The following is a 120,960-nucleotide window of genomic DNA, read 5'->3' on the forward strand; positions in this document are numbered from 1 at the left end:
GATAAAACCACTATTGTGGTAAATCCATTGCAAAACAGGATCCTGAGAAGTACTAATGAATTTCTTGCCAAACTGCTTAAATCATAATTACTTTGTCACAAGCATCATATGTTTATAATCTTGTTATGATACTGAAGCCTTATACAGCTGGGTTTTTTGTAACATTTTTGTAGCCAGTTTAAAGCCATCTGGTGCATGTATTGCCAGGTATATATGATTTTGTTGTTGTTGTGACTACATGTGCACCCTCAGCAAAATCATGGTATTTTCTCAGTGTATGACAGTGGAGTTGAAATGGGATCATGTCATTATTCAATTGGACACAGTGACTACTTATGAGGCTCCTGATAGCCACATGTGAGAATTGCTGTTTTAGTTTGTTATCTCTTCACATTCAGATCCTGAAAGTTATATAAATGTTAGATTGATCTCCAAATAGAGGCAAAGATTGACACGCAGCTTTGGATCTCTTCTAAATGTCGTAACTTTTCTTGTGCTTTTATAATGCCCAAGTCTTTAATTATAATTCTAGTAAGTAGATATAGGAACATATGATTTTTATCTCCTGGTTAGTTAGCAAAAAGCTTACATTTGGAGATCATCTTACTAAAAGACCTGTGATATATAGATTAAAAAGATTAGAGTTAAGGTTTCATCTGTATTTTGCTGTCTGTCAACTAAAGGACATCATTTGCTTATAGTTTAATTTTTTAATACCATGTTATGATTGGATAACTGTAGTATTTAGAAGCTGCAACCAAAATAAAAGCTCCATTACCTTGAATTCCGAAAAACCACAATAGTAAAAGGAAGCCCCTGCTTGGCAGTTGAAATAAAAAAGATCCTCAGAGACTAGGAAGGGAAAGAAGCACCTTTCCTGACTGACTTAATTATTTTTCTGTGGAAAAATGACTTGTTGAAGATCACACATGAATTGAATTTCTATGCTGGTGGGCAGGTGGAAAAGAAACAGAGGATGTTTGGTCTGCATTTTCATGCACAGCCTTTTTTTTATTCATTTCCTATGGAAACAAGTCTTATGTGATCATGTTTGTGCCTTTCCCTCCTTTTTTTTTGTCTCCACCCATAACTTTTGGCTCCACTGATTAATAAAAACAAATTTGAAAGAGGAGTAAAAGTCTTAAATAGGATTGTCTTCAAATGAATTTTGTGAAAGCAGATGTCAGGAGAAGGGAAGAAGAAACCATCTGAATGTTCTTGCTATGGTAAAGCTGCAGCTCAAGTTCACCAGACAAAACTACATATATTCCCAACCATGGGAAAACTTCTATAATGTCAAATCAGCTCTCTTCCTATTTTGCTATAAATTTCTAGTGCATAATGCACAGCTCTCCACGCAACATACACTAGTTTGATTTGGCACCAATCTGGAGTGCTTCTTCTTTCGGAGAAGCCCTGGTGCAGAACAGAAGCTACTTTTCTGCAGCTTCAGGGCTTGCACCCTACAAGACAATGGAGATAAACTGATGGCTGGTTTGCTCAGGGATGGGGTTCATTCCTTGGTGTAGATCACAGAGGCAGCATAGACACAATCAAAGCAAGCTCGTACTTCTTAAACAAAAGATGCTGATCATTGGAAAGGCTTATGTGTAGATGTGGCACTTAGGGACATGATTAAGTGCTGTACTTGGCAGTGCAGGGTTAATGGTTGGACTTGATCTTAAAGGTCTTTTCCAATCTAAATGATTATATGACTCTGATTGTGGAACCATTTGTTTAATGGCTGTTTCTAAACACATATGGTAGGGAGGAGGAAGAATCCCTTTGGGAGGGCTTTGGAAATCTTTCTCTCAAACTGTAAGTCACTGGATTCTTTTGAGGAAGGAATTGGTACACCTTGCATCTCTGATTGTATGCTAATTTTCCTTCATATGGTCTGTTTCTGTTAAGAGCCTAGACTGTAGGTCTGCAGTGTGTCATGGTAAGCAGTATGTAGATCAGTGCCATGTGTCAAAGCTGGAAAGTTTCTTCACTTTTCTTGCTTTGTTTGAGGCTGCTTGTATTAAGTACTTTCCCTCTCTCCTTTTTTCTCACTTGTGTGGTTAGGAATTGCTTTACTGCCTGAATATCCTGTGGCAGTGTTTAATATTAGTTAGATGTTTGGCCATCTGTACTTCCCTGAAATCTAAAGTTGGTTTTCATTGATGGGGATTTCCTGGGTGCTCACGTGCCTTTCTTTTCTATCTCCAGATACACATCTTGGGTAATCACACCAGTGTTATAGTATAAGCTGTGCAGTGTAACTTCTCTAATTATGGGACTATCTGGCTGCTGTCAAGATTTTTTGCTCAACCATCTTGCAGTGAATTTGAACACAAGTGCCAAACATGTTGACTATTAACTTCACGTGCTTTATCATTCCTCCTAAGGAATTCCATCTTGCTATTCCTGACCAAAGCGTTTTTCAGTATAGTGGACAGGGTTTTCAACCTCAACATAAGCAGTTTATGTCTATTCTTTATTTTTATTTCGTCACTGATGATTATGTCTCCTTATAATTAAATACATCAAATATATCCACTACCAGCTGAATTTTGTTAGACTAAGTCAAATTCTTCTCATATGATAGAATCTTAATTCCTCTCATCTTTCTAGTAACCCTTTCCACACTTTTTCTGTAGGAAGATTAATTTAAACTGGTGGATAGGAGTGTACTTAATATTCCGGAATAGATCTTGCCAGGGCTTTGTACTATACCACAAGCATCCTTTCTGCTTCTGGAAATTCCACATATATTTAAGATCATGCATCTTATGTCTGCTTCATTTTGGTTGCTAATAAGCCTGCTGCAACTGACTGTTCTCACACGAGGCGTATTTTGGTGAGCTTTCTACTTATTTGATTATGTTCCTGAAGTTTCTTGTAGCTAATGTTACTTGACTGGAGGCACTCCGGCCAGGCCACATGTTATGAAAGCTTTTAGGCTCCCCTCCAGGTATTAAGGATGGGACTTGTATATTCCAGCTATTTTTTGGAAGAGGTGGAGTGTGAACACTGTGTGTATTTACCACTGCATCTGTTGACAGGCAAAGCGCGTCTGTCCTTTGCCCAAAACATTTTTCCATTCCAGCGCTGTAAAGAGCCTAATATTAATGAAGCTGTGAGAAATTTACTTAAATCCATTCCAGACTGTAGCACCATATACCTTTAGGCAGCAGTGCTGACTTCAGCAATTCCTGTCCTGCTCCTCTGGCCATAAGTCCAGACCCTGAGCACGCCCTAAGTGCTATTCTTTTTTCTTGAGTCTAGATTAATTCCATGCTCTACTTCAGCATTGTCGCACGATGGTTTGAACCAGCAAAAAGTGAATGGTGACAAAGGGTCTTAAATGAGTGGCTGGCAGAAGACATAGATGGGGATAGGGCCATGCAAAGCCCACATCAGCACTCCAAGAAGTGTCTGATGAACAATAAACATGAGCACTCCTGCTGGGGCCGCATACATGAGCAGCTGTATGAAAGGTGCTGCATGTGGTATCAGAGGCTGATTAAATGAAACCAAGTCCTTCACCAGCAGTGTTCATGTTTGGCTTAAGAGGTGTGAGCTAGAGCAATAGGCTTATGGTGTAACTCCTTACCCAAATCAGGTATATTTGAGGATAATCTTCAATTTCTATTCTTACCTCAATGGAGAACTAAATAGAAATAACACGGCCCTAAATGAAAAGCATGTACATCCCACAGGTTACGTAGAGCGAGATGAAAACCTCGGTGTTGTTTGAGAGGAGGAGGACCTGCGAGCTCAGAGCTGCTGTACCTAAAACACCAAATACTACCTGCCTAAAACACCAAAAACGGAGCAATCCCATTTGCAAGCAGACGAAGCCCCACTACAGATCAGGCAGCATTTGGACAACAAAATGGCTGTGGCTATAAGTGATCCACAGAAGCGCAGCTGGAAGAAGCCGGGGGGCGGGGGAGCCCCGACCCCACACTCCGGGGCCGATCAGGGGCCGCGCCGGGGCGCGGCGGGGCCGTGCCGCAGTTACCGAGAGCCCGTCCCAGGCACTTACTGCGGGGCGCTGCGAGACGCGCGGGGGGCGCGCAGCCCCGGGGAGCGCACGGCCAGTGGCTGCGCCTTCCCGGCGGGGCTCCTGGGCCGCGGACCCCGCTCGGCTCGGCTCGGCTCGGCCGGGCGGTGCCGGTGCCGGTGCCGGGTCGGGGCCGGAGGGGCAGCGCGGGGGCCGCGCGGGTCCGGCGCCCCTCGGGGCGGGCGCGGGCCCGGTGCTGGCGGCGCGAGGCGCAGGCGCGGGGGGCGCGGGCATGCGCGCTGGGCGGCGGGGAGCCCGATCTGATAGGGAGCAGGGGCTGACACTACCCCCGTGTGGGCGGCGGAACGTCCCGAGGATGACGTGCGGCGTTCTCGAATCCCGTGTCTCGCTCGCTCGCTCGCCGCCGCCGCCGCCGAAGGAAACGGGAAAAGCAACAAGGAGGCAGGAGCAGGCGCGGCGCCATGGCGGCCCTGGAGCGGCCCGTGCCCAGTCCCGAGGCGTTCCTGGGCCAGCCCTGGGCCGCCTGGGTGCGGGAGGCCGCCCCCCCGCACGCGCACGGCGCCGCCCCCCCGCACAGTAAGGGCAGGGACCGGCCGCGGTCCGGCTCCGCACGCCGCTCCCCCCGGAGCGGGGCCGGGGTCCGACCGGGCCGCCCCCCCTCCCCTCTCTCCCTTCCCCTCCCTCCTCCCGCCGGGGCCGGGAGGTGCCGCCCCCCCGGGCGCTCAGCTGACGCCCGGCCGAGCCCCCGTGCCATGTGTGCGGGAGGCGCACGCCGCGCCTGCCGTGCCGCTGCCCCGCGGCGCTGGGCCGGCGCCGCGGTGGGGGAAGGGGGCGAGGGGGAGGATGCGCGGAGGGGCTGGAGGATGCCGCGGGAGGGGGGGGGCGGAGGGTGCTGCCGCGGGGGGCCCGGCGGTTCCGCTCCCTGGCAGATGCTCCGACCATTGTGCTTTTGCTGTTGCAAATAGAAACACTGCTCACCTCCTCACCTCTCCTCCTCCTCCTCCCCTCGCCAAACAATAAATGCACACCTCAGGGCCCTCGGCGCTTCCTGACTCTGCTTCTCTTCTGCAGGTGTAGATCTAGAAGAGACTGGAAAGGAGGGTGGAAAAAGCAGGGAGGTTATGAGGCTTAATAAAGAAGGTAAGTGGATAGTGCTGGCACACCTCTCTACCTGTCTTGTTTCTTGGTGGTTGTGGATTACTGTGGTTTGGCCTTGACAGGGTTGTCTCAAAGCATATGGATCTCTCTGCCGTGAAGAATGTTTCAGGATTGGATACATGCAGATGACTGTCACTGTGTCAACTTCTTTTGAAGTAGGGGTATAACAGGTGTATGCGTGCAACTGGCAGAGGTGGTAAAAGATAAGGCAATTTTGAGTCAAAAGACAACTACACATCAGTGGCCATATTGGATTTTTTTTTGTAGACCCTGTCCCTTCATGCAACATTTCACTTGGTTCTGTGTGGAGATAAGCATATAAACCTGGGCATCAACTTTACACATTATATTATCATTAGCGACTAGCGAAGACGTTTTCACTTATGGAAAGAGTCTGTTACAATTTTTGAGTTCATTCAGTTTAGCTCAAGTCACATTTTATGTTTTCATTCTCACTGCTGAGTGTGACTTGCAGACAACTGAGCGGCCAATGTCAAATATTATCTTACATTAAACAAAGCCATGCATATTATGCAAAAACAAATATAACGAGTCATTTGGGCCATAAAGTTTTCTGGTACCATCAGTATGAACAGGCAGATTCCAGGCTACTGCTATTTGCCAATATGCCGTGCCTGACACAGTTCTGTCAGTTGCGAGAAGAGACACTTTAGTGGTGAGCATAAACAAATCAAATTTACACCTTTTGTTTGTGATATGTGTCATTAACATCGTGCTGGGGGAACACCTAATGCAACTAGTGAAATGCTTTGGCACGCTCTTTCATGTAGCTCTCTGTTTGTTTCTGTTGTGTGAAGAAAGTAGTTTACGTATACAACCTCTCTGTCATGAGAAATACTTATTGTAAAGTCAGTTCATAATGAACGATCCCATCATATTGAAACTTCGTTGTGACTTACTCATGCTGAGAGAAATCCTGCTATTACCTGTAATGTCATAATATATATTCTGAAATGATGTTAAGTTTCTCAGTATATTATAGTTGTCATTACATGTGCATTCAATTTTGAGCATCTTGGCAGCTCAAAGGAATCTTATGTTTTCTAAACAACCTCTTGAAAAAAGAATGAATTAATCAGTAATGTAGATTTGTGTGATAAACTATAAAATTGCATGGAGTACACATTAAAATCATTTAAAATACCATAAAACTTCCCTTTTGGAAGACCTTTCTAGAGATGCGAAGTTTGATTGTGTTCCTGTCTTGATTCTTAAGTGCCTGAACCTCTTTATTTTGCCAGCCCAAAAATAAGTTAGCGGCAGAACTGGGATTTTCCTGTAGTATATTTATAGGTAAAAGGTTCAAGGTGCAGTTTGTACACCTGTCAGTAATGTTGATTCAAAAATAATCGAATAAAAGTCTTGCTACTTCAACTTGCTCCTTCATAAGGAGCTTAATTTGTTGAGATAAAATGTTTTGTGCTCAGAAGTCCTTGAACACAAATTCTTATTATAAACTTACTCGATACATAAAGGCTGAAGCACGTCCCTACTCCCTAGTCATACATAATATGCAAATTGTTTCCTAGAACGATTCAGTTTAGATTATCAGTTCTAGTCTTGTTTGGGTTTTTTGGGGGGTTAGAGACTCCAGCAGAGGAGCTCTATGTAAACTCACTCTCCAGAAAATTTTTTTCCAAACAAAGTATAACGCTGTTGCTGACATTATGATGGTGACAGGTGTGAAGCACTTACTGGTTTTTATAGTACTTACGGTGTAATATAAATGTTTAAAAAACCAAACCCGACTTATATTTAGAAAATAAAAGGCTTTAGAAATTTTATTGCTTCCAAGTAGTAACTTCTGTTAGATCACTTAAAAATAACTTTCATGAAGTTTGAATAAATTAGTATGTGTTGAAATATTTCTATATTCACTTAAGCAGTCTGTTAATACAGGTGTTTCTACCACACCCATCTGTATGTCTGAACATCCACTGTAAATCTTCTTGGGCCTCACCATCCTTATTCATAAAGGTGGGGAAACGTGATAAGTTAGATTGGTCTGCAGGAGACATCGCTCATGTGTTTGAAGAAATGCTTGTGCTTTTACTCTGATCTTGCACACATCTGTCTTGTGACATGTTGAATTTTTTTGACTGCTTTGTTCATAGGCAAGGGTTGTGATCATGATAGGTCTGAATACCAAACCCAACTCCTTTTTCTTTACAATCCTATCTATTTGAGTAAACCTTTTTATGGCATCTGTGGTGCCGAGAGATTGTAAGTGATGTCTTAGAAAAATCAAATGTTACTTGTATCAAGTAACTGAGGACGACAGAGACAGGATTTTAAGTATCAAAAATGACCGTCCTGTTTGATAAAGATAGTGTAAAATCTGATCTCTCTGCATTTACTTCTTGTCATATTTGTCTGCATTTTGTCATCTTTAGTTGATATGACCAGATTTGTGTGGTCATCCCTTTGTAAGCAGTTAAGCAAAGGAGTCTTCTTAGACTAGTGAAACTGTGTGCAGAGCGTGGTGGGGGAAAGGGATGAGAAGACAAGTGGTCTCCTCCAGACCACCACAAGGTGTTTCACTTTGGTTTTGCAGAATAATATGGGGTCAGGTGGCAAAAAGTGCCATCCCTGCTTCATCCCTGCTTCACTGCCTCCTTTCTGGTTATGTACTGTATGTGTTTAGACTGGTGGGCTGCTCTTCCTCCTCCCTTTGGCCCAGGTGGGGACCTGGGAGACAGCATTCCCAGGAGGTGGTGGGTAGAAACACTCACTGCCAAGTCTCCGCCTGCCCAAGGGGTTGATACTTTCTTGCGCATCTCTGGGCAAGGGGGTCACAGTCACTGTGCTGTTCATTTCTGTAATGGAAGAGGTGCACTGAGGCCATGTGCCCCCTGTGCCCCACCATAAGGGTAAAAGTATTGCTCACTGCTTTCCTTTATTCTGCAGTGTGTATGTAGGCAGCGCAGAGGGAGAGAAATTTCCTGAACGTTTTTTCAGTTTTGTAGACAGAATTGCTTTTTGCATGCTAATACTTACTCTTAAGTTTTCCTTCAGCAAACGCAGTCTGTCCATGGTTGACTTTTACTGGCATGCAGACTTGTGGAGAGGGGATTACAAAGTTGCAAGTGTTCACAGAAAATGAGAAATTTTATGCATAAACGTTTGTGCCAGAAAAAAAACTTATCTGCTTATCTAATCAGGAAACAGAAACAGTATTGTGTAATTTATCTGACAAATCACTACCAAGCAACCGTCTTAGCTAAAAGAAGGGTTATCAGAATTGGAACAGCATTTACAATTTATGTTGAATTTTAAAAAGTTGAATGGCATAGTCAAAAAATTAAAGATTTTCTTGCAAGTAGCGTGCATAGTAACAGAGGTCTGTATTTATTTGAGAATTTGTGTCCTGTAAAATGCTACAGTAACTGTGTACCTGAGGTAGATACAGTGTTCTGTTATTATCAATCTTACCCTGTGACTGATTATAGATTAATTTTGGAGGCGTGTGTTTTACTTTATATGATATTGAAGAAAAGAACAGAAGAGTGGGATTTTTTGATTTTGTGTACAGAACTTGTATTAATCGGTTTAGTAAATGTGCAAGCATTGAGTGCTGTGAGTGTTTCTAGATAGGCACAGGCTGTAAAGGGGCGAAAGATATCCTGTGTATGTCTGTGAACTACAGCAGGGTTAAATATGACCTATGGGACTTAGGTCTGTATCTGGGTACTTGGTGTCGTGGTCAACTTCAGTTTCCCAGTTCAGTGGGTTTGTATTATTGAGGTTTCAATCTGATGGTGTGTGTGTTTTGTCTCAGATAATCTTTTCACTGACCATACTGATTCATTATCGTTTGACATTAAGGATGTTAGCTAAAAAATTCTAATAGTTTTTTGATTTTGTGTTAAAACTAGAAGTTTACAATCGTTATTGCACCACCCTAAACTTGACCATTTTACTCCATGATTACACATGCAAACTGGAGTTTTAAATCTATTGTACAGTTGCTTACACTATATTTTTCCTATTTTGACTTCCCACACAAATGTCTGATGGAAAGCTTTTTGATAAATCCTTTGACAACTTCAGTACAAAATTAAAGGAATACTGATTAGTTTAGCTTTCAGTATCTTTTTAATTCTTCAGAAAAATATCTTGATGATTTTGTCATTCTTCTTGGAAAAATAAGAAGTTAAGGAGGCTAGATGGTAGTAGGGAACACTTCTATAGGGGAAAAAAGGATGTGACATAAAACATTCTACTTTATGAAAAGCAAGAGAAAGAATTAAAATTTTTTATAGGGAGATTGGGAAAGAAGTGAAGACAAGACAAAACCAGCTGGTTAATGTAAGCATTGGGATTGGAGTTGATTTTTATTTAATTTTTTTGTTTGTTTGTTTACTAGTGGTTTGCCGATGGTGCTGTTTGTCTCCTTTAAAAACATACTAAACCAAAAAGAATAAAAACGTTCATGTTTTTCTTAGGTGAATTCATCTTTCACCTTTTTGTGGTAGTAGGGAATGTTGGAAAGAGCTGAGAGGGAAAGAAAATTACAGCAAGGTTTTAAACACATACCCCAAAAGAAAGATGTGAGGTTATTGAATTTAGACCAACATAGCTGGTGATTTACAGGTGGTTTTAGTTTTGGTTTTGCAGTGGGCAAAAGAGAGAGTTGAATGTTGTATAATTTTCTGTCTCTTCCCTGTAAGCTAATAAGGTCTTCCAGAGATACTGATTTTTAAACAGATGTAATATTCTGGTGAAGCTTGATGAGTGGAAGAACTGAGAATTGTCAGGACACAAAACTGTCGCTGTTTTCAAGAGAAACTTTTTCTTACCATTCTTATCTTTATGCTGGCAATAAGAACAGTGAGCAAAGGTCCCCATGGGGGTTTTCTTTAGGATGAGAAATTACAGTGGGATTGAATTCTGGTGTGTATTCTGGTGTGTAAGTGCCTGATCAGTTCTGTGTATGATATCTGACTGATTTTTTTTTTTTTTCGCATGGACAGCTTCTGCAGGGGGGTGGCGTGGCTCCTGGTTATGGCTGTCACCTCATTTCATGTGTTTCAAGGAATGGTGACAGAGGAAGAATGAAACATTATGTATGATAGTGCCCAGAAAATTTAGTCAGAATTGTAGTTTATCCTCATAGTTACGTAGTTATTTTCTGAAACCTGTCCTTTAGCTCTTCAACCCACACACTGGATAAAAGGAGTGGAGTAATGGTAAAGCTCTCTGATCAGACATTCTGTGTTTTGAATCAAGATTTTGATGGTTTTGAATATGTATCTAGAACTGTTGTTCTCTAAATTACTTCTTTAAAAATTCTGGTTTTGTTGGGTGGCACATATCTTGAAGTTCAGTATTCATGCAACAGTTGTTCTGAAGAGGTTAGATCTCCTGGTAGTTTAAAGTACCTCTTTTGATTGCATGTGAGGAAACCATGTGTGATTCTCTGTCAACTGACAGCTCTGTCACTAAGGATCTGTCTCTGACATTCCTTGTACTTGTTGTAATTTATAACCAGACTTGAGAAAGAGGGAAATTTATGTGTTTCCTAGAGTGTACCCCAAGCCCTGCTGTCACCACAGAAAGTGAAATGACTTCTTGTGTCTAATTTTGATTGAAATATAAAAACACGTGTGTGTTTTCTTGTTTATCTGCCTCTGTATGTGGTTAATAGTTTATAGATGAAATATAGGTTTCTATGCATTACAAAAAAGACTACACAAGAGCTGAACCATTTCCACAACGAAATGGAGTAATTTCTTTGAAATGGACCTTTTGTTTTATTTAATTAAAAATCAGGACATTATCAGATTCTGTTTTACCTTTGGGGCAAAAAATATTAGCCATTTAACCAAAGCTGAGGTGTATGAATGATATGGAAGCAGTGGAAAATCCTATAGAAAACATTTCAAATTACATTTTGTTTAAGTTGTGGAGTTTCTGGTAGTCCACTGTGTGCATTACTAAGAAAGATCTCCTTCAGTAAAAGTAGTATATGTTTTAGAGATATATGTGTTTCTTAAAGAGTTAACTCCAATATAAGGTTATATGAGTGCCATGACTACTCATTATTAGAGTAGTTTTGGAATAACTAGCAAGAAAGATTTTCAGTTTATGTGGGCATGGGTTAAGCTACTGGATCTTTCTGTCTTCCAAGTTCAACTTGTTGCAGAAGTTCTTCGGCTTGTCCTTGAAAAAGCTGATTCAGGAGTTAAAGGTGCAGGGTGAAGCTGGTGTCTTTAGGTAATTAATGTGCAAAAAAACCTGTGGTGAATGCTGTTGTGACACAGTAAGGGTGTTTGACAGAAGTCTCTCAGCAAGACTAAAACAGGAAATCTTTGATGGTTCTCTTGCTGGATGAGAAGGGTAGATACTATGAGGGTAAAAACGGTCCACTTTTTTATCATAGTGCTGTGCAGCTGACTAAGCTGAGTCAAATTGGAGAAGGAATCCAGCACAGTTACTTACAACCTATGTGGGACATAGGAAAACCAACTATTGCATGCATAATTTCTCTCTTTTTCTTTTCTGTGTCCCTTTCTGTGTTTGATTTTAAGGGACTGGTTTTGTCATAATGTTTTGTATGGCTTATTAAAAGTTATGCCTGAAATCCACTGATGTTGCTGGAGAAGTGAGCTTTCTGATTGCTCTTGGTCTTGTACTCAGAAATGTCTTCCTTATTTCTGAAATGCTGTGCTTATTATTCAGTAATTTCCTTTCATATTTTACTAAGTTGTATGAATAATACAGTGCTTAAGCCCAACACATATTCCTATTTATCTGTTTTCTTGACAGTAATTAGAATTTAGAATTATTTGGTTTTCCAGCTTTTTGATTTCTGTGTTCATGTATTTATAAAATGTGGACTGTTTGGCAAAAGAGAAGTGGAGTTTTCCCAGATCAGAAAGAGCATCAGCCAGAAGTAGCAAATAACTTGACAACAAGGGTTCTAAGTTCTGCATAGCTGCTGGTTCCAGTGCGTGTCTAGTGCAGTTTCACTTAGTCCACAGGCCCCTCCTGAATCATCTGTGAAACGGAAGCAGTTGTATTGTGACAGAGCTGTGCGCGGTACACAGGGGGTTCAGGCTTGCTTCCCTTTCCGTTCCCTTGGAGCAGGTGTTCAGCACAAGAGACAGAAGAGTGACTCACGAAGTAACATCAAGACGTAAGAATGGCTGGCAAAGGGGAAGAGTTCATGGGGTTTGATTCTGTGTGATCTTTGCTATGTTCTTTGTTTTGTTTATAATTATTTTCTGTTTTACAGTGGTTTATGTCTTTTGTCCAGTCATTCTGTCTCTTCCTACTGCAGAGGGCTGGACATAGGGGGGGGTCAGAATCTGTGAATTTGAAGTTATATTTGAATTGAACCCTGCTAATGTCATATAAGTTATAGTTGTTAAGAAGTTTGTTGAATCAGAAGTGTCTTCTCTAGCAAGACAAAACAGGATGGGACTGGACCTCTCCAGTGACAGAATAAGGTGACTTGAGTTTGTCATCATTTTGAGATGAAATGGTCAGAACAGAAGCTGAGATTTAAAAATGTGTAAATCATTATGTGTGTCCATTTTTGAATCTCTGATATTCTATCCTCAAGTGGCCTTTAGACTGGCTGCTCTAGATTGTCTAGATTAGACAGATTATCAGGTAGCAGTTAGCATATCCAGTTGTTTTTTAAGATGCTCTTAGTTATGTCTATTGAGACAGGATGCTATGATGATTTAAATCTGAAAAGTTTGTTGGACCCATGCCACCACAACAACCACTGTCAGAGCCAAAACCTTGTTTGTTTGGGGCTGATAATGGAGATAGTCAGAGGACAATAATCTAGATGAATATAAGTGATTGATCTGTTACTGCTGTGATTAGGGAGGCAGCATTACTGTTTGCATGATCCTAATGCCTAGCAGCCCCATCAGACACTAGACACTACTGTGCTGAGTACCAGCACAAGGAGGAAGGGTGTGTGCTTGTGTGTGTTGGGAAATCGTTGTGCTGCAGAGAACTAATTTTTTAATATATGACAAAGTAGGAGTTTTAATACTGACAAACAAAAGGACTTAGTTGCTCCACGTGATAGGTGTTTAACTTTAGCCTAAACTAAAGTGGCTTTCTTAGGACTGTGGCAAGGAAGGCTTTAGAGTGATGTTTGAAGGGCATTGAAGTAGTTTTGCAAGTGCTTTGAAAGTATCCTTACTCAAGTGTGGAAGGTGGTCTGAGTGAAAATACAGGCTTGTTAAAAGCTTAGTAAATGGATACTGATATCATGAACCAACTAGAAATGTGAGCAAGTGGTGTGATAGCAAGTAAGATGTGGACAGTATAGTGTACATAAGAGAGAGGAGCCTGGAAAGCAAAGATGAGTCGTTCCCAATATATAAATTTGGAATGGAGGATTGTGCATAGAAGGATGCAGAGAGAATGGCAAAGCGGTATGACAAGACAGAAGAAAGAACTTTTAGAGCAGTGTGAACAAGCAGGATAATGTTTGTCAATATGAAAAAGAAGAAAATATAAATAGCTAATGTGAGGTGAAGGCCCGGACAAACCTTTAGCTGTGAAGGTGTTTAAAGAAGACTTTGTCCTAGGGATGCAAGACAGGAAGAATCATTTAGATATAGATGTAACCTAAATGAACAGATCAAGAGAGAAGTCATTGGCAAAGATGACATAGTGTTTTATCATAGTATTTTATATCTGAATGACGGGCAAGATGATTATGCTGTCCAGGGTTATCAAGAGAGGAGGTAGAGAAAAGAGGGTGGGAGTGATGTGATCTAAGTTCTGCTCTAGCTGTATCAAGCTGAAGCTGACAGCTACTCAGTGGCGAGAGGTGTCAGAAAAACAGACTGAGATTTTTTGTTTAGACATAAATGTACTGTCTTTGAGACCTATCTCCTCGGGAACTGGATATGTTGGTAAAATTCTCAGATGTAAGAGAAGGGACAAAAGATACATCTCAATGGAGCCCTGCTAGAAGACAAAGAAGGAATAAGGAGCCTGCCAGTGACCTGTGAAGGGATTGGTACAGGAAGGAAGGGCAGCAGAAGAGGGTAGGGTCATGGAAGTCAGGAACAGAGAATGAATGCTTCTGAAGGAGAAAGGCATTTAATTTTCATGAAGAATGCATGAGGGTTATGGCTGATGGAAATTATTAACTTGATGTGATGTTGCAATCGTAAAAGTTTTTAGACATTTTAGTAAGAATAGTTTCAGTGTAGTGCAAAGGAGAGCTGCAGGAAACTCAGGCTGAAGTTAGAGACAAAAGTGTAATTTGTTATCAGACAGATCATAATGAGCTTAGAGGTGAAAGAGTGACAGAAAGAGTAGTGTAGTTAGAGAAGCAAGGGGTCTGAAGTAGATTTTCAAGCATAGAAGAGGCTGATTGGCTGTCGTGCTGTTCTATCAGAGCAGGGGGAGAAAGGAGATGTGAGGTATGGGGTGGTGTGAGTGAGGCAAGTGAAGAGTGGGACAGATGTGGTTTCTATCTGTTGTGGGAGGAAGAAAGAAGAACTATAAGGAAGAGAAAGGGAGTGGGAAGGGAGAACGTGAAATGGTTATTATGTTTTCTCGCTTTCTCTTGGAATAAATATTTGCATTCTATTGTGGAGAAAGAAATGGATACAAAAGAAAAGGTTTGAGAAGTGAGTCAAAAGTAGGAAGAAAAAAGGCTGAAATTGCAGGTGTGGGTTCAGCTCAAATGGAGGAATGGCACAGATTAGTAAGCAGCAGGAGAGAGAGAAAATGTGCGATAACCTCATTTTCAGACTGGTTCTCTTTTCCACTGCAAATTCTAGGACAGGCGAGAATACAGCAAAGAAAATCGATGTTTAAGACAAGCATGAGTTCAGGATTGGTGGACCTAGTATTGGCAAGTAGAAGCAAAAACCACCACAGAAAAAAAGCCTTTCAAGGAGAGAGGAGTGTGTGTCTGGTCATATCTATCACATTGCGTGATGGATGTGAAAGCATAGTTCTGTTCCTTGCAGTGCATCATAAGTAGATACTATGTCTATGTGATCTGTCACATACTGATACTGACTTGTGCTTCCTGCTTCCAGAGCCGAGACAAGGCCACGGGATTGCATTATCGTGGACTGGGCCCCGGGTAACGTCGTACTGCTCAGGGTGTATCATGAGAGCTTGGGCGCAGTGCTGCAGTAACCATGGTTGTATGGCTTTTGCTTGTCTTGCAGGGCAAAGCAAGCTTGTTCCTGTCTACATGCTACAGGCAGACATGCTTTATGATACAGCACTTTTTTTTTTCTCTCAGAAAGCAGGACTTAATGATTTTAGAGGTGTTACATGGAATGGCTGTCATTCATGATGCAGGCTCCTCAGTGTTTAAGAAGTTAATCTCAGGTTTTCACATTTCTTTAGTAGATCTAAACATTTGTTTAAGGAAGAGGAGAATGCTGTGGGAAAGAGCTGTTTGCTCACGCACAGAGCATTGAGCTGATCCTTTGACTTGGAAGGCTTTATCCATTACCTTGCCTGCCTTTCCCAAGCAACTTTCTGCATGTCCCTGTGTGTTATCAATGTTCAGTCATCCCAGCAGCTTATACATGTCACCACGCAGAGGTACTGAGAAAAAAGGGAAAGAAAAAACATCTTCAGATTTTCTCTTCAAAGTCTCTCAGGGTTTTTTTGTGCACTGTCATAAAGTTTTGTGGTTCTGATCTATATTCATGCTTTTGCTGTATTTTTGGCTTTTTAGAAGACTTGGAGAACCTTGGGCAAATATACTAAGAAACTGAATGCATGGCAATGGAAAAACATGAGGAGAAATGGGAGGAAAAATGTTTCAGCTCTTGAAATTATGGTGAGCTGTGTGTATAGCGCTTTTAATAGAGTCTTCGTACATTCTGTGCTTGGTGTAAGTCTTCTTCAGCTACTCTCATAACTCACAACACACTGGGTGTGAACGTTACCAAGCCTTGTAGGTATTTAAATTTTGAAAGAGGTAATGCAGTTTTACATATTTTTGGGTTTCTTGCTCATCGGGAAAAATTATTCTTGACTGTGCTGCTGAAGGAGGGAATGCTACAAGTTTTTATTTTGTGGCATTTATTATTGTTTCCAGCTTTTCAAGATACATGTCACTATTCTGAGTGTTTGTTTTCCAAGCTCCTTGGCAAGTCAAAGGTACTGTAAATCTTTATCGCTTTCCTGGAAGGTAAGAGTTTATCCTGTATGGGAGTTTCTGTAGGGTTTTGGGTTGTTTGGAGTTTTTTTAGTTCCTTGTTATTAAGTATATATTTGGAAAAGTTCTGGAGAGATGTGTAACATACGTGTTCAAATGACGTAATGCATATAGAAGTGTTAGCTTTAAAAACCAGCAAGATATGGTCTGTATTACAGAGAGCTTACGATGCATTTCAGACGAAGCAGTGTGTGTTGTGGAGACAAAAATCAGTCTATGAGTGTTGAAAATTTTCTTGCAGGAAGCTATTTTAAGGAGGAATTTGAAGGAGGTAAAGAATAATTAGTTGATGTGGAGGAAGGAGGCATCAAAACTGATAGTATAGCAACAGGAAAGTAGTGTACAGAACAGATTCCTAGTGAGAGCAGTTTATTTGTAAAAATAAACTCTCCCTGTTTTGTTAATATTGTCTTACTGTCTGGGAGCTGGAAAGCAAAACTAATTGTAATTGCCAGACTGCAAAAATAACATAAATATTGAAAGATAAATCTTAATCTTTCTTAACTCTGTTCCCTAAACATGCCCTCTGTTCTCCAAATACTTAAACATTCCCTTTTTTATTAGGCTTCAGCCTCATCTGTTCTCCTGAATAGTGCCCTAGTTTTGCTACTAGGCAGAAAGTGAAGAGAAGCTAACGCATGGTGTATGCAACAACATTTGTCATTCTCTTATACTCTTTCTTCTGTATTAGTTCTTTTATGCCCATTTGTTTATATGCGTATTACAGGTTCAGAAGATAAGTAACGGGCAAAATTCTAAGCAGCTTTGACTCTTGTTCTGGACTTCAACCTTAGAGTAAGTCTGTCGTGTCTGAATTCCTCTGTAGTTTGAATTTTTTTTAGGAGAACCCCTTGGTGGGCTCTTCATGGCAGATTTCTGACATACCATGTGCAAGCATAGTGTGCTATGAAAACAATACACAGAACAAGTGCTTTTGAAAGCTTGTTCATTTGAATACTGTGAAGCTGTGAGAGAGACTTCCCTGTCTTCAAAATCACGATACTGAAGCTGCTTTGAGTAATAATCAGGACAGTGTGTGTGTATCCAGAGGAAGGGTGAAGTTCGATTTATGTCAATGTGAGGAGAGGCAGAGGGAGTGAGTGAATGGGAAGAAGTCATGAGAATAAAGAAGTTGACTACTGATAATGTTTATAGATCACCTTTCTTTGGAAAGAGGCCCAAGGTATCCTACCATCTATGTGTAGAAATTAATCCATTTGTCACTGAAAGAGGATGGGTTAACATGGCTGCTACTGAAAGCCCAATCCTACCTGCACTGGAATTAAACGAAAAAATGCTGAAAGCCTCCTGTGTACTGATAGGGTATAATCCAGTCCTCAATGAAATATGTTATTGCATAATGATTTGGAAAGGTAAGGATCAATACCTTATTTCTAGATTACAAAGTGAATACTGGTACATAGAATGTATTTATTTACAGGGGAAAAAACCCCAAATAAACAGAAAAAAAGAGGTAAAATACCAGAGCACATTACTTTTCCCTGCGAGAGTTTGCAGCAGGCTTTGCTGACTAGCACTCTGTTTACTGTTTTTCAAATGTTAATGCTGCCATTGGCACTAAATTTTACTGATTAAAGACTGCTATATTTCAAAATACATTGCTGTGGTTTATCTTTCTTTCAAAGAACAGGTACCCAAACCACACTTATGAGAACAGACCAGTTCTTATTATAGCAAAAGCCCACAGTACTTCACTATTACTTTAGCAAGTCCACATACTAGTTTGGTGCTTTTCAATAATTTTCTAATTACTTAAAAGCAGAATTTGATGTTACTGCACCAAAAGCTAGATTGCTTGCTCCTTTCCTATGTAAACATTATGGACGTTCTCTTCTTTTCTGCACCTGCTCTACCAGTCTGGACCATGTTTACTTTACCAGATATGGTAGGATATGATCTTATAATCTCTAACTGGATTTTTTTTTTGACAGTTTACTTTTTGTTCTGTTTGTGGAAATGGTCATCCTAGATATTTATGATTTTACTTAGGTTCTTTTTTCATCCTAGATAAGAAGGGAAACTAGTTGGTGATAGCCAGTGATAATTGCAGATTATAACTGGCAGTTAATTTTCACTACATGGGTAGATTTATAACATTAGCAAATCCTCCATGACTAGCCTGCAGCTCTGCCTTTTGTCTGGAAGAACACTGGCTCTAGCCTGAAGCAATCTTTCATTGTGCCCATTGGATTTTGCTGAGAATAAAGCCTGCTGTGGCCACCCAGCACCTCGAGAGGTGAATAGACAAGTGAGCATCAGAACACCATAGTGCAAAATAGGCTGGGAATGGCAAATTCATTGAATGAAATAGTTTAAAGAGGTAGGTTTAAATTGGGTAACTATTACATGTTTGCACTGTAATCTTTCTCCCTGCAGTTTTCCTCTTGTAAAATACAGACACTGAATTTATATATTCTGTCACACTTGGAGTTGATGCAGTGGGGTTTAAAAAATATGTATGTTTTTCTTTATAACAGACAGAAGTAAGTTTGGTCATGGTCCATTCTGAATTTGATGTGTTAGGAAAAACTTCTCTCTAGAATTTAAGTAGGAATGGAAGGGTTACCCTAGAGAGTTGATTAATTTAATTTCAGTGTTACTCCCTGTGCAAAGCAGTCCTGAAGGAAGCTGAAAGTGCTTAACTGAGAGAGTACAAGGAAGGTGAACACTACAACTTTTTATCCAGCTTTACTGAAATACTGTATCCCAGTTCTTGTGTCCACATCTGGTGCTGGAAAATCTGGAAGGAGTTCAGAAAAATCTACATTAATTTGAGGCTTGGATAATCAGCTTTAGAATGGAAGCTTTAAGAAGCTCAATCTATTTAGTTTATCAACAGACAGTAGAGGCTACCTGATAAGTCTATAAGTACTTAGACAGGGTGAAGGTATCTGACAGTTAGATGGTTCTTTGTCAGGTAGATTAAGAGGATTCTCATGGCTGAAAGCTGAAGCTAGATCAGTTCAGACTAGAAATAAGATGCAGTTTTCTAAAGATACGATTAAATAGGAACAGCTTATCAAGGGATGTAGTAGACTCTCTGTTGCACAAAATCCTTGCATAAGGCCCTGGTGCTTTCACAGGAAGCACACGGTGCTTTAGCCAGAGCCAGAAAGCTTGGGTTTGAAGCTAGAATAATATGATGAAATTCTATGGCCTGTTTTAAAATAGAATTTCAGTACAGATCATAAGAAAGATTTCTGTTCTAAGTCTTCTCCTCCCTAAAATTTCAGACATTGTTACTGCTTCTTTTATTAAAAAAAGTTTATCTGAAAGATGAGGTGATCAAAGCAAAAAGCTTTCTAGCATTGTGGTTGAGAAGGGACCATCCTTTAATAGCAGACAAAAGAAGAATTAACATTTTCCAGTCTCACTTTATATTTTTCCGGTAATCAAAAACACTAATATCCCCCCAGTCATTAATTCCAAGCATAACAATCATTTACCAATGTAGTTGTTGGCCTTCTTAGAAGCAGTGCAGATAGTTTGTGCCTTCTCACTGTAAGGTCATGTAACTGACAGCTGGACCCAAACGCCTTCTTTGACTTTACTTTGTTGGCAGAGCAAAGCAACCTTTGTCATCATCCCTGATGTTGCCTTCTTGGCCATGGATTTTTGAGGACGTAGCAGGTGAATCTTTGTGGTAGAGTAAAAGGCTCTGTAATTTCTAATTAATTGTGTGAGAACTCATTTTGTCCTAGTTTTGAAAAAGAGATATTAGGAGTTAGCACTGGCATCATTGAGTTTGCCTCTTTCTTTTAAAATCATCACCAGTCTGAGTGAAAGTGTCACCTTTTCTCTTGATTATGCTCACAGCAAGAAAATCAGTGCCAATTTAATGTACCATTCAACTTAGATGGGAAATTTTGTATATTGGGTTAAAAGAAGCAACTAACTGACTTTTAAGGGGTTTCCAAGCACCCGTGATCCTGTAACTCTTATAAGCTCTGTATACAAAATAAGTGGAAAGCAAATGTGCTGCATCTCAAGTTTATAAATTCTTTACCTTCATCCCCTTACCAATATTGTTGCCTCCAAAAACTTCTAAAAGAAGGCAGCATGAATTGAGGTTTAAAAAAAAAGGCAATATTGAATTTCTTCTTATGAAATATTAGAGTAAAATATTTCAGTACTCGGATTTTGTTGTTGTTGTTGGGGGTTTTTTTGCTGCAGTTGGAAAGGCTAAAACAAACTGTGAATTGGAGTATGAGAGGACCGTGACAAGGACACTTAGTACTAACATTCAGTCCAGCCCACTACACAAGCAACATTAAGGGCAACTCCAAGTGTAAACTTCTAAATATTTTGTAATTACTCAGCCAAGAACTGATGGATCTGTAAAGCTGTGCCACATTGTCACAGGCAACAACAGGGAACTGAGAAAGATTCAGATTCCCTGAACCTTTAGAATATCCTCATGATACTACTAAAAGGTAGCACAGGATATGTGTGATCCTGCACATTCCCAACCAGAAAAAGCCTGAGCTCACACAGAATTCACATGGCTTTAGAACAGAACACACACTAATACGTATTTGGAGCAAACCTCATACTCCAATTCACAGTTTGTTTTAGCCTCATATAGCACATGATGGCACCAAACCGTTCTGGGTAGTTCCTTGGCTTTTTGTGTCAGTGTCCTGCCTACCAAAAGACAGGACATCTTGAATCATGCATTTCAGATGCATGTTGATTACAAAGAAGCCTTTCCTCTCTTCCCCACTCCCCTTGCCAAAGTATCACCGTGTGCTTCTGCAGGAGACAAATGGCAGCAGTCACTCGCACCAGAAGTGTTCCTGTCTTGAGGTGTGCAGAAGCCTGGTAACTCTTGCTAAACAAGTATGGATTTTATATGGCACATAGGTCAGATGCCAGTTCCAGGAGAGAAGTATGTTCATCTCTGTGCATCTGATGAAACAGATACTCTACTTTCTTACTGCCAGTCACCTGCTGAGAGAGAGCCACACTGACCTGTTAGGAGGAGAATGTTGTTTTTACCATAGTGACTCTTCAGGATGCTATAGGCAGGTCAGACTCTGCGGTGTCAATGTGGAAGTGTGGGATTGAAATACTTTGTGCTGATGTGGGAGGTTAAGGATGCAGAGAGCTCGTGCACAGTCCTGACAGTTGCATCAGGGCATTTTTAAATTGTGTGCTGGATAAACTAGCAGCAAATTGTGGTACCTTTGTAGTCTGAAAGAGATACAAAGCACACAACAAGGCTAGCAAGAACAAGATGAGGGATGGCACTGCACTGTTGCTATATTTATACGCTAAAAATCTACAGGCAGATGTCCTAAAAATATATGCATGTGTGTACACATATATTCATATATTTAGAAAATTTCCTGTAATGATATTTGCTTAGGGTTTTCTAGGGTTTTTTTTTAAGGAGCTGGTGATTCAAAATGACCCTCTTTCAAGGCATCAGTTATGTTCCCACGTCTGATGTTACAGATTTTATACAGTGTGCTGGGGGTCTTTTGCCTAAATGAAAGCTGGTTTTAATCTGTGATACATTGGAGACCTTTTGTCTTACTTAGCTATTCATATTTTGATAATTTGAAAAATTACAAGAAATCAGTACTGTTATTTATCGGTCTCTTTTGCATTTCTTATTTTGCTTCAGCTGGCTCTTTTATAGCAGCTGGTTTTAGCTATAAAAAGTATACAACGTATGCTCTTAAGTGGAACTAGTGTTTGGGAGTTGGTCTATATGTCTGTATTTTATATAGCTGGTATTTTTAAATGATCCTTGTCCACTGACTATATTTTAGGTGGACTGTTTCTCTTGCAAGGAATGGCTTCCTAAGAATTCTTTCAGTGGTATTGCAGCAAAAACAATACTTATAAAAGAGCAAAAGCTTGTACCTTTGGTTTGTATAGATAGAAATCTTTCACATAGGTAGTGCTTTTAAAGGTGCCTAGGGCTTTAATAAGTTTACTGCCAGTATTTAATATGTTGTCTTCAGGTGTTGGGAACAGTTTGCCCTTGTCTGTATTAACATCCAGACTGTTTCCTGCCCTGATCAGGTGACCTGTAGTTGACATCTGCTGTCAGTTAAACATTGTTGGTGCCTTAGTAGAGGTCTTCCTCTGTGGCCTGGGGACAGTGAGTCTGGCTGGGCATGTGTCACTTTGATTTGGCATTGTGGGTTTGTTTCTCTCTGCTTGTCACCTCCTTTGGGAGTGTAACAGTAAAGGGGAATGGAAGGGGGGTTCAGAAGAAAAACAGATCATGTCCTAATGTAATAAAATACCTAAAGTCTGGAGGCTTTTTTTCTCTAAAGGCAAATAAGGTAAACATGATACTTCTGCATTTAAAAAGTGTAGCCACCTTTTAAGGATATTGTTGGGTTTATTTTAGTTTGGCTAGTGATTTACCCTTTCAGAACCAATGAACATGGTTTTAATGCTTTAGTAACACACTTCTCTAAAGCACTTGGCAGGCTGCTTAATAAATTAAGCCTCTCAAGCTTTCTCTGAAGCATCACAGATGGAGAAACAGAGAAACATGGAGAAGCCAAGTGACTAGCTCCAGACGTATAAGATAAATCTCTAGTTGTGTTACTGGAATGCTTTGGTTAAATGCACCCGATTTGGAGATTGTATGAGGCTGAGGTGAATAAAAATAAATAAATTGCTGCCTATAAGTGCAGCACATGACATGTTTTCAACAACATTCACCTAAGACATATATCTTGTTATTTACACAGGGTAGCTAGTTGTATCTGTACAGAGGCTACATCCCCCTTACCACTGATACTTTGATGAAGGGTAATGGAGTACCAGGTACACTGCTGCTCTCTAGTTAAGTTTTAATTCTTCCTTTATTTGAGGAGAGAAAAACTGTGTTTGTCTCTCCAGGAAGTCCCTCTCTTAAGGGTATCTTATGGAAGAGATTTTGTCACCAGAATAGTTGTACTTTATTTCTTGTTGTTTTCTTTCATTGTGTTTAAAATTTGCTGTACTTGCAATCAACCGAATTTAGGTACTTAGTAAAATCCAGGTCTCTGTCAGGCAGCACTGGCAAAGCTTGCCTTGGAGTGTACAATGTATACAGAAGTATCTGTGGACTGCACTCTACTAACCTATGTACCGAAACCTCAGATAGCTCTGAATTGTTGGGTTGTTTTTCCTCTGAATTTGTGTTTAGATTGAAGCAGCTGGCAGAGTAGCAATTTGATGCTACTGTGCATGTTCTGAAGCTTGAAGGAGGCTCTCCTTCACTTTAGCAGGTATCAGTGCATTTTTTTCTTTTTATGAGAGCAAATTGACTCTCCTGTGGGATTGGTCCATTCAGAGAGACATTTTTCAGCAAGGATCTTGTTTTGTGTGTAATATCTCCTTTTACATGGTTTTGAGTTGCGCCTGCCTTTTTTTTTGGCCATAGGTTTGTTTTCAGTAAGAGAGGTCTGGGCAAGTGGAAGGACACAAGGGGTTAGAGGTGAGAGGAAATTACCCTGGAGAAGAATTGGGAAGAGGAGCAGGGGGGAATTCGCACTGTGGTAGCGTTCTGTGAATGTATCATCTGGAGTTTCAGGGGATGTGTCCTGGCTAGTAGTGTGCCCTCTTGCCTAATGTGCTTTAGGTGTAAGTGCTTCAGATATGCCTAATGTGAATATGATGGGAGCTTACAAATCATCAGAATCTGTTTGAAGGAGTCAAGGAGTGTGGTAAATGATTAAGTTTTCGTTTGCTTAGCGTGTCCCGAGTTTTGATATGTCTGGGCTACCGATGGCTTACAGTTCCTTTGGTATGTGTGTTCAGCACGTCTGCACAGCAAAATGTAGGGCAAAGTTTTCGTTAACAGCAGTGTAACTCCTATTGGGAATGATGTTGGTCATCTTACATGTCCAAAAATCTTTTCTTAAAAGTTCAGAATATTGACTGTTTTGAAAATGAGAATATTTCTTTTTCATTTATGTTTGAAGGTTGTAAAATCTAGAAGTCTTCTGACTATAACTGAGAACCATGCACTCAAATCCATGCATGGCACTTAAGGAGGTCCTTATATCCTTGTATGCAGATGTCATGGTGATAATATAGTAATCCAGTCATTAAAATGTACACTTGTTCTGTAACTTTTAATGAAATGAAATGCAATTCCAATGTGTAAAATAACAGTTGACAATAGAACTGGAAAAAATAGTCCTGTGCTATTTACATATTTTAAATATTTAATCTAAATATTTAATTTTTTTTTAAATTAGATTTGTTAAATATTAAGAAATATTCACCTGGGAGGAATGCTTTAATTAGTTTGTTGGGTTTTTTTTGGATAGGGTATCCTTTTGCTGGAATTTTAGCAGAGATGATTTTATTCACAGTTTCATCAGCGGTTTTGCAACAAGTTTGACATTTTGTAACGCTCTGTTTCCACAGAGGAATAAATCCTTGTAAGGTTATTGAAACACGCAGTTGTAAAGCACTTGGAATGTAAACAGTGATTGTGAGCTAGCTGTGAGTATATTATTTTAATAAGAATTGGGGCATGTTTTGATAATTAACTGAGCATGAATAATTACTAGTGATTTTTATAGTATTATAATTTCTTTTTCATGATTACTCTCTCTTTCTTCTTTTTTTTTTTTTCCTTTCTTTGCAAGGGGAATTGTCATTTGTCAATTTCTGGTAGCTACCCTGTTGAGACCAAACCAAAATAAATGGATTGTGAATGGCCAAGTGGCCAGCTTCTGAACTCTAAGTGGTAGATAGTTGCAATATTCTGCTTGCTATAAAATATAACTCTGAGATGAAACTCAGTATTCCCACTTTATGTACGTGGAGGTATAGACAAAAACTTTGAATCCAGGGATCTTACTTATGCCCATGTTTTCTATTGGAAATGTCTTTCAGTATACACACTGAAGTGTATTGCTGTTGAATTTAATAGCCAATGGTTGTGAGAGTGTTAGCTCTAAAATTCAACTGGTACAGGAAATAGAAACTGCTTCCTCTTTATCACTTCCATGAAAGTGATAAAGAAATAGCAAGTAGTAATTAGCAAGTTCTAATTTGTGTTTATGAAGAGTTTAGGATGATACAGTCAGGAAGAAAAAAACCAACTGTTTTTTCACTAATATTAAACTATGTTGAAAAAATGTGGTAATATTACAAGATTTTTAGTAGCTAAAATGCTGATGCAAGTATCCTTCAACTATTGCAAATATAGGTAAAGTAGGTAGAGTGATAAAGCTATTAAATAATTTTTAAAGAAACTCATTAAATCAGTAAAGAATTTTATAGGTAAGGTGTCCAGACTGCCGTGACTCCATTGTACCATCATGCAGTAACTATGCATCAGAGTAACTTACTCAGAGTATGTGCTTCCCTATAGTTAACTGCTTTATTTTTAACAGCTCTTGGAGGCTTTTTACAGTGCAGAAACATGTTGTTATAATAAAAATTTAAAGTTCCGTTTTATAAACTACAAGATTCTTGACTCTTTAATGCTTGCAATTAAGAGACAAATTTTAAACAGAGTCAAATAACCACATTCTAGGTATCAAATGAAGTACTGCACTTGAACTGGGAGGCTTTAAAGAACAAATGAAGTATGAAACTGGGTTTAGGAATCCTCTGTCTATGACAGAAGCTTTGGAGATGCTTTAACATTGTGTAAGGAAGTGTATTCTGGACTTAAGAGTTTTCCTTAGGCTGAAGCTTTCTATGATGAATGCTTGGGGAGAAAAAAAAAAAAGGACTGTTCAACCTTTGTGCTCTGATAACTACAGAATATCCTTTTGGTTGGAAAGTTGGTGGAAAAAATATTTACGATCATCTTGAAAACAAGATGGTATTTAATTGCAGAATAGTTGGATAGATCATTTACAGAAGCTTTATTAACGTTAGCAAGTGGTGTCTGCCTTTCAGATACAGAGTTCAACAAAACTCACATGTCTATCAAACAGGAGATTGGGAAGCAAAGTGCACATTTTTAACTTGGAGGTTTTGTGAGTGATAACTCCAAATATGCACTTTACAGATATATATGGTCATTCCTTGTGCTGTGCTGAGTAGGGTATTAGTGCATTCTGCATTTTTTCTGTACTCAGTTATTTGGTTTCCAAAGAATTTCACAGACTCTTTTGGTTAGAATAATGATTCTGTTTGGTGTTATATTAATTTGTCCTTCATTAAGTCCATTCACCATGGTAATCTCTCACCCAACTGCTGGCAAGATCTCTGAGGCAGGTACCTTCCAGAGCTCTGGTGCTGCAACAGCGTGCACAGTGCAGTCCTGTGCTGAGGTGTGTTGCGTTCCTCAAAATGCACATGTACCTCTTCATGCTGAAGCAGCCTCAGCTCACGCAGGCAGCTCCAGAGTTTGCCTCTGATCCGCAACTGGGAGAACATGCAAACAATTTTCAGTGGACAGATGTTCACTCGCATGGCTGCTGTACCATATTCAGGCTATTTTCTGGTTGAGTTTTTTTTTTCAGAAGCTGAATTTTGTTGAACTCAGTCTTTTGGAAAAGTAGTAATACCAGTGGTTTTTTTCCAGATGAAATGCTGTGATAGGAATTAGCTGTCACTTACACCATTGTAATTATCACATAAACTTGCAGATGATTTGTTAACATTTATTCACAGATACATAATAATGGATATACTTCTTTTCTTGTGTGATGCTTTTTGTTAGTAAATTTCAAAGTGTTTAATTAGGAGTTACAATATACATAATTCTTCCTTATGGACAGGGAAAGACACTAAGACTTCAAGAAATTTGGCTAAAAGTAGGGGATGAAGGAATGCAGGGTTTGAGTCCTCCTTTGTCCACTGTCCTGTCTGTTGGATTATGCAGTAGTTAGTAGCAGCCCTCCAAGGACCCTTACTGTTACTGCTAGTAAATGGGGGTAAGGTTTGTTCCTTGTAATAATGTGGAGGATATTTTTGTCTAATGGAATTGGTGAAAAGGTTTCCTAGGTGGTGTCTGTCCGTGGATCTTGATGACCTTTCATTGCTTTGTGATGCTGGACTGTACCCTAAATGCATGAGACAAGGCAGTGTATTTTTGCTTCTCTATCTCCTTTTTCTTCTGTCCATTCAAGGCACTATCACTGCTAAAGCCAGATATGTGCCGGAGAACTGAGAGTGTCTCTGAAAAGCTGTGTCTTGAACTCTATCTAGGAAACCTCTTGTTCCAATGACCCTACAATTAGATAAGTCATGGAGTACTAGAGGGCACAGCAGACTTGAAGAAAAATGTGGATTCTAAACACATGAAGAATCAGTCTTTAAACAGAACTGGTTTGTTTTTTTGGTTTTATTTGGGTTTTTTTGGGGTTTTTGGTTGATATTTTTTTAACTGTTGAAGAGCTAGCACAAGACTATAATACTGGATGGAATAAATTAGTAACTGCTTCCCTACACTCCAATCCTCAGAAATAAATGAACAATTGCTTTGCTACACCCGAATCCTCAGAACAGTATAATGCTGGAGGGGAGATTCCTCCTGAGCAAAGTTGACAGGCATCAGACTGCAGCATAAGAAGTGTTAAGTGGTCTGCTCATGTCAGTGAGCTGTTAGGTGGATGAGATTAATCTGGGAAGCTGAGTGTTGGTGAAAGCATTGCTGCTGGGACCAGGTCGTGTCAGAAAATGTTGTTGTTGGCCTTTTGCACATTCATACCAAGAACCTGAGACAGTCACTGAGCAGACCCATTTTTAGCAGCTTTCTTTGTATGTGATCTTAGGATGTTCTTAGCATCCCAGTAAAAATGTCTGAGCCCTTCATATTCTAATTTCAGTCAGATGTCAGCAGCAGTGAAGCTGCAGTGTACCTGCTGCAAGGAGACAGAACTTGGGGCTGCACTGAGAAGCAGGTTCACTGCCTTCATGATCAAATGGCTCAGAAACATTCTTTTTTGGTCAGTGTAGCACAGCTCGATTCAGCCTGCTTTTTCTTAATTACATTCAGTGGTTTTCCTTTAAAGAGAAAGACTTCTCAAGCCTCAGAAATGCTACTTTGTGGTATTTGAGTTAACCCCCTGAAGTACCAACCAAGTGCTAGGTGAGTCATTGATGCTGCCAAATAGTAGAAAATGATCTACTCTTGTGAAGAACAGTGAACTGGAAAGATCCTTGTAGTAGTCATGTACTTAAGATTTGAAATTAGGAAAAACTGTTATCTTTCCCAATTTCGAGTAGTTTATTTCACAAAAGCTGCCTTTTTCTCCTGTCCTGGAAACAAACGAAGCAGCTCCAGAGATGTCTGAAGCTTTTCCAAGTCTCTGCTTGAGAAGATGAAAATGAAATTGTTGCACTGGTTTTGTTTGTTAGATAGTGAGAATTACATATATGCAGGTCAGAATATGACATGTGCAGTATTCAGTGTGGCAGAAATTGAAGCAGAACAATAACGTGATTGAACTAATAAACTGCTTCTTTCTTTCATTAAAAGGAAAGAACCTCATTAATAGCTTTTATTATATTAGTGTGTATGCCTTTGAGTGACTATTAAACCAATGATTTGTCTTATGAGTAGGTACTGTGCAACATAACAATTGCAGGGTTTTTTTGAGAGATACAAGTAACATTGCTTTTCATTTCTGTCTTTTGCAGCATCAGTACTACTAGGTGGGCAAATTTCCTTAGACTTGCTCTGTAAATTTTCTGAAAGTCTTCATAACTGAAATACTGGAATATTTCAGAGGGGAAATACTCAGAGTTTCTTCTGTTCATTTTTTAGTTGATAAAAACTTCTCACATTTTTTAAGGCCTTTTTTTGCTTGATGTAGCATAAAAAAAAAAATAATTCCTTTTTCTCTCATCTAATGGCAGCAAATCTCATAAGCGTGTCTTGCTAGTGGAGTTTGCTCCTTCACAGGGTAATCGCTTTGTTTTGCGGTTTTAAACTGTGGTTGATCCTGCACCTTTGACAAACTGTTTGTAGCACTCCTGGAAGAAGGAGGGAACAGGAAGGAAAGGAATATCTCTGAATGCAGTGTGTATGTATGCTTTAGGATGTTCATATTGAAGATTTGAGGGACACTTTAGTGGCATACAGACTTGTATTGACCTGAGCCTTTCCATGACCATGTTTTTCTCTAAGGATTGTGTCTCTTGGAGGTAAGAACCCACCCTGAGGTGTGCAGCAGACTCTTATCATGAACTCAATCTAACAAAACTGTGCTTTTTATCTCCTAGAATGGGGAAGAGACTACTGTACTAGCACACAGTGCTGTGTTACCAGACTAGTTTGTACATAATGTGTTGAACCAGTAGGAGCATATTCCTATCCTGAGAAATGTTTGTGGTGTGCACGTAAGTGTACTATATAAATCTCAGTGTAAGAGCTGATGATGTATGTGTGCTTTTTCAGACAGTACAAGTATTTGACTGATTGCACTTGCAAGGATAATTATTCCCTTGAGAGCAGAATTCTTAAAACGAGAGCTATTTTCTGGAGTTGTATGTTAGTGGAACTAAAGGCTGCTTCAATCTATAGGCATTTTTTAACTGTTTTGTCGAAGTGGCCTTGGGATAGAGTTTTTATGTTCGGACTTTGGTTAGAAAGCTTCTCATTCATCTCATATCCTGTTATCCGTTAATAATTTTTCTCATATATTTTTCTTTGGCATACAGTCCTCTAACTGCAAAAAAGCCACAATTGAACACTTTAGGCAGTACCTTGATCTGCACACCAACAAGAAAGATAATGAAATCCATTTCACTTGTAACTATTTGAAGGAAAAAGATCATATTACTGAAAGTCCATCTGAAAGTAACTTTTCAGAGAGTTGAGATACATGAGAGGCAATATTCCTGGAGAGAGGTGCTATTATAGGTGTAGGAGGCAATGCAGAAAAAGCTCAGAGAGTTGGTATAAGAATTATTTATGTCCTTTTAGACAGTACATTTAGACAATACATTGCCACTTAATATCCAGCTATTGATTAAGAAAGAGCGGACACATTCCATTTTGGGTGAGAAGAGGGTTAAATTAAAAGATGTTCTTGCCCTTGGCTTTGGTTGTAGGGGGAAGTGAAGTAACACTCAATAAGATACTTAGCATTTTGTAAAATGACATAGGTGAGATTAGAGATTTTATTTTTCTCAGTGTTTTTTAGCTCATTTACTCATCATTTTTCCTGCTATAAAAATTAGTCATATTCTGAGAAATATTTTTCTGATGATGCTATCTTTATTGTTAAACTTTTCTGATAATAAGAATAATAATCTTGTTATTAAAATGCTGGTCTAGAAAGCTGTGAAAAATTCTTTTTTGTAAGACTTTTTTTAACCCTTAGTAACTTACGTTCTTACTCAAAAAAGTAGCATTTCTGTAAAGAATGCACAACAGAAGTTTTATTTGAAAATGTCAACAAAGAAGAATATTTGCTGCAGTTATAAATGCCACTTAGATATGAAAATGCTCTTTTAAACACTATTAAGGCTCCTTTAATATATCAGTGATAGCATCTCAATTATCACACACCACTTCTAAAACACAGTGAAAGTTATCTTATTCCTTGCTTGTTCTATTGTCATAGTGAGGTCCCAGCCAAAATGAAGGGCCCTATTGTGGCCACAGTGTATGGACAAATAGTAAGAGAACACTGAAAGGCTGCAATCTAAACAGGCAGGGCAGACAAAGAGCATATTATCCTGATTTTAGAGATGGGATACTGAGGCACAGAAAAATCTAATCAGAGTCATGCAAGAATGTTGTTTGGGAGCCAGGAATTAAGCCAGCTCTCTCCTTCAGTCCAGTTGTACTGCCTTAAACCAGAGTCGCTCTTCTGCAGAAGATAATACAGCTTTGCAGGCTGTCGTGTGAGTGCCAGTTGTGTCTTGCTGAGTGTTTATGAAGGAAACACCAGTTGTAGGATTAAAGTCTTGTTTCATGGCAGTCTGCACAGAAGAAAAAGGAGAGAAGGGTTTTTTCAGCCATAGGATTTTTCTCCTGAGAACTGTTTTACTGCATAGACAACATCTTTTTGTTAGTGTGCATTGGCAAGAAAATAAAAGAAGAAAACCTGCAATCCTTATAGTGTTTCATTACTAGCACTCCAAATTATGGAATTATTAAAAGTATTTCAAATTCATTGTATTTAAAAGATTACTGTCTTTTTGCTGAACATTCAGTAGTCCCTAATATGACTATTAGTAGTCCCTAATACGATGTATTCAGTGTTTCCTTACATTAAAAAAGATAAAAGAAAATATCAGTAAATATCAGAGAAGTTATTTTTCTTTCAAACTTTATTTTTCATATCACTAATATTTGATCACTTAATATAAGATTATTGAAGCTATGGTTTTAGCAAATGGGGAAAAGTAAGGAAAAACCACTTTAGTACTCATCCTGACCCACTGTAAAGATGATGTGTAGCCTAGAGGTACTGTTGTTTAGTTTACAGATGAGTTTTTAATTTATTTTGATTCTTAGTATTTATTTTGACTTGCACAAGGGAAAGCTTCAAGTCTTTACACTAAGTCCATGTTGAAACCGTGCTGTTTTGAAATCAGGTAGTAGCATACCTACCTCACTAGTAAATACTTATGGATTATAGTGAACCCTTAGGATTATTGTGGTGTGGAGGAAGCAACCCTTGTTGGTTGACAAAGAAAGAATAATTGACATTAGTTTATGCTATCTTCTCACTTCTTCATCCAGGAAGGCATGTAAGAACCAAATAAATTTCTCGGGTCACTCTGGCTGTTCCTCAGCCATTCTAATAACCTCACAAGAGCTCATTTTGTTCTTTGAGGTAGTCAGCTAACAGTTGTCAACTAAATTTGAACATTAAAAAATATCTGCAAGATTTGGTTTGGAGTAGAGGAAGATCTGCATTTTCTCCATTTCTCTGCATTTTCTTTTTAAAAGTCTTAATTGGTGAAATAAGGAGGAAATGTCTTGTGTACATAGAACAGGTTCTTGGAATAGATGTTGCTGATGGTCCTGCTGCAGTAGTGCATACCACTCTCCTATGTGAGACCAAGTATTTTTAACTTTGTCAGGTTGTCCTAACAGGCTTGGAAAACTAGTCTTCAAAGTCTTCTGTATACAAAGTCAGGAGGGGGCTGATAACAGTTGTAGCTCTCCCCTAGTTTCATGTCATGCCAGTAAGATTGTACTTGGTGAATATGTTATGTTACTACTAAGCTGAAGTTAAGCATGTGTCAACCTTTTTAAACACTCTCCACCTTTCTTACTTAGCAAACTAAGGTTTACTGCTCATGTTAAGTGTAGCACCAAACAGGATCAAACTAAGTGCTGACCAAGAAGCTCAGGAAGATCAGTCTTGTAACAAAAGGAACGGGGAAGCCTTTTACTGCCAAGATGTGAAGAGAAGCAGCAGATTACTATGCAGGGTGCAAGTGTTAGCAGTGTTCTTCTAACTGAATCTGTCTTCAGAGAGCAAGATTCAGGCAGATCAGGTGTGCTGGTACCCATCAATAACCTGCAGTAATACAGGCTCCGTAACAAACCACCATATCTTGTATAATGACAACTTCCTGAAAAAATAGTTGTTCTCTGTTTCCATAAAGTAGGTATGTTTTCCCATCTCTCAAGCAGAGCTGTCTCCTTCGAATTCTGCAGGTTTTAGTTTGAAAGACCGGAAAAGCCTTTTTTCCAATCCCTTATTCGCTTTGTTGACTGTATTGGTGTCAGTCTTGGCAGTCTTGGAAATCACCTATGCTTGAGTGGATAGTACAGCTATAGAAGTATGAAGTAGACAGCCTTCATCACAGATAAAAGGGAAGAAGTTTCCCTTTAGCATTCTGGGCCAGACTCTTGGTGCCAGACTATCAGAAAGTTAGATCTATGGTAGGACTGTTTGAATGGCCTGTCTTTCCAGCAAAACATTCCCTAATTGTTACCCTTACTGTGTTTTGACATTTGGGTCTGGATGGACTAATATAATGGAATTTTCAGGACACTAATGACTTGCAGAAGTCCAGTATGCTTTTCTGAAACTCATTTCTGTCTCAGGCTCCAACAAGGGTTGCTCCCTCCACAAATGAAGGACAGTACCACCAAACTATTGCCCTGCAGCAATCATCAGCTGTTCTGATGCCAAAGGTGAAAGTTGAGAAGGGGTCCCAGGTACACTCTGCATACCCTGTATACTTCTGTAGCTTGGAAATACTGTAGAAAAAATTCAAAGATTACATATATCAACCAGCATTTGATATCTCCAGATCTTTACCTTACTGCTTCTGCAAGACCAGTACATTCATGATGTTTCCTTGCCTCTTTAGTTTATTTGGCTGTGTGTCAGAAAGCTTAACCATCTTCTAGCAGGAAAGTCAAAAGCTGAAACGCTGTGTATTTCTGTGAGTTACTGTAGTTAACTCACAGATGACATCTCTTCTTGTGTCAAGGTGTGTTTTCCTGGCAGAGAAGCTCTCAGAGTCTACCTGCTGCAGAAAGTGTGGATGTGGTAGAACCCTCTAACTGCTGCTAAAGGTCAAACGTCTAATTCTGGAGAGCCATGCATCAATCTGAGCTGAAATTTAGTGCCATCATCCATGAAGGGTACTACTTGTGCTGACAAATCTCATTTGCAGCGAGACTTCTCTTGATACATGTTTGAGGATGAAAGGATTGTTCTGTTGCTATATAGTGGTTTGTGGAGACTCTCTAGTCAAGGTGCCTGACATTCACTTTGAATTATGAGGGAAATGAAGCTGATTTCCAGCCATTCATTCCCTTATGTCTTCCTGTGGGAAGTTGAGAAATCAGGAGTCTGATAATCTTACTGCACAGTCTCTAACCTTTGTATGCACACCTGTGTGCAGCCATGCTCACTCTCCAAGGTTTTTGATAGTGATATGTGTGAGATCTGAGAGAAATCCACTATTTCTGCAGGATTAGAAAGTGTCCTCATCAGATTTTTGCCACACTGTCCATACTCAGGAGTTTAGGGAAGTTTTGCTAATATGTTCTACACAGCGGATGTCACCTCTGCTTCTGGTTATGGGGTGCATAGTCTGGATCTTTATAAATAATGTGTCTTTTTTTCCTTGCCCCCAGTAATTTAATTTTTGCAGCCATTTAACACCACTGTTGCTGTCTTGAAGATTTCCAGACATAAGCAAGATGAAATTTGTAGCTGAAGGTGATATCTTTAGTTAGACTAACTGTAGCTGGTAGGGAAAATAGAGACATTTGGGGGCACACATCTCCTTGAAGCCCAAAAGCCAGATCTAACTGTTAACCTGTTGGTCTATTTAAAGACACTGTCTGCATTTACATGACTCTTCTAGCTTGTTTTTGAACACATGAAAAGCCTATTTCTTCCTTGTATTTTGCTTACCTAGTTTTTTGAGGCATGTTTTTTATCTGATTTGTGGAGGATTCGTTTTGGGAATTTTTTTCTTTCGTTTCTGTCTTTGGATCCCTTAACATGTTTAACCCTTAATATTTTACAACATAACAGGATTTTTTTCTGGGTATTGACTTTGTACAGTTTTACAATAGTAGACTTTGTAAGTTGTTGCTCTAGTTCCTAGAATATGTTGTTAGATGTAAAAAGAGAGGCAACTCAAAATCCAATTTCATGAGAAGGAAGCTGCATAGTGCAATCTAATAATTAAAGAAACACATAAGACTGGTTAACAATTGTGTAGACAATAGTTTGATGTTGCAGGAATTGTTACAATTGCCTTGTGTTCATGTTACAATTACACTTACCTACTGAAAACTAAATACTACGTAATGGAATGATGCCCGTTTCAATTACAAACATGGGGCTTATTTCCTGTCACCCTGCTAAACTCTATTTTGTCTTGCTTTGGAGCCTTGTTCCTTTCTCCAAATTCTTCCATGTAGACTTGCAAGAGAAGGGCCAGTGCCAGGCATTATGAAGTTGGTGAATGGTCTGTCTTTGCTCTAGCAGGTCCTCTTCAGGGCCATCCCCTGTCACTCCAGCCCTGGGATGCAGCCTCTAAATGCAAATGTTCATTAAAATTCATTAATATATTTTAGCAACTTTAATGTTTGAATTTGCCCTTAGTTTAAACAGATGATAAAAAAGCAAAAAGAAAGTTATTAACCAAATTTCCCATAACCATCCAAGCAGACCTCAGTGGTCTATAACCTCCTCTCTTATATGTGCACTGGTTTCTCAGTACCTGCACCCTTCATGTCTGAAATGGGAAGGCTCTTTACTTGAAGGACAGGCAGGAAAGCCAGTGTGTTCAGAAACTGAAAAGATAAAAATTACCCTGTCTGATTATATTGCACAAAATAATTGAAAAGTTAAATTGCATAATGGGAATCTGGTTTTAGAGATTAGTTCAGTAATCTGAAGTGTTAGAAACCTAAAGAATTCTGTGAAAGGAGATGATAAGCTTGTGGTGGTTGGACCCTAGGTGGAGGCAAGTAACCACCAAAGCTGTTATATCACTTCCCTCCTCAGCTGAGGGAGAGAAAATATAACAAAAGTTTCATGAGTTGAGGTAAGTACAGGGAGAGATCAGTCACCAATTACTGTCACGGTCAAAACAGAGTTGACTTAGGGAAATTAGTTGAATTTATTACCAGTCGAAATTAGAGCAGGATAGTGAGAAGTAAAGCAAATCCTAAAACCACCTTTCCCTCACCCTTCCCTACTTCCCAGGCTTAACTTTATTCCCAGTTCTCTACCTTCTCCCTGCCCACCCAGGGAATGGGTGTTATGGTCAGTTCTTCACATGTTTCTGCTGCTACTTGTTCCTCAGGTAGGGGAGTCCTTCCCTTGCTCCAGTGTGGGGTCCCTCCCACAGGAGATAGTCCTCCATGAACCTCTCCAACATGAGTCCTTCCCACAGGCTACACTCCTTCACTGCTCCAGTGTGGGTCCCCTTCCGTGGTGTGCAGTCCTTCAAGAACAGGATGTTCTAGTGTGGGTCCCCTATGGCGTCACAAGTTATGCCAGCAAACCTGCTCTGGTGTGGGCTCTTCTTTCCATGGGTATGCAGGTCCTGCTAGGAGCCTGCTCCAGTGTGGGTTTCCCAGAGGGTCACAACCTTCTTTTGGGCATCCACCTGCTCCAGCATGGGGTCCTCCACGGGCTGCAGGTGGATCTCTGGACCACTGTGGACCTCCATGGTGAGGCAGGCTGTCCCCTTGCAGCCCATGATCTTCAACACGTGCTGCAGGGGAATCTCAGCTCTAGTGCCTGGAGCACCTCCTCCCCCTCCTTCTTCACTGACCTTTGTGTCTGCAGGGTTGTTTCTCACACATTTTCTTACCTCTGTTCTCTGGCCACAGTTACTTCTGTGCAGTGGGTTTTTATTTTTCCTTCTTAAATATGTTATTACAAAGGCATTACTACCACTGCTGGTGGGCTCAGCCTTGGCCCCTGGCGGGTCTGTCTTGGAACCAGCTGGCATTAGCTCTGTTGGACACTGTGATAGCATCTGGCAGCTTCTCAGAGAAGCCACCTCTGTAGCCCCACCCTCCACCGCCCCTGCTACCAAAACCTTGCCACACAAACCTATTACAATGCTTCTGAATGTTTTTATATGTCACAAATTAATGAATGTGTTTACTGCTATCTTTAACTGAGAGGCAAGTAACCTTAGTTTTACAAGACTTCTCTTTGAGCCAAGTGTCTTCCTTTAATATTGCAAAGATACCTCTGTGACAGATTTCAGTGTAAGCTAGAGATGCACGGCTGCTCCACAGTGGTTTTAACTGGTCTTGGTCCTCCTGCTGTCCAGTTCTGGGCTCTGCATTTCCTTCTCCTCACACCAGCGATAGCATTTATCAGGTTCCGCAGGGGAGCAGCTTATGGAATTAAATGGTCTGAAAACATTTTCCTGTTTTGTTCTGTCCTTCTTTGTAGTACTTTGCTCCTGATTTAGAGTTGTCTTGAACTTGAGTCCTTGTATAATCAGTTAATTGATGGTAAAAGCACAAGGGAGGGATAGGAATGTGAAGCTTGGAGTCCAAAAGGACTGTATGGATGGATAACTTTGATCAGTTTAAATTCTAATTTGTGTACAGAAAGTGAAATAAAGACTCCATAAGCAGATGAACTATCTTGTGCCTACTCCAGGAGCTAAAGGACCATGTGCCTTCATATAGGAAGTTTTAAGAAAGTTTTCCAAGGAGAAAAAACTTACATGAGCTACTGTCTTATCCTCTAGATTCCTTAAAGAAGTGGAAAGCTGAGATTTCTTGGTGTCACAGGTATGCAGCATACTTTCTGACCTGTGAGTTTGGGGTTTTCTCTTCCAGTATTCTTGTGATACATTAATCTGGTAGCCCAGGCAATTCTGGTCCTATATTGTCTAATTACTTTAGACTGGGATGGCAAGTAACCTATATAAATTACATAAAAGTCTTCAGAATTGTAGAAGAAAGGCTGTCGCATTTTCACACGGTGATTTCTTTTTTCTTTTTTATTGATCTGTAGTGTCTTATGCAGAATAGTAAAGTCAGTGTTGTGTAGCTTACTTTATTAATCCCTTCCCAACACAGGTTGTTACAAAAGATATGCCAGTATGGTTAATTCACAATATTTGTTTAGATGACTAGTTCCCAATTATGAACTTTTTGGTTTTTCTTTTTTTTGTGGGTCTTTGGGAATGGAAGGCACCACTTACATCTTCAGTATGGTTTCATAATGCCTAGATAAGGCAGTGTAGTACAAAGTTTTTCTGTGTCATTGGGGGTAGTATTTATTGTATAAACTATAATTAATGAACTATTCCCAGCATTCTCTAGGACTGCCAGTATCCTTATGATTGCTCTAATCTGGGAGGCAGCATACCATTCAACCATACAGGACTGATTTAAAGGTATCATGACCTTGACTCCTTACCCCACTGACACTTAAGTCTATTTGCTGCTTTTTCTGGTTTTTTTTCTTTGTCACTGTCGTGTTTCATTTATTATTGCTGTTGCTGAAAATGCTAGTATTTGTTGTCTTCTCATTGATTTTTCTTCTCGCTTGACTTTTTAGCATGTAGAATCTTTCAATTCCTTGCATAAACATCCAAAGGACATCAGTCAGTACTTAGGACAGTTCTGTTTGGTCCTATGTTAGTTATGTCGTGCATATTTTAATTTTTATTTTTTCCTCAATTTCATGATTACTTTAGCCATTACTTGCATTTTTCCATCAAAAAGAAATGAGTTTGAGCATTACTTTGTGGTTCTGACCCTGAAGTTAGCCACAATTTGAACAGGGTCTGGGAGTAAATGACATCCAGCAATCTCTTTCCACCTAAATTATTCTGTGATTGATTGCAACTGTGACTCTGACATTTTCAGGAGTAAAATGCAATTTATATTGGCTAACTAATTACTGAAGCAACTTACTGGTTTCTGCATAAGAAAGGAAAACTAAAGGAAAACTGCACTCGGGGGACAATAAGCTGATGTTAAGTGGAAAGAGTATGACATTCATTTCTATGATAAGACTAACCTCTCTATGCAAGCGTGCTTAACTGCTGTTTGAGTAATACCTGAAGATGTCTTTTTATTGTTACAGTTTCAAGTTTCAATTCACCATTCAAATTACTTAGTTTTTTAAGTAATCTAATGCACTGAAAGGTTTTGTAGATTCCTCCAGTTTTTGAATGATGTACAGATTTGTCACTTCTGTGGAACAAGAGGGAAATATTGGGTACATTTCTAGACATCAAGTTTAAAAATCTGTAGCTCCAGGAGCGGGAGGAACCACACAGATTTTTTTTTTGTCCATTACCATTTTTGCCATTGCCTTTTTCTTTTTTCTTTTTCACCTTCTCTGTTAGTTTTTAACCAATATGTCTTGAATAGTCTTTGGCTCCCGGCTCCTCCCTCCTCATCTCTCTCCTGGCACGTAAACATCACTAATATTTTTCCAAGCAGGCTTTCTGCATATATTTAGTGGAGAAACAGATATATAAGTGAATGTTTAAAGTGTGTATAATTTATAGCAAAAGATGATAATTAAAAACTTGATTTCCCATGCAATGTTGTGAGGTCTTACTGTTTGACAACCTTAATTCCGCAGTGGAAGAATGTTTTAGATTATTTCTAACTTGTGTTTTATTATACAGTGGGATGTAAATGATTAGATAATAATAGAGGAGGAACTTCATATAAGTCACCTGCCTTTGATTGTTACTAAAAATAATTTCTTTCTGTGTGTTATTGGAGAAGATAAAAAGTCATATCTGACACCTGCATTTTTGTGTTTGTGCCACAATTTGCAGAACCAACATTTTCTATTGTTTCTATGGTATTTGTGGTTTTGGTGCACATTTCACCAAGCTGATGTCTTACAAAACTATGTCATATGGCTACAGCTGTCTTTTTATTTGCAAATGTTAGTAATATAAAAACTACAAGGAGAAGTTGTATTTATTTTTTAAGTGCCATAGCAAAGTATACACAAAGTAATATTTTGTTTAAGATTTTAATCTAGGAAAGTAATATTTCCAACAGTCGGCATTCACTGTCTCAGATTTCCACCTATCTCGCATATTTTTCATATGGTTTGGTATCCTATTAGTTCAACAGCTCATCTTCAAGCAGGGCTTTTGTTGTCGTATGGTATCAACTGACACGGCTGGGCAAGAGATTTCATTCTGAGGGGATGACGATTCAGTCCTGCGAGGAGTGGGATATGTGTAGATAGCACTTCTGAAGAGTGTGTGGGTACTGAAAAACAAGTTATCAATTCTTTCTTGCTGTCAGGAGCCTACTTTGAATCTATTGGAAGTATCTTCCAGTAAAATGAGGTAACTGTGAGGGGGGCTCTGGACTGCTTTTACCCAGCGAAAGGGCTGGGCAGCCCTTTCTGTCTCGGGCTTGTGTCTATCTGTATTTACACATAGGGAACAAAGAGGTCACAGGCTCAGGGAGAGCTCACCATGCCAGTGTGGGATGAGTCATGCCATCCATGGTCACTATGTTTCACTTTTAGGGAGGAATGCAGTTTTTGGTAGAAAATAAATACTCTTTGCAGTTACTTTTCTGTCCCTCCTGTTCTCTTTGTACTTTGAAAACTATTTCAGTATTATTTGATAGTCACTCACCTTATTCACTGATTATAGCCTATCTTCTTTAGTGGTCTTTTTCCACGAAGTCTTTCCTGAGCTAGCTTTAGAGACACAAGTTTTCGTTCCCCAAAATTAGTCCTTCCTGAAAAGCTTATCACCATTGCTTCTGCCTAAGCAGGCAGGGAGGTGTGATTGTAGCCTTTAGAAGATAATTTTTTGTTTGGAGAGGCCATTGTCTTTTTTGCTGCACACAGGAGGTGTAAATTGTCAAATGACTGTAATCTGATCTAAGAATGATACCAGCATCCAGAATAATCCTTCAGTCCTGGTCACTTTGAGTAGGACATGGGAGCATTGAACTATTCTTATTTAAAACAGAAAAACGTGTATAAAAACATATATAGTTGTTTATATTTTCTACTTTCTTTTTAATTTCAAACGTTCCTTGCTTTATTCATTGTAAATTCTCTGATCTGGATTGCTTTAGTAATATTATTACATCCAATAATGTGTATCCCCAGTTGGAATTTGTACTGAGACAATATTAATACTTCATGCAATTTCAATTAAAAAGTAATTTATATATCGCTGTGTGTGCTTACAAATCATGAGTTTAATCATGAAAACAGGCTTGTGCCAATCTTGTTAACATCGATGAACTAGGAGAGGTAGTTGAATCTGTTTGGGCTTGCTGAATTTTCCTCTGTTAAAAACCCCTGCATAGTGAGATTTTTAAGGAATCTTAAAAATCTAAAAGTTAGTGTTTAGTTTAAGCTTTTACCTGTTCTGATTCAATAATAACAGTATATTTGTGTGCTGTGATTCTTATTTCCAACCCATGAACTTGTGTCCTTGAGATTCATGGATTATTTTAAGTGGATTTTTGAGAGGGGGTTAATAACTTCAGTTCATATCAGAAAACTCCCATTTACAGTAGATGTTTGCATCTCCACTGAGCTCTTTCTGGGCAGCTGCAAAATGAGAAAACTGCCAAAGTGCTGTTTCAGGATGTCACTTACTCTATGTCTGTGCATCCTTTTGATGCTGTGTTTCTCACAACAGCATTTTGATGTGTTCTTCTAGACATCAGTGCATATCAACCTCTGCCGCCACAGTATGATAAAAGCTCAGATTTTATCCAGTGCTCTTTTCCCGTTGGGTGCAGTGGTGTTTGCCAGGGTTGTGGAGTGAGCTCACAGATACCAGGACATTTCCTTCACTGCTCTGTCATCTTGGTGGTGCCTGGTGAAAACACAGATGGTTCTGTGATCCTCTGAACTAACCTGATTCCTTATTCCACCTATGTACTTTAATAGATTTCTCCAGTATTAATACCTTATGTTTTTTTAAGTTATTCCCTGCAGACAGACTTCATAAAAACTCAGACAGACCCAGCCAGATGTTAGATGCCTCAGAGCTGGGCATATTTTAAAGGCTGGGATACAGAGCTGTGAAGGTTAAATGAACCTAAGGAATTCCAATTGGAAAAAAATAGTGACTTTTGTGTTTGCAAAGGGCAGAGTCTGTATGTTTTCATAAGAAGATTGTCACTGGACTATTCAAACAACAGGAAAAAAAAAAAGTATTTTAAGTTGTTGAGATGTTTTAACCATTTTTGAAATATTTCATAATTGTAATTAAATGCATGTTTTTGAGCTGAGACTTTTTGTCAAGTCATATCCAGAAGAAATACTCCTTTCTGTGGAGTTTGCAGTGCTATTAGTGGAAATCTGTAGGTTCCGATCAAAACTATTCAGCTAAGAATTGCCAATGTAAAGTGATTTTTAAGATCACTGACTTATCACATTAAAACAAGAAATAAAATAAACAGGCAAGTTGTAGTGCCTGCATAGTTTTGTTTATTTGTTCTATCAGTAAGGAGGATTTGAATTAATCTAATTTTGCAGTTTTAGCTTCATTAGTACTTACACTACACCAAAGGAGTTTACACCTCACCAGTGGTGTTCTTTTAAATTTAAGCTGAATGTGTTGACTGCATTCATCTGGCTGTGCTGTATTTAAAGGCTTGGTTAGTCCAAGACCAGCACTGCAAAGGGGTCATGACTGGTTAACCTTTGAACTGGATTTCACAGCCTGATATGAGCAGTAACAGAGAGAAGGTTTTGGTTTTCAGGGGATAAAGGAACGATTCGTATCATATCGTACTGTGAAATACCCGCAGGTTGGTGGGGCTGGTTTGTGCCCAAGAGTGCTTGAACGAGCCTCTTTGGATCTGCTTGTGGTACTGCCTGAATTACTGTGAGAGGGATGTCTTGTTCCTCCGGGTTTCCAGGGACTGAAGACACTTTTCACTTCATCCTGCGAACAACTGCCATCATGAGCAGTGATGTTACCTACAGTGGTACAGGCCACAGCAGAATTGCTTATAAAAATAGCTCTAGGGCCAAAATGATTGCTTTGGTTAAGAACTAATGAAATAAGGTACCTGCTTGAGTCAGTTTTTGAAAGGAATCACTGTTTTTTAGAAATACACAATGTACTGGAGAAGCAGGATTTAGTTGTTGATATTCATCAATCACAGCTGCTGTTGTACATGTTTGTCTTTACAGAGGGTCTTCTCACTTTTCCTCATGTTTAAAAGGCGGCAGGTTGATGTTTCAATCTGTCGGAAGCTGCATTTGCAAGTCCTGTAATGGATTTCAAATGCTACTGAATAACACTGGAATGCAATTTTACAACATCTTTAAATAAAGATGTCACTGCCCTGTCTTGAGAGGTAGTGTGATCTGTGGGGCCGATATTTGTCACGGGGTTACTAATGCAGCAACACCTTCATTAACAACACTGGACATGGAGACATGATCCCACTGAAGTGCATAAAAGTGACTGGAGTTTCCGCCCTCTAAGCCAAGCTGTGGTGGATGAGTATGTGTGCTTGTTCTTAAGTTATAGCAATGCAGAGTGAAACAGGTTACCTCACTTGTAATGTTAGAGCTCTGAGGCCTTCAATTAGTAGTTTAAGCCCATTTTGCTCTGTTTGTAATGGCTTAAGAATGCATGTATTGCACTCTGTGTTTCAGCTGAGGGACAACTGCCTGTCATTGTCTGACTGAACCCATCTTTGGATTTCATGAAATTCCTCATACCATCACCCGAGAAATACCTCATTAACCAACTTTGTCTCTTCCCGGAGTATTTGTTGGGGACAAACAACAGGGCATTGGAACTAGAGAAGGGCATTTGCACAGAATCAGAAATTTCATGTCATGTTATGAACTTCCTGACTGTATTTTAAGCTGTAGGATCCTTGACCTTGATTACTATAACTAGCTTTTAAGCAGGAGCCTTTCTCTAGCAATTTGTGGTCAAGCTTGGAATATTGTAACATGGAGCATAACTTATGCAACTTGTTTCCTAAAAGGATCTTTAGGTAGAGATTTTTAAAAACATACTGCTTTACTGTTTGAGCAGTTGACCAATACAGAAATGCTTATTCCACTTCTTGGCAGTGAGTGTTAAGACAAAGGTGTTGCAGCCTGTGTTCTGACTCAGACTGAGGGATAAGACTGCAGCATTAGTACAGGACCTTGAGACCCAGAAGAGGGGAAAAAAAAATCTCTTTAAGATTCTTTAGTAAGAAGCTCTTATGGAGCAATGTATAAATTTGCTTTGTATAAATTAATATAACAGTAATGGCCCTACAGTATTTTCAATTTTTTTTCTTAATATATATTTAAAGCACAATTTCTAATTCTTGTATATATTTTTAACTTTCCCACAGATATGCACTTATTTGGCCATTATCCAGCTCATGATGATTTCTATCTTGTAGTGTGCAATATCTGCAATCAGGTAGTCAAGCCACAGGTTTTCCAGTCACACTGCGGTAAGTGCATGTTTTCTTTCCTGAATTACAGTGCCAAACTGGCTTATGGGTCTCTTAAGAATCATTGCATACGATCATGACAGAGGCATTGCAGATAGACTTTTCTGGTTATCTTGTGTTCTTTCCACAGAAAATACCAGCAATGCCTTCAAACAAGCGTATTTCCTGTAGAGGAAGTTAAATTAGTTGTTCTAGAAGCTGAGCTTTTCACATTGAACTTGTTATACTAAATTAACCTACTACAACAAATAAATCCTGTTAGTTAGATACTAGCTAGGCTAAAACTATTATGACCTAACATTGGATTGTCTTTTATCAAAGCTGCAAAGTGAGGTCTGTGATACTGACCTACATTAACTAGAAGTTGGATGTTATGGATTGTTTTCTGATGGGATTTATCCATAGCTACATATAGGGTTTATTTTTATATTTATCATAGGGTTTAGTTTTTTACGTAATTGGCATTTTGAGTCACGTTTCTTAAATTAATATTTTTCAAGAGAATCTTGAGAAGCAGCAGAAATATGCAGATGTTTATTTTTGAATTAGTATGACAACAGTGAGATGACAATTTTGATGCTGAGTATTTGCAAACAAAATTACTCCAGTTAGAAATTTTTGGTATTGATTAACAAACTACTTTCAATTATTTCTGAAAAACTTCATCCCAAAGTCTGGTTTATTTATTACTTATCCCATGGTTTATTTGTTATTTGTTCAGTGATTTGTTTCTGTGGTGATTTTTTTTGTTGCTTTATTATTTTTTTAAAGGATTGCAAAATGTGACTGGAATAGCTAGCTTTGCATGAGGTTTAATCAAATTTAGTTTAATCAAAATAATTTGAAGGTGATTGCATAATAATGAAAGGCAGCTAATACTGAGGATGGAATCAATTAAATACATTAAAGAAAAAAAAGCCCAGCGAGATTTTCCTTGCCTGCATATAAGAAGTAAACTTCACAAATCATACGCCCCTCTCTGTCTTCTTGACAGCAAAGCAACTCAGTAAGGGGAAAATGTAAGTGGGATGGACAGAAAAGAAGTTTATTTACTTTTAAAGATGTATTACCAAAATACTTCCTTGCGTTTGTATGGATGCACTGCTGACAACCAACCAGGAGCAGCTGCATTCATGTTGTGAGGCAGTTGTATGACTCGCCACCAGCTTTGACCTAGATTGAAATAATTGTGGAAAAATGGTAATAGTGAAATATCCAGTGAATAAGAAAAGATCTAAAAGTATTACTATAGGATGAGAAGGGCTTATTAATTTAATGGTGGGGGCAGGTGTTGATTTTACTGTTTCAAGAAGCCATCCTACTGTTTTTATTTTATTTTTCAAAATTTTGTTCTTACCCATGGTCTTATGGTTCTTTTTTGCCCAGCTTATGATTCTTTCAGTGACAGAAAAGCTGCTCTGGACGTGGTCATAGGTAGAGAGGGTACCATAAACATTGAACTGTGCATCAGTAAATGATGTGCTGCAGAACAGAAGAACCCGTGTAACACCTTGCTGTTGCCTTCCGTAGTTGTGCTCTTTCCTGGACATGGCCTGGTTTGGGGAACAGTATGAAAGTTGGTCCTGTTTTCATGTAGTAGGCATATGGAACGATGTTACCTCTAGATGAGAGTAAATTGCTCCATGTTAGAAAGGACCTTCTGAGCTCTTTGTAAGTAACGAGTTGTCATCCATGTTAGTGTATTGCCCGTAAACTGCAAAGATCCTGTGAGTTGTTGTCTTTTTTTCTTTTTCTCTTTTCTCCATTACTCCATTATTTATACAATTTCTTTTTACTTCATCTTCATTATAGCAATCTTGTTACACTGGATGATTGAATGTTTAGTTCTGAATTGCTTGTCTTAAGAGCCTAAGGTCAATAAAGACTTGAAAAAAAAAATAGACTCTATTAAAAAAAAAAAAGGAAAATACTGAAAATAATTGACCAAAGGTGTTACCTCTTGAAGATTGTACTTAATCTAGTCAGACTTGTTTCAGGAAAGATGTACAGGAATATTGCTGAAATGCCTGTGAAAGAGCTTTAAATATATAGATAAATTATTTTGTTTTAAAGAAAAAACAGTAAAGGTGATGTACTAAAACCATATAAAAGAAGTTTTAGAAGATAGAAGGTTTCTTGGAGGTCTTGAGAATGACTGTAAAATAACTAATAGTTTATTTTCAAAAAATTAATCTGTTAAAGGTACTACCTGTTGTATGTGTGAAATGCATCTACTAACATATAGCTGTTTTCATAAGAAATAAGATCTAAAGAAGATGTTATTAAGAAATAAGATCTAACACGTAGATATTATTAATTGATCTGTAGTTGCATTGTCTGATTAGAAAATTATAAAAAATCTATTAGAAAATATATCAATCATGAGCTGCTTGTGGCTGAATAGTCTCTCACTGTATATGTGATGATATCAACAGTCCATTGAGAAAGGTCTGGAGAAATCTTCGTTTGAGACATTGATTCTGGCTGCACAGGGCTCTTCTGTGAAGCAGGAATATTTAATTTTCTCTTTTATTTAGACTATTATCATCTTTGAACACAATCAATTTGGTGGATCAGATTTTCTTTAACTAGTTAGAGCATGCAGCAGTATATCTGTAAATTCAGGGATGCTGAGCATGTCTGTCAGTAGGCTTTGAGGTGTTTAGACTGTCATATTTACCATGAAGTGCATTATTATAAATGTCTTGAATTGCAGCTTCAAAGTTGTAACACGGGCAATGGAATGAGAAAGCATTAGAAGCCACTACTGGTTTTTTGGCTCTTGTGGGCTGTGTCATGGGGAGTCTTTATTGCTACTGACAAGGTCTTGTAGAGATCTATCCCAGAATTTCCCACAAAGTGTGGTTTGTTGCTAATATCCCTGGTAAGATCCTGTCCATATTCTCAGTAAGGAATTAGGTCCATGCCAGACACATGCTTTATGTTTTTAGTTCCCTGCATTGTAACTTGAAGGTCTTGGCTTTGGAGCAACATTGGAATGCTTAGTTTAGCAAACGTTTTTGTAACACTTCTCTTGAGCCGTTGCTGGCATTTGCCTTTCTCTGGAGTGTAAGAAGACCCACTGTTTCATTTACCTCTGATTTCAGACATGTGGCAACCATCCTTGGCTCTGGGAAGTTGTGAAGATTATAGAGGCAGATGTTATTTAACTTTCAAGGGTTTGATTCCTGGGATATCAAGCAGAAAATGAGAAAAATCTGGTTGCGGTTCAGGGTATTTTTAATGGGAGGCAATACATCACACAACCTTAGACAGTAGAAATCCGGAAGGTAAAAGTAGAGATCTGGCTAATTAGAAGCCTGGCTTGCTGGACTTGAGAATATATGTAGTGAATGCAATGTAAAGCTCAGTGTTGCAAGGTAGTATATGTGTTCTAGCCCCTAAGTCAGAGAAATACTGAATTATTTGAAGAGCAGTTTCACATTCTTGTATCTGTGGGATAAACATTTATATCCGTTTGTAAGGATTAAACCATTCATGTACATATGACATAAGCCCACTTGAAATAGTCTTGCTGTTATAGGCTACTGGATAAACCATGTATATCAAATAATTTCTTGAGGTCATTCAGTATTATTGTGCACTTAGAAAGTAGTATAACATAAAGTCATCAACAACAGCACTGAAATATGGTTGTTTGCCTTTGAAGCTCTTTTCTTTTAGTAACCTCTTGCCGTGGTTCAATATCTTAGATTTATTTTTTTTTGATGTGCAAACATGTAGTTGTATTTATTCCTCCACAAAGTCGTTTGAAATGAGAAGTCAGTCTGGTTATACAACTTGGAGCATTTTTAACTATATTTAACATGTCAGGAATTTTAGTTTTGATTTTTAACAAATTTTAATTTGTTCCCAAGTGCCAACCTCAGTGAAGATACAGAGCACTTCTTGGGGCACCAAAATATGGTACCGTAGTACAATATTAAAGTATAATAATGTTCTTCCTGTTTGTTTAGGTTTTTTTCTCCAACACATCTGTTTTCTACAGATTTTTTGGTTGGCAACCAATACTGAGCTCTGTCCATAGGACTTCTGCTAACTCTAATTCTGTGTCATCATTAAATACTTGTTAAGATGGCACCTGTATGATCTTCCAAGACACATTTCCATTTTCCTTTGGCCGCAGAAAGAGTAAAGTTTCATATTCTTCTATTGCATTGTTCTTTACTAGACCGAAGAGCATCAGGTACAGTTCTGGTTATTTTTATTAATGTTTTGTACAGTAATAGTCTTGTTAACTTTGGTCTTTCCCTGTTAAAAGGAAAACCTCTCATAAAAGGTAGTTCTGTCATAGTGAAGATCAAGCAGTGTACATACAGAAAGCTTGTCAGAACATCTTGGCTTTTACTTTTAATGTGAGGAAATAAATTAATGAAGGGAAAGTGTTAAAAATAAAGAATAAAGTTGGGGGAAGAGGTGAATTAGCCAACTTAAATAATGCAGCTTGATTAAACAATAATGGCAGTATAACCATCAAAGCAAGTTTCCAAATGTGCTCTGGAACAATTTCCAAAACTGTGGATGGTATTTTAATGAACTGAATAGTTAAGATCCCCATTTGATGAAGTTGTAGCATACAGAGGAAACCAGTTCTGCTTCGTCAAGGAGAAATGACCATGAAGACCTCTTCTTTTGCTAATCTCGTTTTTGGAGGCTCATTGTTATCTATCCTGCCTGTCTCTAAGGTTCTCTTAACAGGCTTCTAATTAAGAAATTTTTATCCCTTAAGAAAAAAAGAATAAAAACCCTGCACTTGATTTTCATTAGTTCTGAGTTATAAATCCTTGGGTTGGCATCTTCATGTCCTCATGAAAGTTGCAAAAGGATATTTCCTTTTTATCCTTCTGTTTGGCTGTATAAGTGTCATTTAAAAGAAAAACAAACTAGAAAGTAATGGAGTACTGAAGAATATAAATAAATTATTTTCCATATCATAATTATTTTCCTAAGAGAGGTTATATATTTTGAATTACTCAGACTAGCTATTTTACATTGTGCCAGTTGTGCGTTACAATTTGATGAACCATGATTAAAGACAAGAAGGCTGAGCTTACAGTGTGAATAAAAATTATTTGCTTTTTTTAAAACTAGCTGGAACATTACTAGTTGGCATCTTTTTTGCATAAGGATTTTGATACAGGTATTACTGTCACATTTAACAGATTCTCAGTATTTATATTTTCAATTATTCAGTGCCTTGATTTTTCTTAAATACAGATGTTTGGGGTTTTGCAATTGTTAATATTTTACCCACTGCATTGTACCTTTTATCAGGGGGAGCACTCTTGTGCCCTTCAAGGACAATGACATTTTAAGTGATTCTCCTTCTGTTACTGCGATTTTCTCTTTTCATAGCCTTGTCAAACCTTGTTACATGATATCACTATTGATTAAATAACTTTCTGCTTGTCACATGGTTGTGTTTAGCTGCATAAAATAATTAAAATAATAAAAATTGGTCTCATTCCTCTGGCTTTTTGTTCAAAACAGAAACAGTAGCAGCTAGACTGACAAGAATCCTAGTATTCTTTTTCTTTTGGTAGGAGTGGGGACAGAAGGAATTGAATGTTTTGTGTACTTCATATGCCCATTTCTATTTAGGTGACTGCCTAGGATACGCTGATTTTTGCCTGCAACTTTCATTTCCATTGCTTTAAATTGGAAACTACTAGTTTCCAAAAAAATATTCAGTAGCTTTACAATCTTTCTATCAGAAATCTTGTTCTCAAGACAAAAGCACAGCCAGTGGCATAAACCTGTCTTCTGTCAGCAATGAAAATCTGAGCTGTAGATCCTGTGGTGGTACATGTGGGTCTGTCATGTCCGTGTCAGTGCAAGATTTCCAAGCCCAGCATAATGGCAGACACTGAAACTGGGGTCACGAGCCATCTTTTGTGCCATTCCCGTAGAAGTTAGATAGTACATCCCTGCATGGACCATCCAGCTTGAGTCAATATTACCCTTGAAGAGGCAAAACTAAACCAGCAGTCCTTTGAATTCGTCTTTTTCCCTACATATTCTTGGACTGATGTAGTTTTTGTTAGCAGTTCTTGAGCCTCTGAATAGATGCAAAAATGCAAATTCTGTCTTTGTTTACTCTGTTACTTTGTTTATATCCTAACTGCTGATAGAGTCTGGCCAGATTCAGAAAAGCATTTAGATCAATAAAATAATCAATTGACATTTTAATACTTGATTCAAATGAGGCAATAAAGAAAAATTCTTCATAGCTGCTTGTATGCATGAGAGTGTTGGTCACCTCAGTATTGTCTGTGCTTATTCAGGACTGCAAACAGTCCTAAGCCTTTTTATATTTTCAATGAAAGATAGATTGACAAGGGTATGTTCATTCAAGAAAAAAACCAACAAAATCCTACTTCTCTGTATTTACTTGTCCAGGAAGCAAGATATTTGGATTTAGTAGCCTTACCACCTAGGAGCTATTCTCTCACCTTCCACCTCCTAAGAGATGAAAATCTCCTAACCACCAGCCACACCATAACCCAGGCTAAAGCAAGACAGCACATGCTTTTTGCATCAGAGATGTACCAGACAAAATAAACCTGAATGTAGAGAGTAACACCCAGGTCCAAGGGATGAACTGTGATGGGACTGAAAAATGTGCATCTGATGTTAAAAGCCACATCTTATGTCTTCACATTGCAGGTTGCTGAGACCTGCTCAAGGCTGGAGGGAGTTTGTTGTGCTTTCTTTTTTAGTCTAGCATGTGAATTAAAAATGGAGCTGTGTTCAGACCTGCTGACCCGATTTCTTAGAAGCAACTAGCACAACATTTGATAGGGTTGGCTTTTTTTATATAGTTTCTACTATCATCCCATTGCTTAAATGGCTTTCTTCTTTGTTGTTACTAATTCATCATCAGTGACAGAGCCTAAAACAGGGAAGCAGATGTAGAAAGAGGTATGATATATAGAGTTACAAGGTCAACGAGTAGTCTAAGTAGGAAGCTGCCTACTTGGCCCTAGGTTGATCTGTCAATAATTGAAAATTTCTTCATTCAAAAGATTCTTTGAATGAGAAAGCAGAAACTCTTGGGAGAGTTGAGTCTGAAAGGATTGTGCATTTGAGAGGAGAAAGTATTCTACAGGAGAAGATGTTCAGCAGTGAACAGAATGCCACAGGTGTGCAGTTGCTATTCAGCACAGTACCCTACTCACCCTCCCCCTGTTTCTGGGCCCGTGTATGAAATTGAAGTCTGGAAGTGAAACATCAATTAATTGTCTTTTCCCTGATGTTTTCTATTAAATTCTTTACAGTGCCTTGACTGTGCTGTAATTTTACAATGCTGATCTTAAATAAATCCACATAGGAAGGAGATTGAAAGAGTAATAATGGCACTGGGCTTTTCAGTACTCTTGAAGTCTTATTGTTCTAGTTTATACAAAATTCCTATCATTATAAATTAGCTTATCTCTTTCCATATCATGTATTCATTGATAGTATTTGATTAGTGAACCCTTTTGTATTTTTTTTACTTCATATGAATCGTGGTAAACAATGCAGTACATACGTAACTAGAGGTTGTTGTCCTGGCAGTGATGGGTAATACATATCACATGTAATTTCTTTCAGTCAAGATTTTAATAGAGTTGTAGTTTTAAATAGTAACCAATAAGGATTTCTTTTAAGGAGTGTCCATTAATAGAACTCAGCTGTTGAAGGTTGACTGTAGCATTAGGCTTAAGTTTAATCTCATACATACTATAATTTACAGGGCTGTGTTTAGTGCATCAGTCTGCCAGCTGCTTCAGTGGTGGAGGGATGGGGGTTGTGATAGTGGGAGAGAAAAGTGTAGTGGAAATTTTATGTCAGAATCTGTAAAAACCTGACAAAATTAAAATTAGGAGTATTTGGCTTGAAGTGTTCCATAGCATGTCTTTGAGTAAGGTGGATGCCTTCCATCTTAGAGAAGGAATGTTTTTAAAAATAATTTTAAAAGAAGACTTCATGGTGCTATTCCTAGATGAAGTCCAAAATAGAATTAAGAGCTTTTTGAAGTCACTCTTTGTAAGTGTTTGGATGAGTAAAAGATAAGCAAGACCAAATCACTTCTTATATCAAATTGTGATGCACTCTCAAGAAAGGAAATTGGAAGGGGAATCTGAATTTGCCAAAGACGCAAATAACAAGTCATTGTTTCTTCACTGTATTCAAAAGTATAGGAGTGCTAAGAGCAAGTCTCCTCTCTGTGTTATCTCCTTGTACTTTGTGCATGTGATTAGACAAGGAAAATGTGGTGGGGTTTTTGAGTGTGGGGTGTGGGTTTTTTTGGTAATAGTGTTTCACTTTGCATTTGTTACAGAGGGTGATTAACATTTGGATTAGCCACTGCCAAATATTGTAAGTTCCGTTTCAAATCTGTAGAAGTCATGTGTGCATATAACCCTACCCAGTGACCATGACTTTTAGTAGTTGTTTAAATATTTTGGGTTTAGTTAGTTTTCTGACTGTTGCAATTTCTACTGGGTTATTGTTTAGCATTTTCTTGCAAAGCATATCACAAGTTTATGAAGTTCTGACTGTCCTTGTATTGAAACTTTTACTATGAGCTGGCTCATAAAGTTGATTCTTGTCCGTTGACTATTGGGTTTTCCTCACGGAAACAGCAGCACCTTTTTTTGGGTGGTGCCTTCTCTGGGAGCTGAACATCTCCTGTGCCAGGAGTTGTGGTTGCTGAGCCTGCAAGTGAGGTGGCAGGTGGGGCTGGAGGTGCAACTCATCTTGGGCGTCCAGGGCTTCCTTCAGAGCTGGGGAACCGGGCCTGGGAGGACATTGGATGACCCCAGAATATGGCTCTGGCGCTCACAGCTGCCTGGTTGTGTTCACTGGTGAGTGGAAAGAAAACTGAATGGCAGTTTGTTAAGTTCCAGAGGTACTGCTTGCGAGAGGCCAAAATACTTCTTTCCAACAGTGTTTCCATTGCCTTTTCTAACATCTACAGGCCACTTGAGGTGCAGTGGGGAATACAAAAGTCCATTGGCATGCAAGTAGATGACAGAGTAGTCATAATTCCTCTTCCTTAGATGTGCAATGGAAAGCAATTAAATTAAATATTGGGCTCTAGTTCAAGAGCTTTATTTTTTTCAAGTTGGAAATAGTTACATTAAATGCCTTTTATGAAGAAATAATTTTTATTTGCTGTTTAAAAAAACCCTTATTTTTAGTAGAGGGAAATCTCATCTGTGATAATCTAGCTAGTACAAGCCTTGCAAATCTATTTTTCCCACAGTTTTCAGTAGTAATATTTATCCTAGATTTCGTATACCTTTTTAATCTTTTAAATATTTCTTCTTGTTTATTTTAATATGATTTTTTTTCATCTAGTGTGCAAGCATGTTTGTCACAACTTCGTGTTTAAAATCTATCAAGTTCTGTTTATTTCATTTTAATAGTAGTACATAACCTCTTGGTACCTGACAAGTGCAAAATCTATTCCAAATATTTTATTTGTGGGCATAGAATACTGTACTTAAAAGTTTTCAAAATTTCAAATACAACTGAAGCTCATTGTGTTTCCCATTTCATAGCCCTGTGGTGATTCATATAATCACCTTAATGGTTTATTGCTATTCTCTTTAACTGGTGATATTAATGTAATAATTGTCACATTAAAATCTAAAATATTGAATTAGGCCTTGTTCTAAAATACATTTTATTATTACAGGTAGGTTAGACATACTGTAGGCTTCTATTTTCAAAATAATTTTTTTGCATCAATGTTGATAGATTAATAAAGTTATATTCTTCAAGATATAATGAAAGAACTGTAAAATATGTTATGTAAATGATTATGGGCTCCTGGTTCACCTTACTGCATGCATATTTTCATTATGATTAATTTTCAAATACTTGGTTTAATTCCCTGCACCAAAACCTACCTATTGTTAAGGTACCTAAATAAAAGTTAGAAACCTTGCCTCATTAGCTGGTTGTTTGTGAGAATAGTGATGCTGTTAGTCAGGAACATTTTCTTTGACTAGTGTTCTAGGAAATAACGTATTTTCCCCACCTCCTTTTTTGGACAGACTTCTTGTTTCTGTGAAATATTTTTTTATCATGCCTAGGATCTGGTCTGCAACTAGTGAAGTATAACTAATACCATACTTATATAAAATATCAAGCATTGCATATGAGAAATGTGTTTAAGGCAAGCTTTAATGTGTCATTATTTGATACATTTGCTTTCAATTTTGCTTTTCAATTTTAATTAATTTTTTTTACTATGGTTCTAGGTTTGAGATTTGTGATTGAAAAATTGTTTCATTTTTTAATTCATTTGGTTAGCATTGGCAGGGAGGAGTCTCATTTCAGGACCACTTTACCTCAAAATATCGAGAGAGTATGCAAGAGTACATCTGTGCGTGCTGAAACATGGATCAGTAATTGGCCAATGATACTGTGAAGATCTACATGGATTAGAGGTGTTTTCAGATGGCTTTAGTGTGTGTGTGATGGTGACAGGACCGCATGGTCTGTGGAGATCAGTGCATCCTTGTGCACTACTTGCAGCAGTATTGTGCATGTCCGAATGAGTCTGAAGACAATTGTTTCTCATTCTGTGACTCTAGACAGATAGATAGATAGATGAAAACTGGAAGATGGGAGTAAAAATAATGCTTTTGAATTTGGCTAGGACAACAAAGGATTACTTTGCAGTTTAAATAATTTTTTTGTCACTGTCTAATGCCGGATGAATGTAGCAAGAATGCTTGGAATGAGCAGTAAAATTTTTCAGCATTTTTGTATGGGCAGGAAAGGCACAGTGAGGACCAGACAGATAAGGTTATGAAGAAAAGCACTGTGCAGAACTGCATGTTTAGTGAGATGAGTATAGAAATGGTCCAGCAAAAAATGGAACCTTGAAAGGTCTGGTGTTTGTCACTGTGCTGCTAAACAATTCTGGTGACCCAGTGAGTTTTTTGAACTAAATGGAAACTTGGGAGCTATGGGATTCCATGGAAAGGATTCTCAAAACTTAGCTATACACTGTGTGAAGAAATAACTTTGTTTGTTTGTTTGTTTTTGAACCAGCAACAAATGATCATTTCCTGTCCACCTTCATAATAAATGTGCATCATAACCCTCCTCTGTCATCACTCATCCAGTTTGACAAGTCCAAATCAGTCTAATTGTCACTCCTGTGGAAACTCCAAATGTCTTTGCTATGTGGTTTTATATCTTGCCTAACTCTTCTAAACATTTCTGAAGGTAGGGAAGCCGTGGCATGAGGTGTTGTATTTCTTGCCTAACATTTGCTTTGTCTTTGTTAACCACCACAGATCGAGATTTCATAGAACTGTTAAAATACCAATGTCTCGTTAATGTGTAATAATAATTCAGAGACTGTAATTTCATATATAAAGTGAAGATCACTTTCTTCTTCCATATCTGTATCTTTACATTTGTCTACGTTGAATTTCATTTACTATTTTGTTACCCTGGTCAGTATCAGGTCTTTCTGCCATCTGTTGATTTTCATCTTTAGTACTCTTGAGTAATTATATATGAAAGATCTTGTTCTCTCACTAACCACCACCTTTTTTGAATCATTTCTTGATATACCCTAATACAGGCTCTTGCTGAATGCTATTGCTAAATTCTTTCTTTGAGGACCATTTTTACCCTCTTTTCCTTGCCCTGTCAGTAGTTTCTTAGCCTTTGGGTGAGGGTTGCTACCCTTCATTCTTTCTCAACAGCAGGTATCTTTCCTCTAAGAAATGTGTATACATGGCCTCGTTTCACTTGGAAGTTTAAGTAGACTGCGTCAATTGGATTTCCCTTGTGCAAGCCACTAGTTCCATTGGAGATGGGAGTTCCAAGTCCTTTGGAGGTACTGGCCCATGAAGGTCGTTTTTGTCAGGACTATAAATGAAGCAAAGTTTGAGTTGTACATATGTGTCTGTGTCTGTGTATGCATTTCAGTATGTATTCATATATATTGGCTGATCTGTCCGTTGCACCCCGAATGCATTTGTAGCCTTAATTTTCTGGAATAACTGCTAGGGAGTGATTTATTGCCACTTCCTGAGTAGATGCAATTGGAAAAAAAATGGGATTTTTTTCCTATAGCTTGCTGAAGAGGAAAACACAGAGGTTTTTCACATTAAAAAATGGCTTGAGTATAACTAATTTTTCTCGAATTTTTTTACCAAAATAATTTCCATGCCCATAGAGGTGAAGTGTTGCACTTGGCCTGAGGTAAAATCTCTTTTAGGAGACTGAAAGAAACCCAGAGGAAATTAAATTCAAAGTCTGCAAAATGATTTCTGATTCTTTAGCTACCAGTGTAGTGATGAGAACAGTTAATGTGCAATATGGGACATCCTCTTTACCCTTTTCTTCCCTAATCTGAGGGGAGTTCAATCAAGAGCACCTTAAGCAGGCTGCTTGGTGTTGCTGGGTGTTTGTTCTCCTTTCCATAAAGAAATGCTAATGAGAATTAGGATATCTCATCTGCCAGGGAGCAACTCTGCTTGCAAGGCTTTGCATGCTTCTCCAGTTGCATGTTTTATATGGAAAAGGAATGGAAAGAATTGAGAGAGGCTCAGAATTACCTGCAGGTTGAGGAACTGGGTGCTTCTACTACTGGAAAACACAAATTCCAGTCCACACTGATTTCTTCTTTCCTTTTGATGTTTTTATTTTGCATAAAATACTTAAACAGCTGTTGAACAGAGTAAGAGGGGGAGTTAATCGCTAACTTTGACAAGTAAGATACTTGGCTTCCAATCTGTAGTTCAGGAAACATGTTTATAAAAGGTTGAAATTATTTAAGCAAGAGGGAGAGAGAACACCCCCTCAACACTTTTCACAAGGCTTTATCCTCTTGTCACAGCCCTTTTATGAAGAGGGGAAGATTTGGGTTCAGATTGATTACAGAAAGGTGAGTGCTTTAATCAGGGAAGTAGTCATCTCCCTTTCACCACCTTTCTCTTGTTTAGAAACCTAGCACTCAGTGACTTTTTAATAAAAAATATATTTAGAAATATTTATTATTCTATCAATCAGAAGTTTAAATACAAATCCACTCTCTCAACCGAGACGAAGTAGCTGATTGTAGGGAGAAATAAGACCAGTTACACAATTGTCACAGAATCATTAATTGATATTGAGGGGCAAAAAGCCATAACAGTATCACCTGCTGTGATAACTACTGATGTATTGTGAATATAAAGTAATTTTGAGGACAGTCGGAGTAGTCAGGCAGCAGTTACCACAACTGGGTTGGTTGACAAAGCGTGAGCATTCCCTTATGATCCCATGACATAGTTCATGTCCTGTTGGTCCAGTGGCTATAGAGAGCTATGGGCTGTACATACACCGAGTTAAATACTCCCTAACACGTAGCATGATAGTACTCTGGGTGCCTTGTAATATTTGCTCTGTTGAGGTCAGAGTCTTCTTCTTGAAAAGAGGTGAAAAGGGGTAAAAAAACCAAAACCAAACCACAACAAAAAACTAAAAAAAGCAACTCTTTATATTGTCTCCCAAGAGCAGAAGAAGGAGGTGCACAAGGTCGTTACACACAACCCCAGTGCCACAGTTCACATGTCCTAGCTTGGAATCCTGGGAGTCATGAAAACTTCCATCTAGTGTCTGTTTGACAGACTTGGGAAAAACTGGAATATTTTGGGCTTTCTTTTCCACGTCCTAGATCCCTACTGCTCCATAAGCATTATCTGGCAGATTGAGAATAAATTAGATCAAAATTAGCCTGTCTTTGCATCTGAAAAAGGACAGGAATGACAGGTCAACGGCAATGCTGCAGCAAGGAACACACTTAGCAGGGTTTGGGGTTTTTTTTAAGGGAACTAGGAAGAGAGGCAGGTCAGGATATTTGCGTATGCAGTCCATGTTATGTTCATAGCTTTCACTCTAGTTAATTTTCATAAACTAGAGAAATGAAACCACAAAGACTGGACTACCATGTCTCACAGACATTAGTAGTTTTGACATCGCCATGATACTCCAATTTAGGAGTTCTTAGAAACAAACAGTTGAAAAGATTTTTCTCGTACAGTTAGCATGGGTTAAGTGAAGATTCTGCCTGTGCGCTCCCTAAGGTTGTTCCTCTTCAGCACATTGTACCAGTATTATCCATGTGCTTTCCTGCCTTCTTATGATGATTCTTGTAGCACTCTCATTGTAGGGAGGCATAAGGGAACAAAGCTGTGTTGTTGCTTCTGCCCCTATTTCAGGATGTCCAGTCATCTTGAACCTGTGAGTGGCCTGTTCTTGTTTTGTGTGATGAAAAGTCAAAATGCAAAGTCAGATTTTGGAAATGCAGGCAGGAAAGGGTGAATTGCCTTTCCTCTTTGTGTTTTCAGATCTCCTTCAGTGAAACCTGGCAAAATTTACTTCAGCCTCTTCTGCTTTGCTTTCATCCTCAGAGGGATTCAAGTTACTCGGTATCCCCTGTGCTAGGACAGTTTTACTTCCAGTTGCATATCATGTGATGCAGTTATATGAAGGAATTACAAAGTTCTTGCCAGCATTTGCACCAGAAGCACTCCCTGAGAAGATAAGTTGGGTTTAATTTTGTTTTATAACTCACAGGTTTGAACATGACAATTCTAACTAGATAGTATCACTGAGATGAACCAAAGTTCAAATAAATGAAACATAGAGCTTCAAGTATCAGGGTTCAAAAGAGAGATATGGAAACAAATACATTCCATTGAACACTTAAAATTTCAACTAGGTTAGTGCTAGACTTTGTTTTAACCATTAGTTATTCATTGAGGTTTTTCTCCTTAGTTCCATTTTATAAAACAGAAAAAAATCAGTTTTTAAACTATCTTGGTTTAGTGTCATTTTAGTAGAATTGCCTAATGTCTTAATTTTGTTACATCTTAAACTTTGATGTTTAATGTAGAGTTAGATTGACTTTTTTCCCCCAAAAAAAGCATACATACAACACAAAAAAACCCCAATGTAATTATTTTCTTTAACACTTAAAGAAAGTTAGAATCTGTTGGAATGTTCTGATTAATAGGAAAAGAATATACGAATGCCAGCTGACTCTGTACAGTCAAAATTGCATAATATCAACTGTTAAACTAGTCAAAGAGGTGGTGCTTTTACGTGTTTATGATCTAACAAAACTGTGTTCTCTGCTGCAGCAGCACGTCACACCTTCACTTTGCAGCCTTCTCTTCTTTAGCTTAGGCAAATACAAACTGTGCTCCACTCAGATCTACCCGAACAGGATCTTGAGGGGTCCACTACTACTTTCATTTTTTACAAAGTTCATAGTTTCAGTTAACATAATCATATGAAACTTGTGTGTGTGTGTCCAAGAGTCAGATTCAACCTGGCTATTTTATCTCGGTGAAGAAAAGTAATGCATAAAGCATGGCTTAACTCAGCTTTGTAAGGCAGACCTTTGGATTGCATAAGATGCCAAAGTACCATTTTCTTCACGATCTTCTTGTGTTTTGCCTGTAAATTTTGTAGCAGTCATTTTGTGTTCTTAGGTGGCTGTACATCATCCGTTCAAAAAAATGAAGTTAATATATGAAGCTATTTTATCACATGTAATGCTATGGAGCAGTTCAGAGAACAAAGATCTGAAGATGCTCGTTCAAATACGTGTTCTATCTCTTTTAAAACTTAATGTAATACTGTATGGTGTCTTTTTCAGTACACACGTGTCTGAAGGTGATAGAATCAATGTTTGTTCTACTGCCAGTAGAAAATATACTAAGTAAGTGCGGGGAGTTGTGACACAGGAAGGGGTCAGACCTTGCTTCATTCAAAGAGGAAGCTGCTAGCTCCTCAGTGTTTGTGTTGCAGATTGTTCCGGGCTTTTAAAGGCTGTATTTCACCCTGCCTGACCCTCCTTTTTTTTTTTCTTTCCCTTTCAACTGGGATTCTTTTTTTTAGTGCAGTTCACATAAGACATTTACACTGGATGCAACAGCATCATTATTGACCTAAGCTGGTTTTACTTGTTACACTTTGCCTTTCTCATTTTTCTGACATGCTTCACTTTAAAGCTCAGCTTCAACTGAACCACAGGGATCAGTCCCAATTGTTTTTTTAAAATGTTCCATTAAATGATTAGTTTTGGGAAGATCAGTTTGTTCTTAAATAATTCAACCCTCCAAGCTGAAGGAGGACCATGGATATAGCACAAGCATGTTATGTTATGCAGGTATAGATGACATCCCTTGGTCAGCAGGATGTATATTGGTCTTCTTTGGGAGAAATGGCTTCGGGGCTCCAAGTCTGCAAAGTTTCTGCCAAGAAGTTCCATGTAAGTTTTCCAAGATTTGGTAAAGTTGAGTGGCCACAGTGCTGAGCTAATGCCATTCCTTACACACTGAGAGGATAAAGTGTGGTCAACACAATGTTAGCTAATTCTACTTTTTATGTCATTAGAGACTGCAGTTGGATGTATTAAGTGTCTGATTCGGATCACCTGAAGATACTTCTGGAAATTTTGAAATGTTGTCTATTTTTATTGTTTTTTTAAAAAGTGTACCTATTTGCAAGAACTTAATCTCTGCATTTTTAACTTAGACCAAGAAGTTTCTTTAGATCATCTAGAACTATGCATAAGAAGTGTTACTGGGTGAAGCTGTAGTAATTAATAACTTGATTAAATTGAAAAATGGCAGCTATGGTAACTATTGTATAGGAAGCTGTACTTTGGCTTAAAATGTTTGATTTACAGGTAAAAAGGAAGAATGGTGCAAGTTTGAGAACCAATATTATTACAAAATGTAAGGTTTTATCATGTGGGCTTTGCACATATTATGTGGAACAGGCATGGAGACCTGGGCTTACCTGTCTTTAGGTGAAGACGATGTAGACATCTATGTGTAAGATGCTACCCATTCAGTATTAGCTTTACATAAGAAAAGTAAAGGCAATTTTCATAAGATTACCCTGACATTTAGCAATTTCTTTTCAGTTATATTAAAGAAAATGCTACTGGAGAAAAGGTTGAGCAACTTTATTTGTTTTACTGCCCTGTATTTTCCCTGTGATATAAGAGTATCTGCCTTACATTCCCTGCAAGTGTTCCTTGGTATGCAAGTGCCTCCCCCACACTGTGGGACTTGGCTGGCCGAGCAGCGCCTCTCCCCATTAGTCATCACTGCCTTCCCTGGTGCTGTGTGCATGAAAGTAATTCTTTAAAGTAGTTGCTCGTAGTTCATTTTTTTAAAGATTATTTCATAATACGTCATTGCAGTAGTACCTTCTTGTAAGCATGGACCAAATCTTGGTCACTAACACAAGTGTTTTTATGTGGCATAAAAGGATACACTGCAAATAAATCACTACTTATTTCTTTTAATCTAGTTTCCAAATTGTTTGACTTTTACCATTCAACACAGCCTCCATTCACGTGTTCGGGAGGCTTTTGAAAGCATATGAATGGTAATTTTCCTAGTTTTTCTGGAACTTTATGTAGTTCCTGCAATGTCTGCAGCAGGCTGCCTAATAAAAATGACTTGCATTCCTAGATACATTAGATTGTGCTGATGGCAAAAATGACTAAACAATTTTAAAATGTAACCCACACAGTTACATTAAAATATGTTTTGGCTTAGTCGATGTTAATCTATAGTAAATTATTACCTGCAATGATGTTTAGTAGTAGTTTTATTAATGTGGATTAGCCATTTACAGACTTGTATTAGTTTGCTTTTTTAACATTGATTGTAATCCATCTATTCTTACGTTATCAAAAGGCTTCCTGATGTCTGTTGCTTTAGCAATCTTTCTTTCCTTAATGTGTGGAATATTCATATAGTCTTGTAAGAAATGCAATAACCACTTTGCTTGTGGTGCAAATGAACACTTACATCTTCATAAGAGTGTTACACTGTCTTTCATATTGTTTTTTTTTTTGATGGGCAACCTGTGTTTTATTTGTTCCATGCTGACTTACCAATTTTGGTATAGTGAAACTTTGTTTGAATCTAGAACTTAATTTTAATGTAGTGAGATTATTTCTTTCTAACTCTCAATTTAAAATTAATTAAAAATGTGTTTTTTAATTAACTATGAGAGAAAATAAATAGTGCAATTGTTGTATTTCCAGTTCATATTTTACTTGAAAACTCTGGGGCAAATTAAAGGTGCAAAATGTTTTCATTTTAAACTTATAACAAATTCCCTGTCTTTTTCTATTACTTGTCTGATAGTCTTATCTTAGATATGCAGAAGTCACTGATGAAGTAGGTCTGCAGTCCAGTAGTTCTAAGTTTTTCTAGTGTTTTGTTCTTGAAAATGAAGTACTTTTTTTCTTGGTGATACACAAAGATAGCAAATGAAGAGTTTCTCTCATTCTTTATCCAGTTCTTTACAGACTTCTGATCACATTTCTCAAAATATTAGTTACTCATTCTTACTCTATTTGTCATGTCCTCTCTACTGCCATACCTGAAGGCAGGTGGGTTAACTAAGACCAGCCAGCATGGTACAGGTATCTGGTGATTGATGCCAGACTGTCACACTTGCCATTGTTTCCCAAAATAACATTGTTTGAAATAGGACAGCGGTCAATGATGTTTCATGGGAATAAACTGTTGAGCCTCAATTGGGAAATATTGGAAGAAGACAATACAAGTTGGAGACTCAGCTGTGAGAGCACCCCTGGATCACAAGGTGCAGCGGTGCTCTTTTCCAGAGAGGACCGAGCACCAAGTGACAACCATGGTCCATGTAAAATAAGCAAGAACCTGTTTCAACAGCAGCAAAACCTTGAGTAGCTTTAAAATGTTATCATCTCGCCATGATGTTTTCTCTGTTGGTGGTATCAGTGCCCTTTACACAGCTCTCTTGAGTGTCACGGTGTCAGGGTGTCACTCATTGGGCATTTAATGGGCACCTGAATGGATCTGAAGACACTCTGCTGCAGGGGGCACCTCACCCTTCCTACCCAGTCCTGAGACCCTCTTCCTTACCTGCTGCTTGTCTCACCCTGTAGTGACACTATTCAACTTGTTATCGAATAATAGGAGAAAGCCATTCACTTTGATTCATTTGTGGTTTAGCGCCTTTTCCCCCTTTCTTTGGTTAGTTTTCTGCTGGTTTAGCAAGCTAAGCTCACTCATCGGGGCAGCAGGTGAATGCCAGAGATAGTGCAAGGTGAAAGCAGAGAGAGTGCATGGTTCAGAGTAGCCCTTACACAGGGAACAGCAGCAGCAATTAATTATTAATTCAGCTCTGCCTGTCTTCTCTAAACTGCAATCTTAAAAGTGTATCTTTTGAAAAGGACACCTGACCTTGAAGATGAAAGACTTACTGCTTGAATTTATCTTAAAGTGGTCTTTTTCTGTGCTGTGCCTGTTCAGATTTGAGGGGTTTTTTTGTAGTTGGTAGCTACAGACTGCTGACATAAATACATTGATATATTGCCAGCTGTATCCTGGGCTGCATCAAAAGCAGTGTGGGCAGCAGGTCGAGCAAGGTGATTCTGCCCCTCTACTCAGCTCTCATGAGACCCCACCTGGAGCGCTGCGTCCAGCTCTGGGGCCCCCAGTGTAAGAAGGACATGGACTTGTTGGGGCATGTCCAGAGGAGGGCAACAAATAATGATCAGAGAGCTGGAGCACCTCTGCTATGAAGACAGGCTAAGAGAGCTGAGGTTGTTCAGCCTGGAGCAGAGAAGGCTCTGGTGAGACCTTAGAGCACCTTCCAGTACCAAGGGGGTCTACAGCAAAGCTGGAGAGGGACTTTTTACAAGGGCATGTAGTGATAGGACAAGGCGGAACGGCTTCAAACTGAAAGAGAGCAGGTCTAGATTAGATATAAGGAAGAAATTCTTTACTGTGAGGGTAGTGAGGCTCTGGAACAGGTTGCCCAGAGAAGCTGTGGATGCCCCATCCCTGGAAGTGTTCAAGGCCAGGCTGGATGGGTCTTTGAACAATCTGGTCTAGTGGAAGGTGTCCCTGCCCAGGCACTTGGGGTTGGAACGCAATGATCTTGAAAGTCCCTTCCAACCCAAACCATTCTATGATTCTGTGATCTAAGAATTGGTGGCAGCATGTTATTTTTTATTTATTTTTTTTTTGCCCAAAAGGGCTCCTCTCTAATAGGAATTCACAGCCCTAAAGAGCGATGTGGTGAGGAATAAGTTTTAATGTGTTGAGTAAGCTGTTAATATTACCAAAAGACATAGAAAGTCTAGAAGACAACTCTAAAACTTCACATATTCTGACTGATAAGGATTAAAGTAAAAATTTTAATTTACAGAAAATGAGATTTAAGTGGGGGAAAACATAGTGAGGACTGCTGGACTGCATATCCAGAATATTGCCTTCTGCAGCACTGAATTCAGGAGGGAGAGGATAACAGACTGAATACCAGTTTCTGCAAAAACTTTGTGAATTTTATTTATGGATTGCTTTTATTGTGCATTATCTGAGCAAATTTATTTAATGAGACTGCACAGATGTTATGATTATTCAAAGGCTGGGGATCAGAACAAGAGGAGTAAGGAAATCCTTATGTTTAAAACTTTGTTTTTAATATTTTTTAATTTTAAAAGTAGTATTTTATATTATCCATTATGTGGGAAAAAAACTTGAAGTCTGAGGTAATCCATACAGTTGCAGAGCAAATGATGGACAAAAGCTGTTGGGTGTGATTCAGGAATTAAAAATGTAATAAAACCTGTATTTCTTCAGTGTATGCAGATGACTTTAAAATGTGTTTTCTGCATGTACTTTTGTATGTTCAGATAAATCCACTCTGGATTTATCTGAGGTATATTTTTTTATATTTTTGAGGTACATGTCAGCAAGCAATTAAATACTGGTTTGACGGTTTCAATCAACTTCTATGCAACTTGCAGCACATTTTTGCAGTACTGTCAAAACATGCATACCCACAGGACGTGAAAATTATGTGAATTTAATTCCAATCTAAATTACTGATTCTAATGTGAGACTAATTGAAATAAACCCTTTATTATCAGTTGAATTAAGTCAGTAAGAGATACCAACTAGTACTTGGGATTGTGAAATAATTTCACAACTAAGAAATATATTTAACATTGAGGTACTTGTGAAGATATATGCAGCATTGCATACATCAGGCAACAGATTTGTTCTTGTTTGCTGTAAGTAGTAAAGGATACATCTGAGGCCTTTCCATGTAACACCATAAGGAAGCAATATGTTTATGAGGAAAAAAGTAATAGATTTCGGAAACCACTTCAATGTAGAGCAGCGTTGCTTCTATAAGAAATACTATTTTTGCATATTTTGGTTGTAAATTCATTAGCTCTTTATGAGCTAATGTTATCATTTAACATGTAAATATTATTTAAGAATACTCAAAAACTTTCAGAACCATTGAGCAGTGGAAAAAATTGTATGAGAGAAGTACTGAGGGATTTGTTGTGTCCATGAGCTTGCTTGAAGAATTGCAGGTTTAAATGTTGGAGGAGGAAAGTTCATTCCACATTGTGTTAGTTTCATTGGTTATCCTAGAACCACATAAGCACAAAGCTGCACTTGCAGTGATACTGCTGAGCTCTATTGCACTGGTGAAGTGCCCAAGTGTTTGAAATCATAATTTATAAGCAATTGAGAACAAGGACTGGGTTTTGTGTTGTTGTACAATATTAACTCTAGCTATTTTGGAAAGACAGCGTGATCATTTCTTGGTACTTCAACTTGCCTAGATAGTTTAGGTTAAAAGATATACAGCAAGAAAGCTGTGTTCAACTCAAAATGGAAACAATTTCATTCTTAATTTTTTTGTTACGATAGTTTGTTTTTAATAAGAGAAACTGATCTCTAGGAAGCCTGACTGAGGAACAGCTATCCTGTGCTAGACATTAAACACTTTCTCAAAAGATGATGTTTTCCTAAGAAAGTAGATGGTAGGTTGTCTTTTCTTGTGCTGTTAGAAGCTGTTTTTAAAATGTGATTTGTATGCTTATTGACATATAAATGGGAAACACCTTTTTGGCCTGAATGAAGAATGAAAAGGGAGAGAACAGTGTTTGTCATAAATCACTGTATGAGAAGGATGGAGCAAACCTCATGCAAGGACTGACTGAAATCAAGTGAAAGGGAGTGGAGTAGTTGTTCCTTGCCTCAAATATGGACAAATCTCAGATACATGGAGGGGGCAAGCAGAAAAAAAAGGGAGTATCTCAGGGTATGGATGTATCTCAGTCCTTCTAGGATTTCCCAAAAATAATAGTCTAATTGATGGCTTTATAAGTGAATTGTGGAGGACTAAGGCAGTCCTCAACTAAAGCAGTGTTCCTCACTTTTCGTTTCTAAGAGTTTAAACAAGAAGCCAGAATCCCATGGCATTTCTGGAGGAGCTGCCGTGAAAATTTGGGATTGCTGAGGCATCAGTCTGATCTGTAGGGTAATGTAAGCATAGCTGAATGTCTGTCAAGCACCACTTGTTAGTCAGGGCTTTGTACTTTTCCTCAGTACAACAGAAGTTTCATTTGTTTATGGAGGTCTATAATGCTTTAAGAGTAGCAGGAGTGTTTTATAGGCCACAAACACAGCTTTGTGGAGTGTGTTTCTGAAAATGGATCAGATGCTTGACCTGTTGGAAAAGTTGAGTCAGGATGTTTGGTATTCATAGAAATCTGGGTCCCTTCTCTTCTTTTCTGCTAAATGTGGTTTAGGTAAGATACCCCTTGGTAGTTTCCAAAAACTGTCTGCAGAAATGATCAGCTAGAGTTTTAGAAATTCTTCTGAAATAATCTCCACGGGCAAAATCAATACAACTTTGTGTTTCTCAAGCGCTATGACTTGCATTTCTCTAACACCCCTCTTCTCTTCTTTGGTGTCAAAATATCTGTGGCACTGAAACATAAGAAACTTGATTTGGGGCTCAGAGTGAGATTAATAAACAGCCAAAGAGAAACCCCAAACACTTCATACAGCTGCCACTCAAATACATGCTCGTGTTTTGTTTCTCTGTTGGGTTAAAGTGTTTTGCCTGAAGTCTGTTCTGTTGGTTTTGCTGGTGCTGAATTCCTGAAGCTGTAGCCTTGTTTCTAAGTGGGAAAAAACCCCTGCATGTTGACCTAACTAGCAGTTTGAGGAAACAAAATTAATTTTGGCACTATTTTAGGCCTGCACAGCTTTAGCAAGAAACATGTATACTCCCAACAGATTGGACTCTTGATTCTGCATTTTAAAAGTTTTAATCCCAGAACCCATTCCAGACTAGGCACTCTCCGTGTGGTGGGTACTAAGAAATGTTCCCAGGTTCAAGTACCTTAAATGTGCAAGCTGTCTGATAGTGCCAGTGTCCATCAGGAAAGCACTTCATATTTAAAATTGGGGCCTCCTGTTCCAAATTCTATGGGAATATTCTTCTGATGCACAGCATAAAAGAGTTGCTATGAAGTGCTGCTGGCATACAACTTTTTTTTTCTTCAATAGGGACAAACCCAGCTTTGTCAATTCAAAACTAGCTACATGGATTAGATGTTTTCTTTTCAAGATAGTCTTTAAAACAGCCTGAAATCCTAACTTCATGCTGACATCAGGCAAGTTAATGTCTATATCTAGGCTTTTGGTAAGTAGGCAGTCTTCTTAATGTTTTTTATGTAGTACTACTATAAGCAGAAACACATAGCCTGAAAAAATCATGTAACAAAGGAATCACTCTTAGCTACTCCTTATTTCATAGCCACTTAGTTAAAGGCTGCAAGATGAGCAAAGAGAGTGATCCTTTAAAAAAAAAACTCCTTTCCACCCCCATATTATCTACAATGAATTTTTCTTTTAACTATTTGCTTGTTTTTTTCTCAGCCTTTTTGCAGATTTTGGGTTCTGTGCTAAAACTTCTGTATTAAGATTCTACAGTTAGAAAATACTGACTGTACAATGTTTTCTAAATAAGATTGACTGCAGAACTTGTCTGTCATTAGCACAAACTGTGTCTGTTACATGACATTGTATAAAGAAAACCATTTACAGGAAGTTAGTCTATAAGGTAGATGTCCGTGGTCTTCAGCCCAACTGTAGAAGTCCTTTCCTATTTAAATAATTGTTGATGAATTTCCCTTTTTAGATTGAAAATGAAAGCATTGGTTATCACTTCCTGAAACATTTGGTTTAGGTGATCTGGTGATGGATCACTTGAGATGCCCAGTATTAAGGTACAGAAAATGGTCAACATCCTGATTGTGCCTTAAACAAAAGCTAAGGTCAGCTTTGGTTTTCAGAAGATGGATTTTTACTTTCAGATAGTGAAAGCATCACTTTGAATTTACTTCTGCTAGATTGTTTGCATGGTTACTGGGCGTGCATATTCCCCACCCCCCCTCAAATTCTGGTGCGGAGTTTTGCTTCTATGTGGAAGTTAACCCTTCCTTGTCATTACCCTGTGTTATATTTTAAACATTCACAACCACAGAATGTCTTACTGGCCGTTCAAGACCTGTGACATGACCTTTATCACATGCTGACGTGAGGCAGCAATCACCACTCACTTTGCAGCAGCCTTGCAGCCCCGTGGATCCCCAGGATTATGTGTTACAGCACGCTTTGACAGCTGCTCCACGGGCATGAATCTGAGACCTACAAATAGGTATTAGCAGCGTCTAACATCCTAGCCATAAAATGATGGAGGTATGCAACACAACTCGTAGTTTCTTTGAGCCTTCAATTTCTCAGCTTTGCTGGAGCTTTTTATGAGCATGTATTTTTGCTGGATTTTTTTTTCCAGCCAGTTTTAAACTTTTTACCTAACTATTTGTCATCTTATTTATTTACATGTTGATATCACTTGCCTATTTTTTTCTATACCCATTATTGTTTCTCTTCTGCTTATTTATCCCTCCATATTTTATTTTGTTTCATTATTCCTTGGCTTCAGCAATTGCCTGTTCGTGAGGCATGTATACCTGCAGTGAATGATTTCCTACACAGAAATCCCAGAAGCATTCAGGACTATTTTGCTTAGATAGGCTTATGCCTCAAACAAATAATCTGTTTTATTTTCGACTTCAAGCCCCATGTTCAAGTTAAATTAAAAACAAAGCAAGCAAGCAATGCCACAAACCAATTGTTTATGCACCTTCAAAGACCTGTTGGCCAAATTTCTGGCCTCCATTTTTGGATCCAGTGGGTTAGGATGTCTTGAATCCAGTTATGTCTTCTACTCTATTGAAATCGCTGCCAGGACCCGCAGTACCCTCTGAAGAACTTACTTACTGTACCTAATCTTTGAGAGTTCTGGTTCTGTGTTTTCACACTTCCTGTCTTTTTCCAAAGCCTCAGAAAGAGGATTCTGTGATTAAGAAATTTGAATAAATTGGGGCCATTCCTGCTCCTGCCCCACTGGGATCCCTGCATAGTTGGAGAGGGTGCACAGCAAGGGAATGCAGCACCCCAGAGAACCTCTTCCAGCTTAATTTCCTGGGGAACACTGCTCCATTCCTGTGTGCAAATATATGGAATTTAATCCTAAAACATTTTTAAATACCTTGTGTTGTGAGCTTGCATTTATCGGTGTGCTTCATGTTGGACACAGCTGTGAGAATAAATTTGCATTTAAACTGGGGTCCCATGCTGACCTGCTACAAATTGATGGGTTTGGCTGGTTTTAGTGGACAAACCAACTCGGCTGCCAGAGGAGTTGCACGTATGTGGGAAGAGCTGAGGGGCTGCCCTTTTAAGTCTGGTTGAAACAAATTACTTGTAATGGCATCAGGTAAACATTAAACATACTGCCATTCCAAATCTTGAGAGTTATGCCAAAGGAGGAATTTCTGGTTAATGGGGAACCTGCCACTTCAGCAGCAGTCAGCTGGCTGAGGGTTTGGCGGAGGAATGCTTTAACACGCAGAGCTGTGCCACAGCAAAGCTCAGCTTGGTGATATAGCTTTTTATTTCAGGTAGTAACACCATAGCTCTGATATTTGCATGCTTGTGATTATGGAGTACTTGTAAGAAGAAAAATAGGTAATTAAGAACTTCATGTTTATCCAGCAGCTGACTATAACGATCTTAATCCTGGGTCCACTTGTACTCCATTCTGTAAAATTCAAAGCTTAATTTTTAATTACCAGTTACTATAAATTGTTGTGTGGAGTTCAGCAAGTGCTAGAGGCCAAGAGAGGTGGATGGAGCACGTAACTTTGCTGGTGCTGGCTGAAGCCGTGGCACTGCTGGCACATTGGCTGCTTAAAGGACTGGCTTTTCCCTAAGCCTTCCAAAACTGAGTCAGAAGTTGGACAACTTTTCAGGAGAAGAATTGAGTGATAAATGAAACAGGGTCTTCACAATTAAAAGTTCTGCGTTTAACTGTGCCGATCCTGAGCTTTTCGCTGTTAGGGATTTTCCTGCTCGTCGCGTTGAACAGGGACGATAGAGAACAGCAAGACGGATGTCGGGAGCCGGTGGCGGCGGGCCCGGGAGGGGGAGCTCCGGGCCCGCTCCTCTCCTCCGCTCCTCCCGGGCCTTTGCTCTCCTCCTCCTGGTCCTTCTCCCGGCAGCCTCCCAGCCGCTGACGGCGCCTGCGGCCCGGCAGCCCCGCCGAAGGAGGGCCCGGAGCCCCCCAGGCGAAGCTGTCAGCACACCGGGGGAAGGTGCTGCTGGTGGGTTTCACAGCGGGGTGAATGTGAGTCCGGGTCGCTAGGGACCCTGCCTTCCTTTGTTGTCACTGAGTCGAGCGGCGTGAGAAACCTGTTGTAGGAGCCGCACGAGGCTGTAGGACACAACCTTCGCCGGAGAGAAGCATCCACAGAATTACATACGTGCACAGTGAGGAGGGAGGTGACGCGTATCTAAGGGCTGTCAGGAGCACCGGCGGTGTCCGAACTAGCCAAGGCATTCCAGGGCGCAAGGATGCCTTCCAACTCCCGCCCGCTCCGGGAGGGTGCTCCTGGGCTGAGCCTCATGCAGGAAGCCTGAGCGCAGCCCTAGGCCTGCGTGACTATTTGTGGCAATGCCTCTTGTGGACCGAGGACTTTTTAAAACTGGCCTAATAGTTTATAGTAATGTAAGTGAGCGAAATCAGGTGTAGATATATGAGGGTGAGGAGAGAACAGCAGTTCATTACTTTAGAAGTGAAGGACAAAATAGATATAATTAAGAGTATTTAGACTCAGAACAGGAAGTGCCAATACTGAAACTTAAGGCATAACCAGAACTTTGACCCTTGGTTATCTGTACTGTGATTATTTTTACTTTTTTCCCCAACTATATCAGCATGCTGTTGTGCAAATATGATAGCTCGTGTTGCTTACAGTCTTGGAACCTAATATAGTATGTGATTTTTATTTTTATCTGCAAAAATCTACACAAACTGCTGCAAAGATTTTTAGCTTAAGAGCAGACACTGACCTCCATTTGCAGCAGCATCTGAAAGATTAAAGAAAAATAGAGGCAGGTAAATAGGAATTTAGCAAGACCCATATATGCAAAGAAGTTACTGTGATTTCTCCCTTATGCATAGTATGTATTGTATGTTCTACGTTTTGTTTTTGCTGCTATTATTTTACATGTGACAATGTGTTTAGAAAAAATAATGCAAACTATATCTGATTACATAGGTAATAGGTAAGTAGTATTTTAGAAATATGTAATTCATAGGGTTCTTTAAAATTTCATTAATAACATGACAGTGGTACCAAAGTAGTTTAAACACAATGTGCCACTGTAGTGGGAAACTGCTGACTCTTGAATTGGCAGCTGTCAACTTTTTTATGGACTCTTTTATATGTATTCCATAGAGCTTTTTAAATAAAGAACAAGGCAATTGCTGAGTGTTTGCTTTTTGGAAGCTTTGATATGGTTCTAGATGTGTAAGTTTAATTTAAAAGGAAGTGAGTACTTCCATTATGCTGAATTATTCTTTAAATATATCTGATTTCTCTCAGTGTGGAGTTCTTGGAAAGAGAGGGATTACCTGCAAGCTTTAAGGGCTAAATAGTATCAGGTTTAATGTCGGCATTACCGCTTTACCTCTGCTATGCTGTGGTTTGAATTACAGCTGAATTACTTGCTATGTGCATGGATTACAGCCTCCCTCTATTTGTTCTAATGAACTTAAAAGGAGAAAATCTTAAAGTTCTGTATCTTCATTATATTTTTTTAAATTGTTATAAATTTAAGTGACACTAGTTTTAGAGTTTTCAGAGGAAAAAAGGAAACCTACTTGTTTACCCAAAACCAGTGTTATTGGATAGAGGTGATGTCTGTGTAAGTCTGTGAAATATTGTGGCTGCTAAGTGAGCTCTGATTTCTGTAAAGTAAGAGATGTCCTGAAGTATCTATCCAGTGTTGCTTTATATATAATTAAAATACAAAACCAGCATATAGTAATTTGTTTAAAACTCATCATGTGCCAGATTTTGACAGGTAATTATGAAGGAGAAGACAGAAGTCATACAAAAGTAGTCCATGTAACTACAGTATTTAATAATTCTACAGTTAACCAGGAAGGAGGGGGGTAGCATGTAACATTTATGACTTGTAAACTGTCATAAAATTACTAGCAAGAGAGAGGTCCCTGATACAGGATGAAGCAAGATTGCCTGTGAAAGTGGACTCAGCAAGCCTATTCAGTATATTGAATCTGTGAGGCTACGTCTGGGGACAGCAATACACGCTGTACTTGCAGGGGGAAAGCAGCCTGTTCTAGGAAGCAGTTGCTGAAAGACTCAAGGTTATGTTATACAATGTGCCTAGTCTCTATCTGTACACTGTAATTCATGGATTAATACTAGGATGAAGCCAAAGGTGTGCCAGGAATGTTTTGAAAGGGAAGAAGAGCAGAAAAAGAAATTGCATCTGTTTGGTTGGTGGTATGACTGCAGCTGTAACATGCAATGCCTGATGCCAGCTGCCACGCTTTGCTCTGGGGCCTTCAGGCCATAAAAGTTCACTGTCCTTTTGTAAGTGCCACCTCTGAAGTACTCTGAAAGTGTTTCACAGTCTGTTGCTAATCAAGCTTCTGGCTAGAATTGATATCTTGGAGTGGGGAAGCAGTAACGGAGCAGAAAGTTTTGTAAGTGCAGTTCACATCTATATGCTTGACAGATATGCAACCAATTACCTGGTAGTTACAGGCTGAAATTTACTGTGGCAGTCCTCCCCATTCTTTGGGTGTCTTTCCTCAGACCTTACAGTGAGTTAGTGCACTAGTTTGGCATTTACAGTCTTTCCTAGTTTACTAGGGCTGAGTTGGAGGAGGGGAGTGTTGACCTAATCTTGTTACAGTAAACAAGAGGTAAAGACTTTTAAACCTTCTGTTGATGTGAATTGTTGAATGTTTAACAGTCTTTTGCTCCCAGTTGTTTACAGTAATTGAGTCCTTTCCCTTCTTGCTCTTGTGCTGCTGTCCTCATTACTATGTATTCCAAGATAAATACCCTACACAAGACTTGCAAATACTGTAGGCACCAGATCTGTTCTCTGGTTTTGTTTGTTGCAAGTTACACCTTCCAAAATATGTTAGTCCCTAATACTAAGAATAAACTTCATGTCCTTAGGTAAAACAGCAATAACAGACAGCAGACTTCCTGTAACTTCCACTGCTGTCACCTTTTAGGCAGTAGACATTTAGGCATCTAAAATGTAAGGAGAAATAAGAAAAACTAAAAGTGTCAGAGTTCTCTGATAAGTAATATCTATCATAGTGAATTTTGCTTTTGAACTATTTTTTTTCTTGAATTACTTTTTTTTCAGACCCTAAGCAACCTGGAAAGTGAAGACATTTGGGACTAGGCAGCAGGAGAAGAGGGGTAGTAAGGTTGTAGATTTAGCACATGCACATTTTCCCAAGTGTTACAATAATGTTCTGATGGGATAGGTAACCCTCTTCCTCTGTCTCATCCTGCACTTGGTGACCCTCTGTTTCTAACTATCATTTGAAACTAACTTGAGCTGTTCAGTGTAAATAAACCTTTTTCTCTCAGTATTTAGATACAGTAGGCAAATCCCAGGGGTGATAGCTCAGGCATGGTTTGTTTTGGTTCACTTGTTAGCCATTGCTGGTTAAATCTGCTGTACTCTCTAGCTACCAATTGGCAGACTCAGCAAAAAGTTTTAGAAAATACTTGCTCTGTGATCCATTTGCCAAATACAGAGTTTAGTTCCTCCTCTGTAATCAAGCTGGAGTCAGTTGATTATAGCTGAGATTTTTCATGTCAGTATTGTGCTTGTTGTCCTTTCCCTGGCTCTTTGGTCAAGTGACTTCCACTGCTGAAACAAATAAACTGGATCTTGAACTCCTCTAGTTTAGAAGTATCTCTTGTCTCTAAACAGTAGAATTTCTTTCAACTGTAGCAGCATCAATTTGATGAGAAGGGACAACTTCCAGAAGAGTCTAAAGAGTATGAAGTATCTTCTGGAGTTTGCTGTCTCCTAACAGATGGAGAAAGGTTCCAGTCCTTGAGCAGGAACACAGTCTGATTCAGAGGAAGCAATTGATAGGTAGGAAACATAATGTTGGATTTTTTCCATTTCCTTCCCCATCTATCTTTGTATTTCACCGTCAATTACACTTTTGGCATTGTGGCCAGGAAAACAGCTTCAAGCTGGGTTGCTATTACTGTGGCTGTGTTTTTCTTACAGTTAGGAAAGCACTTGTGTTTTTAGTTTGGCCTTATTTAGAATATCTGGTTTAAATGACTGAACTTTAAATTGTACTCTTGAATGATTTCACAGCTCAGTCCCTCTACATGGACGCCATTCCAGCTCTGTTTGAGGTGATTGCTGTTTGCCCTGCTGGCTAGTGCCTGGCTCCTGCATTGTCACAAGCATCTTGTGCTTGTCTGCACCCAGCTCCCAGCATCCCAGTGAGGCTGCAGCCCTGATGCAGGAATGTGTGCAGCCAGCTCGAGTTTGACACTGTGCCTGAGTTAATAACATTTCTTGGGACCCAGAACACAGGGGTAACACTGCCAGGCAGTGGCCTCACCTGAAGTCTTTGACATTTTCCCCAATACTCTTGCCTTTGGAAATGCCATACAGAAACAAAGTGGTTCACTTACAATTGAAAAAAGGACTTCAGTCTTACACTGAAAAAAAGATGTTGCATAATTCCTGAACCCATACTGTCCCCAGAAGTATAGGAACATTTGCACCAAGCTGCACCTAGGCTAATGAGCCCAGCTGGAGCTGATTTTTTTCTGCATCTCTGGTACAGATAATCTGACCATGGATAATTGAGTGTTGACTCTATAAATAACCCACTTTGAAATCCTTGTCTTAAAATTGTTTTCTCTTCTTCCTGTTAGCTTCCAAGCTTACTCCCTCTGTAATCATTTGTTGGCTGACCAAAGGCTACTCTCATCTCTTGACAAACAGATGTACGAGTCATTCTTCCCACCTGAAGTAAAATGTTACACCAAGCATGGATGAAAACAGGTTCTAGCACTATAAAAAGCCAGCTAAGTCCTGGTAGGAAATAATCATCCTAATGTTCTACCTATGCTCCAATTGGCTCATTTGGTTTAAACCAAAAATGACTGATACACATCAAACATTTACTACCTTGGAAAGATGTTTGTGGCATGCTTCTTCTCAGAGACATCCTGTTGCATATATCATAGTTAAAAGTCTTCCAGTAAAACTGATTCCTTCATATGGACTTGCTTGCAAGCAAGTCTGATCTTCATGATCTCGCTTTGTTTGCTTACTGTCCGTGTTAAAACTCACAAGAATTATTCTCAGTTGAGCTATGCCTTGTTTTAATGAGCAAATTTTTTTTCCCCAATAAGCTTATATAAGTAATTATAGAAAGTAATTAGAATGCCTCACAGGAAAAATATCTTGTGTCTTCAGCTGGTGAGCATCTACACATTTCTTTTTACCTGAAAGTTTTTCTGAAATATGGTATGTGTGTGCTTCTGAGACGATGCATAGAAAGTTGGAACCACCTGCACTGGATGACAGGTTGTTCAAGGCATTGGAAGTGGTAGGAGGGAAGGCTGAATTGCACAGCTATGCTGTTACAGCTGAGCCACTTTGTACAGTTCATGCACCTTGGTCAGTAGTTTTGCTGGAAATCACCTGTCTTTCCCTTGTGTCATTCCTGCCACATTAATCTGTAACAGAGGCAACATCAGTGGGTGAATAAAGCTGGAATGCTTTAAATTCAGACCTGCACTTTAATGGCTGTGTGGCCTTGGAAAACACCTCTCTTCACACAGCATCTGAAACAACTGACCACGCTTCAACAAATTTTGGAAGTCTCAATTTGTTATTGCTTATATAGTAGCTTGAAAAAATTGAGTAAAAGCCTATCTGAAAAAAATCTTTTATATATATAGGTATGACAGACATTTAAAATTGGAGACATAAAACACTCAGGGCAGTGATGGGAAAGCTGTTAACATCAGGAATGGATAGATTATTCAAAAGAATTGATTTCTAGTGCATGAAGTTTGTTGCAGTGACGAATGGTCAAGAGGTGCATGCAGAGACAGAATATGAAGTAGTTGTCACGTGGACTCTCAGAGATTGGTTTGCATCTGTTTCATTCATGTGCAGTTAGGTCTAAGTTTCTTTAGTTTGCACACTTAGAAGTCATAAATTATGCAAGTTAAAGTAGAAACCAACTTTTTAGTTCTAAAGTTGTATGTGATACACAACTAAAGAGACTCTTAAGGGAGAGGAACAGATTAAAAATGCCTTGCAAACCCACTTCTGTATTGGTATGTTTTTCAGTGTTGTCTGTTGAGTTTTGTTCTGTAGAAGGTTAGGAGTTTGGTTTCTTGTTTGTAAGAGCTATTGTATGTAGTGAGGAAAACATAAGTAAGTGACCTCTTAAGGAATTATTTTGCACATTCACTTTGGAGGCTGTGTATTAGGGATATCACTTGTGGATATTCATGCAACACTCTAAATAATAGATTTTCTTACCTCTGGCAAGCTAGTGTGCCTGAAAGATGAGGGAGCTGATTTATCTAAAGCATCTGGAATGAGGAAATATTCTGAATGACAGTTATACTGCTTTTGTAGCAGGTTTTGTAAAGCAAATTGAAACATATCTAAGCTCATTCATTTTTTTAAACAAAACAGTGTCCTTAGTTGGGCAGATCTGTTTGGTTACCTGGATTTTTAAAAGATGTCTGAATATTCCAAGGGAATTAATTTGGTGCCTGGGAATAGCCATGAGGAGTGGCAAACACAGAAAAGCAAGTGAAAAAAATCATATATAGATTTTAACTTTAGGATTTCCTAAAGATAACTTTAATTTAGGATTTCCTAAAAGATTATAGTTATTGTAATAATTATATAAATAATAACAACAATAATAGCAATAAACCTTATGTGATTATACCTGTTTTGTCTAAGACTTTTTAACTCTTTGCTAATTTGGTTCAAAAAATACAAAGTCTCAGCAGTCTTGTGAAAATCTGCAACTGTGAAGAGACACCTTAAAGTGCCCCAGAGAACAGTATTTCATGTGGCAGGAGCACTCTTGAAGCTTGTACTGGCAGTTGGCACACATGTACCTGCAAACCAAACAGAGCTTATCCTGTCCCTTTGGAGAGAGGGGCAAAGGACTGTGGATACGGGATGAAGCAGTGAGGGTGCGGGGAGGCAAAGAAGCTCAGGGTAACAGAGAGGAAGCAATTTAGGGTTCAAACCTATGTATTTTTAGAAAAAAATTTCCACTATTTCTGTGCTTAGAAAACAGCTTGCTAAGAATTACACTGATTAACCAGATGCTGGTTTTGGATCCCAAGTAGCAGAAAAGGCCAGAAGGTTTAAACAATGGATTATATGCAAGTCCTGCAAAGCTATTATTCTGGGCAAATTTCAGTGAAGTTACTGTTTCTATGTAAGTTTTTTCTAAGGAATGATAAAATGAGCTACTGACATGTCATCTTGATATTGAATAAAATCTGATGTTCTGTTTTGCACAAAACCAGATCAAGAACATAAGTCTCCTAAAAGAGATACCCTGTTTTTTCAGAATCATAGTGCAGCATTGCTTTTTGCCAAACCACCTCAGTAGTCACATCTCACTCTTCAATGGCTTATCTTTTCTTATCTGTAAAAAGAAATGCCATTATATCTGTTTGGATTAATTAAAGCATTAAAGAAGTGTCACTTTTCTGGTTTAGGATAGATGAGGGGAAACATCCAATTACTTCTTAAAACAATAATGTACATAAATTGCTTTTTTTGTTATTGTTTTGTAAATATGATGAAGATGGAAATAGAGATACGGTGAAATGTTTTACCTGATAAGTAAATAAATAAAAATATGTATCATCAGATGATCTTGAATGTGAAAGATCTGCCTGAGGAAACAGGTCTGTTACACGGCATGAAGCATGAGAGGATGGCAATACTAAATTTTCCTCTATTTGCAACAATCTGGAGTGAAATTATTTAAGTCAGGTGTTTGAAGGAATGAGCAGGTGAGTTGTTCGTAAATTTGTACATTTAGTAAACTGTTCCCCTTGTTATATTTCAGTCTTAAATGTAAAGATACTTTTTTCTTTCATCCAGTAAATAGCCAAATAAAAGATTTCTCTTCACATATAAAATCACCCACAAAATTCTGATATGTCAGCAATGCTTACCTTTGAAAGTACCCTGACTTGATTGCTAGAAATATATTAGCATTTCACCTGGTGTATCTGTCCTAAGTTTAGGGCTAATAATACATTTCTGTCCTCTGAGCACAAAAAATGGTGGGAATGTCGTTACTACATGTCATCAGGTAATCAGATACTGGTGCACAAGGGTGGTGAGGGCTGTCCTTGTGGTGTAAGCACTGGACATGAGGTGTGAGATGGTATTTAGCTCAAACTGTCAGATGTCAGGATGTCTCACTAGTTTCATGTTGGACTACCAGAGCATCTTATCCAGCAGAACGGGAAATTTCTGCACATAAACTTTCCTTGCTTTTCATTGGTAGACTGTCACTCGAAAAATGTGTAGCCAGGGTTTGCATACTCTGTTATTTCTTTTTTGCCTGGGGATTTTTGGCCTTGCTGAGCTGAGAAATATGTATGACTTAGAGTTGAAAATTGTCATTTTTTCTGCAGTAGCAATGCGTCAGGTGGCAAATGCTGATTACACGTGTGGAATTGTGTCATTACAGAAGTGATGAATTCCTACTTAAATCTTCAGCTCTTTTTTTGATCAAGTTAATACCCTAAATCATTAATACCCCTTTTATAGCTGCAGAAACAGGCCTTGACAGTACAGTTAAATCTAGGACTCCCAGTGCACGTGAAGATGAAGACTGACATTGTCACCAGGGCAGAGTATTCACACTTCCATTGTTTTCCTGTCGCTCTGATGCTTCAATGATACCTTGGAGCTTCATATTCAGATCTCAAAATCCTTGTAAAAGAAGAGACAAGTACTCAGAAGCTTCATTTTACATTTAGGATAATTAATTGCACTATTTGAAGCATTTTTTTGTGTGCTGAAGTTCCATTTGACCCTTCTTTTTTTTTTTCTTTTCATGCTTTTTACTGAAGAGGAATGGAAGTGTTCCGGGAAATGCTGAGTGTGTGGCTTTTTATGGAATTTGGCCATTTTTAAGATATTTGACCACTTAAGTGTAATTTAGTGATACTCTAGAGATTACCTCAACAAATGCCAAGTTATCCCATAAACAGAATTTTTTCCAGGAAAACAGCAGGTTCATCTAACTGTGTTATACACAAACACCCTCCTTCTTTCCTGAATCAAGGAAGTAAAAATGCAGTGTCTTCCTCTAAATATACACTTGTGTTTTTGCTGCTTTTAATTTTGCACTTTGGTTCATTTCTGCAGTTACTTGGGTTGTATCAACAATCATTAAAAAAAAAAAAAAAAGAAAAAAAAAAACCTGCAGCCGTTTTCAGCTCATGTTGTTCTTGGCACAGGTTCAGTTCTGGTGTCCAACTGGTAGGACCGAAACTTGGTGCTTAACAAGTGCCTGTAGTCAAAACAGTTGGTGTGTGCGAGCGCTGATCTGGTATTTGCTGCGGCAGGTCATCTGCCTGATTTTTTCCCGTGTGCAGAATACCTAATCACGTTGCTGTGTTTCTCTGACGGCATCTGTGGCAATGTGAATCGTTTCACGTTCCAAAAGTACATGTTTACAGTCGTCGTAGAATCAGATTAAGTTGGCAGCCTGCTCCTCTCTGTAAGTGGCTCAGTTTACATTTCTTCTTCTAGCAGGATGTTTTGCATAATTTTGCTGATCCTACTCACTTGTAGACTTTGTGAAATGGAGAATCGTTTTTGTGGGTTTCTGTCAGAAAGCAAAGCTTGTGTTTGTTGTAAATAAACACCAGCAGAACGGTCGTTATTTTAGCACTTGATAATTTCCCAATTATGTCATTTGACCTGGAATGAAGCTTGCGATTGTTGAGCAGCGTTTTATGCAGCGGATCAGTCTGGGGGTTGGAGCTGGCAGTTTATTTCCTTTGTCAGTTTACAAGAAGTATCAAAATGAAACCGACTGTGCTGTTTCCTTTCCAGTGCACAGCGCAAGAAGGGTGGAACAGTTTGCGGATATTATTTCCAAACTTTTTCAGCTGGACTTGGAATAGTATTTTGTCAAAAAAGCTGGTAAAGTTATCTTTCGATCTTGCAACATTATGCTGTAGTTTGCTAACATCAAATCCAATTTTATTTTTGTTTAACCTCACGTACTGGGTTTTGCTAGTTTTTTTCAGACTGTGGCTGCAAAATGAAAGTGCTTACAAGGTGTTTATGAATTCTTGTTATGAACCAGCTGCCAGTTACTGCAGGATGACACATTTCTGCAAGAGTCTAGTTGTTCAGTTTTCTGGTTGCTGGCTGTTGCTTTTCGGGCATGTGTGGGTTTTTTTCTGTTTTAGTTTTATTAGGATTAGTGCCAAGTACATTTGCAAACTCTGAACTGGGATCAGTACAAGGTGGTAGGTTTCATTTACTGTTTACTGAAATTGTAAGTATACATTGCTCAACTTTGCACAGTGAAGGGCTGTGCAACAAAACACTTCAGGATATACTGTAAATAGATTTTGCATAGGTCATGTATGAGTTACCATAAGTAATATCTTTATCAACAAGACTGTGATATGTTACTGCTACAGAATTACATTGCGAATGAGATACTAAATTTCATTACCGTCTGCTTAAATATTATAAATGGGGACTAACAAACAGTATTCGTATTGTGTTAAGGGCAGTCGGATCAGTTACTTTATGCTATTTTAAGTAAAAGGGTTGTGAACTCAAGCATTATGATGAATACAAGCTTAAAAGGAGTTTTATTATTCTGTTAATGTTTACTAATAACTTTACAAATAACTTTCTCTTACCTTTCTGAGTTCTAGCAATTATATTTTGCTTGTTTTTACCAAATGTAATACCAAGTTATAATCCATAACACTGGGTCTCTGAGTTATTTATGGGCCAACCTAAAATTGATTTTTGCTTTAGGCCTCTTGCACGCAGGAAGTCAGATTGTGCTAAACAAGAGTAATGTTTCAAAATGACTGGTGCTGACAAAGTTCTAGTGTCTGTCTTCTGACATCGTTAAGAGGGAATTTTTTGCTTTGTTTCAACTACCCGAAAAAAGAAAAAACCACTGAAAAACCAAAGGCATATCTTTCTCTATGCTCAAATTGTATCATGACTTTTTTCTTTGTGATCTTCTGTGTTGTATTGATGGAGAAGAACTTAACTCCGAGCAAAAACTTCACTTGATTTGATTGATTTTGAGTAGCGCATGTTGGGTAAGAATGGGTGTAGGTGGGATGTACTAAGGAATGTTTTTTGTTTGTAGTCCAAATTAGAGATAACTGCATTTTCAGGATCACATAAAGATCTGTTTGGGTAGAAAAGTGCTATGTTTGGCATATATTTGTGGCAACATATTTGCTGTAGCGTTGTTGTCTGTAAGGTTTGCCATGAGCTGAATGCTTGATCTTGTGTGAAAGAGTCAAGCCAAAAATTCGAAGAGAATTTCTACTCAGAATGTGGTTTTGCCTCATTTTCCCACACACTGTTTGTGTCTCTGGAACTCATGTTGCCCCTCTATTGCTTTGCTTTTTTTGCTTATGATTAGAAGGAGATGTAGTGTTTCCTGCAAAACAGCTGCCAGTATTCCCTGGTGACCTGTCAGAGAGGATCCAGTGGAATTACAGATTTAAAGGCAGGCCTAGAGGACTTTGGCAGCTGCAGCAGAGGTTTGGGGAAAGGTGGGGGGTTGCATTGTGCAGGATGCGGGAAGGAGGATTGGAAATGGAGTACAAGGGCATAGGAGAGAAGCTCTGGAGATTCAAGGACTGTTAGGTCTCTAACAACATAAGGACTTCACATCTACAAACAATTCAGATTTGGCTGAGAAAGTTGGACTATATCCATGTTTCCATAGGACATGGAGAATCTCCTGGAATAGTTTAAGATCGTTTGCAATGCTACTGATGCAGAGTTTGCAATGCGCATTAGAACGCTATATAGCGCCCAGCTTTTAGACTCTTGCCTCTAAATAGACAAAATAACAGATATTGATCTGAAATTGATTCTTTAGAAAGTGCAGGTAATTCAGTGAGAGTGTTAAACTTTCTTCCAAGATTAATGTCATTAATATGTTAACTGTTTGACAGCAGAAGTCACATGTTGCTTGTCACTTGCTGCAGTGGCTTCACGGAGACAGCTGAGAGGTTGCAGAAGGATTAATGTGGTAAAGAGGATTGTAACTTTGATTGTGCTCCTGTGCTCTTGGATTTGACAGCAACTGGTATTTAGAAACAAAACAGAATATGTGTTGTTATTTATGTGGAATGTAAACATCCATTTGGAAGTACTTAAATGAATCAGAAAAGTTCTCTTTCAAACTTGAATACACATTTGTAGATAGCATTGTAGGCTTCTGCAGAAAATGAAAAGTGGGTAGAGAATGTACTTTAGTGTCTCAGGAGTGTTGATAACTAGTTGCCTTGCAGGATTTTTTATTTTTAGGAGCCAAAACTTTCATTCTACTTTACGTTCACTTATGTCCACTGACTGTGCCACTGCTGTGTGTGAACAGGGACAGCCATGTCCACAGCTGTCTAAGTTCATGGGCCCTGCTAGATCTAATCTGTCTACGTATGAACTGCAAACGAGCATAGAAATTGTAACACAGGTAGCTGATTGTCTCATGAATATGTTAGTATGTGAATATTTAATTTTATAACAACTATTTGGTGTGTAAATGTCTTTTATTCATATACTAATTTATTAAATAGTCTGTATAAGAGCAGATTTCTATATTGCATGTAATTCCTTGTATATATGTAAAATAGGAACAGACAATTTAGTACAAAATTTTAAAGAACAGATGTGACCAGGGAAGTCAGTTTCCTAGAGGAGCCACCACCCCCCTCTTTTAAGCAGTTGATTTTGACAGCTGATGGCTTTCTTGTTTTGTCATGTTACCATTACTTCTCTGAAACATATCACCGATGTCTAAGGCTGATTCACTACCACATACAAAGCAAGGAGGGAGGAAGTGAGAGGCAACCCGATAGTCCTTGAGAAGGAATATATCGATATTTAGTTACAATTTATGCCCCCATCATCGAAATTTGTCTGAGAATTGACACCTTTGGCAAGTCCAGCCTCCTGTGGCCAATGCTTGCCCAGGTCAAACAGGGATTTTTTGGCCCTTTTGTAGGGAGTTACTCTTGCAGCTTTTTGCTGTGGCATACCTGCAAGGTATTGCTGCCATCTTCTCCTGCTGACACTAAAGTGATAGTCTTTAGTGAGTAACTGTGCAGATTTTATCTGTCCGAGCAGTGTCTGAGAACACTGATGGTTGTGAGACACTGGCTAATTACGTTCTTTCTCTTGTATGATTTTACAAGGGTCACAGTTTCCATTTCACTTTTAGGAAATTTTAAGAGAAGCTGGGTAATGCCGGGGAATCTCAAATAGAGTCTGTCTAAACAATGGAAGACTTTCTGTAGCATGTTCTGGAGGAAGAGGGGAGTTTGACCAGGTAAAAGGAAATGCCAAGTGTAGCTCTTGGTTCTGATCACAAGAATGACCACCAATCTGACAGACTCAGCTAAAATAAGTAATTATGTGATCTTTTCCTTCCCTATCTTTTAAGTAAGCATCCATTTAAAATAGTGGGATGCCTCTATTATATTGTCATATCACAACAGTACCTCTTCCACCATTTTCTATGTCAGAATAAAAAAATCCATGGTTATTGTTCTGGTTTGCTCTTGGGAATCAATACATTGAGAAAGTTGTCTGGGGAAAAGCACCAAACATTTAGCTTGACTAAAAATCCAGTACAAAGAGATTGTTAGAAAATAACTTGCTACATCATGTGATACTTAGATGACTTTAAAACATAAAGTTGGGGAATCAGTATCTTGAATGTTCGTCTTTCCAGGAAATTAATTTTAATAACAGAGTAATATATTTCATTTCCAAACATATCCATAAGGGTGAAATCGAGGACACAGTTTACTAGAAAGCAGTCAAGCTTGAGAAAGCCAGTAGCTGTGGTAAAAATTTAAGTAATTAATCTTGCATTTATATAATTTGTGTATGGAAATAATGTTTTTTCCAAAGTTTTGCTTTTTATACTGCTCAGTTTTGTTGGTTATGTAACAGTTCCTTTTCATCAGTCCTGAAGTAATTAATGGCAAAGTTGCAAGTTTTGATTAGGCTAATTAAATTGATTAAACAGTTACTGAGAAGGTTGGTAAATCTTGAAATAATAACTATTATTAAAAAAATTAATGCTTCATGAATGGAACTCTGCATTTTGGACTCAGGTGCGTAGCTTACACGGTTGTTGCCACAAATGTGAGGTGAAAGGAATATAAATTCACTGCATCCTGCAAAGCAGTTTTAAAGGCACACTGAGGTGTGTGGTGAAAACTGGAAAATGACAGTCAGCATTTCCGGGAGTGAGGAGTGATACTTTTGTATTTAAAAAAAAATTGAGACTGTTTTGTTCTTCAGTTGCAGGAGAATCTGGAGGGAACTTCATCATTGGTAATTAAGGCTGTGAATGTGAAGATGTGGAAGTGCTTGATCTTAATAGAAAATGCCTTTATTTAGGCATTGGAGATCTAAGAGAAACAGTTTAGAATATTTTTTTAAGCATTTCTCTTTATTCTTGAGGTATTTGCCTATTGCAAATTAATCATGGATGAATCCTTCTGCTACTGGCAAGTTTTTACTTGTGAGGATGCCAGGCAAATGGTCGTGTTTTGATTCTCTGTGGGAAAATTTTTCTTAGTTATCCTTGAAATATCAAACTAGCAAGCACAGGGTTGATGATGCAAATACAAAACCTTCCCTTGCAGCAGCAGGTCATTGTTGCTTCCCTTACCTGCTCTTGGCTGACTGGGCAATGCTGTTCAAGCTCAAAGAATAGCACCCACTTGGATTCTACAAGTTAATTGCTGAAGGCTTTAGACAAGGAAAAATTGCCGCATGTTGAAGAGGAAACTGCAGCTTGTCTGAAGTTCTTGGTCTATGATTACATTCCACTTGGTACATTTGATTACTGTGTCAGTAGGGGAGTACCTGGCTGATCCCTGCCATGGAGGCTCTTGGTGTTAGGGCACCTGCATGCTGAAGTCAGCTGCTGCTGAGCACTGCCCTGCTGACTAGAAAATTCCTCTTCCCACAGCCTGTCCCTGCCGCCCGCTGCTGCCTCCGGCTGGGGAGCACTGGAACCTGCTCACTGCAGGGTCAGGGGCTGGGGAAGCAGGGTTCCCACAAGTAGGGGGACAGGACTGTTCAGGATTTATAGCACCTCTCAGCAAAAATCAGCTCCTGTCTTTTGTAGTATTTTGTAATTGTGCTTAACTTCACAGCACAAGCCCACTGTTTGCAGCATATTGATCCAGCCAGCTGACCAAGCACTAGCCAGGAGGAATACATGATCTGTAAAGAATGATTTGTAAAGAATGGCCAAATACCTCCATAAAACAATCTTTTTACCTAACAATGTCAGGGATAGGACATTTAGATTTAAAAAATACTAATAGCAACCAAACACAAACAATTTCACTGAAGCCTGTTTGTCCTGAGGCTTGTTCTGTGGGATCAGCCAGACCTTGCTTTTTGCAGTGCTCGAGAGGTCTCTGGTGTGAGGGCAACGAGTGCTGACCTCTGGATGCCATGTTTGTAATTGAGCTATATACTTCCTGGTTTTTTGCACTTACCATTTTCTCTGTATGGAAAAAAAATAAGTTTTTGTCTTGAATGGTGCTTGGAGATAACCTCCAAGGTACAAACCAAGGCCCTTCCAAACCTTTGGAAGGGCCGGGAACAGTAGACCTTTTGCTGCTTTTCAATCTTCCTGGTATTTTTCTTATAGTTTCCCATTAAATTTGAAACAAGGTAGTCATAAAGCAAAGTGCCCAATAACCAGGTCACATGAATTCTTCATAAACCATTATAGGAGCAATCTCATGTCTGTCACAGATCATTTTACCAAGTCATCTGAACTGCTGTTACACATTCTTCTCTTTCTTCTTGACATGAAAGAGTTGGGAGACCAAGTGCACCTCATGCAGATGATAGTGGTTGCTTATTGCTTAAGAAATTATTTGAGATTTCTTGGTGAAATTTTCTGGTAGATTATTATCCTTTGTTTTACTATTTTTTTTACCTTTTTTTTCAGAGCACTTCACAGAGTTGATTTTGTTTAATTATCATTTGGCTTGATTGCATTTGGGATAGTAATGAATTGGTGTTCTTTGGAGTGATGAAATCATTTTAACTAGCATAGAGAGGAACAATTTCCTCTTTCGCAACTTCCATTTTTTCTTTTAGCCTATGAAATGTTGTAAAATTCATTCCTTTTCCATTACAGAACGAAGACACGGTTCAATGTGTAAACCTTCCCCTTCTCCAGCTTCTCCAGCCTGTAATTCCAGGACATCCCTAGTACAGATGAAACCGAAATCCTGTATCAGCGGCCATAACCCTGTCAGCAGCAACTCAAAGCCATTCAAAACGCCCAAAGACAATCTACTTACCTCCAGTAGCAAACAGCACACAGTCTTTCCTTCAAAAGTGTCCCGGGATAAACCATGGTAAGTACCAAAATAATGGTTACCAAAGATGTTGGTGTTCAGTGTATCTCTATGTATATATCACAATCATCAAAAAAATCCGTATTCTCATCTTACCTGAGTTTACAGTTTAAGCCTCTACATTTCTAAAGAAGGAAACTGGGATATTTTTAAATGAAGAAAAAAACTATATATAGGAAGGGGAAAAAGGACTGGATTACTTTTCTAATGTTCCATCAAATGTCTGCTTTTCTAAGATGGATATAGCAAGTGAGATATTGACCCAGTTTGCTATCTTTAAGGTCCATCTTCCATTACAGTATCAGCCCTTAAAACTGATGCTTTTAAACAGTAGGATAATTTTTGCAGAGTTCTTAATATTGGCTTAACTGATGTTCATGAAAACTTACTGCTTATAGTCATTTATCTTCAACAGCAGCTGCTGTTGGAGTTTATTCTGTATTTTGATAATGTTTGATGCCTTATAAGATGGCAGAAGAAAGTTCTGGCTGCAAAAATCACTATTTTGGGGGCATCTTACATCATGTACTGTGATATATATACACATACAGGCTTTGAGACTGCCATGCCCATCCTCCCGTGACTGTGATGGTAGCAGCAGAGTTGCAAAAATGTAAATGAGAGCAGAACTGGGTCACTATTTTATCCCATAAAAAACTGTTTTGTCTTTAGTTATCTACAGGAAAGATGCTTTGTGATTAGGTCACTACATTGGTGACCTGAGATCTGGGTTCAGTTCCTGGTTCTGTCATGCCTTAGTTTCTTCAGCTTCAGTTCTCTGTCTGTACATGTGAGATAGTGAGACTTCCTTTTTCTTAAGGTTTATCTACTTATTTTGTAAAGATCCTTCCCTTTTATATGTAATATCTAGCATAAGAAGGCTATGATTTTAAGCAGTGTTTCTGGACACAACTGCCTAAAAGCAGTAAATCGTTTAATGCAAACCATTCACTCATGAGACAAAGCATAAACTCAAATTTTAGTAAAGGAATAGCTTATGCTTTCTGAAACATGCACGAGTTGGTATGATTTCAGCTTCTGCCTGGCTGTAGAATTTACCTTGCACTGGAGCAAACTTGATCAAAATCTGTTCTTTGTATAAATCTGAATCCACCACCTCTTTACGCATGATGAGCGTTATGGGCAATTATGGTATATAATTCTGAAAATAGAAAACCTGAATATTTAGATCACACACACACGTTAACTAGAATAGCCTCTATCTCGTCTATGTGTAAGTTCCTCATTAACTACTTAGAACCAAACATTATTGACTAAATAGTGACTTTTTCCTCTGAATGTTGGAGGGGAATTTTATACAAGAGAGGATTTTGTTTTTAAAGTCTAATTAAAAGAAAATCAGAACGGACTTCAGAGTATTAACACTATTGACTATAAACCTGTTCCTCATCCTGCTGTTACAGACAGCAACTTACATATCCACATTTCAGCAGACTAACTGAATCTATAAACAATATCTTCCGTTCTGGCAACAGATGGCATTCTGGCAGTCAGTAAAAGTTGGAAGGGAACAAAATAACTGAACATTTCCACCAATCCCTTTTCCCTTTATTGGGAACATCCCAAATATTTACTGATGATTAACAGTGTAGATTTAGCCATTTATAACTGTTGTACTGCTCTGTTAATCGTTTGGCAATGAATATGACAGTAGTTGTACCTGAGAATTACCCAGTTTTTGCAGCTCTGCTGGGACATCATACTGCAGTTTTGTTTACCAGTGAGGAAAAATGAGGCTTATAGTAGTTAAAGATATTGTAATTACCACGTAACAAATCACAGATACTCTGAAGTGAAGATCAATGAAATTGTCAAATTTAGTATTAAGTGCCTTAGATTATATGACTTGTTAAAGAATAAAATCTGTCTGATAATCGTCACAGGTTATAGAGAGCTGACAGCTGTTACAGAAGAAAGTGTTTGTTCCTATTCCATTAGAGGATTATAATATTTATTTAGAATTCTAGAAAATATTCAGCAGGTCTGATTCCTATCAGGAGAAAAAAGTAATTCATAAAATAATTCATAAAATTTATTATTTTTTAAGATTCTATCTTGTACAAACCGTAGAATTTCTTATCTTATCTTTTAGAAGGAAATACTCAATTGACACAAAAAAAATTTGTCTAAAAAATGCAAGTAGGATTCATCATGTATCCAAGTGCATTGTGGTTTATGATCCTTCGAAGCTTCCAGTTGTTCCATGCTTTTGTCTGTTACATTGTAGTCTCATACCAAACATTTACTTGACGTAAGTTCTTCCAGACAGGTGTCAAATTAGCTTAATTCAGGAATTGTATGACCTTAATGATTGCTTTCCAGACCTGGAATAACCTTTGTTGGGCTTGCCTGATTCTTTTGTATAGCATCTCCTTTAAATTTTAGCTGTTACAATTAGTATTTTGGGAATGGCCTCTGCAAGAGCATGGCCCACTAGATCTGTCTTTTGCCATGCCTACCCTCATATAGACCCAACTCTTCCATTGTTTAATTCATTATAGTTTTGGTTGAAGCATCATCTTGACTGAGTAGCTCTTTCTCTTCTTCACATTCTGTTTTGTTCTAAGGTGTGCTGCACAGGTCCAAGTTGCTCCATGACTAATGCTTTAAAAAGCATGATCAGAATGATCAGATGAAAGAGATCTGGAACCATTTCATTTTTTAGCCGGTGTTTTAATACTTCCCTTCCTCTAGTTGGAATATAAAGTGTTATTGTGAATACATCATCCAGAAATATCTGTCAGCTCTGATTTTTTTCGCCTGTATGTCTCTAACATGGTTGCTAATAATACAGCAGTGCTTAGAGACTGGAGCAGAGCTGGAGCACCACTGCACTGTGCACGAGATAAATGCAAGCCATCATTTTCTGCAGCTTGCAGTCGAGGTGGTAACGGGTACAGCAGAAGGGTAGAAAATAGAGAGAAAAAGAAAAAGAGTAAGATGATTGGTAGCAATAACAATAACAATGAACAAGTGATCATAATTAATAAGCATAGCCCAGATGCTTACCCTTTATACAAGGCATTCCTGCAGCCAGGAGCTCTCTCCCTCAGTGCTGAGCTGCCCAAAGGATGCTGCTTTGCTTGCTGTGCCCCAGCACAGCTTCTGGGTGCTACCATGGAGGATTTAGGTGCTGTGGTGCTACCGAATGTTCATTTCTACCCATCCATGATCTAAGGCAGTATAAAATTGGGGTAAAATGTTCAAGTAAGCTACCCCTGAGATACCAGCTGAAGCAGGTCTCCTTGGCCTTCTTCCAAAAGCTCAGCCATTGCCTGCCAGAAGTTCTGAAAATGAAGAAAATGAGATGGAAATTATGTGGGTTTTATCAACACAGAGAAAGCTGACACTCTTTCTGTAAAGAGAAGTAGGATCACAAAGGTATACCTGTGGATAACCATTTAAAATTTATAATATCACTTTTCAAAATATTTTCTAATCATCTCTTAGTTTTTATCTTTTTGCGTTAGGAAATACCGTTTTTTGTACTGAGGCTGAGAAAGTGAAAATAGTCATGCTTTAAGGATATTGCAGCATGGAAACAATACTCAGCAGAATTAACTTGGACCATATAGTCCAACATTAAATCACAAATGCTTTACACATTGTAGAGGCAATCCCAGCAATGTAAAATAGAGCAATGTTTTATGTTATTAAATGCTAATTTCTTTTCTCGCAAATTTGAAAAGAGTTGAATGAGTGGCTGAGATTTTAGAATTAATATAGTTACAAATGACCAAAACATAAACCCAGCAAAATTACTTAACAGCAAGCAGTAGTAATTTTTAAAAACCTAAAGAAAGGAAAACAGAGGTAATAAGGAGCTCTAGGTATGAGAAGTGTTGTGACATACTGCAATTCTTTTTCTTGCTTGCTGGAAGGGACCTATAACTATCATCTAGTCCAACTGCATGACAAAACATGAGAAAACAGAAGGAAATGTTATCTTATCTGAAAAAGAGAATGAACTTCTAAAGCCTGTCATGTTCAAGCACTTCATGTAGCTCTCAGACATCTTTGTAGCCTTTTGCTGATTCTCTTCTAATTCATCAACATTGGTATTGTACCACTGGTCAGCAACACTGGAGGCCATAATCCAATATCAGTGTAACCAGGGACATGTGAAAACTGTTTTTGCTGCATAATCTTATTTTCCATATCCCCTTTTTGATATAAGCACAACAATACAATAAAAGCTCATATTGCCTAATCAGTGTGACCGCTAAATATTTTTGTCACTACTTTTCAGTATATTGTTTCCCTGTATTTCATTGCAGACCGAGCAGCTTATTTCATGCGTAACTTTACATTCACTTGTGTTAAAATATCTTTTTGAGTTCGTGAACTTTACCAAACACTCCATTCTGCTTTTTATAACTGTCTTTGTCTCTTCATTATTTAGTTTCCCTCCATACTGATTCCATCAGCAAATGTTATCACCAGTAATCTTATATTTATTTCTCAAATCCACCAAAGTTTTCAGTCATTTTAGGCTTGGTAGTGATGGCTAAAAAGTCCCCCTAGCAAGCACCCTTAATGAATCATAAATCTCTGAAAAACTAGTTTTGAATTTCATATTGTTTACCATCTGCTTTTAGAGTGTTCGTATATGTGTTTTATAATGCCTTTCAAGAATTGGAGCATTATCACAGTTATTTTTGTCAGCTTAACAGGTAACTTCATCAAAAAGTGAAACCAGATTTTTGGTCAAGATCTGATTTTCAGCAAAATTCTGTGAACTAATTGTTTAACAGTTTATTATCTTTTCCATTATTTCTTCCAAGACATTTTGGTTTGGGTTTTCAGCATGGATGTAAGAGCAGCAGTCAGCTAGCTTCTCTAACTTGCCAAGTATTCCAAGATTCAATTAGAAATTAATATGCTGAGACCCGATATCTCTACATCTCTTTTGGAACTCATGGCCACATTATGCAGATTTCCTTATGTAAAAAGAAAAAAACCAATCATTATTTTTCAGCTGGCATTTACACTTACTGAGGGAATCAAAAAGCATTTTTATCTGATTAGAGAGAGTTATCATATTTCCTTCTTTAAGAAGAAAAAAAATGAATGTTTCTGACATGTTTGCATTTCTAGTAACTATTTTATTGCCCTTTAGGTAGATACTGCTAGTCTTATTAGAGTTTCTTTTGTCAAGAAAAAGTAAATTTGTCTTTACTGAATACAGATGTTTTTTCCTTGATTTTTATGTTTGGTGCATGTTGGTTTTCTAATTGTCCCTTTCGACGGTTGTCTTTAAAAAAAATCTAAATTCAAAACTTTTTTTTAAAATATAGTAAATAAAATTAAAAAACCTGATTTTTATTTTTCTAACAAACCTTTAAAATAAATGCCCAATTTTTATTCAAAAAACTCGGTTTGGAGGAAGAACCATCAAGTATAAATATAAGCATTTGTGATCTATTTACTTTTTTAGACCTTAATATTTGGCTATAGTCACTGATCCTGTGCAGCTTCCAATTTGGCGCTTGGTTATCAGTTCATCTTTATGTGTTATGCTAAGATTAAACTAGAGTTCCTCACTGTTGAATGCAGTACCTTTTCTTTATATATTAAAAAAAAAAAAAAGAAATTATCATCTATAGCTTCTGAAATCTCAAATAATTTACTATAGAGTGCCAGGACTGTTGTAGAATTCATGTGTTCTCAAATACTGGAGTATTTTTCTTTTTCCTTTTACACTGCAATGAAATGCATAATCTGTAATAAAATGAAGCAGAAATGTTCTCTCACCTGGGCATTTTTCATTATCACAGTGATCCATCCATATGTGCCTTGGGATCTGAGATTCTGAACACTGCAAAACAGAGAAACCCTTTTCATTTTTATTAACCATATTTTACTACTAGTCCAGATAATACATTTGACCTTTTCACTGTGTATCAGTATTTTGAATTAAGTTAGATCTTACAAACTGAGCATGAAGATTTGTTCATATGTTTTTATAGTTTATATATAGTAAAACTACTTGATGTAGAGTAAGATTCTCCTATTTTCGGAAAATGTAATTGCCATCTATTTAAAGGGAAAAAAAATAATTCCTACACTGAAATGTTGTAATTTTTGCCTGCCTTATAAATAATAAATTCAGAGCAGTTTAAAAAACTAGAGGATCAAATCCTCCCTTTCATAGCTACATGTTTGCATTCATTGAAATACTTAATGCAGTTCTGATTTTGTGAGTAAGGTCCATTTTTTTGCTCGGTTACCGGCCAACGACCTACATCTCCCTGCAGTCAGATCTGTATTCTGACTAACTGACTGCTCCCTTTATGGTACCACAGGATATGGAAGTTTCATATAATCTAATTCCAGTTCCAGGATATATCTTGGTGCCTAAATCTTCTTAGTAGTTGTGTATACTTATTGTTTATATCAAAGTTCGTACATTTTCCTATGTTAAAAGACACGTAGAAGAAAGATTGGAGCGTGTGCGAGAGTCCGCTCCAGCCACACACGCCGCGTTTTCTGTTTGTCGTCTTCAGCAGTTACAGAGAAAGAGAGGTTGTAGGAGCCCAGGAAGATCAAGACTTGAGTTATTTTCAATCCTGCTTCGATGTTTCCAATGGAGAATGCCATCTCAGTCATCTCTTTCTGATTGTAGAAACTCCACACCTATTAACCATTCCATCTGTAGGAAGGTGCAGTGAAGGTGCCATTTTTCAGACACAAAAGACTGAAATTACGTGTCAGTTGTGAATGGGGATAAGCCCCTAACCATACAGCTGTGTAATATTTTTTATTTGTGTTTGTTTCAGTAAGGAGGGGTATATAATTTATATATTAGTTGGTGGTCACAAAACATCCAATTCTCGAGTTGCTGAGTAGGTAAAAAGCAGCTATCATTGTTGGATATTTCCTCATGCAAATAGAACCCAGAAATGTTAGAATACTGTTGGAACTGGAAATCACTTGTCTCAGTCGTTTTTGCTGCCAAATTGAGAAGGTAACATTTGTTACTGTCAAATATTCTGTGGTGGTAGTTAAGTAGGAGTAAGTTAGTTATTGCAAACTTTATTCTGAAAAGGGCCAACTAAGCTAATAATTATATAGGGAATTTTTATTTTTAAGTTTCTAAGATTTTATTAGAAGTACATTGTAGTAATGCTGAAGTCATCAAGGATTGTAATACTTTTAAAGAGACCGCTGTTAAGATTTCTATGCTTAAAATCTCTTTTCTCCTTGTTTCCAGAACTTGTATGTCATTCAGACACATCTGAGCAAATGAATTATTTTTATGTTTGTTTAGAAATATTAATATTATTAGCAAACTGCTTTGTTTATCGTGGTGAGTTTAGTACAGTATACACATATCTGGTATGCACTTGTGTTAAAGGCATGAGGCTGTATTTGTAAGGGGTATATTTTGGTTAGTACCACATACTGATTTTGCTTATGAATAGTAGGGAATTGGATTTTTACAAAAATGCAAAGGTTTGTTTTCCTAATTCTCTACATGGCCAGGCTTTACAGATGCCTGGTTTTGTAAGTGTTTGATTGAACAAAAATAGTCAATAATGGTACCAAGTATTTCATTTTAGTCTGTGTCACTTGCATCAAACAAGGGGAAGGGGATTAAGTAACTGTAAATCTTCAGTACAGGCAATACCACTTGAAGATTTTTCTTTGGTTTTGCAGCGTTCCTGTTCCAGTAGTCAGTCTAGAGAAAATTCCTAACCTAGTGAAGGCAGATGGTGCCAATGTTAAAATGAATTCTGCAACCACTACCACCATCACCTCCTCCTCAGCCTCTTCATCCACCATACCTGCTCCAACTCTGGTTAAATCTGGTTTGACATCCAAGTCAGTGCCACCATCACCAGAAAAGATTCTGAATGGCAAAGGAATTGTAGCTCCATCAATAGACAAGAAACACCAAAACGGCACTAAAAGTAGTAACAAGCCTTACAAAAGACTTTCAGGTGAGTGATGTTGTAGTTCATCTGTTGAGGTAGTCTGTCTTTCTTTGTTAATATTTCTATAGCTCGTAATACAGCTAATAAAATGCTGCTTTGATTTTTTTTTACTGTAAGATGCCAGTTTGCATATATTAAAAAAAAAGCTTTCACAGTCTTAGCGTGTGTAAAGTATTTACAAAGTACACATTCTGTTTAGCTTGAAATTACTGGTCAACAGGCCAAATATAAATCTTTAAGGAAGTAAATTCATTAAAACAGAAAAGCAGAAGACTTCCTCAAACCATTATGGGATTTGGGTTTGTTTAGAACAAAAGAAAATGTGCCTTGGTTGGGTGACTTCAGTCATTATCAAGTTGAATTGGTTAAAGACTTTGAATTATCCTCCAAGTCATGTTTTTTTTTAAAGAATCTTTTTTCTTGGTTTTAGATACGAGAAAATTCTAACAAGATACGGAAATGCTGGGGAAGTCTTAAAAGTCATAATTCCCCTCCACCCTTACCCCTCTACAGTTCACACATGAGTGGAGATGTTTCTAGCATGGGCCTCTCGATCTTTCTCATGAAGGCAGGACAGTGGAGTTGAGGAAGCACCATTAAATAGGAAATGCCCTGGATGGTCTTAGGCAGAGTAGCTTTGAGGATGTGTGGTCCCCATCCAAACCTGCCACCAAAGCACAGAACTGCCATGTTGTGGGTGGGCAGACGCTCCTCCATGGGGAGGAGGAATTATTTCCTGTGGAGTTCCCTGGACATGACCCATGCCCAGCTGTAGGGCAGCAAGTAGAGAATTTGCCGCATAAAGCTGAAAACAGATTTTGCTACAAATAAAAGGAAACGGTGTTTTGAGGGATTTTATTTTATGTTTTTTTTAAAGCAAAAGTAACTGACTCAAGTTTACAGCTCCAGAAGCTGTGCAGGGTCTATTCATCAGCTGGCAGTACTTTGTGACTCGGGCAGGAACTTCTTGTGTGTACTGAAAGGCTAATTTTGCTAATGGCAGCATGATCCGCACTGGATCGTCACTTTGGCACAAAGTTAGTTCACATGATTTCTAAATGTGCACTAGTTATGAACCAAGTATAAGTTGTACAAGATAGATGGTTTCATTTCCAGTTAATGAGTGTGCCCTATTTTTTGCCTGAATATCAGGTTTATTTTTTTTTATTTTCTCAAATTTGGCAGTTAGCCTATGGTGCTGCTACCCTGGCTGGATTCCAGTCCAGTATGAGGTGTTTGCTAGGGCTGTGTGGGGCATGGAACAATGCCATTGCCTGAAAGGGTTCAGTACACTGATTGCTTTCTTAACTAGTTAAAGGTGGTGTATAAGAAGATAGACCGTTGTTCATTTATAGTGTTGCACAAAATTAAAAAATATTACAAGAAAGCAGCTTAAGATGTGTCTTTAACCCTTACATTTCACTTTCTAAGATCCAAGTTTATTATTCTAATAAAAACTGTCTCCATTTTACAATTAATTTGAATTACTGCTTCCTTTTAACCTATTATTTCCTTTAATGGTTTAGATACTTAATTTAGCTAATCAATTCTGAATTCCTCCTTGGGCAGTTAAAACTGAGAGTGGTTTCCCTCATGTCACCACATAGCACTGCAGGGCTGTAGGTGATACTTGTACTTTTTCGTACAAGTGCTCGCTGAAATTTGTTCATAAAGGAGAATCAGTTCTGTAGAGCCTTCCTTCAGCTTGCTGGTTTTTTTCTGTGGAGGTGACTCCTGAGCTGTTCTGTGTTTGAGGTCTCACTCACAATATCTTCCAGGGTAGGGAATGTCTCCTTGGTGGAAATTTCTGCACAGGACTGATTGAGCACCCCGATAGGCATGTGTTTACTTTTATATGGTTAACAAATCCACAGAACTGAGATTTTTTTACAGCTCCTTTGTCATTATCAAATTTACAATCTGTTCAGTCTTACTTCCGCTGCCTCGAGTATTGATGCAGCAATGCAATAATTTAGCGATGATGCAAATAGTGGAAGTCCTGAGAGCACTGGAGATGAATTGCCTGTAGATTGTGTGTCACTATGATGGATTCCTCTCCATTATTATACAGGATTATACAAAGGCTGAGAAAAAGATCTTGGAAGGTCAATGAGATGATTATTTTAGATATTGCATAATTTCATTCATTTCATGTTAAAAGAATGAAACGGTGGTTAGGGCATTTAGGTTTCCCTCAGTCCGCTGCTCTGGAGCTGTACAGATGTTAATTTTTGAAGCTCCTTAATAAGTTTGGCCAGTTTACATCTGTTTCCTTCCCTTTTTAGCAACCTCTACTCTCTCTCACACCATTTCCCCAACTGTGATTGAAGTTTGTTTTCTATTTTGCTGAGAGCTGGTGGTTGTTTGGGTGATGAATGAACCTGCCCTCTTTTCAGGAGCACTGTCCTTGGTGAGAGAGAGGAAACAGCTTGCGGAACCACAAAAGACAGTCTGTAGCTGCCCAGCATAAGTGGATTAGTGTTTCCCAGTAGCAAACTGCAAAAAAAAAAAAGTAGCTGCCCAGCATAAGTGGATTAGTGTTTCCCAGTAGCAAACTGCAAAAAAAAAAAATTTTTTTTCTAAATCTTCCTTAGTTCTTGCTCTCTTTGGGTGAAGTCAAAGAATGATGATGCCCAGCTTACACCAAACAGGAGTTCGTGACAGTTTAGTTTTGGCCCGTCCTCTTCTTTCAGTGAAGGTTATAACAAATGCTCTTTACATTATCCATTCAACACGAAGAAGTGGAATCCATTCCAAAGAGACAGTTTTCTGAAGCTGTGCCTGTGCACAGGAATCTAGGGGTTGTTACACTACACATTTCCAAATACAGAAGTAGTCAGAAGCTGCATTTTGTTATTGATAAGAAGATGGTAAGCTTCTTTTAGTGTGTTGCCCAAACCAGGCATGTCTGTAGCTGGCAGTTAGATGTTCGTGATTTCTCTGGAACAGCCACACATGCTTCAGTTAGGAGAAGTGGTTCCCTGTTCAGTATTTTCTGTTTCTTGGAGAAAGCTTGTTATTTTGTTGTTCAGTCAAAGGTGGAGGCTTCCACTCTTTCTGACTGTAATTCCTTATCTTGATTTTATCTGTTTATGTTTTCCTGATAACTGGCTTTACTGTAATCAGTCCTGCAAGTCTTACTTGGTTGGGACATTAATGCTCTCCAGTAGCAATCTGGAGAGCTTTTGTTTTTTGAAATGTGTTTTCCTGTTGATCGAAAACAGTCCTTGCTTGGTGACTTTCAGAACACTTTCCATAGCCTTATGATTGCCCTCAGGATTTTTTGTTTGAAGGCATATTTATTAGTCCATATCATCATTTTAGTTTGTTTTTTTTTTAATTTGCATTGAAGGTTTTTAGATGGGTGATTCGGGAATCTGCAATAGGAACATCTTACACTCAAACCCCAGGAGTAATTAACTCCTTTAGTTCGTGAACATGTGTTTTCATTCATTAAGTAAAAAAGAAATGTTTATTATATTGAGTCATACACAGCTACTTTTCTGTTTCTGTTGTGCTGTAAATGCCACAGAATCTACAACTACTTGTGACATATTTCAATCCTTTTGTAGATTTCACCAAAAAACTGTGACAGCTGTTTTTTCTAAACTCACTTTTTGGTATGTCTCTGCTGATAGGTAAATAAAATAGCCATTTAATGTTTGCACAAGCATTTTTAAGTCCATGTAGCAGAATACATAAAACTGCTAGTATTTGTGTATCTGGAGGACAGTTGCTGTCTAACATAGGTTACTTGGCCTCACTTTTCTTCTTCCAGCTGTTCTACTTGCTGTGATGCTGTCATAACATTGTAACACAGCTGTGAATCACTGTCTTTCTCTTAGTTCTCGTTTGTTTGTTTATAAAGAATTTTTAGATCCTCTGATTAAATGTTGTATTTGAGCACAGGATGTTTATTATATGTGAATGTAACACCACTGTATGGTTAAAATAGGATTTGGCAATAGTTTATATTCCTCTATCAAACAAAAGCAAACCAGTCTGCAAATTAAACCACACTTTGTCAAGGTGTGTGAAGGTAGTGGTAGGGGTTTTTGGTGGCATAAACTAAAAAGTGTATGTCCTTAGTTTTGTTACAGCTCTTAGTGGAAACCCTAAAACTATATTAATGTAACCTAAAGGAGGTGATGCTATCTGTGGCATATAAACACTAAAATATTAATGAAAATGAAATATGCAAATACAGCATATTAAATATTAATGCATTTTTAATGTTAATCATGAGTAGAACTCATGTAAATGCCTTGTTTTCACAATCTCTGCAAACTTTAAACTCCATGTCTCCTTCCACTTAGGGTAATATAAACATGTTATTTTTATACAGATTTAGGGGACAGATTTAGATAATTTTTTTTTTTAAATGCCACCAGTAATCTTGCATTTACTTTGGAGACACCGTGGGTTGTTTTCTAGAATTTCTAAGTATGTGAAAAAAATATTGTTCAAAGCACTTGTGATATTGTATGTGTTGTGTATGTATTGTTAGCTCAGCTCAGGAGGAGGATTTACTGCATTTCATGGCCTCAGAAACAGTGTTAGAGAGGGAATTGAAGTTGCAAGGCTTGGTCCTATGTTTGGGCCATTCCGTTGAGTACAGCACTGTAAACAGACTTATTGCCATGAAATCTGTGGCTGAAATCCTGCTCTATATAGTTTAAAACATGCAAGGACAAAAAACTGCGCAACTGTATGAGTGAGGCACACAGCACTATTTATAAGGGATGCTGGGTAGGGATCAGTGGTTCAGGTTGGGCATGAGGTAAGTTCTATCAGGCAAAAATTATAAGCTACTCTGGTTAAAACTTCTGTAATAATCTGGTTTTTTCTCCTTTTTCATTCCCTCATCAAACAGAAAGAGAATTTGACCCAAATAAACACTGTGGAGTACTGGATCCTGAAACAAAGAAACCTTGCACAAGATCGCTCACCTGCAAGGTATTTTTCTTAGAAGATAAAATATCAGATGCTTTGTTATAGTTTAAATCCTACCACAGTAGTTTGAGAGGTCATACCTGCTCCTGTCTTACAGACAATGGGTATGGTATTCAGACGCTGTCTTCAGGTAATTCTTTTGAGTAATTCTGTTTCTTTGAATCAGAGCATCTGCATTATTCCACTGATATTTCTAAAAATATCTTTTTCTTGTCATTTTATTATGCAGAAAGCATTAACGTTTCGTGTAGAAGCCCAGGTGTTATTTTAAATGCTCCTTTTTTGGTTCATGTGTGCAACAGTGTTGAAGTATAGTCAGTTTTTAGTTTAAAAAAATTAACATATTTTTGTATAATGACTTACTTGGAGGTTGCCCTTGTGATAGTAGTTACTCTCATGTCAAAAAGTAGCAGCAATGTAGGACAGTTATAACGAACATTTGTATGTGTATGTGCTGCCTGTCAGTAGAGATGATCAGTTAAATTCACTTTAAAATGTATTCACATTTTTCAATCCAATGAAATCAGTTTTTCATTGGAAGCTAAAAGCTACAATGATGTTACTTTTTAATATCTTAAAATTACTGGAATTGTATTTTCTGTCTGGAAAAGGTAAGTCAATAGTCTCTATTATATGAAAATTGTTGCAAAAAGTAATTTTAGCCTTGATGTTGGCATTTCTTAAGAATGACTTCATAAATTATCAAAGATAATGTGGTATAGCAGCTTTATTTTCATAACTGTGGCTAAAGTTGTTTGAAGTAGATTTTATCTTTTAGAGTTGTGGTGTATCAGAAGTGTAGAGGACTCATAAACAATGTCATGCACACACAAATGCTTTTTAACCACCCTATTTTTAGACTCATTCACTTAATCATCGACGAGCAGTTCCAGGCCGTAAAAAACAGTTTGACATCCTTCTAGCTGAACACAAAGCTCGATCCAGGGAAAAAGAAGTCGCAAAAGACAAAGAGCATCCACCATCTGCAAGGGAAAGCTATCAGAGCCAGCCCACACCAGCACAAGACTCTCTGTCAGGATCCTCAGTGAACTCTGGGCAAGAATCTAAAGTAACATCTCCTGCAAAATCTAGACCGCCAAATTCTGTACTTCCAAGGTAAGCAGTTCTCCAGTGTAGAATGGTGCATTCTGAAGGTGCTGTAAGAAAATTCTTAGTCTTTCATACATCTCATTTTATAAGCATTCAATACTCCTTAAGGCTATTGCACAATAAAACATACTAATATAAGAATTTCTGCTAGCTCTTATTAACCTAAGTCTGTCCATGGTAACCTGTGGTCTGACTGGGAATGAGGTAAAGAGTTGTGTTCACCTTCAGCTCAGAATCTCAGACTTTTTTTTTTTTTTTTTTTTGCTAAAATGGCCAGTAATAATTAGGAAAGTTTATATTCAAATCATTCTGGGACATTTAGGAATAAAAGTCTGTTTACATGAATCTTTCAGGTATTAAAGAAGTACAGGTGAAATTCTGCACATTAATGTAGAATTTTTCTCTACAAATACTTCACCGATTACATCAATGGAATTCTTGTAAAAAAAGGTGTAATTTAGTGTTGATTTGAAACTATTGATGTGAAACTGTCCATAGCATGTCTTCCCTTGTTTTGAAGTCTTTTCTTAGAAAAGACAAAAACAGTCTTCAGAAAGACAATGCAAACTTCTGAAGGCATCTCTTTACGAAAAACAGTATGAGGTATTTGGTCTGCTGAATTCTGATTATCCTCTGGAAAACTTTCTCATATGTTTTATTTATTTGTGGGGTTTTTTTTGGTGCTAGTTTTGGCTGGAGTGCATAGAGCTAAACTAGTTGGTTTTGTTCATATTTATATTGATTCATCATTCATTTCTTTGCAAAAGCCTTGGTCAAGCTCATTCTGGGGCTTTTGTACTATGACAGTCTCTATTTCAAAGAGATACTTCTTGTATTTGCTCTCTCAAGTCTTACAGAGACAGCTGTTTCAATTCACCAAACCCTAATGAAATTTTATTCCTACAGTGGCAGGGGTGGGCCTTAGAGGGTTTGAGTGAAAGGACAATGAAAGAATAGATAAATTGGTGTGAATCTGCCTAAAATTCTTGTTAAAGGAGTGACCTTACAGAGTCCTTAACTAGAGAGGAGAACAGACAGGCAGACATGGGTTTTAGTAGGTGTTACAGTCAAAGCAGCAAAACTGGAATGCAATTCCATGAGAGTCAGCTGAAGAAATTACAGAGATAGTGGTGCACAAGGAGGAGGATTTTAGCAGTCCTATGTTGTGTTTGTACAGCCTACACTTCTGTTTCTGCTGAGGTGCCTCTGTTGGGTCATCCTGTCTGGTTTTGCAAGCAGCCGTGCCAGAGGAAAGCCTTGCTGCCTGTCTGGGAGCCAGCCAGCCCGTGGCTCCGCTGCTGGAAGGGGTTCTGCCAGTGCTCCCTGCTCTGCTGAGGCACAGCTCGCTGGGTTCACTGCGGGTGGCTTGGCTTGACCCTGCCAGGTTCTCCTGAAGGCTGCAGAGCACTGGAACAATCCATCCCTTGCAGCAGCAGCTGCAGCAGTTATTCCCACCTGATGCTATCCATGAGCAATCCCTGCACGGGTCAGGAGAGAGCACCTGTCCACAGGCTTAGTGACTGCTATGCCCAGAGACAGTGAATTCGTGAAACTGAAGATGATCATCTGCAGATTTTGCCCAATGTGGACATCTCCTCCAGCCTCAGAGACCTCCATACATACGTGGTTGTATAGACCAAGTGTTGGTCTGTAATTGAGACCCTTTTCCACCCCCACTTCTAATATAATTTGTTTCCAAACTACTTTTGAAAGGTGAGGCACCATCACATCCTGTGGTGCAAAGGCATTCCTACTTTATCTTTGTCTAAAATCCAATGAAACAAAGAAAACATGCTATGAGAGCTTCTCCCAGTTACTTCACCCACTAATCTAGCTGTAGAGGATGTTAGCTAAACACTTTTATTAAATTTAGTACACTGATTTCAGTAGGATTTTGGTATGAAATATAACTTCATAACTGAACGCTTGGGATTAATCAGGTAGCAGAGTAATGGTGCATTGTAAGACAGTTTTACTCATCTGATTTTTATTTACGTTTTAAATACACTTTGCTTCTCTCAAGATCTAAAACCGAACTTCATGGCAAATTTAAAATTCCAGGCAATACAAAGGTGCTTCTGCTAATGTTAGTGATAACCTCATGATGTATTTCTGACAAGACCAGATATCAGCTATTCAGTATCTTTTACTGTCCTTCTTTACATGATCATTTCTGGTATCATTTACTTTGATGCCTGATGCCAGCAGGTAGGTTTGCAGAGACTTTGAACACTGATAATTTAAATGCGTATTCTCCTTCTAGACCTTCATCTGCAAATAGCATAAACAGCAACAGTTCTTCAAACCACAGTGGGTACGTACCTGAACTGCCACTGCCTTCCATGGGAGGAGATATAACGAGCAGATTGTCCAGTGATGAAGGAGAAGCGGATGGAGCTGAAGAATCTGAGAAATTAGACTGTCATTTTTCTGGACACCATCCCAGACCTCTTGGGGTATGTGTCTGTCTCTGGCATGCCTTGCCATTATTCTTATGTAATTAGAGAGCAGAGAAAAAATAATTTAGTAAAAAGGTAAGGAATAAGGACCTTACATTCTGAAAACTGTTCTAAAGAGAACAAATACATTTAACAGAAAATTGTATGGATGGGATAAGGTAGGAGGAGAAGACTGGTCAGTGCACATGACAAATGGGTTGTAGCACAAGATGAGCAGCAGAAATTCAGAAGTTCTAGTTTTAGAACTAGTAGTTTTAGTTCTCAGTAGACTACAATTTAGGTGTAGTTCTGCTAAACTGAGGAAAGTTGCATTGCTTTAAATGTGACATGAACAGATAATCTCTTTGTTGTCACAATTCTTCCAAAAGTGTACCTTGCAGCAGGGGGCTAGTTCAATTCATTTTTGTAGTCTGGTTTAAAGCAGTAATTAAATATCATTTGTGTGAGTGTATGTGGACTTAGAAGCTATTGCTTAATTCATCTAAAATGGAAAGGCTCTGGTTGTGGCTTAAGTATGTGTTTCTCTGGCAGCTGGTTTTGTCTTCCTCCTGTGTTAATGAGAAATTTCATTGTAAGTACTATGAACTGCTTTGTGGCATTATCTCTGCAGTGTGAATTTGTTTATGGTGTACAAACCAAGATGCGATGGAAGAACTCTTGAAATTCTGAAGAATTGGATCTCATAAAAATTGAGCCAAGGAATACACTTACATATTTGCCATATGATATGCAGAGTAAAACAAACATGTGATAACTGTAGCATTGTTTATATTCCCTAGAGCAAAGGAGAACTTGTTACTGTCAGACACCAGGAAAAAGTAGACCTGAATGTTAAATGACTGTCAGATGAAATTTCGTATTTGGTTCTTACAGAGAAAATCATTATTACTATAGTCCATTTAATACTGTGATGTGCAGGAGCCTCCTGTTCCTTTGGTACTCTTGTATTCTACTTTGGTTTTGCTGACTGCTTGTCTGTGAATTAAAAACTAAAGGTTCACTGCATGGGTGCCCACACAATTTAAAAAATAATCTAACGCAGCCAGTTCTTGTAGAGGCCTCATCAGTGAAGCATGACTGTCAATAGCCATTTTGGTTTAGGACCCTAGTTCTGTTTCAAGGTAAACCCACTGAGTCATCTGTTCTCTGAAATCTTAGCATCTCTCAACTGAAGCAGTTACTGGTAGTGCAACTGTTCTTAGTCCATCCATATCATCTTGAAGTCTGAAAAGATGGTGTAAATCACCTCCAGCACAGTTCACGCTGAATGGCTGAATTTCATATTGAAGCGAACTGTTTTCCTTACAAAGTCCCTCTGCCAGCTAGGTGGTAATAGTTGAAGGGGGGTGAAAAGTCAGTAGCTTTTTTAATTGCCTCTTAGTGGTACCAGATGTCAGTGGTAGCTTGCTGGGAGGTGAGGCTAGTTTATCAACATAGGTGGTGGTTTTAATTAACGTGTTTAACCTTGTCATGAAATATAGTTAAGAGGAACAGTTGCAGTCAGCACTTGCTGTCCATTAAGCTGAAAAGAACTTTAGGTGGATGCTTTTCTACCACAGCAGTGCTTCTGCTCTCAGCCAGAATTTGTGTGACTTGGTCCCTTGTGTGATGGAGAGTTGTCTTGTTTTCTGAGGATGATTTACAACAGGTTTCTCTACATCATGTAGATCGCTAAGACTTAACTGAAGCAAGGGTAGATTCCTGAGTAGGACGTTACAGGAAGTTCTCTAGAGGGAGTTACTCCTGAGCTCTGCAGAATTCTCAAAATATTTACTACTCCTCTAGATGATTTTCATGCACTGTGAAGAGTGTATCCTGTGTTCTGTTGTGGCACAGATGCCATAGATGATAATTTACTTTTTTACTGAAATGTCAGTGGTTTGTTTATTAAATACACACTAAAGATGTTCCTGTTGCACCTTTTTCCTCTTTAGTTATATTTTTATTACTGTTACTCAGTTATGAGATTTAATATGCACAGAATAGTGTAACTTGTCTTTCTGAGGTAGTAAGAGTATTACTAATCAGCATTGCCTCCTTAAAAGTACTTCAGCAGTTACATTTTCTCTGACATTGACTCATTAGCAAAGTTGGAAATATACTTTACACTCAGTGAAACATTATGCACATATTTCATAATTTTTGAAAAAAGTATTTATGCTACAGAGAGCATGAATACTCTCGGTAGTATAACACCTTTTTAAAGATGTTTTAGATGCATGATACAAATTACGATGGTTTTCCTTGATCTATCAATAAATATTTTATAATGTAGAAATACACTTTCGTAAGCAACATTGAAATGCCTTTTCTTTCAGTTCTGTTCATACGGCAGTCGCTTAATGGGAAGAGGGTACTATGTCTTTGACCGGAGATGGGACCATTTTCGATTCGCACTGAACTCCATGGTAGAAAAACACTTGAACTCACAGATGTGGAAGTAAGTGGGATTTTTACTCTTGGTGGGTACTTTAACATTTTTAATTCTGTAGAACTTCTAAATTAAACACTCCCTAAGCAGCTTTTGTAAAATTACCTCTGTATTAAGGCATAGTGGTAATATATGTACAAATCTTTTCTTTTAAGGAACACACAGCCCAACAGAACAATCTCCTATTCTGGTATAAATTTCTGCCAGATTTAGGGCTTTTTTTAGTCTATCTGAACCTGAATTTTGCCTAGATTTTTATATCTTTATCATGCCCCCATATCACCCATTCACGCTTTGCTCTGCGTTGTAAGATTCATGTGTTGTAAGATAAGGAACTCTATACACATTTGTCTGTAAGATGGAATATAATAGTCTTTTAGTCCGTAGTGTCCTTCCCACATTTGGGATCTTAAAATTCTGATTATTACTCACTGTTGAAGCACCTCTGTATCACATATGCAGGTTCCAAGCATTATAGGCTTTGACTATATAGATACATTAAAACAGATTACACTTCTAACATAGATGTTAATTCTTTAAAAAAAAAACAAAAACAACTCATGGCATCTCCAGATAGAATTAATTTTGGGGGTGGTATTCTATTGCAGAATATGCATTCTTCTTCCAATGTAATGACACTAAAGTGCAGTGTTTCATGTCACTGTTTATTATCAGGACTGTGTTATATTCATTGGATGCCAGCCATTAGGTAAACAAGGTTTGATTTTTATTTAAATATATTTTTTAAGCACTAAAGCTTGGCTTGTCTGACTAACCTGGTAACTTGATGATAACAGTGCCACTGTTCTAGAAGACATAGTTTGGAAATGGTTGGATTTGCTGTAAAAGGGCCAGTTTCTTGTCTGTTTAGATACTGATCACGCTCAATCTGCAAGGGGTTCCTCTTTTCTACTTTGTCAGTTTGGCTGTTAACTAGTGTCTGTCGCCTTCCACAAATGAAAATATTTTTGTTTCCTTTAATACGGAGATTAAAACTTATTATCTATTGGCTTTGTTTGTCAGGAGAAAAGACACTCAGGCATCTGAGCAAACATGTCATTAGTACCACTACTGTCACAGAAAACAAAAATAACCTCTGCAGTAGTTGTTCGATACAAGAAATAAAGAGGTCTTACCCTGCTCCTACTAAATCCAATTTTAAATGTTTTCCCAAATTCTAGCTGTTTACATAATCTCTAATATTTTAATGAATTCCAGCAGTACTGACTTGTCTGTATAACACAGGAAGTTGACAGTGCTTAACCCCTGTTGTATTCCTCTCTTGTCCTCATCCCTCTGGACTGACCTTTTCCTGTGCTCCCCAAACAGGGGTGTGTGTAAGTCTGGTATTTTACAGCTGGTGTTAGTGCAGCTCTGCAGCTGTGGCTGGAGGTGCAGGGATGCAAGGCTGTGTTTTGAGATCATTAACAAAGTACTTTTATCCCTAGTTCTCAAAGTACTTCACAAAGATGGGTAGGAATTGTTGGCCCTTCTTTAAAACTAAAGTGAGGAACAGCCCTGATAAGCAGCTTTGTTTGCGTTGTGGCAGGCAGTAGGAATTCCTCGTTTCTGGCAGCATGGACTGTATGTAATCCCTTATGTAACTGTGCCATAAACAGTGCTCTGTCCAATGGTGTCCATGGGAGGAATACCATGAGAGAACACTGGTAATTAGGATTTGATTTATGATGAAACAGCACACCCAATGCTGCTCTTTTATCATACTTCTGTGAGGGCAAGAGTAAGCCTTTACAAACTGAAAAGGTGTCAGTAGTGAGGATAACAAGGGCAGAGTTATGGTGATGTATGGCTTCTTAACAAAGGGAAATAGGATTAAACTGTGAATTAAATTTTAGTCTAAATAATGGGAAAAGCTCACATGATAATTTTCCAAGAGACATTATGAAGGTTTGGTTCTTTGATAACACTGCATTAGATAAAATAATAGAAGATGATGGCTGAATGAAAATGAATTTGAATACATTCTACTAATTTCACAGGTAATATTATTAGATTTTATCGCAGAAGTGTGTTCAATTATTTATAAAGCTTATCAGGCATTGTTTAATATTTTGTCAATTTTTCAATATCAGTGAAAATTAATCAATAAATTCCCTATTTAATCCCATCTAACCAGCTCTCAAATGAGCTGTTGGAAATAGCACTGCATTTGGAAAGAGATGAGCTTTCCTCCTTAAGCTCAGTGATTAAGTGCTTCACAATCCCCCAGGCTGGCTCATTTGATCAAATCTAACCTGTGAGCTTAGGTTGGTATTGAAACTGTTCCACAACTTGAACTTTCAAGCAAAACATAAGCAACGAATGAAATGTAGTGACTAAGTTGTTTACAGGTGCCACCATCAGGCATTTTATTTGCATTTTTTAATTGTCTGGTAAAATAGGAGAGGAAAAAAGGAAATTAAATTTGTATTAAAGTGATTAAATTGGATTACTGTGCACTTAATTGCTATACCTGATTAATAAAATAGAAATGAAAATTAGAATGAACTCGGTTTACCTTTTTGAGTTAGTCCTTCACAGAAATTGTCTCCTATCTGCATTGTTTGGATGGAATTTTTTATGTATCTAAATCTCTCTTTTTTTTTTCTGTTTCCTTTTCTGTTTAGGAAAATTCCTCCTGCAGCAGATAGTCCCATGCCTTCTCCAGCAGCACATGTCTCCACTCCTTTTCCAGCCTCAGTCTTACAGCCTTTCAGCAACCCCAGTGCGGTGTATATTCCTTCAACACCTATCAGTTCAAGAATCACTTCTTCTTACATAATGACATCAGCCATGCTATCAAATGCAGCCTTTGTGACAACGGCAGAGACGAATTCCATTATGTCACACACTACAGCTTTTCCTCATGTGGCTGCAAGCCTAAGTATCATGGACTCAACTTTCAAGGCGCCATCAGCTGTGTCACCAGTGCCAGCAGTCATCCCTTCCCCATCCCACAAACCATCCAAAACAAAAACCAGCAAATCCTCAAAAGTGAAAGACCTGTCATCTCGGAGTGATGAGTCTTCAAGTAACAAAAAGAAAAAGCCGCAGTCGTCGTCATCGTCGTCGTCATCATCCTCATTATCTTTGCAAACATCTTCCTCATCTTCATTTTCAGGGTCCCACAAAAAGAACTGTGTCCTGAACCCCAGTTCAACGTTGAACTCCTATCAGGCTACATCCTCCTATAACAGTGTGTCTGTGCACAATACCAATAACGGAACAAGCCCACTCAGTGCCAAATCGGAGCCCTCAGGACGGACTTCATTATCAAGTAGTTCAACAGACTCAGTGAAACACATGAGCATGGTAGTGAGCAGTATTGACTCTTCTAATCTGTCTGTATCTTCTCTCGTGCACCACTCAGGGGACCACTCCCTGGGAGCACATAATGCAGTGTCTTCTCTACCCCTTTCTTTTGACAAATCAGAAGGAAAAAAACGTAAAAACTCTAGTTCTAGTAGCAAAGCCTGTAAAATCACTAAAATGCCTGGTATGAATAGTGTTCATAGAAAGAGCACTGCCAACCTTATTTCTGCGGTGCCAGATCCTACAAGCAGCTCCATCTCTCGGCAGGTAAGGGACTCTTCCAGTTATTTTTTTGCAGATCATGTCTGACTTCCTTGAAATACTTCATGCATTCTTGAAATGAAAATACTGTGTTTGCTTCAGATTGGTTCTCATCACACAACTTACTTTCTAGGTTAATACAGAAACGTATTTGTATTTGTTTTGTACCAGTCATAGATGTTTTGAGAGCTAAAAAAATTATATATATATATACTTTCTCAAAATATTTTTATGAGATTTTTTTATTCAATTAATAAAGTAGCCATTTGTATCTACGAAAGTAAAATTGAGTGTCCAGAATGAATACTTTTTAGAAAATAATTTCTTTCTTAATTCTCATCTCTCTGAAATAAATTGTGTCATTAAAACAGGAAGATGAGAGTCAGAATTTCTGTTTGTTTCTTTTCCTAACCTTGTTGCTGATTCATTTCTTAATGTGGTGCAAGTCTCCTCATTTCTCTTCTGTAAAACACTTACATCTACCTTTCTCCTGGGGAGAGTCTGAGACACCTGACCTCAGATGCCATTTCCTGTTCAAAACTGGAAAAATTAAGAAATTAAGATCTTAACCAGATGAGCTTAGTGGACATTTGGTTATATTTTTTAGTGTACATATGTTCAGAATACTGGAGGTAGTGCAACAGATGAGGTTACACACGCTTACTTCATTATGAATAGAAACAGATCTTTGGCCTCTCTTTCAGTGGTGCTATAAAAGGACAAAAGTGTTTGTGAAGTAAAATTTGGTGGGAAAACTGCCAATACGATCTTTGTAATAATGTACTGTTTCATTCTGCCAGCCTGCCCAGTGCTGTGCAGTGCACAGAAAACAACACTTGGCCCTTGTGTCTGGAAGACAAAGCCATAGAAAATAGAATACCTCAGAGAGTCCAGAGAACGTAGCTTAGGAATCTTTTCTTTGGTTGTGAAACTCTCATTTCTTAAGGATATTGCGCATTAAATGGAATTTTGAAAAGGAGGTGGTAAGGGCAAGGCAATCCGTAAGTAACAGCAGGCAGAAATGGGAGTGGAAAAAAGGAATAAATGAATCCTAAAGCTGGTATAGCAGACAGAGTGAAAGTCTCAAAGAATGGCCTAGCAGGTCTATTTTCTCTTTCCTGCTTCCAGCAGAGGTACAACAGAGATGACTTGTTTGGCTTTTTAAAGTGGGTAGTGGTGTTGTCTTTCTATTGAAAGCCTCTTAAATGTGTCCAATCAGAACTGATCTTTAAGTAACTGAAGTCAGCAGAGGATGCTTTAAATTCCTCATTCTGTCACACATCTCATTTTTGAAATATGTGTGTGCCCAAAAAGATTAAATTGCCCTGAGGTATATGGTGTCAAATGGGAAGAAAAAGTAAGTACAAATTGTTACTTTGATTCAAACATAGGTAGTAGGAAATTAATTGTATCATCTTTTCACAGGACATAGACTGTATCTGTAGCTTGTGCAGTCTGAGGAAGTCTTAGAGCTACATGCAGGAGGTTCTGAGTTCAAATTCTGACTCTCCTAGGGTTTAAATCTGTTCCCGTGGGTCATTCCTGTTCCAATTTGTGATGTATTTCATCATGTTGCACAGTGATAGAAGTAAATAAACTGCAAAGAATCAATCGGAAGTCTTTACTGAATTTTTGTAAAAGTGTAATTCTGACTAATATTTTTTCCTTATATAAAAGGTTAAATATTTGTAATAAGTGTAGCAATATACAGATATTTAAACATAATGTTTTATATATATGTACAGGTGCCTACATGCATATATGTGTATGTATATAAGTAATAGTTCGTCACACTTTCCTCTTATACTGCCGGTTTTTGGAGCTACAGTAGTAATCAAAAATAGGAGGAAAAATGGAGTTATTGTATTGCAGAAGTCTAACTGGCTGCTAATTGTCTTTGTGACAAGCATACTGTATGCAATACAAAATAAATGGAATTTGTACCCACTTATGCATATGGGTCAAATAATATTACATACTCTACATGTGAATATTAAAACTCTGGAGAATACAACACTTAAATTCCTTTTTAAGCTGTGCTGTTTGACTTGCTGTGTTCTAGAAATGCAATCACAGTAAAAATCCCACCCAAAAATATGGTATTGCTTAAAATCTTGCTCCTGATCCTTGATGTATAGGGCAGATTAAAGACTAGGAACACATTAAAAAAGGTCAAGTGACGGTTGATAGGCTATGGTATAGGTTTTGTTCATTTAATTCAGCTCTGGACTGGAAGGTAGTAACTGGAAGTGTTGACCACTGGGTTTTGAAGTATACTTTTATTTTTAAAAGAGAGAGGATAAAAAAAAGGGGGGTGAGTTTTGGCCTCACCCTAATCTTCTTGAAATGGTGTTCCCATCATTCAAGACCCAAGACATCTTGGAATCTGTCTTTATTTTCATGGAGTGCTGTAACCGCTCAGCCTCTGTGAATGGCTCTTCTGTCCTGGAGCGCAGGCGGGATGGTGCCTGAGGCCAAACATGGTCCTGCAAAGCTGTGCTGCTTTGTCTGACCTAGAGAGTCGGTCTGTTAGTAGAAGGAGCACTGATTGCAGGAAAGCCTAAAGAGGTACAATATTCCCTCTCATGATTCTAGGATCTCAGCACGTCCATTTCCTAGTGACTGTTTCTCCATTTAAAAGGTGGACATTACGAAGGGTTTTATGAATGTTGTAAATGGTGTATTTAGTGATTTGCACATGTGCCATGGTGTTCTGAATGGCTTGGAAGGGTACAAGGTTGTGTATCCTTAGTCAAGATCTGTATATTGAATATTATTCCCTCGAGAACAGCTGTGGCAGGCAAAACAACATGCTAAAGGCAACAGGATGGGCAGAGGCCCACCCTTTTAATCTTTGTGCATCACGGGAGTGCCTTAAGAACTGGCTGTAAATAAAAACATTTCTTCTGGACAGAATGTGAACAGAGAACACTGTTTTAAACAGTCACTGTATGAGAAAGGGCAGATGTGGAGAGGGAGACAGGGGCTACCTTTCACTCTGTATGTGAAATGGCAAAGTAACAAACGATGCTGCGGAGGGGAAGGAGAAGGCTGCTGTTGTGAAGGCCCTGCCAGGCAACACCACAGCCCCACCGAGCCAGTAAGAAACTGGCTACTGCATTTCTCACTGTTTATAAGACAGGTCCTTGCTACCTCTCCATCAAATAATTTAAGTTGACATTACTTGAACTGCAGTGACCTTGTGAATAACTCTTCACACTCCAGTCATCTGCCATTTGCAGACAGATGTCCATGGTTAATCTTTGTCAGCCTTGTAACCCCTGAGGAACTACTCCTTTGACTCAACAGCTGTCTCCCTTTCTGTATCACAACAGAAATATCTACACCATGTTTATGGGTCATTGTAGAAAAACCTGACAGGTTACTCTTGCAGAGCGCTGTAATCTCTCAAACATGGAAATATGCAGTTGAGTATTGCAATATTATAACTAAGTATTTTTAAAATGTATGTATGTGTACTACAATTAGCACACGTTCCCAGGGAAGTTCTCTGCTGCAGTAAATGGATACAATTGCAAATTTGAATCTCTGGAGTTTGGTTCTTCTGGTTAATATTTGCTTTATTGAGCAACGATAAATGAAGATTCAGTGTGGAAGAAAATGGAATAACTTAGGGCATGCTGTGGTCCTTGGCCACTTGCTTTAAACTGCCCAGGACTGGGGAAGGTCCCTGGGGAGGAGCCTGTGGCCTCAAGCACTCTGTGCTCTCTGACCAGTTGCTCTAAGTGACTCCAGGCACTAGAGAAACAAGTTTCATTCTAGAGAGGTGGGAATTTACAGTCTGTATTCCCTCGGCAACTGTCTTATATGTTGTTTTCTGAACTGTAATAGTATTTATGTTCCTTTTAAGACTTTATTTAAGGTATACAGGCTCTGAGAGTTAATGATGATTCTATCTGAAGTGTATCTTTTGCAATAACAAAATACCAGTGTTCAAAATGCAAAGCAATTAGTGCCATGTTACAGACGAAAGGGAAGGCCATCACCAGCATCCACATTCAGCTGACAAATATGCCTCTCAATACTGCTCAATTAATGTCTTTCAGATTGGAAAAAATAGCAGTGTAGCTTTGTCACAATCCAGTCCTTCGAGTACATCAAACCCAGTACACAACAGACAAGTAAGTTGCTTTATAAACAGTGTACTTAAGTAGTCTGTAAGAGGTTTTGAAATATTTTATACTGTAAAATCTTAAAATACAATTTCTTTATGAATACAGTTCTTTACAGAAGCTGTCTTTTGGTGAACTAATATTAGATTTCTCCTCTTGTGTAATTTTTTCCAGCTATTTTCCCCTCCGAGATTTATGAATTACAAATTTTCTGCTTGTTTTTCACCACCTGCACTACACCTCAGGTTGGCTCATGTGCTCCCTGGCTGTTGCTTTGGTGACACAAGCTCAGCAGCAGCAGTAACAGCTCTCTGTGCAGGGTTCAGCTGAGCTGATGTGGTTTTTCTGTCCAGCTTCTCTTGCTGAGCGAGGTGGCTCAGCAGAGTCCCCAGACTGGCATAGGAGGGGCAACGTTTGAAAATAGGCCAGAAATGAAGCAGCAAAGGGAGGACAGAAGCAGGATACAGAAGACAGGGCACTTGACTATTCAGAGAAACTAATCTGAAAGCATAACTAACCCATGTGTAATCTTAGTCCTTCTTAGACTGAGAAATCCTGAGCACTCCCACCTTACCTGTTTATCACACAGGCTATGAGTTGGGTAATGATAATAAATGCTGTAACTCAGCTTTTTTGTGAGAACAGGTGCTTGACCCATGCTCCAACCCTCATCTGTCTGGAGAACTGATACACTAGTTTATTTGTTTTAATAAAACTTGACTCTCCAAGTTGAGTACTTTATCAAGAATTCATTATCAAGTTCCTTAGTATGAAAAGGTTTCCCAGCTCAGCCAGGTGTCCAGAAGATTTTTATATACAACCAGTCAGTGTTTTAGAATTCTGTTACATATTTTGGCTAAATTATACAGAAGTAGTTATTCCAAATGGTTGTGCTGTTTAGTTTCTGCTGTGTAGACACAGCAAAAGAATGATAATGATTGTAATAATGATAACCCATCACTGTATCCCAATTAAAAATACTCTGAATCACTCATATCTTGAGATGAACTGCCAAACAGTATTTTTTTTTCTCTCAAAGCAGTATATGTATGAAGGAAATACTCTGAAGAGAAAAAAGTGGAAACTTTCTTCATACTTTTACTAGGGGTTGGCATTTTCCTATGTGAGACACTGTCATCCAGCTGCCACTGACAAACTTGGGATAAAATTGTTTTTGCTTTAACCTCCCGGTCCTGTGTTAGTATAATATACACAGTGCCCGGGAGCAGAACTTGTTGGGATCTGTTGCCTAGATCCCATGGGGAAAAGCTAAGAGTACAAAACATTAATTTTGTGGCAGCCTTATGTAAACTGAGGCTATTGCAGAGCTGTTCAGCTGCCTGTTTTTATAACTTTATCAAAAATAGAAGTGCTTTCTTGTTTTAAACCTCACAAACTCTTTATTTTTAAAAATACGTTTCTGTCAGTTTGGTAGTTGAATGTGGAGCTCAGAGTACAAACACAAAAGAAAATCAAGTTAATATTAAGTGTTATTGACCTTCTTTTTTTTAACTAACACAGGATTTTAGTATTTGAACCATGAATAATGATTCCCTATTTAATAAATGCTTGTCGCTTTCAAATCTGAGCTGGTTTGTTGACAGCTTTTATCTTCAATCTAGCAATGAAATAGTCTCTAAATAAAATTTCCATCTTAAACTGTGCCATAATATTTCATTATGAAGGTGTTAATAATTAGGTAACAATAAGTGGATCTACAGTATATGCTGTGTCAGTAAAGATATAACTGGGGAACGTGAGCTGTCTTGTTTTTAATGTTAGTGTTGTTTATAACCATGATAATCAGGGAGTCCAAGAGAAGCAAGGTCTGTAGGGAGAGACAATCTTTGCTATACACCAGGGGTTTATATTTGGAAAAATCAGGCAAGTTTTCATGAATACATCACAACAACAGACTTTTAACAATGCAGTTGGAAGCAGAGTTGCAGCTGACAAGCTAAATGTGCATATGGAGCAGTTCCTCTGGGCTGGCTCTGCTGTGTTCCCTGGCCAGGCAACCTGCCGGGGCTGTCTGCTGGTGCAGAGGGGGAGCCAAAGGGAGGAGGAGGTGGTTATTTCTCAAGAGAAGGGAGGGGGGTCCATAACTCATCACGAGGCCGAGTGGCTGGGTGAGAATGTGGCATTTGGGAAGTTGTGCTAGGCTGTAAACCCAGTCATGTGTGCACCTGTGACCGCCTCGTGCGGTCCAACTGGGAAAGCTTCCCGCTCGCCTTCCAAAGGCGGCCGGTTGGAGCCGAGAGGACATAAGGCAATGCTGGGAAAGTCACCTTCCACCCATAACTGGGTGTTTCTCATTATTGAGTTGTGAGTTCAAGGTGGCCTGTCATTGTTTTGATGTCAAAGGAGTAGTTTCTTTCAGTCATTTGCTCCCTGTGTTGAAGTGCACTCAGGTGCTCCCGTGAGGATAACTGTTGTGGGCCCGTCAGTTCTCTCCCATCTCATTAAACTCAGGTTAAACTAAGACAGATTGCTCTCAATTAATGTTTAATTTGAATGTTGCTGCATGTCTTTGAGACTTGACAAGGGATTGTATACATAAAAGCATGCCTGTTTTTCCAACAATTGTTGCTTTAGTAGAAATAATACTACCTTTCTCTACAAAAACTACTTGGTTTTTAACAAACATTAATGGAATGGTAGTTTTACAATCAAATTATTTGTGCTAATATAAACTATATATTAAAAGTTTGTTTTCTTCAGATTTTATCCTTGTTCCAGGTTTTTAACTAATCAAGTGTTTTTGTCTTCATAGTGCTTTTAGGTGCCTGAAAGTGTTAACACTTCAAGACCTCAGTATGCGGTGGTTTTTAAATACTGAGTAACTAGATCATTTTATTAAGGGAAGGTGACAACGTGTATGCTGTGTGAGGATTCCTTGTGCATGAAAACATGCTGTGTAGAGGAAAAGATTCTTCAGAGTTGTCGTCTAATTGCTGCTCTTTATTTGTAATGATACACCAAGTTAATGAACATGAGATTCACCAAAGCTTATTAAAATCAGACAGTCCCAAAAGGAAATATGCTGTTTATTCAAAGCAGTTCCTTTTCTTAAAGGTCTAATGTAGTCAGTAAACAGGGAGAAAATTTAGTTCAGGGACTTGAAATAAGTTCCTGCTTTGAGTACTGTCAGACACAGACATTATTGAAGTGTTTTATACCAAAAGACATTGTGTGATTTTGAACCTGGCTCTGGTTTCTCTTTTAGAAGACATCAAACCGGACTGGTAGAATAAGGACTCTTCCATAACAAGGAAAAGGAACCAGCCTATAATCTCTAGCTCTCAGCAGCCCTACTCCACAGGGTTTTTCTTTTCTATGTCCTGCAGATGGATTTAACCTTTTATGAATTTGTGGTTTTAAAGAGAATTAAATTTACAGAAAACTGTAATAGTGATTTGTTTAGTTTTTCCACTTGTATTTGCCACTGATCTGTGCGTTCTGCTTGGTTATGTTTCATGCCTTTTAAAGCTGTTAGCGTTGCAATGCTCCCTTTGTTTCCTTACCAGAACACAGTGGACATTCCAAAAAAAATCCAGATCATAATTTGAATTTATTTAAAGGATCTCCAAATTTTTTCATTAAATAAAAATTACAGTAATTCTGTATTTAAGCTTGTCCTATGGATAAAAATTGAGTGCATTTCTTAGTAATTTACAAACAGCTGGGGCACTGCAACTTTAGGGACTAATCCTGACTGGTGCTCTGTACCTACAGCATTTAATAATTTCAGTGGGAATTCTGAGTGTTCAGCCTCTTCCAGGATCAGGCTCTTAAGGAATCTATACTTGGATCAATGCATAGCGGAGTTTTGCACCAAACTGCAATTACTGTTATCAGGGGCTCAACGTGTAAAATCCCCACATCCCGTGGGATTTCTAGACCCTTAAGAACACAGCACTTGATAACTTCAGTGAACAGTTTGGGTTTGCAAGGACAGGAGTTGAGCAGATTGGCTTGCATTAATAGAATTGCACTGACAGTGTTTCTTATAGGATTACTGAATAATTTTTTAATAAAATATAGATTTTATAATCAGGAAGCCAATACTAGGTACTGGAACAATAGTACAGAGGAGTTAATTTTTATTTCTACAGTGTTAAAAGTGCACTTATATGCTGGTTTATTTACATCTTGGGGAAAGGCGAGAGACTGCAAATAGGGAGATTATTACTACTTTCTTTTTTAAAAAAAGAAGGCTTAAGGCAAATTTTAAGACTAAAAATGTTTAAGCAATTATAAACAAGGCTAGACCCTTTGAAAAAAAGTTTAGAAATATTCTTAAAATAAATTTTTATAGTGTTAATTTTGTAATAATTTATGTTTTGCTATACTTCAGAGCTAACTGACCGGTATAGTTTCAGAAACAGTATGAAACTTAGGAAAGTTTAAGCAATGTTTATATTTTTAAAATGTTCTTTGAATTATGTTTTTATTGTACATTTCTTCAGACTGAAAAATGTGTACATATCTTTGTTATTTTTGCACAATTTTTGTCTTGTTCAGTTTTAGGAGCAGTACTATGTTGATTTTTTTAATTTATTTTGAGTTATAAAACTGCAGGATTTTAAAAATCTCAGTAACAAAGTCATCCTCTGTAATCAATGAACTGCTATTTCTAGTTGTTGAGGGAAAACAGTGGTTGTGAGATTCAGTGGTTGCTTCTGAGAATTAATGCTAATCAGCGACTGAAGGAGCAATTTTGTAGTTTTAGGAAGCTTTAGCTGTTTCCATGCATCCTCTAATTGGAAAGCTGAATTATGGAGCCTGTCCTTTGAATGCTGCTTAAATTTTGTTTTCAACTGGCTTACACCTGACAGCATTTCAGGAAAGTTAAGCACGAAGTAAAAATCCCGTGGTGTTCTTTCATCATCAAAGAGTCATTACTTAATTAAACGTATCGAAAATTTTAGCCTGCAAAGTGAAATGGAATAAACGTTTGGGAAAAAAATGGATACAAACTGGACCAGCCTATAATGCATTCTTAGTGTAGCATTCACTCAGTAGTTCTTTTTCTTCCCCATTTGCCTGAAAATCTTGTGATTTGTTTCCAGCAATAGAGGCTCAGAAGCTTTGGTTGTTACACATACGCAATGCATAGGCCCGTCAGCCATAAAAAGCGACTTGGATAACTTGTATGCCTTCTTTTGTATCGATGTAACAATTGTAAATAGTGCTGATCGACCTTTGTAGAGAATAGTTTATACAGCATATTCTATTATTGCTGATTCTCAGTGAACTATTGTTTTAAAAAAAAAAGAAGAAAAAAAGAAATTTTTCTATTTACACCTTATATTTTGTTATGCTGTTGACCCATGGCACTTTAACAAAACTCTGTGGGTTTTGCATAGCTGGTCAGTCATGGGATATATTAAATAACTGTTGTTGCACAGAAATGAATTTGCACCTGCTATATTGTGCTTTCCTACTACAGATTTTAGAACCTTTTCCAGAAGACTTTTGAAGAAAGCATGTCCAATCATTCTAAGAAAAAAAAAATGCCATACTTGTACAGCCAATTTCTTTTCTACAATCCATATTTTGTAACACTAAGTATTTTCATTCTTTGTCCTGCACCTTTATGTATTAGCAGTATCAAATAGAATTCATTCCATGCTTGTGATAATTGTAAGCAGAATAAATGTCTAAAGTAGGTGTAAATAGTAAATTCTATGGCTTACAGTTTAAAAAAGGAAAACCAGAACAAACATGTATCTGATTGATACTGCCATGGTTCAACACCGGGCCTGGAGATATTCTCTAGTGAGCGATTGTATTTTTTGTTTTTTTGCTTTATTATTATTTTTTTTTGTAACATGGCTTTGTAAATAAAATAATTTATATGTTTGTAAGAAACAGATGGGGTTTGTCATTATTTCTCTTTGCAAAGCAAAAATGGTGTGTATTGCAGGACTGCCCTTTCTCTTCCTAGAGGCTGAAATACACTGTGCAGATAGCCAGCTCTGAGAATTCCATGGGTAGTTCAAAAGATCTGCCCACATTTCTGTACAGGGCTGAATTGCTTTGGGATTATTTTTGGCATTCATGTCTAAAATATTTCTGTATTTATGTGTCAGGACACATGCAATGATCAGCTATTCAGGTTTTTTGCACTGATAAATCATTTTTAAATTCCTTTGCTTAGCTGAATGCATTTTCTCATTCCTTATCAGTGTAAGAATTAACTTCGTTACAGCTGCTAGATTTAGGAATTCTCACTTCAATGGGCAGTACAAATTTATAACCAGCCTTTTTATCGTTGTTAATACTAAAAATGCAGCTCTTATCTAGGCGTTAAGATTCTTGTTCTGTGTAAAGCCTGTTCCAATTACAGATCAAATGAGACTTAAATTGTTCATTGGCTCGACAGCTCTGCAGAGAGGATTGCAGTTTTTTTCTCCCGCAGCCACCCTCTTCTGCAAATCTGGGGAAGATGTACATTTTTATGCTCCTTTCCTGAAGTATCTGGAAACTGTCTCGGAGATACTTTAGGGAAGATGCTCACAATTACAGTATGATCTTTTTTAAAAGCAAGCAATTTGGACTGAAAACTGCATTTTTGTGTGTACACACAGAACTGGCAGAGGAGCTGGAAACTGGGCTGCATTACAGGAAACAGGAATCGAAGGAGGGAAATTTTACCTTCTAGGTAAACAGCTTTTTGTGTAATGTCTTGCACCTTCTGATACCTGTCACAAAAGCTACAATTAGCACAATTAGTGCCTTGGTCTGAGCTGCTTGTTTTGAAAGCTTTTTTTGTTTTAGTCTTGAGTTTATCTTCTCCAGTATAGAAAAAATGAACATCATGAATAACAGTAGATGGTGAAGTTTCATCTGATGCAAGTGGTCCCCGTGTGTGGCTGAAGAGTGACACTGTGCTTGTAAGATGCTTTGCCACTTCTGGCAGCCATTAGAAATTAAAACTATAGCTGAGAAAAGAGAATATTGCTGCCATGAGTTCTTAGCTGCTTGCCATCGTTGCCCGTGGCCAGCAGAGGTTGAAAACCACTGCCTTTATTTCCCAAATATGAATCAGTAGGTTTTTAGCTCTTGCAGGTTGTTCTCTTATTTGGAGTGGGGTTTCCCCTCCTTTTTTTTGGTTATGCACCAAGTAGCTGGTAGCACTACTCTCCTGCTCACATTCTCGAAC

General features: G+C 38.3%; 1 protein-coding gene across 6 annotated transcripts; it reads left to right on the plus strand.

The window, feature by feature from the left end:
- The first annotated feature begins 4,304 nt into the window (after positions 1 to 4,304).
- On the plus strand, positions 4,305 to 119,666 carry ATXN7L1 (ataxin 7 like 1). 6 transcript variants are annotated; one of them, XM_017811509.1, is made up of 12 exons: positions 4,305 to 4,588; positions 5,084 to 5,152; positions 44,065 to 44,169; positions 86,953 to 87,175; positions 94,856 to 95,139; positions 100,007 to 100,089; positions 100,946 to 101,202; positions 103,460 to 103,652; positions 105,974 to 106,095; positions 108,714 to 109,665; positions 113,727 to 113,801; positions 117,019 to 119,666. In XM_017811509.1, exons 1-12 carry the CDS (start codon positions 4,474 to 4,476, stop codon positions 117,058 to 117,060), a joined length of 2,520 nt encoding a protein of 839 aa, XP_017666998.1. In that variant the 5' UTR covers positions 4,305 to 4,473; the 3' UTR covers positions 117,061 to 119,666. The 6 variants fall into 6 exon arrangements, with proteins under 6 accessions (XP_017666998.1, XP_017667003.1, XP_017666999.1 ...); XM_017811514.1 differs by having other exon boundaries at positions 117,528 to 117,705; XM_017811510.1 differs by having other exon boundaries at positions 4,480 to 4,588; positions 116,566 to 119,666.
- The last annotated feature ends 1,294 nt before the right edge of the window (positions 119,667 to 120,960 follow it).

This window comes from Lepidothrix coronata, unplaced genomic scaffold, assembly GCF_001604755.1.
Source record: "Lepidothrix coronata isolate B3197 unplaced genomic scaffold, Lepidothrix_coronata-1.0 Scaffold32, whole genome shotgun sequence".
Classification (NCBI taxonomy): Eukaryota; Metazoa; Chordata; class Aves; order Passeriformes; family Pipridae; genus Lepidothrix; species Lepidothrix coronata.

What these genes read in the sequence shown, in the direction of transcription:
- ATXN7L1 (XM_017811514.1), top strand. Translation starts at nt 4,474, where the DNA reads ATGGCGGCCCTGGAGCGGCCCGTGCCCAGTCCCGAGGCGTTCCTGGGC. An exon ending in ACCATCCCAGACCTCTTGGG is followed by an intron (nt 103,653 to 105,973) that starts GTATGTGTCTGT and finishes CTTTTCTTTCAG; the next exon opens with TTCTGTTCATACGGCAGTCG. An exon ending in ACCCAGTACACAACAGACAA is followed by an intron (nt 113,802 to 117,527) that starts GTAAGTTGCTTT and finishes CTGTACCTACAG; the next exon opens with CATTTAATAATTTCAGTGGG.